The sequence below is a fragment of the Pristis pectinata genome, chromosome 12, assembly GCF_009764475.1.
Source record: "Pristis pectinata isolate sPriPec2 chromosome 12, sPriPec2.1.pri, whole genome shotgun sequence".
NCBI classification, from domain to species: domain Eukaryota; kingdom Metazoa; phylum Chordata; class Chondrichthyes; order Rhinopristiformes; family Pristidae; genus Pristis; species Pristis pectinata.
Genome location: NC_067416.1, coordinates 29,197,724 through 29,341,902, shown reverse-complemented (window position 1 = coordinate 29,341,902; position 144,179 = coordinate 29,197,724). Strand labels below are relative to the sequence as shown.

Below are 144,179 nucleotides of genomic sequence, written 5' to 3'. Positions count from 1 at the left end.
TAGTATTGGTATTGATATTGGTTTATTATTGTCACTTGTACCAAGATACAGTGAAAAGCTAATCTGGCATACCATTCGTACAGATCAATTCATTGCACAGTGCAGACACATTGAGTTAGTACAGAGTGCATTGAGGTAGTACGGGCAAAAAAAACAATAACAGAGTACGAAGTAAAGTGTCACAGCTACAGGGAAGTGCATTGCAGGTAGACAATAAGGTGCAAGGTCACAACAAGGTAGATTGTGAGGTCGAGAGTCCATCTCAATGTATAAGGGGACCTTTCAATAGTCTTATCACAGTGAGATAGAAGATGGCCTTGAGCCTGGTATGTGCCCTCAGGCTCCTGTATCTTCTGCCTGATGGGAGGGGAGAGAAGAGAGAATGACCTGGGTGGGTGGTGTCTATGATTATGCTGGCTGCTTCACCAAGGCAGCGAGAGGTATAGACAGAGTCTATGGAGGGGAGGCCGGTTTCCGTGATGTGCTGGGCTGTGTCCACAACTCTGCAGTTTCTTGCGGTCCTGGACAAAGCAGTTTCCATACCAAGCCGTGATGCATCCAGATAGGATGCTTTCTATGGTGCATCAATAAAAGTTGGTGAGTGTCAAAGGGGACATGCCAAATTTCTTTAGCCTCCTAAGGAAGTAGAGGTGCTGGTGAGCTTTCTTGGCTGTGGTATCTACATGGTTGGACCAGGACAGGCTGTTGGTGATGTTCACTCCTACGAACCTGAAGCTTGAAGTAATACAAAGTTCCTCCAGAGTTCCTCCAGTGGCTGTAGCATGGTTAATGGAAGGCTCGTCACATGTAGTAAAGGAGGTTGCGGATGGCCTGAAGGACATATTTACCCAGTTTTGGTCCTGGGTGACCTGACTTTAATCCATGCCGTTTCACCAGAGTGGCATTACTCAGGCTGGCTGACAGCCATCATCAGAGCCATTGACAGACTGACAGTTGTGGGATCATGAGTGTTGTCATTCTGAAAAAGGAAGCCGATTTGTACTTCATGTAGCCACTGCCATTCCCTTGGGCTGATCCCTCAGCAATCCCACCAATGTGCCAGAGGACGGATTGTTTAAGTGTCTTAACACCCTCAAAGTCGCTACTCAGAGCCATGATAACGGAGTGTGAGCTTGTGTGCTGGAAGCCTGAGCTCCACTGTTTCACTCAATTAATGTAACTTTGGCTTGTGCTTCAGTGGCTGAGACATTGGTCATTCAAGGCTACATGATGATTAGGTCACATGTTGAAATGGAGCTCTCCATTGTAAATCGAGCTGGGATTTAACAGTGGCTTCACTGCCTACCTCATGCTTGATAAACCATTAAACTTGCAGCACTGGGTCAGTATCCTTCACTCCTTTGACCTTGAAATTAAATTCCCTGTACTGCTCCTTGGCAATGGACCAGGGAGATTTCCTCAGCCCATCTAAGTAGAGGACACATCTTCTCTGCTTCATCTGAACCACCAAAGTCCCCAGAGCCACCTTAGGGTGACCATGGTTGTCCTTCCTTTATCATGAGTTCTAACCTATGAAAAAGCTTCCACTGGGGGCTGCACACAGCTGCCATCCACCAGCCCTCACCGCCACTACCCAACCAGATTTAAGAGGTGCACATTAGGTTTGAATCAGCACTAGCAAGCTTCAACTCACACTAGCCTCTTTCATAATTGGATCAAATGCATATTTGCTAAGGCAATAAATATTCCAATTATCATTAACTTGATGTTGAATTCATGGTTGTGAGGTGGGAATCCAGCTTTTGTATGCATCCTGCACCAGGCTAAGTGACATTGGTTAATCAAGTACCACAATCCAGTGTACCTTTTTCAGTGCAATCCCATTTAGATCCCTCAGATTTCTGGCCCACGGTCTGAGATAAACTTTGTATATTGAGAAGAATTGCTAAAATTAATCTGCTAGAATTCTGTTGGCCACAGTTAATGTCAGTACATTTTGCTCTTATTATGTGCCTAATGGGGGCAAGGACAGTGAAGGAAGGTTTCGATCTGAGCTATATATGTAGGTAAGCTCATCCTGCATACAAAGTGCAGATAAAGTGGGAGTCTCTAAATGCAAAACAGTCTATAGGCATCTTAATAATGCTCTCAAACACTGCATCATCCTGAGGCACTGCTAAAAATTTCTAATAACTATAATAGCAACTATCTAGGAAAGGGAGAACCTTAATTCATTGTGACCTGCTGAAGATCATATTCTAAATGAATACATTTTTTTCTCTTAGTCCTGCATTGCCAATTATCATCGAAAGGTTGTGTAAATGTTTCTCCATTTAACAGAGAGAACTGAAGAGCTTGGAATGCCACATGTTTCACAAAAAGATGCAATAAATGCTCGGGATTTAATCATTAAGCCTGCTGTATTCCAGTGTTTCCTGCTCTACAAATCACCAAATCGGTGAATTTTAAATGGGCTGTTGGAAACCACTAGCAGAAATGCAATTTCTATTGTTGCCCTGGTGTGGGGCAAGAATGATCTTCCCACAATCACATCAGTATGGGGGACCATTGCCACCCTCAGTCACTGTTTATTGGATACGGTGGGGGTTGTGCACTGGTGGGCTAGAGGTGGTATGGTTACATGTGCTCTACTCTGTGTAGACCAGGGCATTGGCCATTGAATTTACAGGATTTTGACTCCATACTTTCAACACAGATCCTTTTTCCCTAGCTTTCCCATTCATTTACAATAATGCTGATTGTCATCATTTTACGCAGTCACATGTGGACCAAAGAGCTGAATTCCAGTGAGGCAGGAGTGTCTGACCCTGATACCAAGGCAGCATTTGACTCAGGACATAGTCCCAACCCAAACTCTCTTCAGATCCTTCACCAAGAAACCCTGATAAAATTGAGCATCAAAAGGAAAAACACTCCAATGGTCAGAGTCATACTTTGCACAAAGGAAAATAGTTGCAGTTGTTGGAGGTTAATCATCCCAGCCCCAGCTCAACACTCCAGGAGCTTCTGTTCCAGAAATGGGGATGTCCACTGATGGTTGCACAATGTATATTTCCATTCACTACTTTATGCCTGTGTGCAGCAAAATGAAGACAACACTCAGGTATGGGCTGATAACTAGCAAGTAACATCCATGGCACAAAAGTATAGGTAATGACTATCTCCAACCACATACCACTGACATTTAATGGCATTACCATCACATAGTGCCCCATCTTCAACCTCCTAGGTCACTGTTGGAGCAGACACATACTGTATATATTGTGGCTACAAGAAAAGGGTCAGAGACTGGGAACTAATTGATGAATGATTCACCACCTGACACGTCAAACCCTTTCCACCATCTACAAGGCAGAAGTCTCAAATGTGATCAAATATTCCCCACTAGCCTGGATGAGTGTAGCTCCAACAACACTCAAGAAGCTCAACACCATCCAGGTCAAAGAAACTGGTTCAATTACTACCCTATCCAACTTCCTAAACATTCATTCTCTCCACCTCCAGCACACGGTTACTGTAGCATGTACCATTTACAAAATATACTGCAGCTACTCACCTAGGCTCCTCTGACAGCAGCTCCCAAACTATGACCTCTATCATCAAGAAGGTCAAGAGCTTCAGGCACTTGGGAACACAATTGGCTTCAACTTTCCTTCCAAGTCCCAAACCATCCTGAGTTAGGAGTATAACCCTATTTGTCCATCGTCGCTGGGTCAAAATCTTTCAATTCCTTCACCAATAGCATTGTGGGAGTACCTTCACCAGAAGGACTGAAGAAGTTCAATGTCTTGCCACCAAGGACAATTAAGCTTGAGCAATTAATGCTAGATTCACCAGCAATGCCCAGATTTGAAAAAAATAAAAGCTTGCCTTACAAATCTAAAAGAAATTATCATAGGCTAACTTTGTTTGCATTTAAAGTAAATTACATCACCCATCATGCATAACTCAATTTGAAGCCGATCATTCCTTCTGTCAGTTTTGTGCAGGCTAACACTTTAATGATCCTTTCATCAGAATTTTATTCCAAGGAGTGATACATTACTAATTTGTGAGTTTAATTTACTTTGAGTTTTATATAACTTGCTACCATAAAGGATAAAGTCAAATTTAAATCTCGGCTGTCACTCCTGATTTTACAATTTCACATTCCAAATTCAACACTGCATTTCTTATTTTAGCCTTCAGTGTCACAGGAACAATTAGTTAATCTTCCCCATCTAGGTTTGGTCTGCAGTTCAAATTCTTTCCTTCCTATACTTTTAATTGTAACTTTTTGACGAGTTATATTATGCAAATGCTTACAAACTGCTGGCTTCTGTAAAAGCAGTGGTTAAGCCTCCAGGTCTGAAGTGACCTCTGAATGAGGCTGAGGCTTGATTCATCCACATCCGACTGTTGGTTAGAATCAGAGGAAGTTGGGCTTCTTCAAGGTGTTTAATTTCCTCGTCACTCATGTGGTTATCATCCTCCATCCCCTCTGACTCTGCTACCTACCATCCTTCCTGCTGTTCAATGATAGCTGAGTCCCTCGCGGTCAAAAATTGCAACCCTCCCTGTCACCCTCTCCACTTAGCATGAACTCCAAGGCTGTGTCACAAAAATGAACTGCTGCCTACCCCCCCCGCGCCCCCCCCCCACACACTACCCCTCTCCCCTCACACACAGGCACAAACACACGCACACACAAACACAGACATAAACACACACACACAAAAACACACACATGTAGACATGAACACATGGACACACACACACACTCACCTCTTGAGAGTCCTGGCTCACCTCCAGATCGTAATCAGTGGAAGAAATAACTTCCAAACAACTGGGACTGAAAGTGTAGGTACCACTTTAAGAGGTACCAAGTCCACATTCATAGTTCTGACCTGGAATACTTATTCTTCCACAAATCTGTACCGTTTACTGCAACCCCTGATATAAATATTTGCAATACATGATCTGCAGTATGCAAGAGGGACTTTGGAAACATTACTGATCTCATTCCATGCCAGAAAAAAAGCACGTTAAGGCCTTGTGTCATGAGCAGTGGAAATGAACATCCCAAAAATGACCCCAGGAAAATAACCAGCAATTCCATAATACCCAGTAAATATACTGAATAGGAAATAATCATTCACAATGACAGAACTGATTGGTGTTCTGGGCAGTGAGAATCTGTTGACCTCATTTGAGGAACTGTTCTAAGTAGTAGCTAATCACTCTCCTGATGTTCCTCTCTCACCATCATCCACGATCCAAGCCTAAAGTTCATACAACAGACATGTTTAGAAGCTTTCATGTCCCTTGGCTCTACCCCGATTCCCACGTTAACCAATACCCTCAACTCTGGCTCTGCCACAAGATTGCTCCAAATATATGAAACTTTTCTAAAACATCTTAAATGTTTGTTTTATCAGCAGCTGTCGAACTCACCATAGCCTGTCCTTTTCTGGCTTTTTCTAGAGTGCCACATGGGAAGTCAGCAACACTGGCTAATCTGCGATTCCTAGGGGTGTCAAACAGATGAATAATGCATCATTAACCATGGCAAATAATTTTTTCTCGTTCCCTGTTAACTATCCGTAGCAAAACAAATTATCAGCACTTTTTTTTACAAGTGGAAGGATTCCCATTGTTTATTCAAAGATGCCGACATGGACAGTGACAGTCTGATATCATTTTGCAAATTTAGGAAGTCCATTGATAAAGTCTGCAGGACAAATTTCCTTACGTTTTGCAGAACTTGCAAATAGCCTCCTCCTATTCTTTGCCTTCAAAACCATCTCATTAGTTTTGAAATAATAGAGCTTCTCTTGGCCAGATTTTGCTGAAAATATAATGCAGTAGGAACAATGCTTGTTGTTATTGAAGTATAAATTGGGCCAACAAATTTGATGAGGAAGTGATAGACTATGAATTGCAAACTTTTACTAACTACTGGCCTATTTGCTGCTCTCTGTTATTAGGTTTGTGACAGTGGCATCTTGTTCTTAACTTGCCCTGAGATTTTCGTGAAGTTCCAGCTTTACACATCAATAACCATTAACCTCTTCACAAAGCAATGCTTAGTCATTTGCAATGTAACTATCCGTTTAGCAATTGAAAATAGTTAATGATTATCAATCATCCTCTCTGACCCAGAATGTGGAGTTTCATCCCTTGAAATTGTGAACTGTACTTAGAGTCATAAATCATACAGCATGGAAACAGGCCCCTCAGCCCAACTCATCCATGCAAAGATGTCCACCTAAGCTAGTCCCATTTGCTTGCATTTGGCCCATTTCCCTCTAAACCTTTCCTATCCATGTACCTGTCCAAATATCTTGTAAATGTTGTTATTGTGCCTGCCTCAACCATTTTTTCAGGCAGCTTGATCCATATATGCACCACCCTCTGTGTGAAGAAGTTGCCCCTGCCCAGGTGCCTTTTAAATCTTTCCCCTCTCACCTTCAATCTATGCAGTCTAGTTTTTGATTCCTTTTCACTGTGTATTTGAAAATTTGAAACAAAAATACATTTTAGATTTTTTTCATTTTTTCTTACTTTTTTACATTTTTCTCTCTCTTAAGCCATTCTATATTTCCTTTTTTTTTCTCTTTTTGGGACTGATTTGACAGGTCTTGCTCCAGTGGGAAGGGATACAAGGCAAATAGATACCATGGACTGAACATATGTAGACACTTACACAGAAGCCAGCTCAAACATGCAGGCATACTCTGACCATACAGGCACAGGGATAGGTACACACATGCTGTTGCTCACATCCTCTTCCTCACCAAACCCACCTTCTCACAGTTCCCTCTCCCTCAAATCCATTTCTGACTCCCTTTATCCTCTTCTTCCCTCCCTCGGTGTCCCTTCCAATTTACACTGCCTTCACATTCATCCCCCTCCCTATTCTCTCTTCCTTCTCTCAACAACCCCACCGCTCTCCCTTTCCCCCGGAAATCCAGTTCTCCTTCCCTCCCACGTACTCCTACAACTTCCAACTTTTCCACTCAAACACATATACACACATGCAAGAAACTGCAGAGAGTTATGGGCACAGCTCAGCACATCACAAAAACCACCCTCCCCTCCACAGATTCTGTCTACACTTCTCGCTGCCTTGGAAAAGTACCTAACGTAATCAAAGACCGACTTCTCTCACCCCGGACATTCTCTCTTCATTCCCCCCCCCCGCCCCCCCCATCAGACAGAAGATACAAAAGCCGGAAAGCACGTACCAGCAGGCTCAAGGACAGCTTCTGTCCTACTGTTATAAGACTATTGAACAGACCTCTTGTACAATAAAATGGACACGTGACCTCACAATCTACCACATCATGGCCTTGCACCTTATTAAATCAGAATTAAATTCATTATCACTGACGTGTGTTGTGAAATTTGTTGTTTTGCAGCAGCAGTACAGTGCTGCCTGTTGTCTACTTGCACAGCACTTTCTCTGTAACTGTAACACTATATTGTGCATTATGTTATTGCTTTTCCCTTGTACTACCTCGATGTACTGATGTGATGAAATGATCTGTATGGATGGCATACAAAACAAAGTTTTTCACTGTACCTCGGTACATGTGACAATAATAAACCAATTACCAATTACCAAGTTTATTGGTTGTATGCCAGATGATTTAAAAATCCATTCCAAAGGGAAAAAGCAGGAAAGGCAGTTGTGAATGAAGCTGTGGTCCAGTTTGGAGGGATCTACATTGGTCTAGGACTGGATAGGGCCCGGACACCACCATCTGTTGATCCCAAAATGAGACATCATTGAATCACCCACTGTAATTCATCCTCCCCTCAAGTTTTCCTCGGTTTATTTCCAAATCCTTTAATCCCATTGGTTAAGAAGTTATCCTAATTGTGCTAAACAACAAGCTCCTAAAGCTTCTATTTCCCTTGTTTCGCGTTATCTGCTCATATATTGAGCTGAATGTCTTTAAACCTAAATATGCTCAGTAACGAAGCATGAGATATCCTGCTTCATCTAACTCTGGCCCATGCCTCTAACCTTTAGGTCTGCCAATTGCTTTGGTGCTTGACTGCTGATTTTCCAATCTAGCCACTTTTTTGTCACACAGTTTCCTCTGTCCTCGTAGCCAACATTTCTGTGCAAATAATGAAAGGTCAAAAAAGATATTGCCAGTCATTCTCTAATGTAGCACCCAATGCTGTATGAAAAGCAAAGGGCAGCTTCATTATTCTAAATATTTTTTAACAGAACAAGTTCGGTGAGTACTTGCAATGCAAGGATGCACTGATGAAGTTGAAATAAATCACATTAAGTACAATATAGAGATGAACAGCAGCTAAATCCAGCAAAACATTCATTCCCAGTCATCTGTTCCTGTACTTGAACCTTTGTGTCTGGTTGTGGGTTTGATCTTAGTATTGCCATGTGCTATGTTATGTTATGTTACTCCTCAACTAGTTCATGACTGGCTCAGGGGCTGAGACTCATTGAACCATGTGAACCTGGGTCCACAAGGAGTCATCTGTTCAGCCTTTTTATACATTCAAATAGTTGTGCTGTGGTTTGCCATGAAATAACAAACCAAGACTGCTGCTGAGACTGCATGTTTAATTTTGTGCGTATGAGCACTGAGCAGTTACACGTTAATGGAGTGTGTTTATTCATGATAGCCATGGGGTTGGTGATATGTGTCTATATAATCACATATGTGTAATCAATACTGACCACCTTTTAGGGAAATCGACCTGTCAGAAAAAGCACAATAAACACTTATATTGTCGCTGTTTTCTTGGGAAAATAAATTAGGAGTTCAAATTAGCAAACAAGACATTCATCACCTGTTATATGGATTGATCCACTCCTAATTGTAGTACTTGATGTAAAACTCCTGTTTGTACATGAAAGAATCCAGTAGCATGCAATCATAGTGATAGGCACTAACACTCTAGGAATTGCTTGTATATCTGTCCGAATTTATTATTCCATGGCCCTGAACTTTCTTTGGCTGAAGAACAGGGACAGCTGTGATGGTGTTGGAGTGACTGGTGGTTGGGGGCAGGAGTGGGAGGTTTGATTAGTCATCGAACCTCATTACCATGAAACTGGAGAGCTGCAGACGTCAAACAATGGACCGGCAATAGCGCTCGGGTGGGCCCAGTGAGGTGAGGGAGGTGGACAGGAGGAATTATATACTGCCAGGGATATGATGGCATCTCATGTATTCCAGGTGCCTTAGGGAATTTTATGTGAAATTGGAACCTATTACCCCCATTCCAAGCCTGGAAAGCAGGTGGAACAAGATCCAATTCCGCCCTCTGTGTCTCTCAGGATATACAGAAAATCAATCAAGTTTGTCAGATTAATGTTACTTTTGTCTTTGTTGCAGTTTTCTGCTGAGTGCATGGAAAGTCCTGAAAAAATTCAACTGAACAGTAAACAGACAAAAGCTGGGCTTTCCACAGTTAATGTATTTCAGAAAATAAAGAAATCCTTGCATTTATATAACAGCTTTTGTAACTTCAGGGTGTTACAAAGCATTTCACAGCTAATATTAAATTTTACAAGTTTAATCTCTGCAGGAATATAGGAAATATGACTATATATCTTGAGCCTGGCACAGAGGTTTCATAAAACTTTGAAGGGCAGACAAAGGGAAACAAATCAAACATTTCATAAGACAGTTTAATATAAATTTCAGTCCTGAAGAAGGCTAATTCGTCTGTCAATATTTAATTGGATTGCTGGAAAGGGGCATTCTGTGATGAGCAAAAAGCTTACAATTTGGAAGTAGCTAATTTGCCAGTTAGCTTTATATCTTTCTGCTCAAACTATTTACTGGAATAATTCAAACAAAATTCATCATATAAGTAGTAAGACACGTGAGGAGATGAGACACAATGATACCTAAAAAAAAATCATTATTATTTTCATGATCAATTTCATACGCGTTAAGAAGCACATTTAAGGATATTTAAGTAACTATCTTCTAGAACTGGCCAGTCAACTTGCATTTTAGAATATTATGTCCTAAATAGGGGAACAATTATTTTTATTATCACCAGTACTTTCATACACAAGTGGATCCAATGTTATTTCAATCTTTTTAGATATTTAGGGAAGCTGATTAAATGTTGAACAGGTTCTAGTTGAACACCTGGGATAATTTCCCGGCATAAGGAGAGCCCATCCTCAAATCATTAAGCTGTGAGTAATCACCCCAACCTTGAAGAGGGGCAGGTTTGTAATGCAACAAATGTTACAAATTACATCTGCATAGAATTAATAGAAAATCATTTTTAAAAAAATCTTGGAGCTGCCAGGCTTGTAGTGACAGGCAAAGAACAATCTGCAGAAAATCTATTTGAAGTCTTCAAAAAATGCAGAAGGATCAGTTTGAGGTTTTCTGCGCACTGTTTTGGAAAAGCCAGCCTTTTTATATTCTGACAGGAAGCGCTAGTTGTGTGGTGGTTATTGTCCTGCCAGCCAGGCTTTTTTATGTAAGTCCCTGCTCCATTGTTACTTCTTCATTTCCTGCCTCCTGTCAGCTGTACTAGCTCAAGGAGGGCTATTAAATTAACTGTGCGCAAGAAGAATTCATGTGACACATTACTTGGTGAGTGTGACAGTCCATTCTATAACTGAAGGGATATCAGAGTACCATGGGGCCCTCTGTATAGCAAGGTGTACAGGATGGATTTTGAATGTCACATGGCATTACTGTTGATAACTTTTCCCTTTGAAGCTCTGTAATTCAATCAATTGTGTACCTCTAATTCAGTATCATTCATCGAACCTTTGTCTTTGCTTTTTCGGCAAGAATGAAGAGATTAATGACAAATTTCTTGTATGATTTGAGAATTCAACAAATAAGTTTGCTATTAGTTGGACTATTTTTGCAAGGATTCATCTGTCTTGTAACCTGCTCATTATAAGCAGCATTGCAATTTCTTTATATGCAGTGCACAGGAAATCTTCTCCCATATGAGCTTAATGCAATGATAGAGCTTTGCACCATTAAGTATTTTATTGCAGGAAAGGAAACAAATTGTGGCTAGGGTAGACAAATTCAACTGCAGTCTAGCTTATGGAGGAAACCAAACTCCACATACCTTGGTTGTTTGTGAGTTCACTATATAATATGATAATAAAACATTGTTGCAAAATGCAGTCTGGCTGTAGGTAATGATTCACATGCTGAGCATATAATTGGTATTGCTGTTTATTTCCATTCCGGGTTGAGCCACCTAGAGCTACAGCTGCACCAATGACTAATAGCACTGGGAATACCTGGGTGAAAGTTATGGAACTGGAGTTAGACTTTGTTATAGCACATAAGATGTACAAATATCAGCTGGAGATGCAAGCTAACCATGACAATATTCAATTTTGGTCAGATAATTGAGGTTCTGTCATTATTATGAAATTGTGGCTCTTGTAGCCCCATAGGTTAGTAAGGCACCAGACAAAAATAGCAGGATCAATTAAAATTAGATAGCAGAACTTTAAACATTTAACTAATGAACTTTAGTGATATTAGGGCACTAACCTAATACTGTATTGGAATGCATAATAGCAGTGCGGAAAAACCATCGGTAATATAAAACGTACATTTATTATAAACACAGAAACATTGCTTTTATCAATAATGGTTCTTTCCATTGGTGCTGCTGAAGAAGTATGGTTTATATTTATATCTGCCTATTAAATTTAATGCAAAATGATGTCAATAAACAATGGAGTAAAAAATGTGTTTATAATGATAAAGGATATTGCATTTATAACTTTATTATTCTACTCAAATAGTCTTAATGTGCTTCAATGATTGTAAATGACTGATGTTAAACATAATAGCCAATTTCTGAACAGAAGGATCCCACAAGTAGCAATTGGATGAATGACTAGCTAATCTCTTTTTCTGTTGTGGTTGGCTAAGGAAGGAACTATCACCAGGACATTGTGAGAACTCACTGCTTTTCTTTGAAAACTGCCATTATCATCTATGTGAAATAAGACAATATGGATATGATACCTCAGTTTGATGTCTCATCAAAGTACTACAACTAAGATTATGTACTCATGTCCAGCAGAGGAGTTACACCTTTTGACTCAGTTCTAAAATAAGTCTAAGGCTGCCTGCTACTCTAAACTGAAATCTCCTTTCTCTCCACAATGTGTCAACAGAAATTTGCATTGCTCCAGGCTATTCAGATTCCTTTGATGGCCTATTCTGAGAAATTTGAGCAGAATTGTGTTGAAGGTGGTGCAAGGTTTTAAATGAAAATTAGTTCAAATTTCACAACCATTCTGGGATCAATGCTACCAGCAAAAGGAGAAAGATCTGGCTCAAATATAAAAGCTTAGAAGACTAACAAATACAGACGTCTTTTTGGCAGTGGTAACAACTTCTATTAATCTTGGGCCTTTAAAGTACTGCGACAACCCAAGGAGCTTCACAGGACCATCATCAAATAAAATTTGGCACCAAGCCACATAAGTAGACAGTAGGGTCGATGACCAAAGGCCTGGGCAAAGAGGTAGGCTTTAAAGATCATCTTAAAAGAGAGAAGATGGGGAGAGAGGAGAAGATATTTAGGGAGGGAATTCCAGAGCTTGAGGTCTTGGCAGCTTAAACAACAACTATTGGAAAATAGGAAGTAAATTCAGGAGCAACCAAAAATCATGAATTAGATGAGCACAGCTTTACTGGAAGGTTACAGAGCTGGAGGAAGGATGAGACCATGGAAGGGTTTGAAAACAAGGGTGAGATTGTTAAAATCAAGGACTTGTTTGTCCAGGAATTGAAGAAAATTAGCAAGCAGGGGAATGATGGATGTGTAAGATAACATGAGTAGGGACACCAACAGCAGAGTCTTGGATGAGGAAGGTAATTGGCAGAAGGACATCCGGATGTGCCTGGGGATAAAGATATTGAGGGCATGGGTGAGGGTTCTAGTGCCAGACGAGGACAATATCAAATGATCATACAGAAGTGGTCTTAGTAATGGTGTGTTTATATGAAACGAAGGAATCTTGATATTTGGGATAAAGGTGGGAATAAGGAGTTTAACCAAAGTTTGGTCATGATCCAATTAAATGATGTAGACGTCAATGGGCTGAATGGCCTATCCTAGTTCCTAATATTCCTACATTTGACAACATCACCAAAGCATCATTACTCAACCTTAAGGTTATTGTCCTTCTTATATGAATTAAAAACAATGACTCTGAGGCTGTAGAGCTGGAGCCACTTTAAATAATTAATAGGTAAATCTACTTCACATTAAAAATGTACACCACATATGCACATTTATATATACATAAAACAGAGCTTTCTTACCCTGAACCTTTTGTGGGAATGGGCAGACATTTCATGGATTACCAATTTAAAAATCCAGTCCTGTGGTAATTTGAGAGAATCATAAGGTTTCCAGAGATTTGGTGACATTAATGTATGAAAATATGAGTTCTATTAATTCTAAAAATCTTTAAATATCATTTTTTACTTCCACAATCGATTTTAAGCAGGGAATAGAAGGATTGTAGGTGTTTTTATTTTTCAATTTTATAACATCTAATGAGCTTGTAGTTGTTTTAATATCAATATTTTGAGAAAAAGAATCCAGAAAAGAGCACACTAATTATGTCACCATGTGGTATTTTGCAGAATTAATTACTGTTAACTATTTCATCTCCTGTGAATCTTCTCAAAATATAAATACAATATCTGTTCCTTGTTACTTCATTACCATTTCTCCACTAGTTTTCTACTGTATGATTCTGTCAAATAGAATTGCATTACTGCATTCAAAATGAAGAACTGTGCAAATTTAATATAAGGACATTTCTGGTATTAATTCTTTTACCAAGTCATTTTTTTTAATTTAGTGCATTATGGTATTATTAATCCTGTACATGAAGTCTGATTGGGAATTCTTGGGAAATTAATGCACCTGGAATGGTGCAGAAGAGGCATACAGAGAAATTAAGAAGATCTTTTTTGTTAAAACTTATTACTATAACTAAGCTCATAACTCTCTGCCCAATAATTTCCCATTGTTGTCCAATGTCAAATTTGATTAGTTTATAGTATCATGAAACACCTTGGGATATTGATGTTAATGGTGCAATATAAACACAAGAGCTGAGGAACTAGAACGAATAGTGCTCTTTAGTTTGGTGCTATGTGATGGAAAATTGAAAATTCCTTCTGCAATTGAAGTGTTTTCTGTGTCAGATAGTCATCAAAGTATGTTACCTTATTCTGGACATTCCCAGGGCAACTCAGTCTTTGTATTGCAGCACTGAACTCAACTAGGATTTACCTTAAATGTACTTTTCAGGTTGTGGGAATCACTGGCAGAGCCAGCATTTATTACAAATCCCTATTGCCCCTGGCTTGCAAGGCCATTTCAGTCAACCATAATGCCGTGGTCTGGAGTCACATACAAATCACACTGGATAAAGATGGCAGGTTTTCTCCTCGAAAGGGCATCAGTGAAACAAATTTTTTTTAACAACAATCTCCTACTTTTGTGTCATCATTACTAATGACTAGTGCTTTTGTGGAAATTCAGATTACTAACTGAATTAAATTTTCTGAACTTCTATGGTGGGATTTTAACTCAGGTATCTGGATTGTTTGTCCATGCTTCAGGATGACTAGTATCAAATTTTAACTATGGCACCACTATCATATGCTAAGGTAACATTGATCTTTTCTATCTTTTAAGCTTCCCCATTGACACTTCCTGCTCCCCCATCACAGTATGTATTGATCACCCCTATCACCCATTGACCTTCATCTCAATCTCTCATTCACTCAAGAACTGACCATGCCCCCACACACACCTACACAATGATTTCCCACTGACCATCTAATTGGATCAGACACCTAAAACCCACCCTACTAATCACCCACTAATTTCCCCAATGGAAGTTCTGATTTACATAACCTCATCCCAATCAGCATTTTACCTAATTTTCAACCTGATCTGACCCTGGGCTATGTTCCTGGTTCACAACGCTCCTCCAAACTTCATCAGTACTTATTTGACTGTGGATCCAATTCCCCGCCACTGCACTTTCACTTACCTGATGATTAACCTGCTCCCAGGCCCTTATCAGGCCTATGACCACTAGTCCTCTTTCCTTCATCAGCCCACTACCACAGTATTGCCCACAAGCCCCTCTCATTTTCATTGGCAAGCCATTTTGCCCACCCGTGGGGGCACAGCAGAATTTCTAGGCAAGCTTGCCACTCTTATTATTTGGTCTCAAACAACACAGGGCAGGGAGTCTTATGTTTGGGCTAGACTGAAGGCCCAGGAATATTCAACACAGAGGAGTGCAACTCCTAGAGGCACACAAACCAGGGAGCTACTGTATGTCCTTTTTTAAAGATAAGATATCTTTATTAGTCACAGGTACATCGAAACACACAGTGAAAAGCATCTTTTGCGTAGAGTGTTCTGGGGGCAGCCCACAAGTGTCACCGTGCTTCTGGCGCCAACATAGCGTGCCCACAACTTCCTAACCCGTACGCCTTTGGAATGTGGGAGGAAACCGGAGCACCCGGAGGAAACCCATGCAGAAATGGGGAGAACGTACAAGCTCCTTACAGACAGCAGCCGGAATTGAACCCAGTTTGCTGGCGCTGTAATAGTGTTACTCTAACCGCTACACTACCATGCCTGCCCACAATCTGGGACAATCTAATTGCACACCTAATCCATACATGATCATTGCACTGCAAACAGTTCACTAACATCATCCTTCTTGTTCATTTGCATTTTTTATTGGCTGTTCATCACAGGACCCAACATCATTAGAGCTTAATATTACTTAAAGCTAGGCTCCAGCATGTAAAGGAGAGTTGCATTGTGACTCTGGTGATAGTGGCAACATTCATGATATTCTAGTTCTGAAAGGACTTTGGCCTGAAACATTAAATCTGTTTCTCTCCCCAGATGTGTTGCCTGACCTGTTGAATGCTTCCAATCAATATTGTGCAGAGGAAGAAAGAATACTGATTGACCATGGGAAACAGCATGAACCAAGGTCTTGGACCTTGTGCTTAAGGGGAACAAAGTGGACAGGTGAACATGCATCCCATCAGTCAGAGCTCTGCCCATAGACTATGGAATGTTTAATGTGTGGAAGAGCACTCAAAATGTATGGAATTTCAGTAAGCACCAAAAGAAATAGTTCACCAGTGAACCTGTGAACAGTTCATGATCTCTTTCAATTGTGTTTCTGGAAGTCTTTAGTGTTACTTATTCTTGTGTTCTGTTGTATGGAATAATGAGAGGGCATCAGCTGGAGATCCAAAACAGCAGTACTGTTGTTCTATCATTGTTGTGTTTGATTTGTATCTGCATGCAGCCAGCAGTTAATAAGTCCCATGGAAAAACCCTTCACTAAAGTGGGAGCAGACATACGACATGTCAGAAGATTGTCAACACACACTTGGCAGTTCAAGAAATCTCACTGTGAGCAAAAAATGGCCCCAACAGAGCAAATTCACCCTTACTCCAACCTGCCATTGAATCTTACATTTTACGCCTCTTCTGAGGAATTGATTAATGTATACTGATACAACAAAACTTCAAATGCTATGAAAGTATATTCCAGTGAAGGCTTAGCAAGTGCAAACCAGGACATAAGTTATTACATCACATTTTCTGTTTGTTGATTTGAAAGCAGCTGATAATCTAGGAACACAGAAATTAGAGAGCATCAAAAGCACATTTAAACTATTCTAGGACCTATAAGAGCAATTTGAGATTTGGCATATGGTTAGTGTTGCATGCTTGGGTGGAAACCAGTGACTTTGAACTTATGGTTACCAAAGTTTTCAACCATTGGAGTTTTCCTTGCCTCACGTCTGAGTCTGTTGTGGTCTAATTGATAGAGATTGATTGCTATGATTAGTCAACTCTTTACCGCTCTACTACCCAACTACCTGGATAATAAGAAGCAAACCAGATGAAACATGATCATTTTTCATGCAGAAATTCCATTCTTCCTACATTATATTTAGTCTTTAGCATAAAAAGTATTTGTCCTAGTTTTATTGATTCATTTCACATTTTTTAAACACAAGGCCTTAGATGTTAATATTAATAGAATCAGTAATTTTTCCATATTTAACCCCTTTTAATTATACACTGGAGAAATCATTGCTTAAAAGCATCAAGATGCATACCCATGCTTTTCCCTCTCCCTTCCCTTTTAAAATACTGTGGAAAATCATAAGCCATATTATTTAAGCTTATGGCTTTCATTTAAAGGGAGGCAATAATAGATGCTATTTCAAGGCATAGACAGCAGGTGTTCAACACAGCATCCGGAAAGGAGTTAACTTGGAGAAACGATGGTTGCAATCAGTTCTTTAAAGAATGAGAAAATATTGGTTTGCACTCATACAGTGACATTCATTCTCCTTTCAGGACATACCAGACCACTTTACAGCTAATATGGTTGAGTATGGGATAAAAGTTTTTTCAGGGCACCAGGGAAAATTCCTCTGCACTTCTTCGAATCAGTGTCATGGGACCTTTTGCATCCATAAGGGTGAATAGACAGAGCTTCAGTTTACACCAATGAACACTTTTACAGACAGCCTAAAATAGTCACTCTCATCAACATCTTAAGGTCTCAACTTGTAAGTAGTTAAGTGTACCACATTAACAATAAACCATTACCTCCAAAGGAAATATAGGCTGTGCCTTAATACATTTGTGAATGCATTACAAATTGGTGATGAGAATAATGGTTTTCTTCTGGATTGTTGAAGGACCCTGATGATCCTTGTTTAGCAAATTTTAGATGATACCAAATTGGGCTACCAAAATTGATTTTTCATGGTGTTTTCCTTCAACCACTCTCATGGAGTTTCATTTGTCCAAGGCCTCCACATGTGCTGACAAGAGTCCCTGGCACAGCAAGCCCCAGTGGTGGGAGGACAGTGGTATTGATTTATCATTGGACTATCACACTCACCAAGTTTAGCTATGTCGTGCTTGATAAAGGAGTGTATCAATATGGCTGCCATGGTTGTCTATGTTGGAATGATGCTTAGGGTCAGTCATACTGACCCTAAGAACCATTCAGCCTTTATGTTGATTGAATCAGCATGTTCCTTAGAATGAACAATATCCTGGAGGTTGAAGTAGAAGGTGATATCACAGAAGCCCAAACAATGGGATATGTGAGTATAAAGCAGCAATACTCCTGGTAGAGGTTGGCCAGAAGCATATAGCACATAAACAAGTCTTCTCACATCCTATACGGCAATAAATATCTTGCTTAAAAGCATTGTGCAGAAACTGGAAGATTACTTTAATTCAATGCCGTTAGAAATGGCTGAAAGGTGTAATTTTGGGATAAGGAGCCAGAGGCAGGGTGAGACAATTAGTGAGCACATTGTTTCATTAAACAACTTATACTTGCATTGCAATTTTGTTGCCTTTTTATTTTGTGCCTCATGGAGAGGTCTAGCTGCAGTCTGGTAGATTAACAAATTCAGTCAAAGCTTTTGAGGACACGAAACATGACATTTCAAGCTTACATGTAAGTGCTGTGTTGCTGGAAATGGCATCAAAGAGTTCTGGAGAATTTCATCTGCCACAAGTGACTGGTGTAGATGCAGCTCACAGTCAGAAAGCAGTAACAAAGCCCAAAACTGCAAAAGTGAGTCTGAAGCAGAGCACTGAGACTGGTTCACTTGGTTGTTATTGCTGCAATGACCGTTACTTACCTATATATCAGTTGCTAAATGAAAAGTCACATTTCAGTGGCCGGCAGGTCCAAAGCTAAAACAAGCATAATAACAAGGAGGACTCCATATCTTGGAAATTCATTCAAACAATAAAGAGTTGTGATTGTGCAAATTTTGTTGCTAAAAGCAGTACTGGTGTAAACAGACTTTTAAGTCAAGGTCAACTCTTCAGTAGGTTATCCATTTGTAATATCAACTCAGTTTTTCTCTTACCACTGACACTGGCTGATCAGCTGGCCATTTCCTATTGCCTTCACCTACATTTCACAGCTTTAACATGTCCCTTCGCTTGTTTACTCTTTCTTTATAACTTCCCTCTTTGATCTATCAACCAAATAGTTTCATCAACAGATTATCAGCATGCCAATCCTGGCCTCACCATCTCAGAGATATTTCCATTATCCCATCCATCCCTCCCCTACCCTCTTTGCAACAAATAAACTAATTTATTTTCTGTTTCCCAGTTCTAATGAAATGTTAGGTCTTTTTTCTCTTTCTGACCTGCTGAGTGTTTCCAGCATTTTATGTTTTCATTTCAGATTTGCAACATCTGCAGTTCCTTTGATTTTCATTTTGAGTAAAGGTGTTGATTAGCAACTGGCGTATTAACATGCAAATTGGTACTGCTGTAGACAGTTCAATAATGTGTCAGACATTTAATCTAGCAAGTTCAACCAGATATTGTTGATAGAAACTGCCATAAAACTGAAAACCAGATCTGTTGAGGATTTGCAGACATCAGGCAAATGGAGTGCAAAGTGCAACACAATGGACAGCAGGAAACCAACTTCAATGGGGTAGGACTGGCTGAGGTAACTTAAGTTAAAATAGAAGAATATTTTCATTGTTGAAAGAAGACAGCTCCACTGGCATAATAGGGTACATAGCACACTTTCACATCAGACAAATAAGATAAGATAAGATGTCTTTATCAGTCACATGTACATCGAAACACACAGTGAAATACACCTTTTGCATTGAGTGTTCTGGGGGCAGCTCGGAAGTGTCGCCATGCTTCCGGTGCCAACATAGCATGCCCACAACTTCCTAACCTGTACGTCTTTGGAATGTGGGAGGAATCCGGAGTACCCAGAAGAAACCCATGCAGACATGGGAAGAATGTACAAACTCCATACAGACAGTAGCCGGATTTGAACCCGGGTCGCTGGCGCTGTAAAGCATTACACGAACCGCTACACTACTATGCCTGACCAAATGCTAAACCACTCCATTTAAAACCAAGAGCAGCCCTTTATGCTCCAAAGCATCAAGTTGGAAAGGAACTGGATATGGTAGGACATACGGGTGTGCTTGTGAAAACCAATGTCGGTGAGAGGGTAACACTAATTGCAACTGTGCTTGAACTATACAAAATGATGAGGCTGTATAGAGATTACCAATTTACTCAGAAGAAAGCTGTAGATGATGCGCAATATTTGCCACACGTTTTGCAAGAACTCTTCATAGAGTTAGCAGGGTCAAAATATATAGCAAATTGGACATCTGTGCATGATTGAATGTTGACAACAATATTCCACAGAACCTAACCATCAACGATGCAGGGATGGGCAATCCTCTCTTGCAGAACACTTATGCAATCGAGTATAGGAGTTCCAAGCAGAGTGCCATTGCAGATGCTCTATCAGAGCTTTTATGTGAGAACTCTAATGTTAGAAGTGAAAATGTAATCCACATATTCAATGAGATTGATGATGACTTTCCAGTAACTGCATATATCACCCAGAAAGATCCAGTGCTAAAAAGGGTTTTGAACTCTCTTTGAAAGGATAAGTGGAATTTGACCAATGTACAGACAAGGAACAAAAATAATTCTGCAATCATTGCAACGATAGCAGTTTATTAATAGGCTGGTAAAACTTTGAGATGTAAGATTTTGGACAAAATTCCAATGGAACATACAAGAAAAGTAAGTATGCAAGAATCAGCTACCAATCCTGCTAGTGGTAACTTCAAATCTTTGGTAAGGAAATTCAGTATTTGACAAATTTCTGGGAGCAAATCACCAAGATCTTCTTTGCAGTCATGATCATGCCTTACTGGACCTTTCCAGAGATCATAATATAAATCTTTGTGGAATAGGGAGTGCCAATTTCCTGCTGCTGATTGGTAGTTACTTAGAGTGGATTGATGTGAAACACAGTGTTCATGTACAACTACTGAATGTATGATAGATGAGTTGAGGTCAATAAGTGTATGTCATGGTTTACGAACAGAGCTTGTTTCTAACAATGGCAATCTTCATAAACTTTATGGAATGGTATTAAACAAAATTATATTCCTTCATTTCACCTGGCTTCAAACAAAGCAGCTGAGAGGTCAGTCAGGATAGTTAATGAACCACCCCAGAAGCAAGGGGTATTTAAAACTTGGTGCGAAACATTGCTTGGCCCATTTATTGCTGAAGTACAGAAACACTCAACTAATTACTGTATGGTACACATGCAGAACGCTCAAAGAAGAGAAAATTGGGAATGCGTTTGAGCTTTCTCCAGCCACATTTGACCTTTAGAATTGAACAGAGCAGTTGAGTCACTGTGACACTAATCAGAAAGAGCATAGTTTCAAGTGTAAGGAGCACATTTGCATTTTCAACCTTCCAGCATGTTGAGCTCACACAAGTAGGAGGTAGGAACACAGTGAGACCTTGCGGATCTGAGAGATATTTGATCAAGTTAGTTTATGCAGATCAACTGCTCTGTGCTGGAGATTCACTTAATCACTAAGCTGTACCTGAGTTGGATCCAATGCAGTCAGTAGTCAAGTGCCAAATCCAAGCAAGTCCGAGAAAGAAACACAACCTTCTTGGAATTAAAATCCAGAATCAATCGGTTCAAAAGTAGATTCAACATCAGGGAGATCTGGGAGACTCTGAGAACCAGTTACTGGATGAGATTATACATGTTTTATAACTTTGCATATTATTAAGTTACTCATTGTTGCTTTTTTAAAATGGGGAGAAGAGTACTGTATCCTTAAGCATAGAGTTGCTGTTCTCTCTGTCTCTGTGAATGATCCTCTTGAATGGGAGAACTTGATGATGAAGTGCTTCACCATCTAGACTTAGTTCATGTCCAGCAGAGATCACTTGATCTGCCTAAACATTTTGGATTTTGTTACCAATTATTTCTTGGATCTGAAAGCCCACACTATGATTCATGTTGAGTTTCCTGCTTTGCAATAATGTAATATTATCACATTGTCACTCTGCACCAACAGCTTAAAAATCTCAACATGTAAGTGTGCTACCTTGCAAATAAAGAATTATTCAATTTGGATATACAGTATGTGCTGTGTTTCAATGGATTCATGAAGACATTATAGGCAGCACCTCCAGTCATGTAGAAGCCCCTCAGCACTGCACTCTGGGGCAGGACATTGACCCTCAAGCTTCTGACAGACTCAAAACTGCATCCATTGATTCACAGCTGACACGGTGAAGAAGCAATGTACTCAACTGTTATAAAACTACAATGAAAATTTAAATACAACACTTTGTTTGGTACATGACAGGCCATGTTTTGTGACAGAATTTTGACTCTGGATAGAGTGAAGTAGTTTGGAGCAAAAATTCAGTTTTGTACATTTCCATACCTCAGGTACTCAGCCTTCTGAAATCTAATCCTCTTCAGTAAAAATATTATTTCCTTAGACATATTGAAAGATGAATTATTTTCAATGAAATGCAATTGACAATTGCATCTCTTGGTTAAAATTATTCTCTGCAGCAAGGTCACTCCAAAACTCCCGTTTTACCAGGAGGATAAGAAGTTTCTACTGTGTCTACCCTCAGCAGTGAGCCATGCATTCAGGTTCAGCTGGGTGCCTAAGCTATGAAAATATTGTTCTTATTTCTTAATGATTCTAACATTCAGAAGCACTCAAAATATTCTAAATCAATTAAAAATTAAACAAGCTATTAAAGAAGTTTCACAAGTCAATTAAAACTAAAAAAAGGTGGGAATACTTAATAAACTCTCAAAAATAAAACAAACTCAAACACATTAAAAAATCTAAAATCATTAGCTTTAATTCTCCACAACTGTTCTTGACCACTGAAAGATAACTTGTTGCAGACAATTCAATGTCAAAATGCAATTGGGAAATTGTTGACAGACAATTTGGGACTTAAGCTGCTACCTAGATGGGGAAATGTCTGCATTTCCCTTTAAAATATGGTCCATTTACTGGCTATTATAGATCAGCAAGACTGGAAAATGGAATAGTTTTGCAAAGATTTTATTTAAGAAGTTGTTTCGAGTTATAGATTACACAGAAATAATCAGCTAGATACGACACAAGATATTTATTTGGTACAAATACATGTTCAGCTGCATTCATAAAACTGCAACAGCTTGTCATCGATTCTTGATTGTCCTCCTAAATGACGCAACAAACCACTCAAGTTGAAGGCAATTAGGGACAGGCGATAAATGCTGGCCTTGCAGTGATGCTTAGATCCTATAAATGAGCTAACACTTTTAAAACTATATCAAAAATATTCTGTATATAGCAATTAAGTTGGAAAATACTGCCTGATTGCCAAAGTTTACTTTCAGTGATATGCAAATAAGTTTGAATGGAAACCTGAGAAAAATGTCAAATTAAAAAATCAGTAAAATCTTAATACAATACAACTTCAGATCGTTGATTACGCCCACAGCAGAAACACTACCAGGATCATTGATGCTTTTTCAAAAATATTTTCAATTGAAACTATAAGTCCCTATAGTAATTCTCAAATGTACTGGGAGCTAGTACATCTAATATGAATGGGAGATTCAGAAAATTGTGCAGTTCATCAGTCAGAGACTTTTTAACTCAGCTACCTCATTATCCTTCTGGATTTCTCATCCAATCAGTGAAAGCAAATGTGGCGCAGACCCATGTGACATGATCTCAAGCATTTAAAAGGATTGAGAACTAAAGGGACAGAGTTATCAGAACAGAGTCTAGGCAGGCAAAGGTTGTACTGCTGTTTCAGAGATACCTCCCTTGGTTTGCCCTTGAGGGGAAGAGGTATGAGGACATTCCAAGAGGTCCTTTCCCTACTAAAGAGGAAGAAATCAGAAAGGTGTGATCAGAGGGTATGGAACAGACCATCTGTAGACTTGTGCTTGTATGCTCTTGGAATCTCTGCCGGAAATCCAATGATGATCTAAGCAGGCAAGGAAAGGGGAGGAAGGTCCTGCTGTGTGCAAGACTCCACTTCCCTCATTCTATTTTGTCAAATTTACTCTGGTGAAACTAATGAAAGGCAAAGACGACAAGGTTAGGCAACCTTGGATGACTAAAGATCTTGAAGGTCTGATCAGAGGCAAAAAAAAAGGAAAACCTATGACAGGGGAAGGCAACGGGGATTGAGGGAGTCTCTTGAGCAGTACAGAGTAAGTAGGAGAGAACTTAAAGAAATAAATTAGAAGGGCAAAAGGCAGAAAGGAACTGTGAATTATGATTGACAAGTAAGTTTAAGGAGATACTATAACTATGGCCAGAAAACGAGTGGGTCTCCTCAGGTACCAAAGGGGTAATCTAGGTGTGGAGCAAGGTGATGTGGCTGAGGTTCTATATAAATACTTCTCATTTATATTCATCAAGGAGAAGGACGAAGGAAGATAGTGAGTTCATGGAGGGGTATGTGCATAATCTAGAGCAGTTCTGTACATTTTTAAAAAAGAGTAGGTGTTACATGTCATGAAAGTTATTGCATAACGGTCGATAAATCCCCAATTGCTATAGGAGCAACACACACAAAATGCTGGCGGAATTCTGCAGGTCAGGCGGCATATATGGAGAGAAATAAACAGTCAACATTTCGGGTCGAGACCCTTCATCAGGACTGGAAAGGAAGAGGGCAGAAGGCAGAATAAGAAGGGAGGGGATGGGGGAGGGGGAGGAGCACAGGCTGGCAGGTAATGGGTGAGTCCAGGTGAGAGGGGGACAGTAGGTGGGTGTGGGAGAGGGGATGAAAGGGAATGATGCAATAAGATGAGAGGTGATAGGTGGAAGACGCAAAGAGCTGAAGGAGAAGAAATCCAGTAGGAGAGCCTCAACGTGGCAGTAGAAATTTCTCTAAAAGTTTTGTCAAGCACAACTTTCCATGCACAAAGCCATGCTGACTCCTCCTAATCTAACTCTGTCTCTCCAAATGCTGGTAGATCCTGTCCCTCAGATTTCCCTTCAGTGACTTCCCCACCACTGATGTCAGGCTGACCAGCCTGTAGTTCCCTGGCTTGTCCTTGCTACCCTTCTTAAACAGCTGAACATTAGCCACCTTCCAGTCCTCGGGAACTTCACCAGCTAACAATGAAGCAAATATTTCTGCACAGGCCTCCACAATTTCTCCTTAATCTCCCAGAAAGTCTGAGGATGCACTTGGTTAGGCCCTGGGGATTTATCCAGCTTAATGTGCTGTAAAGCTGCAAATATCTCCTCCCTGATAATATGAAAGTCCTCCAAAGCATCTCCATTTGTTTCCCTTATCTCTTGAGCAACCATGATTTTCTCTGAGCAACCATTAGCTTCAGGTGAGGTGCCAGAAGACTGGAGGATAGCTAATCTTGTTCCTTTATTTAAGAAGGGCAGCAGGGATAAGCCAGGCAACTACAGGCTGGTGAGCCTAATACGAGCAGTAGGGTAATTATTGCAGAAAATCCTGAGAGATAGGGTTTATGTACATTTAGAAAGGCAGGAGCTGATCAGGGATAGCCAGTATGCCTTTGTGTGGAGAAAATCCAGCCTCGGTAATATGTTAGTTTTTTGAACTAGTAACTAAGAAGATTGATGTTGTCTGTGTCGACTTTAGCAAGGCATTTGAAAAGGTCCCACATGGTAGGCTGGTCCAAAAGGTTGAAGCACATGGAATATAAGGCAAGCTGGCTAATTAGACCAAAACTAGCTTGGTGATAGAAGGCAGAGGGTAGAAAGATGCTTTTCTGATTGGAAGTCTGTGACCAGTTCTGTACTGCAAGAATTGGTTCTGGGACCCATTTTGTTTGTGATATATATTAATGACTTGGATGTGTATGTAGGAGGTATGATTAGTAAGTTTGTGGATGACGCGAAAGTTGGTGATATTATGGATAGCGAGGCAGTTTGTCTAAGGATATAGGTCAGAGGGACCTTGGGGTTTGTTCATAGTTCCCTGAAAGTGGCAACGCAGGTTGATAGGGTTGTGGAGAAGGCATTTAGCATGCTTGCCTTCATAGGTTGGGGTATACAATATACATGTTGGTATGTTGTGTTGGAACTTCACAAAACCCTGGTCAGACTGCACTTGTTGTGCAGTTCTGGTTCCCACATTATAAGAAGGATACGGTTGTGCTGCGAACTGTGCAAAAGAGATACATCAGAATTTTGCCTGGATTGGAGAACTTTAGTTATGGAGAGACTGGATAGGCTGGGTTTCTTTTCCCTGGATCACAGGAGGCTGAGAGGTGGCCTGATAGAAGTATAAAAAATAAAGCATAAACAGGGTGGATAATCAGAATCTATTTTCCTGTGGTTGGGGTATCAAAAACAAGACAGCATGGGTTTAAGGTTAGAGGAAGGAATTCTAAAGGGAGCTTGAGGAGAAAGTTTTTTTTTACAGAGTGGTTGATACCTGGAACTTGCCTCCAGAGGAATCGGTGGAGTCAGATGTAATCATTATGTTTAAGAGACACTTGGGCAGGCACTTGGACAGGCAAGGCATAGAAAGATAAGGACTTAATGCAGGCAAATGGGATTAGTGCAGACGGGCAAAAAAGTTGGCATGGACTTGGTGGGCCGAAGGGCCTGTATCTGTGCTGTGCAACTCTGATTATGACACTTCACTCCTTCCCTCCAACTTCACAGTTTGCGTTTGAGCCCCATCTTTATCTATACTCGTCCCCATGTCCCCCATTTATCCATCTAGCACTCCCATCTACCTCATTCCTAGACAAATTTTCTTAATTACTTCACCAATGCACTGCAATTCATTGGATGATCACCTTACGTTACACTCCTCATATGGCTCGCTTTCCTTCCAAGAGAGTCCAGGTCACCAAGGATAAAGGCATGATGATCTCAGCTGTGTCTTTGTATTAGCAATTTTACCCTAGACTTAGTAATTTGTAAGTTCATGTCCCAATCTACAGTAAAGAAATCTAGGTTGACACTTCAGTGTTGGAGTTCTGCATTCAGAGCAGCTATTTTGAGATGAGGTGATTCCAAATAAAAAAAAGGTTTTGAAAGACCAAGGGTCTACTGAGAATGAGGAACTTAAAGAAATAGTACTGAAGAAATAAACAGGATGAAAAGCCATCTGCTCCCGTTGACCCAATGGCCTACATTCCAAAGGTTTTGGAAAATATAGCCTCAGATATAGTAAATCCACCAGTCTTGATCTTTCAGAGTTCCCTGGACTTTAGAATGGACTTTAAACCTGTTGTTGAAGAAAACAAGGTGAGAGAAAATGTGGAGCTCTAGGTCAGCTGGCCTGACCACAGTAGCAAGGTAGAATTCACCACAGAGTCCATTCTAACATGCCACATAGAGAGTCATAACAAGATTGGAAAATTGCTTGGCAAAATTAATAGAGATTTGTGACTAGCAGGGTAGAGGGTAGAGATGGAGAAAGTTCTGGGTTTCAAAATGCATTCAATTTTTGCCATACAAGTGATTGCTAAGCAAAATTAGGGATCATGGGATTGGCAATATTATATTAGTATGGGTTAAGGATTGATTCTTAGATAGATAATGTACAGGGAATGACTGAGTTACTTCTGTGTGGCACGTTATGTTGAGCAGGTACTGTGAGGATCAGTACTTTGGTTAAGTTACTTACATTCTAGATCAATGGTTTATATGAGCAGACTGAATGTGATGTGTTGAAGTTTGAAGAGATACTATGATTAGCTGGTATATAAGCTTTGAGGAAGAAGCAAAAAGGCTACAAGGGGAAAAGGAATGAGGCAGATGAAACATAATATAGAAAACCTTAGGACAGATAAGTCCCCTGAGCCTGACGGAATATTCCCCAGGCTGCTCCGCGAGGTGAGGGAGGAGATTGCAGAACCGTTGGCTAGGATCTTTGAATCCTCGTTATCCACGGGAATGGTACCGGAGGATTGGAGGGTGGCAAATACTGTCCCCTTATTCAAAAAAGGTAGTAGGGATAGTCCAGGGAATTATAGACCAGTGAGCCTTACATCTGTGGTGGGCAAACTGTTGGAACGGATTCTTAGAGATAGGATCTATGGGCATTTAGAGAAACATGGTCTAATCAGGGACAGCCAGCAATGCTTTGTGAAGGGCAGATCATGTCTCACAAGCCTGATAGGGTTTGTTGAGGAGGTGACCAGGAAGATTGATGAGGATAGTGCAGGGGATGTGGTCTACATGGATTTTAGTAAGGCATTTGACAAGGTTCCACATGGTAGGCTTCTTCAGAAGGCCAGAGGGCATGGGATCAAGGGAAGCTTGGCTGTGTGGATTCAGAATTGGCTTGCCTGTAGAAAGCAGAGGGTTGAGTACATTCAGATTGGAGGGCTGTGACTAGCGGTGTCCCACAAGGATTGGTTCTGGGACCTCTGCTTTTATTAATGACTTGTATGAGGGGGTAGAAGGGTGGGTTGGCAAGTTTGCAGATGACACAAAGGTTGGTGGTGTTGTGGATAGTGTGGAGGATTGTCGAAGATTGCAGAGGGACGTTAAAAGAATGCAGAGCCGGGCTGAGAAGTGGCAGATGGAGTTCAATCCAGAGAAGTGTGAGATGGTACATTTTGGAAGGACAAACTCCAGTGCAGAGTACAAAGTTAATGGCAGGATTCTGGGTAGTGTGGAGGATCAGAGGGATGTGGGGATTTCATATCCACAGATCCCTGAAAGTTGCCTCACAGGTGGATAGGGTAGTTAAGAAAGCTTATGAGATGTTAGCATTCATAAGTCGTGGGATCAAGTTTAGGAGCCACAAGGTAATGATGCAGCTCTACAAAAGTAAGAGAGTACTGTGTCCAGTTCTGGTCACCTCATTATAAGAAGGATGTGGAAGCTTTGGAAAGGGTGCAGAGGAGATTTACCAGGATGCTGCCTGGTTTGGAGAGTATGGATTATGAGGAGAGACTAAGGGAGCTGGGGCTTTACTCTTTGAAGAGAAGGAGGATGAGAGGAGACATGATAGAGGTGTACAAGATATTAAGAGCAATAGATAGAGTGGACAGCCAGCTCCTCTTTCCCAGGGCACCAATGCTCAATACAAGAGGGCATGGCTTTAAAGTAATGGGTGGGAGGTTCAAGGGAGATATCAGAGGAAGGTCTTTTACCCAGAGAGTGGTTGGGGCATGGAATGTGCTGCCTGGGGTGGTGATGGAGGCAGGTACATTGATCAAATTCAAGAGATTGCTAGATAAGCATATGGAGAAATTTAAAATAGAGGGATATGGGGGAGGTAGAGGTTTGATAGTCTTAGGCGAGGTTTAAAGGTCAGCACAACATTGTGGGCCAAAGGGCCTGTATTGTGCTGTACTGTTATATAATTCTATGAAAACAGATAGGAAAATTAGAAAATGTGATATTTTTTAAATGGTGAAGTACTAAGAAATTTGAATCTGCAAATGCTGGAAATCTGAAATAAAATCAGAAAATGCTGGAGATACTCAGCAGGTCAAGCAGCATCTGTGGAGAGAGCAACAGGTTAAATTTTCAGGGCATTGTTAAAGGGCCATTAACCTGAATCATTAACTCCTCACCTGAAATGTTAACACTGCTTCTCTCTCCTCAGATGCTGCCTGATCTGTTGAGATACTAGGAAATGTTGGTATCCAGAGATATCTGGATATCTTGGTAAACAATTCACTTAAAAATAACATGCAGCTACAGAAGAATAAAAGAAAATATTGTGTTGATCTTATTGCAAAGAGACTGGAGTAGAACAGTAAACGGATTTTGCTGTAAGTATAAATGGCCTCAGTGAAATCACACGATAAAGTGCGCAGATTTAGTATCCTTGTCCAAAAGAGAAGGGTAGGACAAACCAATCAGGAGAGATTGAGAAGACTAAGTGTACATTTTATGAAAATGAGAAGTGATCTCATCAAAACATAAAATCTTGAGTCTTGACATATTAGGTGGTGGGAAGTTGTTTTTTCTCATTGGGAATACTAGAACTAGCAGTCTGTCAAAGGAAAAGGGGTTAACTATTTAGGTGTGTAATGAGGGAGAATTTCTTTTCTCAGAGGGGTATGAATCTTTGGAATTCTGCAATGCTCATTATTCATGTCTGAGATTGATTGATTTGTGGATACTAGAGGAAGGAAAGGAAGTGGAAATCATGGAGGAAAATGAAATTGATTTAAAAGATCACTCATGTTCTTACAGAATGTTGGAGAAGGTTCCAAAACACTTCTCAACAAAACACTGAATGAGATTGCTTCAGCACTTTCAATTTCACTGGTGAGTTTCAGAAAACCCATAAAACCTATGGACCAGATGATCATTGAAACCAATAAGTTCCTGCTATGTCACTAGTAGGTCAAAAATGACAAACCATTTCTCCCAGGCTGGGACCTTTGAGTGAAATTGGGAAATCTTTGAGAATGGATCCAGCTTCCATTTTTATTCATTCATGGGATGTGGATATCACAGGCAAGGCCAGCATTTATTTCCTATTCAAAATTGCCTCTTGAATTGTATGACTGCTGAGCCATTTCGGAGGGCAGTTAAAACTCAACCACAACAGCAGATCTGGAGTTTATATAAGGCTGGACCAGGTAAGGACAACAGAGTTCCCTCCTGAATAGATGTGCCTTTAAAACCACCTAGTAGATTATCCCAGAAATCTTAATTAACTGAATTTAACTTCCTCAGCAGCTGTGGTGGGGTTTGAACCTTCTCCACAACATCAATAGCATAGGTCTCTGGATAATAATCTGGTAATTTACCACTGTACTATTATGCATATTGTCAATTTCCCAGTCTTAGCTCCCCATATCCATCCAACCTGCAAGTTCTGCAATTTAATTCAGCTCATATTTCATAATATAGGTTATGTATCAATTGATGTTTTCAAAGGAGCTGTACAGGTATTCAAGGAAGAATAACCGATCGAGTTTCCATGGAGTCTATTCTTGTCTACCAAGCCTTGAACAAATTAATTGTTTTCAGAAACACAGGAATACACAATGTTACTGAAAGTACCAGGGTATCAATGAGCAACCAGTATCTTAAAAATAACTACATCTCCCATAAGGTTCTCACACATAGACACCAGTGTTTGAATCGCTGTTGTCACCTGACAAAACTCCTCCCAATGCATAATGTGAAGCTGAGCCTATGCTCGTGGTTCCTCTGCCAGGGTTTTATTAGCTTGCTGTTCATGAAGTGACAAGCATTCCACCTCAGAAGCAGCCGGGGAAATGTAAGCTGCACTGAGCTCAGAAAGCGTTGCAGCTTAACCGAGTTCCACTTTAATAGCTATCTTTTGCTGGATCACTGTATGGTCACTGGAAATGATTAATTGATAATGAAGTGGCTGATGTTGATGCATTTATTTGGAACGGACTGTGCCATAAGCTGCTGCTTGCAGTGAAAGTGAATGGTATTAAAGCTAAGGAGAGCACTACATCTGAATCCTTTCTGCATTTGGGAGATGCTGAAGGACCAATCGCATCACATCTAATTGCTCACTTCAAGGTAAAAACAGAAAAAAACTATGTTATGTCTTGTGACTAAGAGTGCAGATTGCTGGAATGGAGTTGAAAGTACAGCTAATTACTGAGAATAAACAAAACTGTTTTCATTTAATACCTGGGTGTAATCTATTTTTGTCTTTTTTCAGTTGTATTATAGTATCATAACATTAGTATTAGGATTCTAAATTTATATGCATATATTGCTAAACAGCTTACATCCCTGCTGAAAAGGAACGGTGCCTACCTTGATATGTTAGAATGTAAAAATGAAATTTAAAATTAAATAACTTGTGATAAATGTTAGCAGTTAAAGGTTTCAGTCTAAATGTTTTTGTTGTACAGTTATTTATTACTATCAGACAGAATTCCACAACTAGGTTTTAAGCTGCACTCCATACTTATAGATACCAGTGTGATTATAAAATAAATTGTTGTGATAAGCTTTGTAAATTAATCTAATAACATTAAAGACAGCAGAAGCTTGAGAGAAAACTGAGTATGTAAGTATATGCTGCCTGAGAGAAATTAGCTATAAATATTTTGCACCATGTACGAGCATGTATTAAGATGACTTGAACATGTTTTTTAATTCAACTTTGCCCATCAAAATTGGATTGCTCACAGGATATTATTCCATAACTCTCAGAAAAATTAATTGCAAGCACTGAAGAGGTGCTATATGTTTACAGAAAATTGCATCAGAGAAAAGCAAATAGTTTTTTATATATTGACTTGTTGGTTGAAATATACAGGACACAAAGATACAGAACCATATACATCATCAGGATATAACTAGCTGCTACTTTCTGACTAGAAACCAGTCTTTGAGGTTCATGTAAATTGGATCATCTGCCCCTCTGTTTCCATATGTAGCTTCCTTTGACTGAAAGCTTGTGAAGTTGAAAGAACCAAAATTTGACATGTGCAGTGGAGAATGAATCAAGTGAGAGAAAGCCCATTATTTTCATACTCCACTGCTCTGACGGAATCGTTTCGACTTTCTGTGATAAACGATGCAAAATTAAAGTTAAATATCATGATTAAATCTAATAAGCTATTTAAGCAGGTGCTGGAAACAGACTGTGACCTGATTAATGCCCTGTGAGATAATTTATTCGGGCAGCGACCTCATGGAAGTTTAACTGAACATTTTTGGACCACAGCCATTGCTCATTCATGCCGTTACAACTCTGGCCAGCACTGCTAGATCTCAAAAATCCTTTGTTATATTCTTTACTTAATGAGGCAGTTGCAACAACGCAAATAAGCAGCAAGTCCTAAAAGAGGAAGAAGAAAGAAGTTTTATTTTTAGTCCTGTGAGGAATGTCAGCAACAGCTCCTGGTTGCAGTCAATTTTGTCAGAAAACCTGGGCATGGTGTTGAACATTTCACTAACTGATTTAAGCATTGGTCTAACTTGCCATATTTTGATTTTGTTTTAATTTGGCAATGCTTTAAGTCAACAATTTATTAGGAAAATGAATACAGAATTCTCCAAACTTTGTAAATTTTATACCATGTTCACACTATGTGTTTTATTACATAACTGTGACATAACTGTTTATGCAGAGAGGCTTCAAGGGGTGTAGACAGATTAAATGAATGGGTGAAGACATGCTGGATGCAACATGAAGTGGAAAAAGGGTGAGGTCATTGACTTTGGCAGAAAAATAGAAAGGCAGGACCTGTTTCAAATAGTGAGAGATTAAAAGATGTTGGAGTTCAGAGAGACCTCAGTGTCCTTGTACACAAGCCACTGAAAGTTAACATGCAGCTACAGCAAGCAATTAGGAAGGCAAATAGTATGTTGGTAGTTATTTACAAGAGGATTTGAGTACAAGGGTAAAGACTCCTTGTTGCAATTACCTAGACTCCGGTGGGACCACACCATTTTCAATCTCCTTACCTAAAAAGGATATTCTTGTGATAGAGGGAGTGCGGTGAAGATTCACCAGGTTGATTCCAGTGAATGAGAGCTGGTACCACAAGGAAAGATTAAGCAGAATCTCAAGACTCTCTGAACACTCTGGAGTTTAGAAGGATAAGGGACAATCTCATTAAAACATACAAAATTCTTACTGGTCTTGAAAGGGTAAATGCATAGATGATGTTTCCCCCTTGCCTGGGGTATCTAGAATCAAGGTCAACAGTCTCAGAGCAAGAGTTAGTCATTCAGAAATAAGATGGGAAAAAAATTCCTTCACCCAAAGGCTAGCGATTGTTTGGAATTCCCTAACCATGTGGACTGTGGAGGCTCCGCCACTAAAATACATTCAAGATATTAAAGGAATCAGGAGATATACGGTTGGTACAGGAAAGTGATGCCAAGGTAGAAGATCAGCTGTGGTTTCATTGGATGGTGGAGTAGGCAGAAGGGACTGAATTCCTGCTCCTATTTCTAATATTCGTATGTTCTCAATAAATCACTAATTTTTGTGCTGAAACCTACAGGCACTAAGATATTTATATGCTTGTTCTAATTATTTGTACTTAAATATGTTTAGTAAGCCTTTATTCAACCCTGGATAATGGGCTGTTCTACTTCAAAGTTTCATTTAATCTGTGCCCATACCACTTTCACATCAGCTACAAGGTTTTCAGATGATACCAAGCTGGAAGTTAAGTTGGATTTTGGACATAAACTAAGAATTTGTAAATGGTTAAAAGAGTGAAAGATAATACTTAGCCTAGATTGCAAGTAAAAAAATATTGTGATGTTCATCCTGTCTGAATGGTGCAGAATTATCTGAGGCTGAGATTGAAAGCAGTCCAATCATATTAGTTGCTTTGGCAGTTACTGATTTAAAGCAGCAATTAATAAAATGAGCTGAATGCTTAACCATTTCTTGTACTGGTCACCTTAATGTTAAAGATATATGCCAGCAATGGTACACAGAAAAGCTATGTATTTGATAATGGTGTTAGAATCATAACATTGTACAGCACAGGATTTGGTCCTTTTGCCCACACGTACATGCTGATCTTTTTGCCCATCTACACTAATCCCTTTTGCCTGAATTAGGACAGTATCCTTCTATGCCTTGCCTATTTAAGTTATCTAACCAGACTGGACAAACTGGATGTTCTTCAGTCTTGGTAATTGAAAATCACCCACCCCTCCTCCACTCCCCACTGAAAAGAGAATTATATAGAAGATAACCAGTGGAACCTCCCCAGCCACTACAACTTTGGCCAGGGATTCTCAGGAGTTGATAAGAATATTATGTATTTTCAAGAAGGCTTTGAGAATGTCCACAAAATGTTTTCTTTGCCCTCTTGGAAATCTCTTGCCATGAAATTCAGAATAGGTTACCAGCTTCAACAGTTTGACGCCAGTCATTCCGATATGCAGCCTGTCCATCAGAGCTGACTGTGCTTAATTAGAACCTCAGTGGGGGGATGTTGCACATTGGTTCATTTTCCTTGCCACTGGATCAGAAGTATTTTCTGTAAACAGTGTTTATGTATCTCTCCATTGCTTTGCCATGCCTGCTGTAAGCAGTCCACACCTTCAAAGCATTTGGGAGTCTTGTTATCACTCTTGTCCTGTAAGACTTAAGCTTTGTGCCAGGGAATGAGGTCTTGAGCTCTGTGTAAGGCCCATTCTCTTATTGCTTCAGTAAATCAGTCAACAACAACTTGGAGGTCAGCTTGGGATCTAGAGTATAGGGTGACAAAGAAGGTGAATTTTGAAGATAATGCTGAAGAATTTATATAGCTCATTTCTCCACTCAGTCAGCTGGTGGTCAATGGGTGATGTCACATCAAGAAAAAGTATAAGATGAGATTTATGTTTGCTGTCTGACAACACAGATCAGTGCAACACTATACAACATGATTGATCCCTGTGCCGTTACCTATAAATAAAAATAGAACTGTTTGGGAGATTCAAACTTCAATTGCATGGCCAAAGGAGAGGATTAAAAAACATTAAGGTGATGATGGTGGACTTACTGCTCCTTTACCACTTCACCAATATTTTTCCCAAAGGTTTCTGGGGGACTGATTAGCCAGCCTGAATGCACTGGGGGCCTGTTTAATCTCTGTAAATCAGGCTCTGTGACATACAGAGAACCCTGATTCCATTTTCAACTCCCACTGGGTAGAGTGACTGTCATGGGATTTCACCAGCTAAAACATAACAGAGCAACAGAAGACTTCTCCAAAGGTTCTTTGAGCTGCTAGTGAATGCATATTTAACATGCCTTTCCATGCATTGATGAACTCTGAGACCATTACAGAGTGCTAGGGAGATAGAGAGGGAACTTGAGGATGGAGAGGTAGAGCGATATGTTTAAACTATTAACCAATCAATGGTAATTGTGGATAGACCAAGTCCATTTTAACCTTGGTGAAATGGATGTATGGCCTCTGAGGATGTGTGAGCTTAGGTAATTGGGTGACTCCAAGCTGGCAAAGTAAGACAATGGCCTAGAGGCTAATCTGACTGAGAAAAATGTTATTCTGGAGAAAGGGTCAGCAGGACGGGTGAAATCACAATTTTACAGAGGGAGGAATAGGATGCCAAAGAAAGCAGCAGCCCCACATCAGTCTTGTGCAACACAGTTTTGGAATTGTTTACATGAAAGATGCAGGAGTGTTGCGGAAAGCAGAAAGGGGTGGGGAGTGGTGTGTCTTCATGAACTAGAACCTGATCAAGCAAGTTAATTTTAAGTTGCACTAACACAGGCCTGATAAGTCTTGTAAATGGCTGCTTTTGCTTGAGTGATGGGAAACTAATGGATGAATTTACATAAAAGGAAATTATTAGAAAATTATGCAGATAAGAGGATATGTGAGAAGCATAGAAAGAGGCAAATCAGGAAGGGCACTAAAAGAGTAGAAGGTCAACAGATAGGGGGAAATGTGGAGGCCTGGAAATTCTTCCATATAGCATAATGTTTATGTGTGTGGTGTGATTGACTTTCTTTGAAAAACTGTCCATGAGATGTTATGAGGCACTCCCTATGCAGTTTGCAAAATCTGGGATTTTCCTTTCAGGTCCTCTTGTGTATAATACACAAACACATGGGACAAGTGGACTTGTGCGGTGGAACACAACAGGACATCGGGCTGCTACTTCCATAACCTTTACTGACAATACACGGGGCCTGCAGCAGGGCCTGCACCCAGAGGAGAGTAAAATCTAGGTCTGGGAGGAAACAAGAAAATCTGTAATCTCAGGGTACAGTTTACTAGTGAGTGTATGCACTGAGGAAGGAGGGCAAGACATTCCACAACTGAAGATAAAATAATTGCCATTAGTAAATATTATAATGTGTCCTGTGTGGGGAAAAGTTTTCAAGGGTTAATTTTGATCTTGTATCATAATGTGAAACTGGAGAAATGAATTTCTCCTAATACTTATATTCCTTAAAGACAAAAGGGAAAGGTGTAAAATGGTCTGATGATTTACCATCTTCCATTTTATGCTTTTGCACAAAATCAAAACAATCCCTGTTGTGAAACAGGATGTGAAGGCTTAATGATTCTGCTTCAGAGTGTTTTTAATGCATTTATTACATTACAAATATTATATTAAAGGTATACATTGAAATAGCTCTGAGATCAACAGAGCTGCTGAAAAGGCAGCAAGGATTGATTAGTCCTTGTGAATGCTTTTTAACTTTACTGGTTCAAATTTCATATTCTCTAAAAAGGAAATTTGTATCTCACAGGCACCTTGGACATGTTGGAATAGTGTGAGATGCAAAAGTTTAATTTGCACTGATTTTACATGGATGGCTGACCCCTGGTATCCATTTTCCTTATCTCCAAATCAGGCTCTTGCCTTCCCAGTGTAGACGAATGCAAAAGAGAAAAGACATTTTATGCTAAAATTCAAAGCTTGGCTTGTTCCACTTACATGAGGTCATGAAATGTAGCATCAAGAAATATTTCATTACAAGTGAGACCAAGCAGACAAAATAATTCTTATAAGCCATTGTGATACATTGGTCAAACCAAGGAAATAATTATGCTGGATGCCTGTAGTTGCTGTTACAGTCTCCAAATGATTTTCACAAAGTTTGGCTCAACTTATCAAACAACAGAAGAGAAAGGTAAACCCTTTTACATATATTTTTCACTTACACTGAAACAATTGTTTGATTCCTCCTATGATTCCTCTGCCCTAATCAGTGGCGAACCTACCTTCTGATTGCCATATTCTGAGGATAAGCATTAGCATTTGTCTTAACGTACTTTTTTGTGTGTATATATTTTAAGGAAAGAGAAAGAAGGGGTAAAAAGAGTAAGTAAAATAAATTAGTGAGGTGAGATATTAGAGTCATAGAGCAATACAGCATGGATACAGGCCCAAGGAGTCCATGCCAGCCATGGTTCCCACCCATCTAGTCCCATATCCCCCCCCCCAAGCCCCACCTCTGCATGTACCTCTACAGATCCTTCTTAAATGATACTATTGTACCTGCCTCAACCACTTTCTCTGGCAATATTCTCCAATTTGTGGATGTTGGTGCAGAATGTTTGCATGATTCAGAATAAAATAACAGTGTATGTTAACCTCTATGTATGATATGTCTTCTAATATTTTCTTAAGAGAACTAAATCCACATATATAACAGGAAAATCAGATAAGAGTACATAGGTGCAGGTAAAGCGTTAATGTAAGAATCTTAACTTGGGACAATAATGGACAAAATCAGGTTTACTTCCATTATAAACCTCATTTAATGTTCTTCGTTCCCTTGAATTTGTACTACCTCCAGATGTAGTGCTTGGTGAGTGTACTCATTGCAATGGAAGTCCTCTACACTGACAAATGAGCTAATGCATGTGCTTTTGTTACCTATAAAAAGATACATTATTTCTCATTGCTGTAAAATGTGCACCCCTTCCCACACAAAACATGAGAAGTGTCAGCTGGAACAGTTAACATTTGGATTTAGCCAAGTACCAAGGAGGAGTGAGGCAAACTGGAGCATTTTCTAAAGTATGCATAATCCAGATTTAACTCATGTACAACCAGATAGTGAAAACACAGAAAATCCTTTCCTCTGCCCATGAGAGGCAATGACTGGATCCTGTACTCTGATCATGTTCGAGGTTTGTTTCACACAGCTGAACTGTTAGCATTATCAGCCAATTATCTCAACCTCCGAATGATGCATTGTTCTCAGGGTGCACACAGTCGTCACAATAATAGCCTCAAAGTGCCAATGTTTTGCTCTCTAAGTAAAACAACACACCAACTACATGAAATATATCAATATATTCTCATGAAGAAATTAAAATCCCACAAAAAGCAATGCAAATAACATTTTGTTCTGTTGGTAAAAATAGCTGGAGTAACAAAGTATATTTGCAAGATGTTTCAGATTTATAACTAAGGACACTTTTCATCATTAATGCAATTACCAATATAACCATTACAATTATTATTAACTTCCATCTGTTGATTTTCTTCAAAAAAGCTTTTACTGCTGGAGAGATCATCTTGGAGCCTCATCGGGAGAAGTTATTCTGGTTGAGCATCATTTAAAATCAGTCAAAAATTAGGATGATGCAGCAATTTTGTCACTTCAGTTGTGTGCACTGATGAACTCTTTCCTGTTGTCTGACTCACTAACACTGACTGGCCAGTTCCCTTGTTGATCTATTAAAAATAGATTGAGAACAATTAACTGAAAAAAGTGAAGCAATGTTAAGTCAATAATATTTCTTTGGCAGCTATTTTTTGTTTGTATTAATACTGACCTTTTCTCTTTAAAGAAGTATGAGTGGGAACTGTTTGTCATATTTGACAAGTATTTTGATAAGATTGCTTATACCAAGCCATTATTTTTCATCCTCTATTGTTTCTGATGGTGTAATATTTCCATTTAATCTCCAGTTCATAGCTTGGTCTCCCAGAGCTGTGCACTCATGTGTTAAGAGAAAGAAGGATTATTTTTCTTGTGCATCTGTCAATTACATCTGCATCAAGCTAGCCTCAGAATGACACACCTTCCAATGCTATCTTCTCCTGTTTCCATTTGGTGCCTATTGTGCCAGTGCAGTTGATCTCTGACTGTATTACAACGGTGTACCATGTGATGGGGTTGCTGCGTTCTACACTATTCTGTTATTTTTACAGTAAGATAAGGGCGCCACCAGCGAACCCCCCACTGTGAAGACCCGGCCAGTAATGCCAACAGTTTATTAGGATCCAGAAACCAGCAATGAACAAAATCTTGTCCTTCCAAACAATTTGAATTAAAAGCATCACACAACCAATCCAGTGGTACACCAGACTCCTGAAATTAACTGCAGCTTATGTTTACCAATGAGTAGCATGCCATAATTACTGCCTCCAAAGTACACAATTCTTTGAATGAGGTGGATGCATAGAGGTCACACACTGATAGTGCTGGTGCTGACTCTCTGGTTCCCTACACGGTGCCATTTTATTGTAGGGGCAGATACTTTCTGTGTGTTTGAATGTCCAGAAAGTATCTTTGAAATATTCCAATGATTTGAACAAAGTTCATGGAATCTTCCAGACATAATGCTCATTCCAGATTGGTTCTAATGTTCTGTGAACTGGGTTGGAATGCTTTCAGAGTCCAATCTAATATAGATTTGGCAGTTTAAGCAGACATACAGCTGGGCTGAGTTGAACCTTCACTAATTAGCAGGCTAATATTCGTATTGTTGGCAATTTTAGGAAAACTGCTGGTCTGAGGGAAAATGAATGTATTATCACTAGAGAGTGGCGTCAGATAATTTTGTTCAGAATTCCTACCTCTTCACTGTTCAAAAATGAGAAAAAAAGATCTTTTTACAATCACAAAAAGTAACTCCTGTTGCAGTTGATATTTATATTGTAGTTCTGGACAAAGCAAATTCAATACCAAGAAACAAAGAAACAGAGGAACGCTATCACTGATGTAGGTATGCATGGCACGGGAACAGATTGTGCAAGTCCAGCTACCAGAATTGCACAGTTCCATCTCATGTCTCAAAGTACTTTACATGAATTAATTATTTTGAAGTCCAATTACCATTGTTCCCTGGGTAAAAACAGTAACCATTTTAAACTCAGCTCAGTCTCACAAAGAGCTATGAGTTAAAAGACCAATTAATCCACTTGGGTTAGGGAGAAATGCTGGTCAGGGAACCAAAATGCAATACCTCAAAAAACCTCAGTATCTTTATAATCAGACACACCAAGCCTTGCTTTGATGGCAAGATCCCCAACAATACACCATTCCACCAACAGTGTACTGAACTGTCACGAGCTCTAGCCCTGGAGTGGGGTTTGAATATTTAAGCTTCTAATGAGGAGGCTATGAAGAGGATCAAAGTGGTAATTAATTTGTACGTTTTACAACTATTTTCTCCTTTCTGAGTTTTGTTAGCTTCTGATGTAGTCCAGAGTTAAATGCTCCCTCCCATGGCTGAGGAAGTGTACACCTGCAGCTGACTGGATAACTGATCAGAAGAAGGAATTGAAATGCTGCAACACTGCCTGCATCTGTGACTAACCCTGACCCATCAATCACAGGGCTTCCCTTTGCTAAGCTTACTGCAGGCACCTTGCTTTCAGAGATTCTTGAATAAGTCTTGGTTTTGGGAAGGGTGGGTGAGGGAAGACAATGATAGGAAGTGAGTTGGTTCATTATAGGTTGACAGTACTCATTTTTCCCCAAATCAAACTTCTTAAGAGACGTTCTTCCATTCTGTTGGCAACCACTAATTATCATCCCAGGTGAAACCAAAGCAGACCAAGTTGGAACCTGCTCCGGAGCAGTACCTGATTTGGAAGAAGATCCTAAGATAAGCATTATGCTAGCAGCTTAAAAAAGTTATGTGAAAAAAGAGATACTACAGAAGGTCTATGTGCTTCTAGACCATGTTCAATCCAATTCATGTATTGCAATATATATCACCAAACCTGGGCAACAAAACCAAGTTTTAATTGAATCTGCTTCATTGATCAGTCAATAAATGAATATGGGCACAATCTCTGGTATCTGCTTAGATTGTCATGGAGACATTGGAATAGGAGTTGCTAGCTGAGCTAAGAAGGGAAAAAACATGCATTTTATTACCGACAAAATTACTTGTGCTTTGTGCCATTCTCCAGTGAGGTTTAATCATTAAGTAATACATTAGAGGATATGGGAAATAGAAGCAGGAGTAGACTACAGACTCTGCTGTGCCAGAAAGTAAGATTATGGTGGATCCTGAACCTCATCCACTTTCTCACCAGATCGATGTAGCTTGATTCCCTTTCTGTCAATCTCAACTCTGAATAAACTCAACAGAGTAGCACAGACAGCTAGAGAACAAAATAATTTGTACAAAAACTGTTGCAGAATTCCTTGCAGTATCCTCTGTATAAATTATGATTACTTATTTACAAAAATCTATCATGAAAGGAATCAAAAAGGCCAATCTCATAGGAGATTTTGGTCACTGAGTTCTAAGAAGAGGTCATAAAGCTAAATATATGTTCGTTGTAATCAGATTAAAGGTGAATATCATCCAAGTTTTAAATTTAATGAAAGATATTGATAATGTGGATGTGATAGTTGTGCATAACCAGAGCACAGTGGTACTGTTGTCTCACAGCTCCAGAAACCCAGGTTCAATTCTGACTCTGCTTCTGTCTGAGTGGAGTTTGCATGTTCTCCCTTTGACCAGGTGATTTTATGCTGGGTGTACTGCTTTCCTCCAGAACCCCAGTGATGTGCTAGTTGTTAAGTTAATTGGCTACTGTATATTACCCCTAGTATAGATGCCTGGTAGGCAAATCAGATTGAGAGTGATGCTATTGATAGGCATGTCTGAAAGAATAGGTCGCAGGAAAATAAATAGGGAACTGGAATATTCTGAAAACTGGCATAGACTCAATGGGCTGAATGACCTCCTTCTATTTCATTATGAAAAATATGAACACAATAAAGAGCCATCATATGAAACTGATAATATTAAAAAGCTGTACCATTTTGTCTGTAGCATTTCACTTTCTCCCCTATAAGATAATACTACCTCACAGAGAATTTTGACAACATGTGTGGGTCAGGATATTTTTTCCCAGCACCCCTGATTCAACCGTCTCCAACCTCACTCTCCTTATCTCTGTGTTACCCCTTCTCCCATTGTACTTTCCCTGTAGTGTCTCAAATGGGGAGCAACCACACATTCAGGATAACTTCTACACGAAACACTGAATGCACAAGGTCAATTCTGCCCGAAGGGCAACTTGCAGCATCAAAATCCCACAAAATTCCTGGGATTCTCTGTGTGTAGCATGGCTGACTGGAGTATAAAACAACAAATTAATTCTGAGGCTAGTCTGAACTTAATTTACCATAGCAACACCCAGTGGTGATTCTCATCACTGGAAACATCCAACATGCAATGAAATTTGAGATGTTTTTAATGAAAATATCAAAATTCCCTGAAGTTGATATTTCTTCTTATAAAGTAAATCCATAGTTTGAAGAAAAATATCCACAGACTTTCCTTAATTGAGAAATAAATTCTTTGCAGTTAGAATTGCTGAATTGCAGAATGTATTGCCAATTAGTGCAATGAATTTTGACTCTGTGGAAGTTCAGAAATGGGAAATTGGATAAATTCCTGATTTAGCAGAGAATTAAGCAAAGGCCTAGTACTACTAAGAGACAGAGAGGGAGCACAGAGGGCTTTTTTGATGTTGGGAAACCAGCAAGGACAGATTTCTCTCAGATCCTGCTGAATTTTTGCAGCTAAATAAATTGAGACATTGGATGAATAATAAGTGGGTCGATGTTTAGTATCAAATGACAGTTATGTGATAGAGAAACGTGAGAGAGGGATCTGGAGGCTCAGGTCAGGCAGGTGGGGCGGTAATTGGTGGAACAGTTGGTGGTACATCTTGGGGAGGGGGAAGATCAGTGGGGAAAGGCAGTGGTCAGTCCAGCCTCAGAGGGGAAAATGAAAGAGTCAAGATGGAGGGGCTGGATTGAAAGGGCCTCAAAAGGAAGACGGGAAGTTTGAGTCAGAGTGTTGTTTTTGAAACCAGAAGAGCTTCAGAGAAGAAAATATTGGTAGGGCCGATAGGGGAGAGATCAGAAGAATCAGCAGGGAACAACTTTGGGAGAGTTGGACGAAAGATTAAGAGAGTTGTCAAATTGCAGTATCTGTGCAAAGTAAATTGGATTTGGTGTGTAGATGGAAAACAAGACCTCCAGGATCTAGCAGCCCTCTGCTCTTTTAAAGTGTTGGGTTAGATTAAAAATATTGGTAACTTCCGAGGCTTAAAGGCCTAGTTTAATAGTTCAATGATCAACCCCCATCTGGAAGCGGATTAATTACTTGCTTCTAATCACTCCTCTGTTAAAGCCAGAATTTGGGGCAATCCGGTTAGATTTTTTTAGATTTTCTCAACCCATGCAATCCAAAACCACCCATTTTGAGAATGGGTGAAATATTGTGTGGGGGTGGAGGAGTTGGAGATTAGATCTTGAACAACTTAAATGAGGAAGCGAACTGTGTACATATTAATGGCCTTTTTAACTCTCAAACTGAGCTTCTAGACTTATGCTCTCATTCCTTTTCTGTTTCTGATAACTGCTGCCATATGCGTCAGCATGTATCCACCTGGCATTCTTGTGAATCTGTTGAGAGCCTTTAATTATGTGCTGCTTTTATACAGCCTGGCTGAATGGAAACTGTTACTGACACCGAACACTGAAAAAACAAGGTGAAATATATCATAGGCAGAAGCATCATCAGTAGCACTCCTCACTTCCACAGGTTTGAAGCTTAATCCCCATTCTTCTCTTAAAAATAAGCACAAGGATGATAAAAATGTATTTTTAACTACCATTTATTGTCATGGAGAGCATTCTCTGAAACTGATGTGGAAAATAGTCATTGCATTTTATTATTTTAATTCATATATCAATAGAGAAATATGAACATGTTTAAATATCCTATGAGAAATATGTTGAAACTTTATGTATCTTGTGATGTGTATATTGCATATTCATAAAGCATATATGTACTTGTTAAAAATAGATATTTGTACTTGTTAAAAATAGATTACAGTCAAGCAATGTTTAAATGCCTTCTCTGTATTTCCACATATCTCTTAGTACAAAGTTCATTAGCATAAGATCACAATGTCCTCAACCATTTACATTAACCCCCACCAGCACCTCTTCTCAAACATTAGCCATTTGTCTCATTTGGCCTTAACTCCCAAAGCCAATTAAGATCCTTTCCAATACATTTTTGGTCTTTCTTCCTTAAGTCCTTTATATTTTTAAATGCTTCATACCCTCACAAGAAGAATAGTTTAGATGTAAACTTTTTGTTGAATTCTTGTAATTAGTTAAATTTGCTTTTAAATGGGAAATTGTTGTATGTAGAGATCCAGTTGATGCATGGTATCTCAGCATCAAGAAATTAAAGATAATATTTAAAGGCATTTTATTCAATAAATAATCTTACAAATTGGAAGTTTATACATTACAAAAGCATTTCTTCAAAACCAGATCCAACTGCAGTCAAGATAGTTGCAGGAATTCCTGTTATAATTCTATGCCACATTTATAGGCTTTAAAAGTTAAAACCTAACCTCAGTTTGTTCACTGTAATGAAATCAGATCAAACACATTACAACTATTTTCAATACAAGAAAACAAATTCTAAATCCTATTATATGTAGACATTGAAACAATTTGTGTTCTCCCAACCCTCCCACCCCTATATCCATCATAATCTCTTCTGCCAGGCTTTTTAGTCAAAAGGAGAAATAGCTTAGTTTGCAGACATCTCCGCTGAGGCCAGTCAGTTCTTGATATGAGGTATTTTCACCTTGATATAGGAAGAGAGACCATTTCTTGAAAAGTCTTCTATGGAGCCTGAGTTTCATCATTCTTACCCAGGAAATCAGAAGGAAGCAATGAATATTGCCTGGGGATCAAACTCTATTTGTATATCCTGTTTCTGAGTATAATCCAGCAAACACTCAGTGCTGAGATTCAGAATGCCCTTCATGAGTTTATGGTACCAAGGAATTATCATAGAGAATCAAGATTAGTTGCTTGCATACTACAGGATTAATTCTCTGCTGATAAAGAAAAGAAATTTAATGATGAGCATTAACTTATAGTGTCTTAACAAATACAATGGCAGATTTTATAAATTTCTTCTCTTCATGATTGACAGAAGCATAAATCATAAAATCCCCCTCTGTGATGCATGGAGACTTGATTTGTGTAGAGATTCAGGTCTTTCCATGTTAAGAGCCTGTGTTTGAATCCATCTGAGCTGATGTGAAGTAAATTCTTCCAGCTGCTAGTCCTGTGCACTATGAATTTGAGCAATCTAATCGCGGATGGACATTAGCCCAAAATTTAAAGCCAACATTAACAGATATAAAATCTGCAGCTTAATCAAGGAGAGCAAAATAGGAACAAGTGGAAAGCTTCACAATCCAAGGTTGTTCTAATTGAGGAGACACAGTTAAGGAAGTTTTGCATTGTAACTGACTCTGCTTAAAGTTGACTCTGAGTGGTAAAAGTGTTCCTCTTATGAGCCCTAAAGTCTTTTGTCTAATTGCACAGAAAATGTCTTGCCCTATAAATGTGCATTCATTCATTAGACGCCGTTTTGAAACTGAAAAAAGCATTTTGTGCCTGATGTTTCAGACCCCACTTCTTAACTAGATAAGAATTATACTTTGAATTTTGTTGAAAGACAATTGAAAGACAAGGCCATAAATTCGTCATTCAAGTTCCTGATTTAACACCTGCTTAACACATTTTTTATCTTCTATACTGTTAAATGGATCCCAAGATCATAAGAATCAATAACTTCACTGAAGAATTTTTGTGAGTTTTCAAAATGATTTTCAGGAACATGGCATTGTGTCTCATCCTTATTTGCCCTGAAGAAGGTGATAGTAAGCCTTACAATTGAACCTCTACAGTTTATGTAGTCCATGCTGTTCTCAAGAACAGTTACACTGTGGCATCATTTAGCGAGCTCCAGAATTTTGACCCAGAGTCAATGAAAGTCCAAGCTAACATTAGAAGGAAATATTCTTTGCATGCAACTGCAGTCCTTGTTTTGCTAGCTGGTGGAGTTTGGAGACATGGGAGCTTCTGTCGAGGAAAATGCCAGGAGTGAATAAGTTATAGAGAGGCACTCATGAGCCTGTTTTATTGTGTTATTCCCTGAGTGCCGTTGTACTCAACTGAGAAGCAAGAGGTTTCCTAGGGGGAAACTCAGTGAGCATGGGGCTGGTAAACTGTGACTTCACAAACTCACCAGCTTCACACTGCACACAGAATAATTGATATGATTTCTGGCACTGCTGGTTCTGACAGAGAATGTGTGGGAGCATCATTAGCAACCTACAATGAATATATAATGAGCCAGCCAGTAGAATTCCTGAATGAATGCAGTTCAGCAGTAATGCAAAAAGCTCAATCATTTGTAAGGGGTTGTGAGCTAGTTGCCTTGTAGAAAGAGATTATTGAACTGGACCACTTTCTTTTAAGATAAGATAAGATAAGATAAGATAAGATAAGATAAGATATCTTTATTGGTCACATGTACATCAAAACACACAGTGAAATGCATCTTTTGCGTAGAGTGTTCTAGGGGCAGCCTAGATGATTGGTTTCAATGCACCCCTCTTGCTGGGTTACAACAAACAAGAAGTGGTAGGGAAATCAAACAACACCAGTTATATGCTGCCCACATCGGTTGTTGTGTTATTAAAAGCAATATTGCACTTTTAGTATAAAAATATATCCTAAGGTTCTATACACAGCTTAACGAAGCAAGACATAGGGGTATGGAGAAGTTTTTTTCCCAGAGAAGTGGGTTTAAGTATACCATTAGAGAAGTAGAGCATATTAGGGAGAGAATTCCAGGGCATAAGGCTGAGATGGCTGAAGATGACAGAAAATGTGTAGGGATGTAGAGTATGCAGTATTCTTTAATGGTTATATGGCTGGAGAGAGTAATGTTAGGGAGAGATACGGTCATGGATAGTTATATGCCCAAAGTGTTTACACACATAACAAGGCCTAACTTTGGAAATGAATCAAAGTACCCAAGGCCCCTACATGTGTAAATTAGTGGCCCAAAGATTTTTCATATTTACAATGAACAGAGCAGGAGATGGGCCTACTGAGGGTCTGGGGGACAGCTGCCAACTTCAAATTTAGTCCTTTTCCCCCATCCAAGAGCTCATTTAAAGTTAATGATGAAGGTGGCAGTTTGAAAGTTTAACTCAGATACAGGTGAACTCCTCAGTTTCAAGACAGGGTTTAGCCTCCAGTTTAGATGTACTTTCTGGTTTTATTTCCTCCTGCAAACACCTTTGTTCCACTACAAATGGACAAATTTTCATATGAAGACAAGTTTTTCACTGTACCTTGGTACAAGTGACAATAATAAACCAATATCAATACCAATAATGCCTTATCAAGTATCGGCCCTGTATATATTTGGTCAGTGTTTCAAAGAGCAATTTGATGTCATGTTGCCAAGCCCTAAAAGCCTAGTCTGTCTAGGTGGTACAAGGTGACAATTCAGATGTGTTGGCATTCACTAACATATAACACTAAGATGCTGCTAATAATAACTTTAAAAGGCTCTTGTCCATTACCTATTTAAATCTTAAGTTCTAACTTAAAATATGCATGAAGCACAATTACAAGTGGTGGTACAAACTGGAAAAGGATGGTGATACCAGTAAAGTGAAAACCTAACTGGTTTACAAGTGTCTTTACAGAAGGAAGTCCCCAACCTTTATGGCTATAGCAATCTGTGTGACTCCAATTCTCCACCTCTGTGGTTGACTCTTATCTGTGCTAGCTGACGTCTTGAAGGCATCAGTTCACTACTACCATGTAATTTATATGTGAGTTCTTATTCTAACAGAATGTCATGCCAGGAATATAATGAATCAGGAAAAGACACTGAGAACTGCTAAAACGTGTGCACTTTGTTTATTCCACTCTCTCCAACTACACAGCCCATGTACGTATATGTTATAACTATACCATGTTTCCTGACAACAAGGAAGGCCATTTCAGCCCATCAAGTCTATGCCAGCTCAAGCACAATCTCATTCCCCTGTTAATTTTCCCTGTAATCTATTCTCCCCATATTCCCATCAACTACCCCCAGATTCTACCACTAACCTACATACTAAGGGCAATTTACAGTGGCCAATTATCCTACCAACTTGTGCATCTTTGGGATGAAGGAGGAAACCAGAGGATCCAGTGGAAATACAAGACGCAAGGAGAAAGTGGTCACTGGGAGAATGTGCAAACTCCATACAGGCAGAACACATTGAATCCAGGTCACTGGAGCTGTCAGACAGCAGCTCTATGAGCTGCATATTATATTTGCTTACACTATACATTAGCTCAAGGAAAAATGACCACTATCACACTCTCAGGATGGTGCTGATGTTGAGAGGGTTGAGAGCTTCAAGTTCCTGAGAGTGAACATCACCAACAGCCTGTCCTGATCAAATCACGTAGATGCCACAGCCAAGAAAGTTCACCAGCACCTCTACTTCCTCAGGAGGTTAAAGAAATTTGGTTTCTCCCCTTTGACTCTCACCAACTTTTGCCAATGCACCATAGAAAGCATCCTATCTGGATGTATCACAGCTTGATACAGCAACTGCTCTGCCCAGGACCACAAGAAACTGCAGAGAGTTGTGGACACAGCCCAGCACCTCACAGACACCAGCCTCCCCTCCTTGGAGTCTGTCTTTACCTTTCATTGTCTTGGCGAAGCAGCCAGCATAATCAAAGACCCCACCCACCCAGGACATTCTCTCTTCTCTCCTCTTCTATCAGGTAGAAGATACAGGAGCCTGAGGGCACATACCACCAGGTTTAAGGACAGCTTCTACCCCACTGTAATAAGCCTATTGAACGGTTTATTTATACAATGAGATGGACTATGACTTCACGATCTACCTTGTTATGAGCTTGCACCTTATTGCACTGCACTTTTTCTGTAGCTGTGACACTTTACTCTGTACTGTTATTGTTTTTACCTGTACTACATCAATGCACTCTGTACTAACTCAATGTAACTGCACTGTGTAATGAATTGACCTGTATGATCGGTATGCAAGACAAGTTTTTCACTGTACCTTGGTACAAGTGACAATAATAAACCAATACCAATCTAGGGTTGGAGGGGGGGGGTGGGGGGAAGAAAAATAGGCACAAATATCCACATCTCAAGAATGAATTTAAAAAAGAGTCAAAGAAATTTTAATTCAAGTCATCATTTCCATATCTATAAGAGTTCTACTGTATTCTTTTTCAAGCATTTATTATTTTCCTGTGACCTTGTATGCTTCTCTGCAATCTGGATTTTTCAGTTTGAAGATATAAGGTAGCAACTATAGGTCTGTGTGCCCTTTCCAAGCAAACAAATTCTAGATATAGCAATTACTTTACTGATCCTCTGGAACATTTGAGACCGATTATGCTGATTCAAGCCTAATGCTAAATAAATTAGCTAAGACAGAAGTTTAATTAAATTACAATGTGCTGCATTAGTTATTCAATAGTGTCTTTACCCTTAGGGTGCTTTTTGCTGTAAATATCTCCCAGTTTAGTTATGTTGTTACAGTGGTACTGAACCTGTGTTTTAGTTTTGCATTGAACATCCATAGGCCATTTTAACCTGGGGCATTAAGGAAACAGGCAAGCTCTGGAGTGGGAGTGTTGTGTCCACGACAACACTGGGCTAAAGCTTAGGTCATTTGACATCCCACACTCAGTTTCATTTCTGACAAGGGATCCTTTCTCTTCCCAAAGCCTACTGGTTTAATGCCATGGTACACTGGCAGGAGGAGGAAATTGGACAACTGGGGACACCCAAGGAAATAGTCCCTTGTAAGATAGGAATGCTGAGTGATAGGTAAAGAGATCATGATCACAGGAAGAGAATCTCAGGGCAGGGATGACATACATGTTCCTTCTGTCACCAGAGGATCACTCCTCCTCTCTTCCTGAAGAAAACAAAACCTTGAAAAAAAGTAACTAACCTGGACTATTCACATCCTAGATTCTGTCTGTCCCCAGCTTTCCCAGATGGCTCTGTGACGGAAAGTGCAGCCAAAATCAAAAGTTGATATTTCTTTGGGTTCTGATTCACTTCAGACCTTGACAATTCAGCAATAGTGAAGCCATTCTGGCTTATGGGGTGAATTAAAATAGTAATGATATGATCATTGTGAGAATTGATCATGTATGCTCAACTGCCATTTTACCCATCACCCCTCATTTTCCTTTGGGTTAAACTTGGCACAAGAATCAGGAGCATAAGAATTTTTCCAACTGACATATGCAAAGAAGGCATAACTTAAACAAATTGTGAACTATGTCATTCCTAATAACGATGGACAGTGATTTAGTGTTGCATAATGTATTAATGACAAATTCTGCTGACTTCTACACTGCCAAGCATGATTTGTTGCCCTGATAGTTCTATTCACATAATAATAGATTACTTGATGCAATAAATATACATGTAAAATTAAAAAAACTAAAATCTCTTAAGTTTCAAAAAGTTAAATTTATTTTTGATATAGTGCTTTGCAATTAAGTTACATTTTTCAGCTCAAGATCCCTCAAATAGCTTAACACAATGAATTATACAGTAACTTATTTTACTAATTAACCCAATTTATGTATTGGATCCAATTAATAAATAAGGGTGCAGGATTGTAACCTAATCCACTTTAATAGGAAAGTGATGGAATCTAATTGTCTGCCTGTTGTACACAACAACCTCACTCACTGCTGCACCTCAATTTACTTCCATTGAGGTTAGTAGAAAGTATAGAAGATGCAGGGTGTAAAATGGGCAGATGATTCCCACCAGGCAAATTAGGTTACCATTACCCATAATCCATTAAACCTTACATGATGTTGCTCTTAAAAATTTATATGTTTTAGAATTATGGGTAGAATCTATTAATAAGTAAACTAACTTGCCTAAGTAAATCAGATATATTTATTCTGATCCATGTCTATCTTTATCATTTCAAATTGAATAATTATGCCCCTCAAATCCACAGAGATAGAGCTCAGTATTATGCATTAACTAATGCATATGCATAAACTAACAGGGAAGATTTGTACTTCTGGAGTGCAGTCAAAACTATCACTTAATATAAGTCACAGGACTTCCAGATTTTCAGCATCACTGAAGACCTCCCAATAACTAAAATAGGCAAGCTTACATTATTTGTAGGTTTCAGTGATGAGCAACCAAGTTTGTCTGGTTTATTAACGTAGTCTTAGCAAGACAGATCTGTAACAGAGGCCCAAGATTTTCCTCCTCAGAACATTTCTCTTCCAGGCAGACAAACTGCAATGGAAAGCTCACCAAATCTGGGTACAGGGAGATACACATTTTTAGAATTTCTGTTCTGGGCACATCAATTGTACAGTGGAAAATTGCAATCATAATTATGCTAGTTTTGAGATCTACCTGAAGTTTTTGCTCAATCTCATTTGCATATGGACAAATGTAAAATGTGCAATGTAACAGCACAATTGGGCAAGTATTTCAATGTTTCCAAAAAAATTGCTTTAAAAATATTCCTTGGGATATTTGAGTTTGGTGATCTGGGGCAGTTTAATTACTGTAGCTAAAAATGGGCTTATTCCACATATAAAATAAAGTGATCTTTGTCTCATACACCACCTGTTTGTAATAGTATGATAAATAAGGGAAAAATGAAACTAAGGAGCTATACAGAAGTATATAACAGTATAGAAATCAAGTTTTTAGTAAATAAAAATAAAAATGAATTGAAAGGCTTTTAAATCATGCCTTACACTGATATTACACCTAAAAATAACAGAGAATGTTCTATCCAACATGTCACATAATGCAACTGGCTTCCAAGATGAATCACAGATCAATCATGGAGTAGTGTGAATATTTATAAAGACTTTAAAGCGTCCAATGGGTATGAATTTGGAATCTAAAATAGCAACACATTTTGACTCAAACAGTGAGTAATAACAAACTGATTCTGAAATTGATGGGAGACCATGGTTGATTTGTCCACATAAAGCCCAATATAAATGTTAGGTACTGCGAGCCAAATTTGTCCAGCTGTGTTTTTTGGCACTAGACCCTCAGCACTTTTCTTCTCCTTTGTGATCTACAAACCAACTTCCCCTTACCCGTAATTTTACATAAATAGGTATTGACAGCCATTCTGTCTATGTTGAATGCTTGATATTTCAGACATAAGTGTGCATGTACGCAATGTATTCAATATGCTGTGCTGTAATGCTGACCCTTTGTGGAACATGGAAAAGTTCCACGCTCCTTTTTGCAGTGCTTCATTGGAAGCAATTGGAGTGGAGAAATCCTGAGTGGTTCCCAGAGGACATCATGTAATAAGGCAGCTGCCCATGCCTGTGCGCATTAGTGCATTTTTTTCCCAATTACTTGACCAGAGATATTGCTGGCAAGGCAGCAGTGCCATGTTAAGAGCCACTTGGCAGTTCCTGAGCTAATGCAAGCACACTACTTATGGAAGCAAATTTCAAACACCAAATAATGACACTTATTGCAGAGGCTATTGACAGAAACCCTTCCTGATGGATCTCACTGACACATTCACAAAAGTAACCTTTTTGCTCATAGCTCTTAAGACCAAAGCAACCTCAGTGGTGCATATTTTGGTGTATATATGTACCAAGTATTTTGAATGTTGCATCATTGAATTCAATAATTTCAGATAAGCACCCTTTCCAGTGTGTATTTGAACCGGCCAGTTTTACTGAAAGCTCATCAACCTGTAATGTTAACTAGGTTTTTCTCTCTCCACAAATGCTGCTGGCTTTTTGGGTATTTCCAGCATTCCCTTTTATTTCACATTTAGAGTAAGTGCAGTTCACTGTAATTCACAGTTCTGGCACATTTTTGTATCTCTCCTGTCCTCCTTTTCTCCTTCTATCTAGATCGTCAGCCGGCAGGTCAGCTGTGATTAAGAAACTTTCACCACACCCTCCTTCCCCCATCCCCTTCAGCACCACCAACAATGTCTACATCATCGTTTCTCTTGGTCACCACCACATCACAAACGTTCACTTTGTTCTCTCCACTCCACCCACCTCTCTGCAATTGAAAGTTTGTTTGATTTCTAACTTTTCCTAGTTCTGATAAAAGATAATTGACCTGATGTGCTAACTCTGTTTCTGTCTCCATAGATGCTACCTGACCTATTGAGTATTCCAACATTTACTGTTTTTACAGCAGGTTGTTGGTGCATGTACCTGGTGTTTGATGCTGCATAAACGCTGCATATTTTTGGTGTGTGTGTCTGGTGATTGCGTAGGAGCACAAACACAGCACCCTGTTGGTACAGGTACCTTATAATTGATTAAACACAAGTACTCCATAACATTTGAAAAGTGGTAGATGCCATAAATCTGAGGTAAGAACAGAAAATGGTGGAAATACTCAGCAGATCAGGCAGCATCTATAGGAGAGAAACAGGGTCAATATTTCAGTTTGATGATCTTTTGTTTGACATAAGATCATCAATATAAGCTGTTAACTCTCTTTATTTCTCCAAAGATATTTTGTAACATTCTATGTACTTACAGTCTTTTCTGTTCTGTTGTCAGTTCATATATCTGGTGGTAATCATAATGCACAAACACTGTATTCTGTTGATTCATGAGCCTGGTGATAGTGATACAGCACAAACACTGCACATTGTTGGCGCATTAACCTGGTTACTGTGATACAGCATAAATACTGCATTTTGTTGGCACTTGTATCTAGTGATTGTGATACAGCACAAATATGGCATATTATAGGTACCCATCCTTGAAGACTGTAGCAGAAAGCAGACACTGTTATTGTTGTTATTATTAATAACTGTTACTATTGTAATCCAGACCTCTTTATGTCATGTGTATAATTACTATTGTTATGTATATTAATTTGAAATTAATAAAAAGATTGAAAAAGAAAGAAAACAAACACTGTTGATGCACGTATGTGGTGGTTGGGATGCAGCACAAACACTGCATATGTTGGTGCATGTTTTTGTTGATTATGAGAAAGTACTAACACTGCATATGATAACTACATGTGCCTGGCGATTGATGCTGTGTAAATACTACATGTTCTTGGTGATTGCGTCTGACAATTACAATACAACACAAACCTTGCTGGTGCGTGTACCCAGTGATTATAGTAAAGCATAAACCCTGCTTTAATATTAGATACATACAACATGCTTTCTCCACAAATTTCAATGTCCCCCAAGCTCTGAGGACTATGCCAGCTAATGAGGTCGACAGTGAGCTCCTCAAAGTTAGTTGGAACTCTTTTTGTTCTGTACCATTGCTCATTCCTGGCACAGTGTCACTTGTTGAGGGTCTAATTCTTCAGCAAACATTAATGGTTGCTTTTGAGGAATATTTATGGAAATTTGCAGAAGCTGAATGATACTGTGCATCCTGCAAGGGTGACTATAATGGAAATACCACATATTTTGTTAGCTAAAGATGGATAAGTACAGTGACTAGTTCCACATAGATGGTTAGAGCAATGAGAAAACCTACATATGAAAGGGGGAGATGTGTGCAACTTTAGTCAGAAATAGGTACTTGCCAGAAGACATACCGTCAAAGTGTGCCTTGAAGAAGAACTTTCACCACTTAACCCATACTAAGTTGCCAAGGCCTGAAACAATGGGCTAGAGAAGGCTGGCACATTCCCCTAGCCAAAAACACCACTGGTGATATGTCCACACCTGAGTCCTCTCTCTGACATTCGGAGACATTTAAGGTATTAAAATTAACATGAATATTACATTTTTAGAGAGAAACAAATAAAACAACTCAGAACACATTAAAGCATATAATTATAAACATATAACTAAACCAAAAAGGTAGCTTACCTTCCTATTTGTTTCCTAATCTAATGATCCTTCTTCCACATTTAAATCAATGGGGACTCAGACCCTATCCCAGCCCTGATCTGGCACTGGATTTGGGCGGCAGTTCCCCAGCATACTGCCAGAGAACTCCAATGAGATTGGGACCTGTTACTGAACTCCAGTAGCAGAGCACATCAACAGATTCAGGTCACCCTCCCAAATATGCCAGTTGGCCCAAAATTTCTGTTTTTAAAACTTGTCTACCAAGTTCTGATCAGAACCACTGCCAATAGTTCACACTGAGTGGCCTGTTAACATTATTACATTGAAGGGCATTATCCTGAATGATTATATTACTTGATTGAAACAGCAAGTTTAGACATTACATAAGATTCTCACTTAGCAACCATGTAGCCCATGAGCAATAGGTGTATACCAAAGAGCAGTATTTCAGATGTTACTGGCATTGTTCTCCCTAATTACCCAGAATGTGTGTTCAATATTTATATAAAAATTCTGAGTATACTAACACCTTATTATATTAATTTTAATTTCAGAAAGGTCTGTATTTTATATGTTCAACACGGCCCAATTTTTCAACAATATTAGATTTTACTTATAAGACTAGTCTTTCAGATTCAAATGGTGTAGACTAGCATATGTAATTAGCCAAATCTTGCTCAGTGTGGCTAGTGGCTCCAAACAGAACCACCAGCATTCAGCTATTTGAACGGAAGTATGTCCCAGATTTACACACAAGGAGTGGGATCCAATCTTGCTGGCATTCCTCAGCATTATCTGTGAAATCGTCTATCACCTCTCATACTTGTCAAACCTGGCCCAGGATCCAAAAGCCCATTGATTTTGATGAGGATTCTAAACTAGTGGATTAGAAGGTAAAGGGGAAGGTTGTTATTTCCTCTTATTTTGATTTAGGTTAATGTCTTTAATTATGTCTACGTATTTGTGTTTATAATTTATTTTTTCAATTATTTTTCATTTTTTTAAATTTTCTTTTTCATTATTTATTTCAGTCTCAGTAATTATATATGTCTCTCAATGTCCAAACTCTTAAATTCATGTCTTCTGTCAAAGGGTGTCAGGGGGTTTTGAGTGCATGGCCTTTGCTCTCTGGACCTCACCACTTTACCCGAGGATGAGCAGGACCAATGAGATCAATCTTTGTATCTGGCCCAAGTAAGTGTGAAAATATGTGCCAAATGTGGGTGGCAGGATGAGTCCATCCCAACCCAATCTGCATTACCTGTGTAACTTAATTCATTTAATACTGCATTCCTCCAATTGATGGATCACCCCTGATTTTTAAAGAACTCTTCCCTCTCTCACAATACTCAGCTTCTCTCAGTCAAAAATTTCCCTCCATTAGAATAGTGGTGACATTTTGAAAGGAATAGAGGGATATGGATCATGTGCAGCCAGATGGGATTAGTTTCATTTGGCATCATGGTCAGCACAGACGTTGTGGGTCGAAGGGCCTGTTCCTGTGCTGTACTGTTCTATGTTCTTGAGATCATAAATGCTTTCACAACATGTTTTTCATCCTTCTCTCTACCAAGGAGCAGCATATCTATAAGATCTTGATGTGAATATATTCATTTTGCTCCAGGTTTCTAAGAGGAAGAAAAATGTCAAGTAAAGTGTAGTTATCATTTGACCAGAATTATGCCTTTTATGGAATAGGAATTGTGGATTTTACACAGATCCTTAGGCTGAGTTACCCAATCTGGTTGTATTAATTGACTGATTCAGCAATAGATATAAATAAAGAAGATAATGTTTCTGCTTGAAAACTCTTGAAGGGTCAGGAAAATGCCTGAATTTGCATTTCATAGCATTACTACATGGATGTCTTCTTCAATGAAAGAACAGCAATTATTAAAACTTCATAGAGAGTAATCCAGCTACCTCGTGTAATTTATTTCTATGATAATCTGTTTCATTCACCACAACCTTTGAATTTTCAGATCCAAAATGCACCATGTTTCTTAAAACATTTTGACTAAGGCAGACTTTTGAGTTACAAAATAAGCTGTAATGGACTTAAATAGAAATTAGAAAGATCATTTTATTTGTTTGTGTGAGTGGAAGAGTGAGTTATACCAATACTATGTGATACACTGATAATTATTATTAATATTAAATATTATTAATAATAAATTAAGCATACTGAAGCTATAATGTATCTAAAAATGGTTCCCATGGGAATAAAAACAAGGGAGTGCCAACTGCAAAAAGGAAGGTAATCTGATTCACTTCCCAGAACCCCATACTAAGAGAACTAACAAAAAAGGAAGATAATTGGCAAAACAATTTGAACCTATTAAACAGAGGGATTCCAAATGCTTTGGTGCATCTCCTACCTGGAATGGAAAAATACTGTCACTTTTGTGAAATTCAAAGGGTCTGACCCCAAAAAGGAACAACACGTCTTCAGTGACAATTTTCATAAGTTAATGTATTCCCTGACATTAGCAGAAAGGACAGGCATTTGTAGGGCACATTCACCATCAATTGTAAAAGGTAAAAAAAGAAATCCATTTCTCACTGTTTATGCTAATCTTGACAGATGAATACTTCTTCAACAAAACATTGAGGTAACTAAGCATTAAGATGATTTGGGCAGCTTAGTGCCACAGCAGTAGTGCTGCTGATGCAAATATACAGTGGCGTGAGTTCAGTCCTGACCTCTGGTGCTGTCTGTATTGAGTTTCCACCTTCTCTTTGTGACTGTTTGTCTTTCCCCCGGTGCTCCAATTTCCTCTCACATCTCAAAGACATGCTGGTTGGATGGTTAAATGACAACTGCAAATTACTCTTGTGATAGGAGGAGAATTAGGTTGGAGTTAATGGGAAGGTGAAAGAGAATGGGTTACAGGGAAACAAGTGGGAGAATGGTATCGCTGTGAGACACAGTGTAGACTCATTGGGTTGAATTAGAACATAGAACATGGAACATAGAAAATAACAGCATAGTACAGGCTCTTCAGCCCACAATGTTGTACCGACATTTTATCCTGCTCTAAGATCTATCTAACCCTTCCCTCCCACACAGCCTTCCATTTCTCTATCATTCATGTGTCTATCTAAGAGTCTCTTAAATGTCCCTAATGTATCTGCCCCCACAACCTCTGCAGGCAATGTGTTCCACACACCCACCACTCTCTGTGTAAAATTTACCTCTGACATCCCCCTTATATCTTCAAAATTTTGGCCCCTTGTATTAGCCATTTTCGCCTGGGAAAAAGTCTCTGACTGTCCACTTGATCTATGCCTCTTATCACCTTGTACACCTCTATTAAGTCACCTCTCATCCTCCTTCTCTCCAAAGAGAAAATCCCGAGCTCACTCAACCTATCCTCATGAGACATGCTCTCCAATCCAGGCAGCATCCTGGTAATGTCCTCTGAACCCTCTCTAAAGCTTCCACATCCTTCCAATAATGAGGCAACCAGAACTGAACACAATATTCCAAGTGTGGTCTAACCAAAGTTCTATAGAGCTGCAACATTACCTCGTGGCTCTTGAACTCAATACCCCGACTAATGAAGGCCAACGCACCATACGCTTTCTTAACAACCCTATCGACCTGCGCAGCAACCTTGAGGGATCTATGGACGTGGACCCAAGATCCATCTGTGCCTCCACACTGCTAAGAGTCCTGCCATTAACCTTGTATTCTGCCTTCAAATTCTATCTCCCAAAGTGTATCACTTCACACTTCTCTGGGTTGAACTCCATCTGCCACTTCTCAGCCCAGGTCTACATTCTATCAATATCCTGTTGTAATCTGCAGCAACCTTCTACACTATCCACAACACCACCAACCTTCTTATTAACCCACCCCTCCACATCTTCACTCAAGTCATTTATAAAAATCACAAAGAGCAGGGGTCCCAGAACAGATCCCTACAGAACAACACTGGTCACCGACCTCCGGGCAGAATACGCTCCATCCACCACCACCTTCTGTCTTCTATGAGCTATAATTGTTTCATCTTGCATCACAAGGAAAAATGTGATAAAAATATGACATGATAAAGGACTGTAGCTTATTCCCACAGACCTCGCACCCTGAGATTAGGGCATTGGGATATATGAATACTAAACTGGCTAAAGCTAAGTTCCAATCACAAGCTTTTTCTATTTGCTCCCATGATATATTGGTAAATCCCAGATGAGTACAATGATTTTGAACTTTCAGAACCAAAATGTATCCAGTGCGACCCATAAACATGTGTAGTTATCAATGAAAATCTGAAGCCAGGTAAATCGAAAAACATTCAACAGTGATAGCCTTTAAGTAAAATGGCCCCTCTTCCACTGGTGGCTTCATAACATTGCAGGACACATAAAATGTTTCTTTTAATCAATGCTTGCATTCATACATCATAATAATAAAATCTGAGGGGTTACATTACCTAGTGCTGGATAAATGCACTGGGATCGCGGTGTATAATTAAACCCCACTGATTCACCATGTGCTCTGCCACATTATGGTGAACATAACATCTCACCAATGGTAATCACACTGATTAATACACAGTGTGACTCAATTTCTTAAGCAGCTAGCTGTCTCTATGTCTTAAATCTCGGGATTTGCAGGGTGGTGTTGGGCTGCTCGTTGCGTCCAAACACTGGGAAAACAAGGTTGAATGATTTGGAAAGTTTGTTTGAAAGGTTTGAGAAGTTTCTGGGATGGAGGATTTCTCTGTTCAGACTGATCATGAAACGGTAGAAGGGGATGGTCACTGATGAGTTCAATGCCAGAGTGAAGCAGCCAGAACATGATACAATGGTGCTAAAGATTTAATGATTCCACCTCAGTATCAGACATCAGTAAATGCCATCTCCCGACAACTTCATCACCATCACACACAAAGCAATTCATTCCCATCACTCATCTAGCAGCAATCCTTATCAGTCAGGATCCATGTCTAACATTCATAAGCACCACCACACCCCCACACACTTAACACTACTCCAAGCTCCATGTGCACATTCTACAACTTATACACACTTCTATTTATTCAACCATAGCAAGCCACGCTCAATACAGGGCACCCACTAACGCACTTCCCTCTCTTTTGCAGGAGAAGGTGCCACACAATCAGTGCTAGCAGCAGCAGCCTGGCAGAGGGCAAGCCCATGTCCATTGACTCGGTGGCCATGAGGACAAAGTGCTGGTGATTATTACAGGGACCATGGCCAGTGCAGGCACAAAGATCATTGAAGATGATGGTATGCCCATACATAATCCTTCTCGCACCCTACTTCCCTCCTCATTTCACAATCCCTACTTATTAGCAAGATGCAGATGGTATAATGATGCCCCTCTTCCTTCCCCACTACCCTCATCATCACACTACCCCGTTCCTTTCTTCTTTCCGATAACCAAGAATTCCCTCCTGTCCAGGCCCCGGCATCAAGACATTGAGGAAGACAACAGATCACTCAATCTAACTGTTGCAACCATCAGCTCTTAGCAGTCCACATACTATAGTAGATAGATTAGATATAGGATCTGCTTGTCAGGGAGAGAGGTAAGCATGGTCCAAGTGTCTCAGTCACACACAAGTTCTTCTAAGATGATGAACTTTCCTGGGCATCCTACAAATGGAGGTTGATGAGTATGCACAGCAGGCTGTTTGGCACATTGACCAACCATTGGGAGCTTATGTGAAAGGTGAAGGAGTAGAAGCATTCCAGTTCCAATTGTGCACAGGGTTTAGAATAGCATCAAGAGCCAATCCCTTCCAGAATGAAGTTGGTGGCCAGCTCTATCTAGACTGGTAAAGCAGAGCTCCAAGCTGCATGAAAAGCCCTGCGCAGGATCAGGACTGGACTTCCCAATGTCCCTCAATATTTCACATCAGAGTTAAGGACCACCCTTTTGGGGGGGGGGGGTCCACATATTTCTTCTAGTTACGTGGATCTCCTTGTTAGAGTGCTCCTCTCTTGTAGAAGCAGAACACTAACTACAATCAGAAACTAGGTGTATCGGCAAAAGCTGTTGTTCCAAAACAGCCCCTTCGCACCCCATCTCCTGCCACCATCCCCATTCCCGTTTATAGCAAAAATATAATACAGAAAAATATCTATTGCAGTATAAACATTGTGCAAATTCCCTGGATGCCCTCTGTTGATCATGAAGCATTTTGTGGGTGGTTGCACACAGTTTGTACATTTGAGGAGTGGAGCCCTTGGCTGTTGCAGTAAAAGCCTGGATCATTTGGTGGAGTCCTTAATTCTACAGAGCTGCAATCTATTGTTATCTGTTACATTGTAATACCTAATATTGGTTTCTGAAGAATAATTGTTACTTTTACCCCTTTAATTATTATTTCATGCGACTACCTGCTTTCTGGCTGTCCTAAAATGTGTTGAAAGTTCCTGGCACAGTTTGTGCAGAGCCCTTGAATAAACTGCACACACTTTGATGAGCTTCTCATATTTCACATGTATGACTGCAACGGACTTCATTAAAGATTAAGTACCCACCATATATACATGTTTTACATTGATAACAAGGATGGGGGGTGGGGTAGTGGGGCAGGGAACCTACAGCCACAGGGAGAAATGTTGCAGTAACTGAGGACCTTAAGTGACTACATGACAGCATGGATGGGGTAAGTCTAAGAACCACATGAGTAATCGAAGTTGTTGAACATGAAACTCGAGCTTGAGGAGAAAGAAGTAAACTTTGTTGTGAATGAAAAGACAAGCCTAAATAGCTGCCAGGGTGATTTACAGTGCAATGTGGCAGTCCAGTGCCAGACAAGAGACATTGAAAATCTCAGCAGCCATGGTAAAGCACAGCAACTCTTCCATTCATACACCAAATGAAAGGAAATATCTGTAGAGTGAATAAGATCATTGAAGTAGCAGGTAAAGGCATAAATGTCCAAAATGAAGCCGTATGCAAATGCATGTAGAAATAGGTCCAGATATTTATGCATTGTTAGCAACTTACTTGCACTTCATGGACAATTGGTGTCCCATTTAACAAAGTAATAGAACATTTGCAAAGCCATTTAAAACCAATCCTGTTGAAGATTGTGGAGAAATATAAGTTTGGAACAGAAAAGTTGATGGCCATTGTATGGTCATCCAAAATACTTTTGGTGCTGTATTTCAACTTCAGTGCAGCCTAGGATCATGTGCTATGACATATTTTTGTGTGTGGACTTACTGATGAACATATCCAGTCCAATTTACTAAGCATTGTAAAGGTAACATTTCATAGCTACACCTGTAGAAATGGACTGTAAAGATGTGAAGGAATTAAAGCCGACACAGAATACGAGCATAATTGGGATATGTGAACCAATAGCTCGAACTATGGTGTGAACTCTGACATCAAGTGTGTATCGCTGAAGAATGAGTGGAGTGAAAAGTGGTTCTGACAGAAAGCTGTGCTACCATTGCAATGGGAAGCCTTTAGGATAAGAGTGTCAGTTCAGAGCAGCAAGATGCTTCAGTTGTAGAAAGCAAGATCACATAGCCTCTGTATACAGATCTAAACAGAGGAGCACAAAGAATGCTGTCATGCAGTGTCCCCACAGAAGGAAAATAATTACAATAGAAATACACAGAAAGGAAATTTACTTAACTTTGAAGAGAATAAGTGTGAGGAGCACATTTGCAAACATATATATCACTAGAAATTATTAATCAAATGAGCAAATTCAATATTAAAGATAATAATCAAGACATTGATCTGAATATTAGTCATAGTCATAGAGTCATAGAGCAATACATCACAGATACAAGCTGTTCAACCCAACTAGTCCATGCCGGCATGATGCCCACCCATCTAGTCCCAATTTCACAATTTGGCCCATATCCCGCTAAGCCCCGCCCCCACATATACCTATCCAACTGCTTCTTAAATGATACAACTGCAGACTGTTTCATCATGAGAAAAAAATACAAGATTATAAAGTGAACCTTAATAGAAAGATGGATAGGGAACGAGATCTTCTGGTTACCTCTCCAAATTTATGCATCAAAAGTTGATAGGCAAAGGTCTTCACTAACTTCAACCCATCTCAAACCAATGCTCAGGTTGATGTAGATGAAGAAAGTCAAAGCTGCTTGACATTAAGCACTCACAAGGGATTGAAGCCAAATACTACGTTGCCATATTGGGTAAAATCAACACAGAAATATTCCAGGCAACTATGGACAAGATGCTACAGCAGATCCATCATTGTTTCTGCATTCAGGCTGACATTCTAAATGCTGCTGCCATAGAGGAGAAAAATATTTGCATTCTTGAGAAAGTGTTTAGGAGACTTCATCAACATACTGTCAAGCTTAATGAAGGTAAACAATGAATGATGTGATTTATTTAGTTCTGTGAATAGATGAAAATTGGCTGCAGCCAATGAAAGTAAAAGTTTAGGCCATCATCAGAGCCAGAAAGCACAAAAACATTACTGAGCTCCAATCATTTTTTGTGTGATCCAATTCTGTGGCAGACTTAGAGCCAATATGCCAACTTTGTTGAATTCAGTTCATCAACTATTACAAATGGATAAACCACGGTGGTCAGCTAAAATCCAGAAAAAAAGCATACAATTTGTGCAAGTAAAGCCTTAGCATCCAGTTCCTTTTGGTGCATTACAACACCAACTGTCTTAAAATTTGCTTCTAACAATGCCTTTGATGCAGTCATTTGCCTGTTCATGGATAATAACCTTGAGATGTCTATTGTGTATACAGTATGTCACACTCAATGACCTGAATTGAAAAAAAAATTATGCTCAGATATTTGTGGAGGTTATGGTTGTTAGAACTGAAATTGCAGGGTTTCATTAATTCTTGCTGGGAAGACCATTCTCACTAGTTACTGACCACGAGCATTTACTGCCCATTCTGAGTGTGAAGCCGACTATTGACCAAGAAATCAGCATCAAGGTTGCAAAGAGGAACTATTTTACTGCTTTAATTCAACAGTACACAATATCCAAATAAAATGACCAGAGGGTGGCTTAGCAACACTGTCTTAAGAAGAAGCCACAAACATAGAAGGTGAAATTTGTTCTCCATTAAGGGTAAAAGATAATTTCCTTAGCACAGCAGTGCAGATGCAATAATACCCAATGTTAAGGCAAGCACGTGAACATTCATTAAATCAAAGGTCTGATTCGCACATAGGTCTGAAAGGAGACATCATCACAGATACTATAGATTACCTACCAACCAGGATTGCATACAATGGAGACACAGGGTAGTGATACTAAGGGAATTGTAAAGTAAGGTTATGTAAGGAGTCCATGCTGAACAGCTCTGTTAAACTTCCCCTCATTCTTCCACGTTCTAAAGATGTCTACCCTGGTTAAGTTTAATTTTCCTTACAACTAAAATTCTTCAGCCCAGTAACAACCTTGTAAATCACCTCTGAACCTTCATAGTTCCTTCCAGGAATGTGATGATCAGAGCTATGCGCAGTAGCTGTGATCTGAATAGACCAATACAGCCTAGTATGGCAGGGCTGGCATCAAATCACTGTTGCATGAGGACTGATGTTACTAACTACCAATTCTAGGTACTACCATAGGTGGCAAAGTGGCACAGCAATTAGCAAGGCTGCCTCACACCTCCTGCAACCCGGGTTCAGTCCTACCTTGGCTCGGTCTGTGTGGAGCTTCACTTCTTCCTGCAACTGTGTGGGCTTTCCCCTGATGCTCTGGTTTCCTCCCACATCCTAGAGTGGTTAATTAACTACTATAAATTACTCCTAGTGTTGGTAATTGGCAAAAGAAGCAAAGATGGGCATGTGAAGAGAAAATAAGGCTAGAGAGAATAAGAGGAATGGGATAGATCTGCATGCATCTGATAGGCAATATCGCTTCATTCTCTGACATGGTAAGTTTGAAAGCACCAGTGTGCATGCAAGAGGTGCATGAGCTAAACAGTTTGCCCAGTTATGGGTGTTTCATGAGGAATGTGTAGGTTTATTTACAATCAAGATTAGATGTAAATTGGCCCCAACAGCATTGAGAAAGGATGGTGCAGCATGGTCTAAATTTGGGACCCTGGTCTGGGATCTAGAAAAAAAAACTCCTAAGACCAACCCTGCATAGTCCTCAGAGCACAATATCCAGAAGAGACAAACCAGCAAGCAAGAATTATATCTGCACAGAACTGAAATGTCTGTTGATTTTGGTCTTCCAGATCATGCAGGCCCAAAGAGTCTTTAGTTGCGCACTCCTGATCTTACACCTACATCATGAGATTCACAAAAATGCAGCCAAATTCTGCCACAAACATATCAGAGCAGTTAAGTTCTACAACTTGGAAAACTGTTTTATATGAGAAATGTTCATGTCTAAGACTCTACATTGTTGCATCCTAAACCCATGCATTTATTGTGAAGAAACTTCAAATACTCAGGCTGTAATTCATGGGACCTCAAGCCAATTGGCAGACAGGCTAACATTGCACATCTAATCTTGTCCTTCTCCAGAGAATTACAAAGACATTTTGATGAATAAATCTTTCATTTCTTTAAATATTTCATCACATAGAGGGCCCCCATATCTCTAATCTACCTTAACAACATCAAAAGCTTTAGAGGAATGGACAGCCACTGCACAATAACATATGGAAAACACTAGGTTTTTTCTTTCAAACATTTTCTATTATGCATATTCAAGCAATTTCTGTACTGTAGAAAGGATATGTATCAATTGTGTAAAATGTATTCTATTATTTCTTCAAATCTAGGATAGGAACAGACAACAGCTTTTTAATTTAACACAGATCGGCCTCTTTGATATGTGTGAGAATCAGTTGTTTATATATTTATGCATCTGATACCATAGTGAATGGATCCAAGTTTTTAAAACAAACTAGTGATCATGCATATTAATGGTGGCATACAACTGTTAGCATTTGGCTAGAATGGCTGTTGTATATTATAGCTCGGCATACAGTTGGATGTTCTTGCTGTTTTGATCCAGAGAAATCCAGATTTACATTCATTAAGAGTAGAAACAACCATCAATAACAGCAGACTAATGGCTAATGGATCTGAATGACATTTCCCTATTTGCTATTTTGACAGAAGTTTTAACGGATTGAGAATAAATGGACATTACGCACATTATTAATTCTGCATCATCGAAAATTTGAGCTTAAGAACCGACAGCTGGGTAGTCACCATGGTGTTTAGAGGAACTGACACCTACAAAGTACTGTACAAGAGAGCAGAGATACGTTGAAATTATCTGTTTACAATTGAAGTTTGATGAAATTCTCAATACTGATGAAATAATTTTGAAGGAGCTGCATGAATTTCCAAGAAGCAAATTAATATTGATAACTAATTCTACATGATCTATACATTTTGCTGTCTTGATGTAATATGTTTTTACATTTTGATAATGAAAGTTTCTCACCTCTTCTATCATCTAAAGAATCTCATCTTGGTTCACATGATGGCTTTGAAATCTTTCAAGTTAAGATATCCAAGCAGTCAGTATTCCGACCGTCATCATAGCAATGATTTCTATATGTTTACCATTATTTTGTTTTGCACATTAGGATCCCGTGTTTTATTTTATAGCTGTATCAATCTGCCATGTAATTTAAAAAAATTATCCACAATCCTCGCCACTTTTGTTGTTTGTGTATTTGCCAAGAAGAGGTAAACATTGGGCACTAGACTAAATGTTTTGCTTATTTACTGTTGTGCCACTGTAATGCAAAATGGTTCAGCAACAACAAATTTATTTGATAGAAGCCTAGTCACTTGTATGTGTTGTTCTCTCCTTTTATTAATCTCGAGTGTTCATTAAAAGCTAATTGAAGCTGCCCAATTCCTTTACCGACCAACTGCTTCCTCTGTTTAACAGAGCAACCAGATGATGTAAGCTTTAGACAGCTTTAATCAGGTGTTCACTAACTGCAGTTGACCTGTCGGCTTCCAATTAAATAAATATTATCTGATACAGAGCAGTTGAAGTTGTCTGAAAGTTAGAGTCACTTGTGCATATGCTTTTTTATTGGCGATTTGGATGTAAAAGCTGGATTAGTGATCATTTCCGGATTAGTTAGTGACCCTCAGGGATTTGGTCTGGGCATATCAGGTCACACTTCACCTCAGTTCAGCTGACATTTGTCTGGTGTCAGTCAAGCAGCTAATTGTATCATAGGTCACATATCACCCTTCCTCCACTGCCAACAGAAATTGGAGTTCTGGGGGGCAACCTATGACCTTTCTTTTTAACTCTTAAAAGCCAGGAGTACCTCATGCAAAGTTTGAGAAAGAGACAGCAATTAAAGGGTCTTCATGGGCACATCTATGTCCTGCATGTAGCACCTCCCAGACTCATTTTCAATGCCAGCATTATGTTAGTTAAGTTACTGGAGCTCCCTTCACTGATCACATCTTTTAAATAAATCACTTGTATGCATCTTGTAGCAATCAACAGCCCTTGATCAGCTCAAAGCTTGCAGTGACTTTGGGACATTCACGGGTAGATCAGACCAGATCATTGTGTTGGGGAGGCCCCCAGCCTGTGTCTCCTCTCCCTTCCATTTTCCCCCATTTCCCTGGCAGCCATTTATGATGTTACTCCATGGTTACCATTGAGAATATTCTGTAAGAGCCAACTCACTTCCCAGTGGTCAGCAGGCAAAGAAAAGGCAGCTGCAATCTCTGCAGTCATTTGAAATCACTTTTCATGCAGGTAAAGTTTAACACATGGCTCAGGGTAAAGACCATCCAAACCATTTTTTTTAAACTGGGGCTTTCCTCAGTTTCCTAATCACCTGATAGGGCACTAGCTACAAGGAATCCCTATAAGCACAGCAAAAAAGAGTGAACTCAAATTTCTAGGCAAGTATATTTTACAGTAAGAGTGCACAATCAGTATGCATTGCTATACTTGATTATGGAGATCTTGGTCAGAAGGATTCCATTCTCACAAACCAACATGATCTGCTTGCTACTCAGGCTGATCAATGCTTCAGGGTTACTACGACTGATTTTTAAATAGAAGTTGAAACGAATCCCTGGGTTTGTTCTGTTACATAGTGAACAATTGCCCTTCAAAGTTGATAACGTTGTTACCACAAAGGCATTACTTGGAGCATTAGACTGCATAAAAATAACAGACACTGTGCTAAATCACATGTCAACATAAAACACAGACCATAGCGCATCGACATAAAATACAGATCATGGTTCAACTGTGATTGAACGGAATGGTAGAACAGCTGAAAGGGCAAAATGGACTATTCCAGATCCCAAGTTCCTGAAGCATAACCTAGATCTTCTGAGTGCTGCTTCTATCCTTTATTTTGCCCAGTTATGTGAGTTGTGATTGAAAATAACAGATCCATAAAAACACAAGATTCGATAGCCAGTATTGTCTTACACAAGAAGTCGAATGGATTTACTGTCCACCACAGTAATTTGCATTTGCCTGACTGTACCCACTGTGAACTGTGAGGACCGTTCCTGTAACCTACCAGGTTCTCTACCCTTGTGCTTCTAAATTTATGCGATTAAGTGTGTATTTTCCTGTCCTCATTCCTCCTCCCAAAAATGCATTTCCTCTCATTACTCTGTAATAAACTTCGAATGGCATCCATCTGTTCAGTTTGAGAGTAATGAATAACTACCACTATTGAGCCCTTGGAATTGGGTGACGTAAGGCCTTTCTTGGATAATGTGTGCTCGCTGGAATTATGTAGAGCACAGAACAGTCGACTTTGTTCCTCATGTCATGCTGACTTGATGCCCACCCCACCAATTTGGGCCACTTCCATCCAGCAAGCGCAATGGGTTAACCACATATGGATAACCTGACCATAGCAACAGGAAGAAGACCTCATCTGATCTATTTAAAGAGACCCTCAATGATGTGTGGATTTGCTGGGGACTAAGAAAGAAGTTGGTAGGTTGGAGAGTACTCATGGAGTCATAGAACACAGAAAAAAGCCCTTTGGCCCACTGAGTCCATGCCAACAACCAACCACCGATTTACACTAATCCTACATTAAGCCCATGCTTTATTCTCTCCACATTCTCATCAACTCTCCCCAGATCCTACCACTATTTAGAGTGGCCAATTAACCTACCATCCTGCAGATTTTTGGGATGCGAGAGGGAACCCACATGGTCACAGGGAGAACGTACAAACTCCACACAGACAGCACCTGAGGTCAGGATTGAACCTGGGTTTCTGGCATTGTGAGGCTGCGGCTCTGTTAGCTGTGCTTTACAGAATATAAGGTCAGGGATCCCCCTCTGAGAAAGAAATTTAGTAGTCATCCTTCTAGGTATTCTGCATGGCAGGGAGGAGGAAGAAAGGCTTCAAGGAGCAGGCCACATTAACAGAAGAAACAGAGGGGGAAGGAGAAGGATCTGGCCAGGAGGATAAACCCTTGATGATCATTCACGGCGTATGGGTTCAAGTGCAGCTGATTGAGAAGCAAATGTGACTGGAAGCTCAGATTCTCCAAGGGGACGACCACTGAATCTGCCAGCAGCAGAGTGCACCTGGATGCTTGCCTGAGGCAGAGTGGCCCTTAACATTTTTACCTCCCAGCTCATTTCTGAAATTAGCCATCTCCCTCAATTTGCAGTGCTCCACTGAATAAGGGAAGGGGACAAGGCTCTCTTCGCAAGGGGAAAATGATTTCCTCCTCATCGGACAGAGGGCAGCAGACAGCGTGGAGACAAGCTCTGCAGCCTTAATGTCCATGATGCAAGGGGTAGGGTGATGAGCTGCACACATTTGTCAATAGGGGCTCCAAACAGAACCCTGATATATACCAGAACCACAAGTAGTGTTACTCCCTTAACGTTCAACTAGTCTGCAATCGCGTGAAGAAAATGCTGAGGTTCACAACCAGGGAGTTTGCAGAATACCCTCAAACTGAGGCACCTGCCCAGCTCATGCCACCAGAATGGACGAGAGCAGGCTATTGGGGTACAAGTGATTTCCCCTGAACTCCTGGCCCCTATTTCTGTCTGGGGTCCAGCAACCAGAACAAACTGGTCTTACAATCAGAGCCTCAGATTTACATATATACATAGTGAAAACTACTTTCAGACTCCTTAAGAAGGGATTTCAGTCTACAGTCTGGAGGTGCACTGCAATACAGTCCAGAGAGGGTCATCTGTCTACAATGCTCAAGCCATTTGAAAGAGTGAAAAAAAGAACAAAATCTCCATTGCACCACAGTTCCCATCTTGCCTTCCCTCTGATGTGAATCATCTTAGCATTGACTTGACCATATCTTGTGAATGCAAAGACAAACCAAATCATGACTGCAGGCCCTATTTAAATATCCAGTCAAGCCAAGGACCACACAGACATCATGTAATTATCATTGTGCATTCCCTTGGTTCTTACCTGCAGCATTACCTGCCCTTCTGCTTCTGCCCAATGATCCCTCAGTGGTTTCAGGTGGAAGAGTGGAGAGGCCTGCAGTAGAGAGGCCTGCAAATGGCCCTGAATTCAAGCAGCTCCAGGTGGTCCATGCCAGACCTCTCTACCTCGTCATTAGAAACAGATGTCTTGACTGGTTGACTGACAGACAATAGCAAGGGCACTGACAGTAGGAATGGTGGGATCACCCTGTATGAAAGCTCCACTCCTGCTCCCTTCCAGAAATAAGCCAATTTCACATTTTGCTTTTTGATCTTCGTTTCAACATTCAGTGATTTGTGTTCTTGTGTTCCCAGATTCCTTTCCTCCTCTATTCTATTTAGATTCCAACTTTCCAATAAATTGACCTCCTTATATTGTTTGCCTAAACATAATAACTCACAGTTTTCTATCCTGAAGATTAACTTGCATTTCTGATGCCTGCTCTGCAAGTTTATTAAGACCTTCTTCTAGTTTGCTGCAGCCTTCCTCAATGCTGGCTAGCATTCCAAATTTGATGTCATCGTCAAACTTAGATGTTTCATTTTTGACTCCAAAGTAATCAGTGGTATCAATTGTGCCCAATGTTATCCATAGAGTTCCCTCTTCAGTTACTCTGAGTACTCATTCTTTAATCTTTCTCTTTGCTCTCTATCTTACTACCTGTTTGCAGTCTGCCTCTTATATCTTACGAAACCCTTTAGGATAGCTGGAGGCATTAAAGCCACTGCATTACTGTTGCTGCACATTGTTACCTCTCAAAGAACGAGGTGGGAGAAACTGTGGAACTCTGCCACAGAGAGTAGGTGAGGCAAATAGTGTAGAAAAATTTTTAAAAACCTGCAAATGCTGGAAATCTAAAATAAAAACAGAAAATGCTGGAAATTCTCAGCAGGTCAGGCCTCATCTGTGAGAAGATAATAACGTTCCCATTTAAGGGGAATCTTGGTAAATACGTGGCAGGTCAGGAAATAGAGTGCCAGTCTGCTGGATTTGGATGAGAAAGGATGTGAGGAAGCTCAACATGGAATTTTGGCATTGGCTGTTGGGACCTGAATGGGCTTATTCTACACAGTACATTTGATGAAATTCCTTGCAATTTGCAGGCTTACTATTGCAGACTCTAGAATTAGTATCAATCTGGCCCTAGAAAAATCCCATGCAAGCCAACAAACTACTTTGCATCCTCACCACACAACAGTTATTCCTGTTAGAGTCAGTAGCTGGGTCTTAGAATTTATTTCTAGACTGGAACTTCTCACAGATAGAGTGGGGGGATAATGCTAACCTTCACTGGCCGGACAGTGAATGAACTCCAAAGCATCACAGAAAAAGCCTGATTTTCATCCCATTAATTGATTTCATTTCCTGAGTGGGAAATTACCCCTACAAGGATTTCTGAATGCAACCCGTCTTCCACTGTGGAGTGCTTTCCTTCAAACAATACAAAGTACAATTTTTGGTAATAATGATATTAGCTATTCTCCTGATGTGTTTATGTGTGACTTCATTTAATATTGATGTGTTTTACTTCACTGCCCTCCACACTGCTGCTGCAGCATAAACAGGAATGTTGAATGTTATTTTGGCTGGTGTCTTGAGTGGTGTGAGTTGACGTAGTTGCAGTTGCTTATACAAATTGGGCTAAATACTTTTATCTTTTAGTTACAAAGGTTTATCCTGTACATTGCTTGTCTCCTTCTGTGCAACGATTAAAGCTTAGACTGAGAATCCTCACCACCGCCTACATTTGGTTAACTGCATGATCCACCACAGCAATCCTGTCACTGCTTATTTGACTTGCAAAGGAAGAGAGAGGTGTCAAAGATACACACTAGACTGCAGAGAGGCTTTAGCTCCAGAGATTATCTTTTACTGACTTAGAGATAATTTAGCAGTTTCTGTGCCTCTAGGGGATGATGAAAATTTCACTTGGAGTCATAGCTGAATCTGTGGCCCTTAATTAAATCTCTGTGCTTTTGAGTGCTGCAGCAAAGTAATTCTAAAGCTACAGATAGATTTATGTAGAATTACTTGTCCCAGGCATCATTATAATGATATGCTTTTGCAACATTGCGATGATGATCAGCAAAATGCACCTAATACAATTATTTGGCATTTTAAGTTGTTTGGAAGCAAGATGAATAAATTACTAATAAGCATGGGGGGGAGGGGGAGTTTCCCTCTGGGGGAGAAGGGTTCTGGTATTTCATGGGCATTTGATGGGTGACTTAAATATTCTGACCTCCTGGTGAGACATTGGAAAAGCCCTGCTGATCTTGGCACCTTTGTCTTATTGTCAGGGCATTGATGGGCTGCCAGAAGTTTGGGAATCATCAGCAGGCAGTCCATTCAATTGGAAGGAAGGGATTTCTGCCTCAGGACCACGTGCTTAAAAAAGACAACTAACTTATTTTCTTTCTTCTAGGTTACCCCAAACAAAACAGAATGATTTACTGTAAGACAAGCACTTCCAGCTGATTTCACAACGCAGGATTATCACACCTGTATTTTCCTATTTTGACTTAAAAGTAATTTCTGTGCGGTTGTTCTCAGCAGTCTGCAGAAGAGAAGGTTCTGCTAATACTCCATCCTGAGTAGCAGTGGAGTGTTGAAGTTTAGAGCTCCAGGAATCAGTGACATTATGGTGGGGACAATCAGGTACAGGAATTGAAACAGGTCTCCTCCCTAAAAGTGGCACTGGGATCCCAAATCACTCCTGCACAAAGCTGGAAGGAGGTGGTCAGCTTATGCATCATAACAGCATGACCTGGCGTTTAGTGCAAGGAGCGGTTTTGTGACCTTATCAGGACAGCAAGAATTAGCTGCATTTAGCCTCATCTCCATTTATGCAAGTAATACAGTTTTATTGCATTTTTGTCACCCTTCTTCTAAAGATGGCTTCATGCTTCTTCCACTCTACGTTCTTCTTCTTCACTGGCAGAAGATTGCTGCAGCAGTTCTTTTCAAATGGGAGTCACTTGCTGTATATGCACTTCAAACAACTGCAGTGGTCAGAATTCAACCACATGAATAGATATCCCTTCATTCATTTGCAAACCACTTTCACCTTTACTTGAGCCACTATCACGCACAAGCATTATCTCATTCTTCTACAAATGTGCTATTCCTCTCTCTGTGGAGTCCCTGAATGATAAATCCTCACACAGCTGAACAACACTTTATAGCAAAGAAATAAAAACTTTCTTCAGAAGCCAGTGGCAGGAAGGAAAGCTGAATCTCGGGGCTGTGGGGGTGGGGGAATGTTGCACACCTTCACCCAATGCTTCAGTCAGAAGAAGAAAGGAGCCTTCAAGATATTGGGGCAGGGAACAGGTAGAACATTGATGATGGTAAGGCTGGCAAAAGCCCACTGTAGAGAGGCAGGCTTAATTATACAGTATCTCTTTTATTCACTGAATGTGTTTCACCAGCAGGACAAATAATTGTTTGTCCATCCCCAATTGAAACGATAGTGTTGAGCAGCCATCAATGCTGCAGTCCTCATGGCAACAATGTTCCTCCTTGCCATTAGATAGGGAGTTCCAACAATAATAAAGGATGTATGTCCAAGTCAGATTAGTGTGTGGCTGACAGGAGAACTTGCAATTGGCAGCACTGCTTGTGGCATTCAAGCTGAAAGAGGTTGCATGCTCGGGAGACACTATCAAAGAAAGCTTGGCAAGTTGTCACAATGCATTTTGTACATGGTGCACCTTGCAGCAAAGGTGTTTTAATATTGGAGGGAGTGAATGGGTGGAGAATTGGAAGCCATTCAGCTGCTTTGTCCTGGATGCTGTTGACCTTATTAAGTGTTGCTGGAGTTGCCTTTATTCAAGCAAATTCTAATACATTCCTGATTTGTCCCATACAAATGGTGGAAAGGTTTTGGGATGTCAGAAGGTGAGTCAGTCACCAAAGCATACCAAGCCTCTGACTTGATCTTGGAGCAACACTACTTTTATGGCTGGTCCAGTTAAGTTTCTGTTCAATGGTAATTGCCAGGTTGTTCATGGTGAAACACATGCCATTGAATGTCAAGAGTGGGTTGTTAGATTCTCTTTTATTGGAGATGGTCATTACATGGCATTTGTGTGGAAAGAATATTACTTGACACATCATCCTCTGCCTGAATTATTTAAGTTCTGGATGGAATTAAATCTTCCTTTGTGCATGGTCTGACTCCACCCACCAAAGTACTTTTGATTCCCACTGAGTGCAGTTTTACCAGGTTCCTTGACGTGTTGCTTGATCAAATGCTACAAGTAAGCTTTTCATTGCACCTGTGTATATATGCACTTGTCCATATGACAATAAACCAGACTTTAAACTTTAAAGACTTTAAGATGCTGCCTTGATTGATTGGATCTTGCTTGACCTAGCCCGGGCCTTGAGTTTGCTCCTCACTAACCTTCTGTGGCCATTCAGGTCCAAAGAATTTCAAGACCTCACTGCCATGATTGTCCCACACAAAGCTGAATGATCCATGAGTGACAGCTAGACCTTTGTGATATCCAAGGCCCCACCCCCAAATTGCCTTGATAGCCTTCTGATGGTTTATAGTGTCAAAAGCCTTTTCAACCCTTTTTGACTCTCCCTGATTGTCAGAGCTCTTTATTTACAGTTGAAAAAGATTCAAATAATAACCATGATATGCATCATTGGTATTGGTATTGGTTTATTATTGTCACCTGTACCAAGGTACAGTGAAAAGCTTGTCTTACAAACCGATCGTACAAGTCAATTCATTACACTGTACAGTTACATTGAGTTAGTACAGAGTGCATTGAGGTAGTACAGGTAAAAACAATAACAGTACAGAGTAAAGTGTCACAGCTACAGAGAAAGTGCAGTGCAGGTAGACAATAAGGTGCAAGGTCACAACAAGGTAGATCGTGAGGTCATAGTTCATCTCATTGTATAAGGGAGCCGTTCAATAGTCTTATCACAGTGGGGTAGAAGCTGTCTTTAAGTCTGGTGGTATGTGCCTTCAGGATCCTGTATCTTCTACCCAATGGAAGAGGAGAGAAGAGAGAATGTCCCGGGTGGGTGGGGTCTTTGATTATGCTGGCTGCTTCACCAAGACAATGACAGGTAAAGACAGAGTCCAAGGAGGGGAGGCTGGTGTCCGTGATGCACTGGGCTGTGTCCACAACTCTCTGCCGTTTCTTGCGGTCCTGGGCAGAGCAGTTGCCGTACCAAGCCATGATACATCCAGATAGGATGCTTTCTATGGAGCATCTGTAAAAGTTGGTGAGAGTCAAATGGGACAAACCACATTTCTTTAGCCTCCTGAGGAAGTAGAGGTGCTGGTGAGCTTTCTTGGCCGTGGCTTCTACATGATTTGACCAGGACAGGCTGTTGGTGATGTTCACTGCCAGGAACTTGAAGCTCTCAACCCTCTCGACCTCAGCACCATTGATGTAGACAGGTGCATGTACACCGCCCCTTTTCCTGAAGTCAATGACCAGTTCTTTTGTTTTGTTGACATTGAGGGAAAGGCTGTTGTCATGACACCATTCCACTAAGCTCTCTAACTCCTTCCTGTAGTCCAACTCATCGCTGTTTGATATACGGCCCACAACGGTGGTATCATCTTCACAGTATGATGTGGAGCTTATTGCAAGGAGAGGTTTTGTGACCTCATCAGAACAGCAAGAATGAGCTACATTAGCTTCATCTCCACCACAAAGTGTATCAGGCCCCAAAACTCAGGCCCCTAAACTCAGGCCAATCCAGAACTGCCTCTTAACTCAGTGCTTAGCCCAGGGGAAAAGAGGCCAGGTGGGCCAGCATCTGGCCTTCATTGTAATCCTGACACCCACTTAAGTGCACAGGCACAGAAATCGGGAACAAGCTGACTCATGGCACTGAAATCAGCCAGCGATCCTCCATGGAACCATTAGCTAGCGTGATCTGACTCATTATCAAGGGCAGTCACTCTTTCCTGACCTCTAGCATTCAGCTCTTCAGCACTGCGTTAAGGGGCAGTTCTACAATGGCCTGAGTTGTAGGGGCCGATACATTTTGTATCTGATCCTGGAGCTTTATGCTCGCCATGGTTATTATTTGGATGAAGGTTCTAATGGTACTTGGAGTTGAGAAACTCTGGCCATGGACAAACTGAACATCATTACATGGGTTGTTGGTGAGTTAATGCCACTTATTGACAATACCTATAATCAGCTTTCTGATCACTAAGAATTGAATTAGACAGCAAATATTATCTGGATTGGATTTGTACTTCTTATGGACAGGTATACTTGGCCAATTTTCCACATTGTGTAATAACTGGACTGGAACAGCTTGGCCTAAGGTGAAGCGAGTCCTTCTCTGCAACTGGGATAGTGTCAAGTTTCTGCTCTATCCAGTGCTCCCAGCATGATGGACAACAGAATACTGGCTGCATGTACTGGAACGAAACTCTACCATAGCATGACTGGCTGCAGAACTCCTAGTAAAGGGAATCCATTGATCGATAGAACCAGTGAATTGAAGCGGTTGATTACTGGCTTTTGTAAGGATGGCCAATATTGATTCACTCCACAACTAAATCTGCTTAATCTCATCTTCACTGTTCAGTCATCCAGTCAACACTTCTGACTGAGAACTTTGCTAATGTTTCATTCTTGTCTTTGGCACTCACATGCTGGGGTCCATTAATGTCAGGATGGGGATGTCCTTGGAGCCATGAGTTTCTGTTCGCTCTTTAATTATTCACCAGCATTCAAGACTGAATTTGGCAGGACTAAAGAGCTTTGATATGATCAGTTGATTGTGGAAACACAGAGCTCTGTCCATTTTTTTATCTGCCTCCTGCTGTTGTAAGCATGCTCTTCTATTCTTGGGAGTAATAGTTAAGTGAGGGATATGCCAGACTATGAGGTTGCAGATGGTGATGGGATACAATTCTGCCACTGATGCTAGCCCACACGTGTCTCCTAGGTGATCAGTATTGAGCTGCCAAGTCTGTTTTGAATCACAGCCATTAACAGTGATGAAGTTGTTGAGGATATTGAGTGCCTACATGGATGCAATGGTAGATTGAGTCTGTGAAGCTCGCAATTAATCACAGCAAGTCCAAGGTCCAGACCTGGCATGAGGACAGAATACAATAGCATATGCAAAATTGAATACTAATAAAAATTTAAACCTAGTAATTGTCAACATGGTTGACAATACAAAATGGCAGGTTAAGTGGCAACTGGTTGTATCAGAAACTTCAGTGGTTACAACAATATACAAACTAACGTACAGAGGGACCTTGGGTCCAAGCCTATAGCTTCCTGAAAGCTCAGGTTGATAAAGTGGTAAAGCAGGCATATGGCATGCTCGCCTTCATTAGATGAGGCATTGAGTTCAAGAGTGAGGAAGCTGTATTGCAGCTTTACAGAACTCTGGTTAGGCTGCATCTGGAGTATTGCATTCAATTCTGGTCACCTCATCATAGGAAGGATGTGGAGACTATGGAAAGGTTGCAGAAAAGGTTTATCAGGATGCTGCCTGGATTAGAGGGCAGATGCTATGAGGAGAGGTTGGACAAACTAGGGCAGAGTCTGAGGGGAGACCTGATAGAAGTTTATAAAATTATGAGAGTCATAGAAAGAGTAGACAACCAGTATCTTTATCCCAGGATCAAAATGTCTGATGCTAGAGGACATGTGTTTAAAGTGAAGGGGGGGAAGTTCAAAGGAGATGTGCAGAGAAAGTATTTATTTTTTTACTTTTTACACAGATGGGTGGGTGCCTGGAATGTGCTGCCGGGGTGGTAGTGGAGGCAAATATGATTGAGGCATTTAAGAGGCTTTTAGATGGGCACATGAATATGCAGAGAATGGAGGGATATGGACCAGGTGCAGGCAAGAGACATTAGTTTAATTAGGCATCATTAGCTTAATTAATTTGACACAACATCATGGGCCAAAGGGCCTGTTCCAGTGCTGTACTATCCTATGTTTTAAGGTGCAGGTGCCTTTCAATTTGTCCATCAAAATTATGAAAATTTTATTTTTCATATGAGCAATATTATAGATATGGAGAGGGGGTGGGGGGCCACAGTGGAACTTGACAGGAGAAACAAGGCCAGATACTTCTGCTGTCACAACATCAAGCGAAGAGCAAACTTTTGGAGAACCCAAATGCAGCGCACTGGTACAAGACTGGAGTCAGGATACTTCCTCAGAACCAAGTGCAGGCAGCAACCGGAAAGAATCTTGCCTCAGGGCTCTGAGGTGGGGTCCCAACATGAGAACTGGATATCCTAAGAGGAACAGTGAAACCAGGACTGCTCTAGAGTTGGCAACGCTAAGCAGCCAGGAGCCAACATATACCCAAAGGTTGACCAATACTCCAGCAACTAATGCTAGTGAAACCAGGGCTCTTATGCTAGTCTCCTGATGGGGCTCAGGTGTGTGTTGTTATGCAATTAGTAGTGCATGGACTCCATGTGCTGCACAACGAGGCACCATCAATGGAGTCAAATCGAGGGCCAGCACTTGGAACCATGATATCTGCAACATCAGCTCTTACTGACTGGGACCTGTGAGTTGACATCCCATTTAACATAGCAGAGAAGTTACAAAATTATTTCAACCCACTGCCAGAGACAGTGGTAAGTTATAATTATAGAACTAGTAACCAGAGGTCAAGAGAGATGGTCCATGACTGTATAGTTGTCCTGATGGCATGGTATTGCAATTATGCTGCATTTCTGGAGCATGCTGCAGGCTCAGTTTGTGTGTGACTAATGGATGAGCTCAACCCTCAAGACTTAACGTATGAATGGACATGCAAAGCAATCGAACCTATGGAAATGGCCTCTCAAAATGAAAGGAAATTTTAGTGTAAACGTATTGTAGAGACAAAAGCAAGAACAAGAGTGGGAACATTGACATAGAATTCATGTCTTGTGAATATGAGTGGCATAAAAACTGGGTCTGGTAGAAAATCCTTCTTCTGTTGCAATGGAATTCATTCAACACAAGTTTATTAGTCCAGAGCAGCAAGATGTTTCGACTGTAGAAAGCAATGACACAGAGCATCTGTATACAGGTTTAAACAGAATACAGCATGCCTTAAAAAAAGCCAATCAATCAGTGTCCCAGTGGAAGAGGAACAATTAAAAAGAAACCCCAAAAAGTAGACTTTAAAAAATTCAGTGGCTTATTTTAAGTACATGTTAGCTGCTAGTGGTGATAAAATAACATGCAGCAATTTCAAAATTAATGATTAATAGTCAAGATATTGATATGAATGTTAACATATCCACAGGCTGCTCCATCATGAGAAGGGACACGTGTAACCAAAAGATTAGTAACTGCCATTTGCCAACAATACACTAAAAAGTGAGAACATACTGTGGTGAGACTTCGAGAATATTAGGACAAATGGAATATGTACTCCACTATAATGGGCAAAAGGCAAGATGATTTTGTCTCATTATGTTCAACAGACCAGCTCTGCAAGGAAGAGGCCGGTTGAAGGAGTTATAAATGGGTTAGTAAAATGGATTCTGTGTGAATATATCACGCTATATTTAAGCAAGCTTCAGAAGAGATGTTTAAGATCTGTACACCAGCATCAGGTTGCACATACCGAATATGTGTAATAAAGCAAATGACTAACAAATCTACCATAAACCCAACCAGTGCCCTATGCACTGACAACTCGGAGAAGGAAAGCTAATCATGCTCCTATGGTATGGAGTATTAGTGAAAGTGGTACAGACTGAGTGAGTGATAAATATAGCACCATTGTGGTGGTACCTTTAGCTGATATAGAACATAGAACAGTATAGCACAGGAACAGGCCATTTGGCCCATCATGTCTGCACCAACCATGATGCCAATCTAACTAATCCTAACTGTCTGCGCATGGTACATATCCCCCAATTCCCTGCCTGTTCATGTGCCTGTCTAAATGCGTCTTAATCATTGCTGTTATATCTGCTTCTGCCATCTCCCCTGACAGCATGTTCCAGGCACCTACCATTCTGTAAAACAAAATTTCCCCTCTCACTTTAAATTTATGCCCTCTAGTGTTTCATATTTCTACCCTGGGAAAAAGACTCTACCTACCATCTCTATGTCTCTCATAATTTTGTATACTTGTATCAGGTCACCCCTCAGCCTCCTACACTCCAAAGAAAATAATCCAAGTTTGTCCATCCTCTCCTTACGTCTAATGCACTCCAATCCAGGCAACATTCTGGTGAACCTATTCTGCACCCTCTCCAAAGCCTCCACATCCTATTGTGTGGCGACCTGACTGCGCACAAATACTCCTAACCAAAGTTTTCTACAGATACAACATGACTTGCCAACTTTTATACTTAATGCCCTGACCAATGAAGGCAAGCACGACAGCGTAGGCCTTCCTTACCACCCCATTCACATGCCACTTTCAGGGAGCTATGGACTTCTTCTCCAAGATCCCTCTGTACATCAATGGTCCTAAGGGTCCTGTCATTTACTGTATACTTTCTTCTTGCACTTGACTCCCAAAATGCATCACCTCACACTAGTCTGGATTAAACTCCTTCTGCATTTCTCTGCCAAAATTTCCAACTGATCTGTATCCTGCTGAATCCTTTGACAACCTTCCTCACTATCTACAACTCCATCAAATTTTGTGTCATCTGCAAATTTACTATTCAGACCACCTATATTTCAACCATCAGAACATAAGAAATAGGAGCAGGAGTCGGCTATCTGGCCTGTTGAGCCTGGTCTGCCATTCAATAAGATCATGCTGATCTGGCTGTGGACTCAGATCCACCTACCTGCCTTTTCCCCATAACCCTTAACTCCCCTACTATGCAAAAATATATCTAGATGTGTCTTAAATGTATTTAATGAGGTAGCTTCTACTGCTTCCCTGGGCAGAGAATTCCACAGATTCACTACTCTCCAGGAAAAGCAGTTCCTCCTCATCTCTGTCCTAAATCTACTCCCCTGTATCTTGAAGCTGTGTCCCCTAGTTCTAGTCTCACCTACCAGTGGAAACAACTTTCCTGCCTTTATCTTGTCTATCCCTTTCATAATTCTATATGTTTCTATAAGATCCCCTCTCATTCTTCTGAATTTCAGCAAGTATAGTCCCAGGTGACTCAATCTCTCCTCATAGGCTAACCCCCTCATCCCCAGAATCAACCTGTTGAACCTCCTCTGCATTACCACCAAAGCCAGTATATCTTTTCTCAAGTAAGGAGACCAGAACTGTACGCAGTACTCCAGGTGCGGCCTCACCAGTTGCAACATAACCTCCCTGCTCTTAAATATAATCCCTCTAGCAATGAAGGCCAACATTCCATTTGCCCTGTTGATAACCTGTTGCACCTGCAAACCAACCTTTTGCAATTCATGCACCAGCACTCTCAAATTCCTCTGCACAACAGCATTCTGCAATCTTTTACCATTTTAATAATAATCTGATCTTCTATTTTTCCTTCCAAAATGGATGACCTTACATTTACCAACATTGTACTCTATCTGCCAGATCCTTGCCCACTCACTGAACTTATCTACATCTCTCTGCAGACTCCCTGCACCTTCTGCACAATTTGTTATTCCACTCAATTTAGTGTCATCAGCGAACTTAGATACGTCACACTCTGTCCCCTCTTCCAAATTGTTAATGTATATCGTGAATAGTTGTGGGCCCAGCACCAACCCCTATGGCACTCTGCTCACCATTGATTGCCAACCAGAGAAACACCCATTTATCCCAATTCTCTGCCTTCTATTGCTTAACCAATCCTCTGTCCACGCTAATACACTACCCCCAACTCTATGTGTCCTTATCTTATGGATAAGTTTTTTATGTGGCACCTTATCAAACACCTTCTGGAAATCCATGTATGTAACATCCACTTGTTCCCCTCTATCCACTGTGCTCATTATATCCTCTAAGAACTCCAGTAAGTTTGTCAAACAGGACCTGCCCTTCCTGAATCCATGCTATGACTGCCTGATGGAACCATTTCTATCCAGATGTCTCATTATTTCTTCCTTAATGATAGTTTCAAGCATTTTTCCAACCACAAACGTTAAGTTAACTGGCCTATAGTTACCTGCCTTTTGCCTTCATCCTTTTTTAAACAGTGGTGTGACATTCGCTGTCTTCCAATCCACCAGGACCTGCCCAGAATCCAGAGGATTTTGGTAAATTATCACAAACACCTCTACTACAACTTCCATCATTTCGTTCAGTACCCTGGGATGCATTCCATCAGGACCAGAGGACTTGTCTACCTTTAGGCCCACTGGTTAGCTCAGCACTACCTCTTTAGTGATGCCAAATCATTTATTAATTACAAACAATACACTAATCTGATCTATAGAGGTAGTAAATTGACCTTTAATAGAGCAGAAGATGACATGCATTAACCCACTGTGATTTATCCACTGTGTTAGCAGGAGCAAATGTCTTCACCATCCCAATACTTATGCCCAGCTTTATGTTGATGAAGAATGTCAACACTACTTGACAATTAGCACTCACAAAGGTTTGTATCTGTAGACCAAGCTGCTGTGTGGAGTAGAATTAGCACCTAAAATATTTCAAACAACCAGATTATATTCTGCAAGAGGTGTCACATTGTTTGTGCAATAAGAATGACATTCTAACTACAACTGACATTGTGGAGACAGGTACTTGAGAAAATGTTCAGAAGACTCCATCAACATAGTGTCAAGCTTAACAAAAGCAAAAATGTCTTTGTGCAGAAAGAATGCTTTATTTAGAATGGTGAGAAGATGAAAATGAGCTGCATCCATTCAAAGAAAAAGCCAGAAAATTCAAAAATTTTACAGTTTTCCAGTCATTTCTAAGGATAATCCAGTAACATGTCAAATTTCTACCTGACTCTGCAACAGTGTGACTCCACTTCAAGTATTAATGAAAGATGAACCCAAGCAATTGGATAGAGATTAGTAAATGGTCTTCTCCGTGGATTGTCACCTTGTCATGGTGGAGAAGCTTGTGTGGTCCTGAGATCCCGAGAGCGATGCCGTCTGGAGCTATGCTCCTGGTAGGTCACCCATGGCGGTAAGGTCGATGGTGAGGTCCCTGACAAAGAACAATCCAACCAAGACCTCAACGGTGGAACAGGCGGACGAAGTTATTTCGAACTCAACGACTGTGAAGATGGATGAAAGCTGCAACAAATCCATCAGCTCCAATCGTCGTGGTTTCCATGCCATTGGAATCAGTTGGTTGATTTGTGAAGTATCGTGTGCCTTTTGTAGTGCAACATCAAGTACAGGCACAGGTGCCTTCGCTCTGTGGGCTTAATTTTCAGAGTCAAGATTGGACTTGAGAGCCCATAAATAGATCAACGGAATGAAGACCATCATCCTCGACCTCGAGGGATAGCCACAACAATGATGAGTAAATGGTGTACAGAGTGTATGGGAAAAGCCTTAGAAGTGATTGAGTTGGAGCAACGTTTAGCCACCTCATCGAAAATGGCATGAGCAGCTTTTGCTGATGTATCACACACCCTGACCATAAACAAAAAAAACATTATGTTCAGACGGGGAGGGAGACATTTGCAATTATAAGTTACACAAGATTTCACTAATATTTGCTGGGATGATAATTCAGGATAATTACTGACCACAAGAAGCTGCTTGTAATTTTGGTACCCGAGTTTGCAATTCCCATGACGGCAGCATCAAGAATATAGAGGTGAGCCATTCTACTGGCTCAATATAACAATGACATTGAATAGAGAGAATGCCTTGTTAAGACTACCCTATGAAGGAGCCACATTGAATTCTACAAAACAAAATTTAAACTCTATTTACAATAGAAGATAATTTGCCATTCACAGAAGTAGAAATAGCTAGAGCAACTCAGAACGCAAGATCTAATTATGTTCAATATGTAACTTTACTTAAAGAGTGAATTCACCATTTTGGTGCAGAATTGGCTTTCAACAAATCCTGCTGCAGATTAGTTATTGAACATTTCTGCCCTCAAAAACTTGTGTCACAGCTAATTAGGAAATGCATCGTCAGGAAAAATGTGTTTTCACCAGCCACCAGCAGCAGGTATCGACAAGAATGAACTTGTGTCAGCCTTACAAGAGAACTGCTGTGCTAAAATAGCTAGAAACACTTTGTCCCCCTTCAATATCCCAATAATTCCCAGTTGGTGCATAAAGCAGCAGGTTTTGAGATTTGTACAACATAATTGCACAGCTTGTAGAACACCAGTAATAAGGCTGTTGCTGTGTCGTGTGATTTGTGCCAATAGTCATATATTGTTCATTACAGGCCTTTACACAGAACAGCTGTTTAGGTGTAAAGAGACTAAATTGTAAATGGCCACTGAAACACATTGTGTAAGATAAATGCACCACATCCTGTTGGCTTTTTATGCCTATTTTATGACCACCTAACTTCCTTTCCAGTGGCAATAAATAGCACCAAAAATTCCAACAGAAATATTTATTCCCATGTTGTTTTTGTAAGAGTATTTTTCATGGAGAGTAACATACAAATTGGACTGAAAAATATGGCAATGCTTTTAAGTTAATTTTTATATTTCATTGACCGACAGCGCATTACAAATACATTTAGCAATGGCTATATTATCTCTTGATTGAGAGTATTTACTACCCTTTTCTGCTACTCCAGCATGTGTTGTCTGGGAGTTTCTCTTTGAGGTGTAACACATCTTGGGCCCAATTGATGATGTGGCTACAAATTGCATGGGTTTAAAAAAGTGTCTTTTCCTGCAATGACAGCTTGTGTGATTTGATTAGTACAGCTGAAAATGATGTCTTACAAAGAGAAAGCATTATTTTAAATACTGAAAGTGAGAATGAATTATACAAACTAATTTTCTGGTTATATTTGAGCTCAGTAGTCAGTTTCTTAGTAAATGTTCATTAGTAGCCTTCCAAATAACTTTTAGATTAAACCTTGCAAATGAGTGCAATTGATGGAAACTTTCAATAGTGGTTAATTCATACTGGGAACATGGTCAAATATGGTGGGAGGTGATGACATCTAATGCAATGTTTTTTTTTAAGTATGTGCAAAAGATCAAGGAGAATCAACTTGTGCCGAATGTACTTTGAATTCAGAATTACACAGTCTTTTACACAGATCTTGTCAATTTTAGGTAAGTTATGCTGATAAAACCAGCAGGATCAAGTGGATACTCTCTCTCTCTTTATCTGTACTCCAGACCCAAATGATTCCTCAGTTTCTGATGTTTTAATCATCAGGACCCTCCTTTTCCAGGAATTATTATATGCTGCAGAAGCTCACACTGTGCTTTCTCCAGAGCCGGTTTCCATATTTTTTCATGCACTGAACAATTTCTGATGGCAAGTAAATGAAAGCACAGATCTTTTTCCCAGGATTTCAAGGGTGTTCAATTATTTTATAAAATATAATTTTGCATTGCTGTGTAAGATAAATATAATTCCTGCAAAGGTTTTTGATACGTTGAGTGCCGTTTTACTGTGAAAAAACATTTCTGAAGCTGTTAACTCCGAGCAGGGTCAGTTTTATTGCCTGCCAGAAAACTAAGCACTCCAGCTTGGAGTAATAAGGAACATTTCATAGCTTATTAATGTAAATCATTTCAGTACTTCTAAATGCATTTTCTATATTTGTTGTTCCTGCTTTTCTTGCTATCTAATCTCAAACCAATTTTCAGTCCTTTGCAGTCACTCTGAGAGAATCTCTTGAGTTTAAGCAGTTGGCATGTACCGTTCCTACCATTTGAAATTATATCAGATTTCCATATACCTTTGATGACAAACTGAGGACAATACTGTTGTTGACTGGACCATTAAATCTCTCTTAATGGTATCAGTATCAAAATACTGTTATCACCCAAAGGAACTCATTGTAAAAGATCTTTCCCACAGTGTTGTCAGACACTTGAAAACCCACTGGCAAATTTTCCCTTACAGACTAAGTTTTAGTGTGATTTATCAAGACAGCAAGAGGATATGCACTTAACTTGTTTTGCACACGCACTAGTATGAGTGATAATATCTATTGTCGATCCTGAATTTTCCAGAGAAAGCAGAATTATTGGGTGCTTTTTCAATAATATTGTGCATCACCATGTAGCTTGGTAGAGTTGAGAATCAGCCATATTAAATGTCAAGAGAAGGGAGGCCCTCTTCCCTGAGGGACATTGTTTTTTCACAACAGTTATATATTCATTATCAACTGGTGTTGGATTCCCAGGGCAGTTTCCTTACTTTTCACATGCAATCAGCAGCACTTCATTCACTCTTGCTTCTTCATCTTGTAGATTCATGTCATGCTGAGAATAGGATTTCACCATTCCACAGTCCACATACAAGATACTCTTCCTATTGTGAATTTAAAAGAAAATTCATAAAGGAGATGATAGTCCGATTAATATTAGTTCAAATAGAGTCATAGTGCAACGCAGCATAGATACAGGCCCTCCGGCCCATGCCGACCATGATGCCCACCCAGTTAGTCCCAATTTTCTGCATTCAGCCTATATCCCTCCAAGCCCCACCCATACCTGTACCTGCCTCAACCACTTCCTCTGGCAGCCCCTTCCAGATACTCACCACCCTCTGCATGAAACAGTTGCCTTTCAGGTCCCTTTTAAATCTTTCCCCTCTCATCCTAAATCTATGCCCCCTAGTTTGAACTCCCCTACCTGGGGAAAAGACTGTTAACATTCACCTTATCTCTGCCTCTCATAATTTTAAACATTTCTATAAGGTTGCCCCTCATTCTCCTGCACTCTAAGGAATAAAGACCTAGCCTGGCCAACCTCTCCCAATAGCTCAGGCCCTCTAATCCTGGCAACATCTTTGTTAATCTTTTCTGCACTCTTTCCAGTTTAACCATATCTATCCCATAACAGGGTGACCAAAACAGTACACAATACTCCAAGTGCAGCCTCACCAACGACTTGTACAACTGCAACATAATGTCCCAACTCCAATATTCAATGCCCTGACTGATGGAGGCCAACGTGCTAAATGCCTTTTTCACTACCCTATCTACCTGTGACACTGCTTTCAACAAACTATGTACTTATATTTCTAGGTCCCTCTGTTCTATTACACTCCCTAGTGCCCTACCATTCATAGTACAAGTCCTAAACTGGTTTGACTTTCCAAATTGGACCACGTTACACTTATTTGTATTGAAATTCATTTGCCACTCCTCAGCCCACTTCCCTAACTGATCAAGATCCCCCGTAATCTACAATAACATTCTTCACTATCAACAACACCTCCTAATTTCATGTCATCTGCAAACTTACTGATTAAGCCTTGTGCATTCACATCCAAATCATTTACGTAAATAACGAATAACAAGGGTCCCAACACTGATCTCTGTGGCACACCACTAGTCACCGGCCTCCATTCCAAGAAACAACCTTCAACCACCACCCTCTGTTTCCTACCTCCGAGCCAATTTTGAATTCACCTAATCAGTTCTCCCTGGATTCCATGGGACCTAACCTTCCGGACTGGCTTCCCATGTGGGACCTTGTCAAGACCTTGCTGAAGTCCAAATAGACAACGTCTGCCCTACCCTCATCTACCTTTTTAGTTATCTCTTCAAAAAACTGTAAAAGGTTCGTCAAGTACAACTTTCCATGCACAAAACCATGCTGACTCCTCCTAATCAGACTCTGTCTATCCAAATGCTGGTAGATCCTGTCCCTCAGAATCCCCTTCAGTAACATCCCCACTACTGATGTCAGGCTGACCAGCTTGTAGTTCCCTGGCTTGTCCTTGCTACCCTTCTTAAACAACAGAACAACATTAGCCCACCTTCCAGTCTTCGGAAACTTCACCAATGGCTAACGATGAAGCAAATATCTCTGCAAGGGCCTCCGCAATTTCTTCTTTAGCCTCCCACAAAGTTGGAGGATGCTTTTGGTCAGGCCCTGGGGATTTATCTACCTTAATGCGCTGTAAACCTTCAAATACCTCCTCCCTGGTAATACAAAAGTCCACCAAAACATCACCACTTGTTTCCCTAACTCTTGAGCAACCATGATTTTCTCCTCAGTGAACACTGAGGAAAAAATATTCATTAAAAATCCCACCCATCTCCTGCAGCTCAAGACATAGGCAGCACTGCTGATCTTTAAGGAGACCTACTCTCTCCCTCGCCACCCTTTTACTATTAATATAGCTATAGAACCTCCTGGGATTTTCCTTAACCTTACCTGCTGGATCCATCGCATACCCTCTCTTTGCCCTCCTGATTTCCCTCTTGAGAGTATTATTAATCTTTTCATAGTCATCAAGGGATTCATTCATCCCCAACCTCCTGAACCCAATGTATGCTTCCTTCTTTTTCTTGACCAGAGTCTCAATATCTGTCATCAACCAAGGTTCCCCAAATTTGCCAGGTTTACCCTTCACCCCAACAGGAATGTGCTGCTCCTGGACTCTTGATATCACATTCTAAAAATCATCTCACTTACAACTTCTTCCTTTCCCTTCAAGCAGGCTCACATAAATAATTCCCTGATAAAATAAGTGAAAGTACCAGCACAGTATGGATAAAATTCAGTGCCATAAATCAGATATGGCAAGTTAAAAATGGGCATCAGCGAAGTGCTGTGGACCGTCGGCAGCAGCAGAAATGTACTCCACACACATAACAGCCATTACAACCAAACTAACCTTGATACAATGAGGAGTGCAGAAGGGCATACTGCAAACAGCAAGAAGTATACTTAAAAATGACCTACCAACCTGGCTAAGTTACAACGTAGGACTGCTTGCTTGGCAAACAACATAAAACAGACCTAAACGATCCCAAAACCAAAGAAATCAGATCAAAGCTATGCAATCCTGCCATAGTTATCACAAATATCACAAATTGTGGTGGGCAATTAAACGGCTAATGAAAGGAGGAGGTTCCAAGGACATCTCAATCGTCAACAACAGGGAGGCCCAGATCAGGAGTACACAAAACAAGGCTGAAGTATTTGCAACCATGTTCAACCAGATGTGTCAAGTGGATGATTACCATCACAGAAGCAATTCTTCAGCCGATTCAAATCGCTCTGTGTGATATCAAAAAATAATTGAAAGAGCTGGATACGGCAAAGTCTATAGGGCCAACCAGCAGCCCAGTTGTGGTGCTAAGACCTGCACTCCAGAATTGGCCATGCCAAGTGTTCCAGTACAGCCTTGACATCCACCCATTAATCTGGACAATAGTTCTGGTATGCAGCACTTACAAAAAGCGGGGCAAATTTCATCTGGCTAATCGCCATCGAATCACCCTCCCTTCAGTCCACTCAAGGTGATGGAACTGTGCTATTCAGTGGAACTTAATCACCAATAACCTCCTCCCTAATGTTCTGTTTGAGGTTTTACCAGGGCCACTCAATTCCAAACCTCGTCACTGCCTTGATATGAATATGGACAAAAGAGCTGAATTCCAAAGGTGAGATGAGGTGAGACTAAGGCAGCACTACTCTGCATGAGGCAACAAAGAGCCCTGGTAAAACTGACATCAATGGGATAAAAAGGAAAACATTCCAATGGCTGGAGTCATACTTTGCATGAAACAAAATGGTTGTAGTTGCTGGATATCATTCATCCCAGTTCAAGATAAAATTATGTATATAAATTATGTTGTGTATAAAATTATGAGGGGCATAGATAGGGTGGACGAGCAATATCTTTTTCCCATTATTGAGCGATCCAATACCAGAGGGCATACATTTTAGGTGAGAGAGGGGTAGGTTCAGAAGAGACGTGAGGGGTAAGTTTTTTACTCAGAGAGTGGTGGATGCATGGAATGCGTTTCCTGATAGGGTGGTGGAGGCAAACTCATTGGGGGCTTTTAAGAGGGGATGAGAGGAAGATGGAGGGATATCGACATTCTGTAGGTAGGAGGGATTAGTTATGTCAGCACAACATTGTCAGCCGAAGGGCCAGTTCTGTGTTGTACTGTTCTATGTTCTATAAGAACATTGCTGCAGGTATTCCTCAGGGCAGGGTCCTAAACACAACCTTCTTTGGTTGCTTTATCAATGGCCTTCCTTTCTTGATAAGGTCAGAAGTGGTGATGTTCACTGATGGTTACACTACATTCAATTTCTTTTGTAGCCCCTCAGGAAGTGAAGCAATCAATGCCTGGACGTTGCAAGGTGGCATTCAGCATGTGCTGATAAGTGGCAAGTAACATTCATGCCATAAAAATGCAATGCAAATAACTATCTCCAAAAACCAAGAATCTAATCACTGACCCTTCACATCCAATGGCATTACAATTGCTGCGTTACCCACCATATCATCTGGTAGCCACCAATGACTCAGTGGATCAGCAACATAGATACTGTGGCTCTTAAGGCAGGTCAGAGGCTTGTGACCCCAAAGTGAGCAATCCACTCCCTGACAGCCCAGAGCCTTCCCACCATCTATAAAGCACAAATCAGGAGTGTGACGGAATACACTTCATCTGCTTAGATGAGTGCTGCTCCAATATCATGCTGTTACGATTGCTATTTGGTGAATGTCCCTTTAAGGCACCTGGACAGTAGAGTAGTGTGTGTGTGGTGTCATCAAGACAGCAAGATTATAACAACATGCTGGCTGTTTTGCTCAGTGAATCAATGTGAATCGAGGAGAGTTGAGGAGAGAGCGAGAGAGACTGACTGCTGGTCTCTGTATCGATGGATGAAGAACAATAGCTGTATCTGTCACTACAATCCATGTATGGATTTTTGGAGCAAACAAATGGAGTCCACTTTGTCATTAACCTGTAGTGGGAAACAGGTATTTCTGTGGACGGCCATGTATCGAATGCCTTCAGGATGGCAGACACTTCAGAACAAAGCAGTGGAGATCATCGAAGATTGAGGTGTCATATGGGTTCCATCGTGGAACATGTGGATTTCGTAATTTCTCTCTCTACATTTCCTCTTCAGTTGGTGGTTTTGCAAAAGCCTTTGCTCACGTTTCACCTGATGACTTGACTCACTTTGACTCACTGACATTTTTCTGATGATGGATTATAGCCAGTAGGGAGGTTCGATTAGTCCCTCCATTTGAGGAAGATCAGGTTGATCAGTATTTCCAATGTTTTGAAAAAGTTGCTGAGAGTTCAAAGTGGCCACAGGAAAGATGGGCTTTTATGTTACAGAGTGTGATTAAAGGTAAAGCTCGACAGGCTTATTTTGCTTTGTCTGTTAGAGAGGCGGCTGATTATGTAAAGGTAAAACAAGCTGTGCTTAAAGCTTATGAATTAGTACCTGAAGCTTACAGACAAAAATTTAGGGACCTGATGAAGTCTGCAGACCAGACGTATATGAAATTTGCTACTGAAAAGAGTGTGTGTTTTGAACGATGGTGCATGTCTAAAAGTATAGATGGGGATTATGATAAATTGAGAGAATTGATTTTAGTGGAGGACTTTAAAAAATGTGTCCTAGTTGAAATAACCACATATCTAAATGAGAAGGAGGTGGAAACTTTGCAAGAAACTGCTAGGTTGGCAGATGAGTATGCTTTAACCCATAAATCTAAATGGGGACAAACTAAGACCTTCCAAAAGAGTTATGAGGATGATTGGAAGCCAGTGCTGGAGAAACCTGCTGAGCGTACTTTTTATTACTGTAAGAAACCTGGTCATGTGATAGCTACTTGTTCCCTCTTGAAGAAAAAGAAAAGAAAGCGGTGCCAAATGCTTGTTTTCAAGTAGTTACACCCAAGAATCAAAAGGGTTTTGGACATGTTGTTAAAGATCAGTCCTTGTCAGAGGTAAATGCTGAAATGTTGGATGAGATTGGAGAAGAATTCCGTTCTTTTGTGTCAGAGGGTTTTGTCTCACTGAATGTTGGGTCACCCCAAGTGCCAGTGAAAATCCCTAGAGATACTGGGGATTCCCAATCTATCTTGTTGGACAGTGTTTTAGATTTTGGTGAGGAGACTGCTACTGGTGAGGTAAATCTAGTGTGAGGCATTACAGGTGACACTGTGTCTGTACCTTTGCATAGGGTAATTTTAAAGTCAGAGTTAGTAGAAGGACCTGTTAAGATAGGGATACGACCTAGTTTACCAGTGGAAGGAGTTTCCTTGTTATTAGGGAATGACCTTGCAGGTGGAAAAATTGTCCCTGTGGTACAGCTAATGACCAAAACAAATTATTGATGAGTCCAAGAATGCTTCAGATGTTTATCCATCCTGTGCAAGAAACTCAACACCATTCAGGACAAGGCAACCTACATTATTGGTATTCCAAACATTCGTTCTCTCTTTGCCATTACATAGTAGCTATAATGCTTGGCATCAATGAAACGCACTGCAGTTATTTGCCGAGACTTAGGATTGCGAACAGTCCTGTTTGGTACAGGACAGTGCCTATTTGAAAGGAAAATTGCTACAGGATGCCAATTCTCCTATTAAACCAACACAGGTTGTGGAGGCAGGGCCAGGGATTCTGTAGGTCACAACTCTCGAAAGGGAACAGCAGGTGTCAAAATCATTCAGTTCACCCAAGTGACCTGGACAAGTGCTGTGGAAGCTGCAGCAAAAAACTCAGGGACTGTCTGCCTGGTCCCCAGGATCCAGAATATATTGGGCCCAAATACTTCATGGTCCACTGGATGCTGGGTCCAGGACAAAAGCAGGAACCAGGTTCAGTCAGAGACCATTCCAGGACTGCCTAGCATGGATTTTCCTGGGTCTTGGCTGGTTTCTTATTGGCACTAACTGAAATTTCAATAAGGTCTTTTAAAGAGTTGTTACAGGCACAATGAGATGTAAAATTGTTTGATTACCACCCATGCCCTGGCCTCCCTGCCACATTTAACTCCTGTTCAGCTTCCTAGTCTTATAGCATGGAAACAGGCCATTTGGCCCACCACATCCACACCAATCCATATTGACCCCACCTTCCAGCACTTGGCCCATAGCCCTCTATGCCTAGCCAATCCTAGTTCTCATCTGGACACTATTTAAATGCTGTCAGTGACTCTGCTTCCACCATTTTCTCAGGTACCCCTCAGATCCCCTCTCAATTTCTTACCACATTTCTGTGTCCCCTAGTTTTATCTACCTCTGACATATTTCCATTCTTTCAAATTGAAGTCTGCACAATCTATTCCCCTCATAATTTCTTATACTTCAAACATATGTCCTTTTAACTTCCTCTACTCCAGGGAAAACAGACTCAGCTTCTCCATTCTCTTCATCATAACTGAAATGCTCCATCCCAGGCAACAGCCTGGTGAATCTCCTCTGCATCCTCTCCAGCACTATCATATCTTTACTTTGGCAGTACTCCAGCTGAGCTCTGATCAATGTTTTATTAAGTTGGACCATAACCCCCCTGCTCTTGTATTCAATACCCTGGCTAATGAAGGCCAATATCCACATTAACCACATTATCTGCCTGTGAACTTGAGTAATTCCCAGATAAAGCTGACACAGCAAAGGACTTTAGTTTAAATGGTCGACATTGGTTTTGCTCATACAGCTTCCTGTGAAGTGGGAACTGTCTGATACGTGATTGTATAAAAAACACAATTTTTTATAGTTTTATTTCTGAATGGGCTGGAGTTTTGCCTTCAAAGTTTACCTCTCAATGTTCATCACATATACTTTGACTTCTGAAGTACCTTCAGAAATGAGGTCAGACTTCAGGATTAGGTGACTGACAAATTTTGTGGGTTTTTTTCTCCTCTTTCAGTTATTTAATAACTTTTCAAATAAAGCCCATGGCTACAGGACATTCTGTGCTGGTCCTGGTAGCTTCTGTTAACAGTGGGGCTTCTTGTGGTCCTGCCAACCATAATGCCCATCACAATCCTCAACCATCCTTAACTTGTCCCTTATTACTTGAATACAAGTTGACATCTCTACACCTCCTAGATTCACAATCTGTATCAAAAAGGAGGAGAAGAGCAACAGACACATGGAAACACTGTCACCTGCAGTTCCCCTCTGACTCGCATACCATCCTAACTTGGAAATATGTTTCCATTCTTTCATGTTGCAAGGCCTAAATCCTCGAACTCCCTACCATAGAGTACAATGGAAGTGTCTTCACCACAGAGCTTCCAGCAATTCAAGAAGGCAACTCACTGCCACCTTCTCAAGGACAATTAGGGAAAAGGGCAATAAATGCTGGCTTTCTCAGTAACGTCCACCATCCTGAAAAATAAAAAAATAACTTCTTTATTGCATATTAGAGACTGGAAATTAGAGGAGGTGTTTTCTTTATCTAATTAAAATCAATTCTCAATGAAAACAAAAACTAGACAAATATCTTGCTGAGTAAATTGTGCATTTATACATAGACTTTAACAGGACTTTAAAGTTCTCCAAAGCCAATTAATTATTTTCAATGTGTAACTACACTGTTTCATCAGCAAATGCAGAAACGAATATTCACATGACAAACACGTCCCAGGAACAAGGCAGGAACTTAAAGAAGCCACTTTTGGAGGAACTGTGTGAACATCCATGAATTGCCTTATTTTAGCTCAATATTTGGATTGCCAAGACCTATGCCCTTGTTGGAAGTTCACTCCCTTCCCTTTTTAAGCATGTTCCTAAAACCTATAAGCAATAAGCTTTAAAGAAAAAATCTATTTTGGTAGAATTGTTGTCAAGAGCTCCAGGAGTTCTATTCTTTCATAGTGGCATAGGCCTTTCACAACAATGGGTTGTACACATCAACCAAAAGGGAGGTAAGAATTGTGATAATATTCTCACAATGACAACAGCTAATGGAATTTCTGGAACTTGATCTAGCAACCATTAAGAAAGGATAGTTTTTACCAAACCAAAATTGTATGCTTCATAGAGGGAATCTAATGGAAGATTACCAATGAGTACAGGATAAACCTAAACTATCAATCTCTTAAGAATTTATAATGTTGTTGGGCCTATCTAACAAAGTAAGTCTCCATAGAGTTCTTTGTGAATAGGGGAGTATTTATACAGAGCTCTCCTTAGAGAAATTAAACAGTTGTCACGTGGTCCATGATAGCACATGTTTTATTTGCTCTGTGATAGAAATGTGTTTGATCAGCCAACTGTCTTTTCCTCATTCTGTGATCACAGAGGTAGCCTAAGGTTTTACTCCTGGTTCTAATTAAAACAACCTATCACATACTAAATGAAAGAAACAGCACAACATTCTCATCTACTTAAAATCATATTCGGCATTTGTTGAGTAAAATTCATTGCAAGCAGAATAATTCAGGAATGTATCAAATCTGAACTAAAGAGTAGTGGACTTAAGTGTCTTATGTAATTGATCATTGTTCATTCAAACACAGGTGTTATGCTAAATTAGGATTATACAATAACCATACACATAAGGTAATTATACAGTATCAAATTGAGCTGAGTGGTCAACTCAGTGATAGAATGATTAGAGTTTTGCCAGCTTTGTGCCTTGATCCTTCTGTTAATCTAAGTTTACAGCATAAGGGAATGAACAAGTGTCGACCATGGATAATGAGAGGAGGTAATGCTCATGCATAATGGCAGATACTACTCAAAATTTCAATCACATTTTATGGGAGACTTAAAGCATATCTCTGAAAGTGTCAGTAAAATGCTTCCCGTGGGGCATGATTAAAGGAGTGCATTATGATAGTTAAAAGTTTTATAAGGAGACGATTGTGGGGCAGAGTGATTTGCCTGAATGAAATGAATTAATGGTCCATATGAGGACCGTACCCTGTAAAACACAAATGCTGCAATTGCCAGCAGAAAATCAGAGGTACCATAGTTTATAAAATCAAGTGTTGAGAAAGAGCTGCATTTTCTCTCACGAGGTATATTGATCAATAGGAATAAAAATGTCTCAGTGTTCAGTTTATTGCCTACTTATATAGAGCCATAGATATTTATTGCACAGAAAGAGGCCATTCAGCCTTTCAGATCCATGCTGGCCAATAAAAACCTCTCCAGCCTAATCTCACTTTCCAGCCCTTGCTCTGTAGCCTTATTGGTTTCAGTACTTCAAGTGCATTAAATGCAAAGAGGGCACCATTGTTGCAATGAGTTCCAAACCCCAACCATACTCTTGGTGAAAAAAAAATTCCCTAATTACCCACTAACCCAGTTTATAATTAATTTAAATGTATTGATGGGTGGTTGCACTCAATCTCATACTGACTTCAATGCATAGATAGTGAAAACAATGGTGACTGATACTGGGGCCCCACAGTGACACAACTAATAGAGCTACTGCCTCACTGCTCCAGTGATGCACATTCAATTCTGACCTCCTGTGCTGTCATATTTCCCATGACTGCATGTGTTTCCCATGGAGTTTCCTCCCACATCCCAACCATGCAGGTTGTTAGGTTAAGTGGCCACTTTAAATTCACTGAGTGTGTAGGTGAGTGATAGAACCTGGGGCGAGTTGATAGAAATGTGAGGAAAATAAAATGAGGTTAGTGTGGGGTTAGTGTAGGTGGTCCCCACAAACTCAGTGGGTCAAAGGGCCTGTTTCTGTGTAGCTTGACTCTATGACTTCAATGCTTGCAGGTACTACTGCTGGGTCCATAGGAGATCAGAAGAATGTGAAGAAAGAACTATTGTTATGCCTGATAGGCTTTGGGGTGGAGTTTGATAATGGCTGGCTAGAGATTGTCATCTTGCTGACAGGGGGCTAGGTGGGGTTAAGTAATGGGAGTAGTGACAAAATCAGTCAGAAGTTCAGGGAATTTGGGGAATCAGAGCGAGGTCAGGGGTATTGGAAATCAGTGTCTAAACCAGTGAGGGAGTTCAGTGGGGATGTGGGGTATGGGTGAGTTTGGTGGAGTGCTTTAATATTGGGATTTGATGGGGTATCTAAAGGAGGGACGTAGTGCAATGAGACTTAGGTGAATGAGGTCCCAGCGTGGACAGAGGTGTTACAAAAGCTAGTCTGTTCCAGGTGGGGCCACCATGCACAGACATTCCAGCCCCAAAAGCAGTATTGCATGGGAATTACATCATTTGATTCTGTCTGATGTAGAAATTTTGTCAAATGCACAAGGTTCATTTGTGAGCAGAAGTACCTGGTCAAATTTCCAAAGTTGTACAATTCAATTCAGAAGTGGTAACAATTGCACTACCTTTTAGAAGAAAAGTCAATTTTCAGACATTTAGCATAATAAAACACATCACAATACATCCAAATTTCAAGACTATGATGCTTCCAATATTTAAATTTTAAAAACTTGTATTTTGATGAAAGAAAATTACACAGACTATAGTTAATGTTTAGTCTTTCATTGTGGTGAAGCTCCAGTTTTTGTATTTGACCTTGCCATTCTTTTCACTAATCAAAAACTCCAAAACAATAGGGTGAAAGAAATTACAGGCCAGTGGATTAAACATCAACACATGAGCATTTAATAGCATGCAGTTAGGGCCAAAGTCTTGATTTATTCAATGTGCCACTGTAAAATGGGCTATTAAGCTGTTTACAAACTTGGACTACTGTAGTTTGAAAGTAAAACTAAATCAATGCAGCATTAAACTAACAGTCATTACATTGCCTTTGGAAAGAAAATATTGGAGCAATGTTAATTCAACAAAACACATGCCACTGAGGGTGGGCAATCACTGATTTAGTTTACCCTGCTATAGAAAGCTGTTCTTCCCTCATCACAATATCTAATTACGTCTTGAAGCATTTCAAGGTTTTTCTCCACTGTTGGCAAGGTGTATTCCTTCCTGGCATTGGTACAGAATTTGCCTTTGACAAGCTTGTTCCTCCAACCCTTTAAGTTGCAAGACCTTTGACATTTCAGCATAGGATGAACTTCAAGATATTTAATGTCAGGATGACATCAACCCTCTTACCTCTATTAGTTAAAGTCCAACTCCAGACAATTGAATGCAAATTCTAAGCTGACGCTGCTGTCTAGTGCTGAGAGTGGGCCATCTTTTGGATGAGAATGTATATTCTTTCGGATGTGATGGGATGCTTTGGGGAAGAAGCTGTTCTTAAGTCTGGACGTCTGGGCATTCAAGCTCCGGTATCTTCTCCCAGAAGGTAAGAGAGAGAAAAGGGAATGGACAGGGTTCAGGCAGCCTTGACGATACTATGAGCCTTCCTGAAGCAACACACTGTGAAGATGGACTGGATGGAAGGAAGTGATGAGCCTGTGATGGACTGGACTGTGTTTACCACTCTCTGCAGGTTCTGTTGGTCCAGAGCAGACCAGTTGCCATACCAGGCTGAGGTGCAACTTGTCAGGATACTTTCTATAGTGTATCTGTAGGAAGTTCAAGAGAATCCTCATGGACAAGACAAATCTTCTCAGGTGTCTAAGAAAGTAGATATGCTGATGTGCTTTCTTCATTACCACATCAGGATGGAGGAACCAGGTGAGCTTGCTGGTGATATGGAAAGAAAGCTTCAAATGACATTTTACATTGCTAAAAACATTTAAATTTTCATGCAAATGGAGACAATACTCACAAGTGAATGCTTCATAACTTCATATCACCTCTGAATGATATCAGTAAGACCTAGTAATGGCACATGAGAAGTATAAATTATGCAATAACTTGGATGTTCTGAATATATCTAACTTTTCCTTTTATGGACTCTGGTGTGATCCAAGTCCTGCATGGAAATTCTTTGGCATTTGGACAAGCATGTTAAATGTACAATGGGCTAATGCAAGCTTTTTCAATATGTATGTCACAACAAAGTTTTATTGTGCTTTAAGCTCAAAACTTTTCATAACTAACATGCACAGTTAAATCTGATAGTTCATGAGTCTGGGATGCTATTCACATCGCAGGAGGGGCTAACAGGAGAGAGAGAAGGACCAAGGTATCAGATGTTGGAGATTGAGACCTCAAGCCTTAGGTCAGGTTATGGGAAGGGTCATGATCATCTCTGAGGGCTGGGGGTTATAGGCTCACAATTGGGTGGAGATGGAGGTGTGGTGATAGAGATTGAGCTGTTTGGTGGCATTAGGGAAGGATATTGGGTTGACAGGCCTACAGTGGAGCTACACAGGAGGGGCAAGTTTTTACTTAGAATGCACCTTACTGAATCCAGTTCACAGAACCAGACTCCACAGACTGGAACCTGCTCATCTATTCAGTCAGGTCCCATTTAGGTTTTGCTGAAATTGGCCTCACATTCATTTTAAGGCATGATCTTGTATGTGTGGCCTGTGCTATTGACAAACCATGCACATGCACATTGATTTTCTGGAAGCGGCATCCAGGCGTGAATTGCTCACCACTGGAAATCATTGTATGTGCTTGGCATCTCCACGCATTAGTGTGTCATGCATATAGAGGACCCAGAGGAAAATCATGAACACTGAAAGCCTGGCAATAAGTACCACAGAATTAATTTAATGCTAATATACTATTGCATAGCAACAATTTTGTGCTAAATTAAAGAATTTATGGGTCAATAACTTCACCATTTTCCCATATATGTTTATAGTTATTTTGATCAAGAGATTATCAGACCCTTACTCAGCCTTTAGAAATGTCTTTCATATAATAGTACATTATAAACAAACAATGTATCTGCAATAGATAAACAATAACACACAATGAGGTACACTATTTGCAGTACACTCAATAACCTAAAATCAATGTAAAACAGTCTCTGTACATCATTACCTCATATTAAACTTCCCACGCACAGCGTTTAGCAGAATGGAGCATTTATCATAATTAACCTTGTGGTTATGCAAATTAGTTTTTGTCAAAGAGGAATACTTTATACCTTGTTAAGACAATGAGTGAAACTGCAGTCCTGGCTCTACCAATTAGATAGGAAGGGTTTCAGCATTGCTAAGAGTCCAGTTAAAAATAAATTAATTTTATGATCAGATTTTAGTGCAGGAGACAGAGAAATGCATTGGCATCTCCTCCACAGAGTTCATACACACACACACACACACACACACACACACACACACACACACACATACATATATAGATAACTCTAAAGGAAAGAAGGTAAAGAAACACTATATTTGTTTACAGCATTCCCATTCCCACTGAATAAAAGCATACAACAATTACAAATGCATCTAATACTCTTAAAGATGAAAATGTATACACTCTCCTTGAAATTATTGCAATTCAATCCTTTAATCAAATAAAACAGTAAGATATCTTTCCTCACTCTAGGCAGGATAAGAATTGCAATAGTATCTCAACCAGCTGTGAATTTGATAATGAAAATCATCAATTTAATCATACTTTCATGAAGGTAACTTGGATAAAAGGAATAAGGAATTGTCTAACCAAGGTCATAGATAAGAATGTCTGGTGAAATGGTAAAATGTGTAGATAGGAACAAATAAAATCACAAAAGGGAATAGAAAAATTAGGTGAGTTAGTATAATTGTGGCAAATGGAATTTGATATGAGTGTCTGAGGTTATCCATCTGGGATCAAAGAAAGATGATCAGGACATTGTCTTATGGCAAAAGACTAGTAACTACGGAAAAGCAAAGGGATTCAAGTGTCCTGGGACACATTTTACTAAAAACTAATGTATAGATACAAAAAGGCTATGGGAATTTGGCTTTCATTTCAGGGGAGTAGGAATACAAAGGGGAGTAACTTGCTCATCAATTGTGAAGAGAATTGATTAGATGCATTCAGTTCCAGGCACCACACTTCAGGAAAGAGATATCTATTTTGAAGGGTTTGCAGTGCAGATTTATTAGAATTATACCAGTACCCAAAAGGTTAAGTTATGAGGTGAGGATGGATGGCATAAAATTGGGCTTGCATTGTTGTGAATTTACAAGATAAATGATCATATAATGGAAGTGCTTAAGATTTTAAATGCCTTGCAACCTCCTCCACCTCTCCTGGCTTTACAACAACTGTATCAGAATATGCCCACGTACTCGCCCAAGATCATGAAAAATTGGAACTGAGGAGGCCTTTTTGCTCTTTAAGCCCTGTCTGCTATTCAAGATTATACCTGATTTGATTTTTGGCCAATGCCCACAATCCTTGATTTACCTGTGGTTCACAAATCTATCTTAGCCTTGAATATACTTAATGACTCAGCAGCCACAGCTCCCGGGGGAGAAAATTTCAGATTCACAACTTTCTGATTAGAGAAATTCCTCTCCCCACATGCCCTCTACCTTGGTCTTAAGTGGCTGTCCTCTTATCCTGAGACTATGCCTCGACCAGGGGAAACATCCTCACAACATCCACCTTGTCAAGCCTCTCAGAATCTTCTAAGTTCCAATAAAGTTACTTCTCAATCTTCCAAACTTCTGAGAAAACAGAACCATTCTGATCAAATACTTTGTTCCAGGAATCAATCCAGTGAACCTTGCTCCAGAGCACCTCTCAGACAAGTACTTCTTTCTATAAGTAAAGACACCAAAGTTGTGTGCAGTTCTTATCAAACCCCTATACAGTTGTAAGAAGACTTCTTTTCTCTTACACTCATCCTTTTTACACATGAAGCTTCCATTTGCTTTCTTCACTACTTGCTGGACCTGCTTGCTAACATTAGGTTTCTTGTATGAAGACACCTAGATTTCTCTGAAAACTTAAGTGTTTCCCCTCATTATACCTTTTTCCCTCACTCTACATCCCTTTGCAGAATCTCTGCATCCTGCTCACAACTTACTTTCCCACCCTTCTTTGTTTCTTCTGATGTATTGCAATGTTTTAATGGGTGAAATGTCCACAGCAGATGTTCTGTCAGTAATGTAATTCAAACAGCAGCAGCATCCTGTAAGCATCAAAGGACTCTTGATTTGAGAGATTTACGAGCCCGGCAGATCATTCACACAGTTCCCTGCAAAGCTGAGGTGAAGGCTTTAGGAAATGGCAATGGAGTGAGAATGGATTGACAAATGGTCCAACTCCATTTAACTCCATTACCATGCTATTTCCACAGTGCAAGAATCAATGCCTTCTTTCAGTGTCCATAACAGAAAGCATGCAATACTAAGTTGTTAATTGTAAATAATATGATTTTATTACTTTGGATAGACAACTGTCAGCCTTTACAACCATTCATAACTTCAAGGTTACTTTTTTTCCGAGAAACCTGCTTAAAAGAGTTTTGTTATGTTTCCATGTACAAATGCTTTCCTTATCTAAACCACGCTTCAAAAACTAAATAGCTCAGAAACTTTGAAATTATAATCTACATGAATTAATTGATGTGTTACAAAATTAAGTCATTAAACATTTCCACAGAGTTATTTATACTGCCACAAAACTGTCAGTAGAAATTCATCAAAACACTTGGGTATAAAGAAAGGAATCCTTGAGATAATTACAGCATTTCTTTCTGACATGTTTTAAAGAAATATCATCATAAAATCATAGGCCCAGAGCTGTATTTGATTGTTTCTGCTGTTTCTTTCATAGTGAATCTTACAATAATTAGAATGAATTTTAAACTTTGAAGTATATGCATGCCATTGCATAGGCACATGTTAAAGTTACAAAACTATAGCTACCAATGAAAAAAAGCCAAATACTCAAAAGGGAGCATATCTGTTATGAAAGATAACTGCACATACAGTGATGGAGCCTGGAAATTACTGTTGAGTGGCTAACACCGTGGAATTGCATTCCTGTCTCTTATTTTCGCACATGTCTTAGCCCAGTTAATTTAGACGTACCCCCATTTATCTTAATACCACTGCTTCAACAGGAGATATATGATCACACTAAACTTTCACCCACTGGTGTGACCAACAGCAATCTTGATCCCACCTATTTGAGTTTTGATGCTTTTTTTTTCAAAATTTACCAGAATGGATTTTTTTAACCACTTTCCCTTCTGGCAGAATAACTTGCTGATGTTCATTATCCATCTGTTAAAGCAGCAGAAATACCTATGCCAGTCTGCTGGGAACACCAATTATACCTATCTCTCTCACATATGGAGGAGTTGCACTCAAATCCAATTTATTCAAGGATCATCTGTCCCAGGAGTTGAAATTGGATGATTTCCAAATGATGCTTATTGTGCCTCTTGTGTCTTTAGTCTTTCCTCTGTCTCTCTAGCTGATCGGTTCTGCACTGGTTGCTTGCTCGCAGTTTGTGTCAGCTTCTCTTTCTCCTCCCCAGCATTTTTGCAAATGTTGTAGCTCCTCCCTCCTTGGTATCAGAACAATTATTTTTAAAGTCTGTGGGTTAGTTTATATACAACTACATTATGTTTACGAAATATTGTCATTTCCTTTAACTGTAATATTTTGATATTTTTCAATATTCTTTTGCTGATGTCAGTTACTGATCCATTATTTATTAATTAGTTCCTGAACCACTTTATAGCAGTGGTTTGTCTCTCCCTTGCTAACTATATTACAGATTTCCCTGAACTTCCATTACAGTGTTTCTCTGCATCACAATTCATTGGCTGTGAAGGGCACTTGAACATCCTGAGTTTGTGAAATGCACTATATAATTGAAAGTTCTTCCTTTCTTTTGAGATTCATTTTCCATGTAACATTCACTTCAAGATTTTTAACCAGCTCATTTTTAGGCCAGACAACCTTAACCATTTCCCTCTCAATATGTCACACAAAATGTGTTCAGTTGTTACCACACATGCCGATGGCAACTTCCACCCACTGAGCAGATAACATGATTGACATTAAATCTTCAAGAAAACATAAACGGTTTTCAAATGCTTTTGGCTGTCACGTTCTGAGTGCTTCAAGTTTTTATGCTAGGATGGTGAAATATTTCAGAAAGCAGCTGAGAAAGAATGTCATATTGAATTTACGTGATGAAGTTCTTCATTTTCAGATGGTAATAAGTATCATCCAGTCCCATGAGGACCCTGATTCCAAATAAGGCAAGCTGGAGCATGTTCTCTGCTCATTGCTTAAGGGAAGGCCTCAGACATGTTGAGTCAACTGGTAACACAATGGGGAACATATCCATATTAACATGAAGGAAGATCTTGTTGTATTTTTCATCTACATTCTCTCCTGCCCAGTTAGTATCAACCAAAAAACATATCCATGTTAGCTAAATGAAGTTCGTCATAGTACCCGACGTGTAGCCCCACTACCCAGATGTGACATCGACCTGGCTCAAATCTGGATTGGTTACTCTTCATTTGTAGGCTTGTGCAATAATATTTCATCTCTTGCTGATTGAAATTCACAGACTGGGAGATATATAGTATAGAAAAATCACTCCTCTATGGTGAATGTAGATCATTGAGGGAGCAGCTTTTTCTACCAATCAGGGAGCAGCCACGACAAGTTCCCAAGGCTAAAGAAGTTCAAAACAGGAGAAGAAACACCAAGTTCAATGAGTAAGTCATTAAAAGTTTGGAGAAGCAGTTTATTCAGTGGAATAAAGCAAATCAGGCAAGTAAAAGATGAGAACCAACCAGCCATTACAGAATTTGAAAGTCTAATGCTCAGAGATTTAAGTTCTTAAGCCTAAAATATTGTTTTATTTTTAATGCATTGTTGGTAGTTGAATACTATTCCATGGTATTCTTTATATGGCATTAGTCTTTATCAGTTAGCTAAGGATGTATTTTGCAATTGTTCTGATGTATTAAAAATAAACCAATAAGTCATCAAAAATCTTTATTCATCGTCTCCATTTAAGTGTTAAACATCATTGAGATTTTGATTACTATTTAAATTACTTACAACCTACAGACTTTGACATCTAAATAAATCCCTTTTTTGGTACTAATCATTAATGTGAATATAGGCTTCATGAGAAATAATTTCCAAGATCATTTACAAGTAAAAATTTACTTTTAAGAATGTGTTGTGAACAGGTAGCACAGATGTGGATTCTTTATCCAGTTTGTACAGTTAGTTTGAAATTTGAGAGATAGTTACAAAATTAAAGACTCCATATTAGTGCAAGTTATTGTTGTTCTAATACCTTTGTGCATCTTTTTAATTTTATGTGGCAAAAATGAGTCAGTTTAAGCTTGTGTGCATTATTTCTGATGGACTAGGTTTACATTTCTGACCTAACAGGAAAAATAAATTTGCTTCTGTTGCATTCTCAGCCACACAATTTACAACTTAAAATGAAATGAAATATTAATTAATGAATAAAATCTGGGCAAGGAGACTTGTTCATGATAGGCAACTGACCTGAAGTTTTTGTAAGCTCAGATGTGTATAGCTAAGAACACAAGAGGAAGAGAAGTGGTGCAAATCTTGTTGAACCATTTCAGTCCTTCTTGTGTGATTGTGCTCCCAACAAGACTGATGGGCAGAGAATTCCAGGATTTAGACCCAATCATGATGAAAGAAGGATGGTATGTTTTATAATCAGGAAGTTGTGTGACTTGAAGGGGAACCCACAGGTAGTGCCTTTGTCTTTCTTCTGGTAGGAATTCCATGTTTGGAAGATGCTTCTGGATGCAGTTAAAAAGTTACAAGAGGCTTCACTGGGGCATTATCAAACAAAATGCTATGGATGTAACATTGCTACACACTTGGAGCATTCACTGAACTCTTGATATTTGTTTTGATGTTTCCAGGTGGAGAAAGTAAAGATCTTCAAAATGTCACCGATTACAAATAAACCAATAATTCTGGCAGCACTCACAAGGTGCAAATGCCTCAAAAACAACCATCTGAAAGTAACTATGGGCACAGCCAGAAATGCCTATCTCACTTGGTTGGTGCTATGTCATAGGAGGGACTGCAAGTTCACATTGTTCTGTCTATTATTCATAAAGTGGGCATAGTTCTAGCATTTTTATGCTTTTAGGTTATTTCAGCAAAGGCAAATTCACAAAAATTAATTATTCCCTAGTGCATGTTGAGGCACTGCCAATGGATGTAACTCTATATATTCATTTTCTCAATGGACTTCTATAGCAGATGGCTTCTTTTTAATTGCTCAGAATCCCAAAACTGCAGGGCTCAAATGCAAGGATATTTTTGGTTTATCTTTTCATGTGAATTTTGATAGAGGTTAAGTATGGTTAAAAAAAAGGGTACAGTCAACTATACCACGGGAAGAGGCCCATTGTTTCTGTAGCAATGGTATCAAATATCAGCAACTTGATATCCAATCAAAGCAACAGAACATATCTGAATAATTGATTGTATCAGCACCTTAATTAAGGATTGTTTAAAAATCTTTGTTACAGGTAACAGTTTGCTTTCAAATTTTGGGGGAGTTGTTTATTTTGTAAAGTTTCTGGGGGATTGGGGTTAGTTAAATCACTCTGATTTCTGAGTGCCTTTGTACTTAAGGGAGAACTTAATAATTACACGACAGGAATAGGATGGAGGACAATCCTGAAATACTGTTATACTAGAAGTTTAGATTCTGCATGCAGTTGCGGAACACAGAGTTATAGGATAAACATCAGACCAATGGAAAGGTTATAATGAAAACTTGCAAAAAATATACATGTTAAGAAAAGCTATTAAAATCAGGGAATTGTTTTCACTGGGTAGTAGGGGTTGCTTCTCATGGCTATGCAGCAATTCTTGATTAGTTAGAGGTTTGATAAAAATCAATTCAGGTCAGAAACCTTCAATTATGATAGGTTAATTTTATATCAAGTTTAACTGGGATTAGAATTTATAAAGATTTAAGGAGCGTGACAGTGATGTGGTTTAAATGGATTGAGTAGGCAGAATATTTGGTTTATTACTAGAAAAATGAAGGAGGAAGCTGGGTGAAAATTTCATTAGAAAGTCATTTAAATATGGAATGCTTTGGTAGGTGGTTATTGAGGCAGAAACTATCACATTATTTTCGAGGGAATTGGCTAAATATTTAAAAAGGAAGGACGTTGTAGGAGAAAAGAACATACCTTCAGTTAATACTGGCAATTCAAAATAGGTTTACATTATTAATATGATTTGCCTGATTTCATGGTTACACCTCAGAACAGCAACACTGGATTGATTCGTCAGATTTAAGCTTATATTGAGGAGTAGCATCTGACAACCTAACTGACAGATGCCCCTCGCTTGTCTTGTATTAAATTTCTGTTCTGTGATTTCAATCTCTCTACTGTCCCATCGAATCCAAATCAGGAAGTCAGGTGAACTAGTATGAACAATAAGAAGAGGTCCAAATTATTTTCACGACCTCAATAAGTGTCTTAGAAATTGATTTGAACAACTCCAGAAGAAAATAATCTTAATCCAGAATACAGCAATATTGTGCACATTTCCTGGTGTCTTAGTGCCTGGAAAGAAATTTGAATCCAAACATTTTGGGGACATTTTTGCTTGCACCAGCATCCTTTTTCCTGTGTAAATTTCCCCCAAGTAGCATGACCAGTATTGCAATGTCTATAATTCTTCAATTGCTTGAAGAACCATAGTTCTAATTTCTTCACAGAACCACCAGATTCCCTGTTCTGAATCAGTGCTATTTAAAGGCCAATGCTCAAACTACATTCTTGGGTCTCAATGAGATTTATGATCTGTTGCAATCTTGAATACAAATACAAATGCCAGGACTGCTTTACTTCTTGACGTCAAGGCTACTGCAACTCTCAACTTCCCAGCCTCAGACTCATTCCAGGATACTGCTGATCATCTCTACCGCATCTCACAAAGCTGCATTAAGGAGATCACCCAAACGCAGAAGACCTTATCCGCTTTTCCTTCAGTAAAGGGGACAGGCAGAATGGGCCCAGGTATTTGTCTGTAGTGCAGGTTTCCGCAAAGTACAGGTTTCCGCAAAGTGCAGGAATTCATAGTCTGCACTTGTAGGACTGCTAATAACATACATTTTCTTGGCAACATCCTGCCAGGACTATCTGGAAAATCTCCATGAGCTTTGTACAAAGAACATGCCTCTGGTGGCTACTGTTCTTTACCAGCCTGTCCAGCTTAGCTCTCTAACCACTAGGGAGCACTCTCCAACTCCAGTGACTCCCCCATCCCCCACCACCTATCCTCATCATCCATCACCTATCACCCATCATCCACCACCCACATAACCTGCCATTATTGCATCAGTACTTTAAGCACCCTCATCTCTGTATCAAGAGATGCCTTTAAGTGCTAGCTGCAGAATTGCTGCTGCTGAACAAAATTCTGTCAGCTGCAAGAGCTTGCAATAGATTAATAGAGTGTGCCACATTGAAGCTAATATGGAGAGGTATTATGCAGAAAAATCGAATGTTGCTGCTCTATAAACTTCACAATTGAAGATCGCAATCTTTATGGATCATTTACAGACAGCATTTGGGTAACATACAATATTGTTTTAAACTCGTTAAAAAAAGAATAAAGCAATTTTTAGTCCAACCAAGGAAAAATTGGAGTATCTCTTAATACAGAGCACAAATTAACATCTATTTTCTTTTCTATGATCTGAATTCTATAAGATTTATAAATATAATGGTAGAAATCATGCTGTCTTCTTTAACTTCTCACCATGCTTAGATTCAAAGGCAAAACTACAGCCAAACAGGAGGGCTGGGAGAAGAACAGGTGGTGCACTGAACCAGGAAAGGAAGTTGACAATGCTCGGGCTGCACATTTTTTAATCTTGAATTCTTTCCTGTGCACCATATGTCACATTAACATGTCGATAAACAAATGCTTCATAATTTATGTAACAAAAATGCAATACCCAATAAGTATCCTTTCATGCTAACTATACAGGCAAGCTTCATGCTTTGTGTAATACCAAAACAATATCAAATAGATATGCAGGATGTGGCACTGATCATGGTACTTCAGGACCTTTAGACAACTGGGAAGCTGATGTTCTGGAGAGTGGCTGCGTATGAACATTCACTACACTTCTAACCCCACCATTCTGACATAACAGATCCAATATCTAGAGCTGTGGATGAAATAGCAGAGGATGAAGCACAGGTCAGTGATATTAAAGGTTTAACAAAGAAGAGAAGCCAGCAGTTACAGTGTGAAAACCTGGTGTGATAATTCCTCATTATGAATCACAATTTGTCAGATTATTGGGACAGCATTTTTTTTTAATTCATTCTCAAGATCTGGGAATTTCCAGCAGGGGAGTGGACAGTGTTGACTTGACCTTTGGTTCTATATCCATGCAAGGGCAGTAACTGAATTAAATGTTCCTTACACCTCTGCCTGACATTTTGCAGGCAGCAACACGTGTTCAACTGTAATATTGATTACAGTAGCAATACTTTCCCATTATTCTCTTAGACATTTGATATAAGAGGCAATCAAGGCATCTTTGGCTGTCTTAGAAAGTGAATAAAGACAATCAAAGTGGGATTCAAAGATCTCTCAGAACACAGAGAAACTGCAGCAGCTTTCACAAATAGTTCTCTTGGAGCAGATGTAGATTCATCAGGGTATTGAGGCAAATTAAGTTGTCGGGCTTTCTGAATCTTGCTCAATTCCTCATTTTTGCTGTTACTTTCTCCTAAGGGAGCAGTTAGCACTACAAGCACAATCACCATGCTGAAGTGCAGATGACACAAGAGTTACCACAGCTAGAAAACTCTTGCATTGTTTGCAGTCACTAGTAATTTTTTTCTCTCTTAATGCTTGAAACTTGAATAGGAAATGAAGGAACAGTTATCCAAGATGCCTGATGTCTAGCAGCATAGCATTAGGAGCCTCTATAACTCTCTGGCAATCATCATCCAGCTTTGACGGCACAGAGACTCAGCAGGTAGTACTGCTGTCTCACAGGGTTTGATCCTGGCTTCCAGTGCAGTCCACGTGGCGTTTACTTGGTCTCCTTGTAATGGTGTGGGATTCCCTGCTCCAGTTTCTTCCAACATTTCAAAGGTGTGCTGACTGGTAGGTTAATGGGTCACTGTAAGTTACCCATGGTGTGGTGGGTGGTAAGCGAATTATGGAGGAGTTGATGGGGATGGGACAGAGAATGGGTTACAGCAAAATGAGTTGGGGTGTGGAATTGATGTGTTTGCTCTAAGAGCCGGCAGAGTCTCAAATGGGCCAAAAGGCTCTTTTCGTTGGACAAAAATATTTCAAAAATGCACAGCGTAGATCCAATTTTTTGCAGACCTGAGCTGTCCCACCACAGCCACTGGATAGTATGTGTTCAAATGTTGCCATAGTTGGCTGGAACATGCTTGATCCAACCTACTGCCCCTGCTCGTATGCATAGTATTCCTGTGACCACACTTGTGTTCAGGAAGTAAGTTTGGTCATCTCTTTTTTCCCCAAAAGGTAGTCCCAGTAATAGGAATTGCCATTCTATGTGTAGCTAGGACAATGCAAATTGCTTGCTAATGAAAGGCTATGCGCTTTACCATACTTACTACCATTTTTCCATTCAATTGTTTGGTTCCAGTATGTACTGGTCAATGGTAAACAGATGGGGATGCAGGCAAAAATGATAGAGCTTGTGTGAACATTCACTGAGCATAGCTATGCACAGATATCAGCTGTCGTGGGCAGGGTTTCACTTGTATAACCATGCAATGATCTGTGAAAACATACGGTTATTCACAGCACTAACAGGTATTACCCATTTCTTGAAAAGAATGTTTGTTTTCAAGTTTCCTGGGTGGTTTCTTTCTCCTTATGCAAACTTGGGGATGGGGGAATCAAACCTCTGAGGATAATAGGTGTTCTACAGCAAGGATACTAAAGCATATTAAGGGTGGTATTAATGCCAAGCTCACTATCCTCAAAACCAAATTTGTACCTGATTGCACCAATTGTTCCAACAACAACATTTGATTCATTAGTAACAAATCTCTCATCTGCTGCTGCTTAAGCAGGAAAACACATTCTTTGTATTTTAGAAAAAATACAATAAATCTCTTGATTCAAACTGAGTGGGTTAGAGTTTCCACCTTTGATGGAATCATTGTTTCCGCAACAAGGTGCATCTAAAATTACACCCATTTTGAAAAATGTTCCCTTCCTCTGACTTTCTGCTCACTGTCATATCAAGAAACCTGATATCATCCATGAACAGTTCTTTAAAACGTATCTTTTTAAATCTGCTTTCAAAATATTCCTTGACATAATTAACAATGCCAACTTGCTAAAGTTTAATTAATATACCTGAAAATGTGCTTATTATTTTAAAAAAGCATTTTTAATTACAGGGTTAATCCACCACCTGTGAATAATCCCATTTTTAATTTATCGAAAATGACATGTTAAAAAATTGCAGAACCATGTTCTTCTTAGATTGGGGGATGGCAGTTCATCTAAATAATTCTGTTTTTAAAGTATCATTCAACGTTTCTCAAAATGTACCTCTTAAAGGTTCCTCAAAGGCCTCAGTCAGTCTCAGTTAGCAGAAACTCCCAATGGTGATTAATTATCTCCGGCGTTTGGACAGCTTAGTGGCAGGCTGTAATTCTAGCAACTTGCTTTTAAAACTAGCGCAGAAGATCACAAGAAGTCAATTTGTACAGAACTTGATCATATCTTAACATCTCTATGCACCGCTCATGCCCACATTGTGCAAATTATGCCAAATAAGCTCTACAATCAACCATGCCTCTCTTCTCAATCAATGACAGCTCCATCAACAATTTCCCTCTCAATCCTTTTTGGGATATAATATGTCTCAATGTAATCACCTCTCATTCTCCTAAGTTCTATGAATATAACCAAAGTGTTCTCAAACTGCTTTCATAGGGCAACCTGAATTGTAGGAATGAAACTATGTTGCACTGACTCCCAGGCAGGTTGATCCTTTCTGGGGTGTGAAAACCAAAACCACCAAAATACTCCAGGTATGGTCTCACCAAAACTCTTTAAATCTCAGCATGACTTCCTTACTTTTGTACTCTGATTCCATTGTGATTAAGGACAATGTAGAATTGCTTGTCAGACAGACCTGCTTTGTTTACAGTATTGATGGACACCAAGGACTTACAGGTTATGGGGATCAAATCAGCCATGATCTTGCTGAATGTCAGTTCAAGTTCAAGGATCCATGAGATCAACTTCTGATCCAACGGCAATTGCAAAACCTGTTCTGGGTACCAAACCAAAATTTATAGTTTCTCATCAGTTAAAACATCAGTTTACCTATGTTCCTACCAAAGAGAATTACATCATATTTTCCCAAATTACTCCTTCAATCACCCTCTTGCTCACTCACTTAAACTGTCTCTGAAGTTTTACAGATTTTACATCTACCTTACAGTCCATTTTCCCATTATCATCAGCAAACTTAGATGGTTATACTCAATGTTTTCATTCAAGATATGAGTATAAATTGTAAATAGCTGAGGGCTATGCAATGATCTCCATTGTACCATACTAGTCACAGACTGTCAATAATAAGAACAGAAAATGCCAGAAATACTCAATAGGTCAGGTAGCATGTATGGAGAGAAAAGCAGAGTTAATGTACCAGGATGGTGATCTTTGATCAAAACTAAGGAAAGGTAGATGTACAACATGTTTTAACTTCAAAGTAACAATCTGCCAATCTGTTTCCCGTCCATGTTGATCTTTTTGCCATAATTCCATGAGCATTTATTTTTGTGTAATATCATTTTATGTTGTATTTTCTCAAATAGTTTATGCAAATGTGCTTGAGTGGAAAGTCACTGGGATTGGATAGGGTCAGGGTAGGTTCTAAATGGGCACAGATTTCTTAACTCAGAACTGATCTCCCTGTGGCTTCATCAGTGAGTCTGAACAAGTGTCTGGATGAATCCCTCATCAACTTCACCAACTACCAACCCCCACACACCAAACCTCAACTCCCATCATCCAGTTGAGGCACAAGAGACTGCAGGTGCTGGAATCTGCAGCAACACACAAAATGCCGGAGGAACTCAGCAGGTGTTGCTCCCATCATCCAATATTCATTGCAGTGTTTGGGAAGAAAAGCAGAAGAGTAGCTTAAATGAATACCTTAAGAAGACCCTGCATATTTTCCTTTTGTGCTGCACAATTAAATGAATCATTCCATAATGGCAATATTTTTGGTTTAACACAGATTCCTGCATTTCTCCTTAACGCCTGCTATTGGCAAGAATAATGTGACGATATTGAACATCAAACCTAACCTCTGACTTTGGAGCTATGCTGTATAACCATGGAATTGTAAAACTTTTTCTGGCTTCTCAGTGGGCAGAACTTGTTCAAGTCTTAACATTGCAAAGAATACTCAAGAGTAATCTCTTAACAGTGGCGCTGGGATTAATTATGAAATCATGTTAAGTCATGGACGGCACAGTGACACAGCTAGTAGAGCCACTGCCTCACAGCACCAGAGACCGAGATTCAATCCTGACCTCGGTGCTGTCCTTTTGGAGTTTGCACATTCTCCCAGAGACCGCATGGTTTTCTTCTTGGTACTACAGTTTCCTCCCACATCCCAAAGCCATGTCATCTGGAAGATTAATTGGGCATCGTAAATTACCCCTAGTGTACAGTTAAGTGATAAGATCTTGGGGCAGTAGATGACAATGTGGGATTAATGTAGAATTAAGTGTGAATGGGTGGTTGATATTCGGCATGGATACTGTGAGTTGAAGGGCTTCTTTTCACACTGCATCTCTCTGTAAATCGATGATGTTTAATCTCCATTGCTCCCAAGCCATTGTTTGCCTTTTGGAGCACCACAGCAGTGGAACCATAAATACAGGTTCACCAGCTCATCCTAATAGAGTGGATGGAAAAGTTAATTTTAGAGGTAATTTGTACTTGTCAATGATTAGGAAAAAAAATGTCAGCTCCAGTTTCTCAGTGAAACAAATAAATTCTCTTACTACAAAGTTTAAATTTTAACACTTCCAAATTTAATGAAGCCAAAACATTACCCAAGCCCTATCTGTGCTGTTTTCAGACATGAAAGAACCGATCCAGTCATGATGTGATCAAGTTTATTACAGAGGAACTCTTATAATACGTTAAATGGAATGTCAAAAATCTACTATTCTGTTTTCTTTCTTTGAAAACACAGTGAAGGCTGATCTTTGGAAGTGCAAATTATTCCAGCAAATTTGAAACAGGAATGAAAAAGAACTAAAAAATGAAAAATTGAAGGAGAGAGTAATCCCTTCTTATCAGTGGTGCTCTACTCTCTGATCCACTGCAAAGTGTGTTTACTGATAAGATTCTACACCTAGTTATTTCTGAAAATCACAGGGGAATGAATATGGGTGCTTGAATTTTGAAGAACAGGAAGGAAACAATCTTCATATTTTAAGTATTACTTTTAAACTTTAGATAAGGTTTGCTAATTCTGATGTGCTATCATTTCACTGCAAATAACAAATAAACCTTTGCAATAATGAAAGGGGAAATTCTGAGCTTGTCCTTATTTGATGTTTAGAATAATTCTCCTGATGGTTCATTAAATTTATCCAGTGAGGAGTAGATCATACAGACCAGTAAATTGATGCTGATTTCCCTAATCTCACCCTGGGTGATTGGTGGCCCTGTAATTGCCTTCAATGCGCCGGGATTAGGAGAGGGAAAGTTAGATATTTCCTTCACCTAATTGGTATCCAGTGACCCCAGTTTAGAATACACACAAAGACTTGAGATGAGGGAGGGACCAGACCCAGCAACAGTGTTTCAGTAGTGGAATAGCTGGCTAAGACATTCCATCAAGTATTACATATTCATAAAGGCTAACAAAATGAAGTATGCCTGATATTTGATTGAGCTAACATTGTTTAAAAGAAATGAAGCTTCTTAGTTTGAAATTACCACACACATAACAATGGTGCTTATACTTTGAAAGCACATGACTGGATTTCCTCTCAAATTCAGTTCCCCTTACTACCCACCCCATTCTCACCCCATGTACCCTCCATGACAAACATTGTACTGATCAATTAAATCCACACCTAATATCAATATGGAGTTAACACTAGCAGAAGAGAAAAGGACATGAAATAAAGATTTAAGTGTCTGTTTAAGTCTGCAAAATGTTGAAAGAGTCCATATTAAATAGGTAACTGCTTATTTTAGTTCAAAGTTTAATTGCTTAAGGCTGTTTTATTTTTCCAGCGATAAGCAATTCAAAGTTGACCTACTCCAGAGTGAAACAGGATGACACCTTTTCTGAGCACTTTCGCATCTTTCTAGAAATTCAGCTAGGTACTTCCTAGTGTGAGTCAGCCTTGCAAACCCAATCTGATCTCCATGTCAAGGGATGATGTCATTTCACATGCAACACTCTTCTGGAGCATGATAGGGGAACTTTGTACATATTTTCCTGTGGTTAGGCTTTGCCAGGAAAACACAGTCATCACACTGCATCACCAAACTTTGAGCTGAAACATCCTTGGCCACCACCCCACAGAGAACCAGCCCACAACCCAACACCATCCAATGTGCAGCTGGCCCAGAACAACATCATCCAAACTTGATCCCTGCCTTACCACAATTTTCCCTTCCATCCTAAATATCAGGGCCTTTCTCAAGCCCCTCACAACCCAATAGGCAACCCAAACCAATGGGGTAATAAATTATTACTGACATTGGTTTATTATTATTGTCACATATACCAAGATACCGTGAAAAGCTTTTCTTCTGTGTGCCATCCAGAGAGATCATCCCATACATAATTGCACTGAGGTATTAAAAAGAAAACAGAATGCAGAATATAGTGCTGTTATGTTGTTGATGGGCTATGTGCTGCCTTCAATCCCCTCCCAAACCTAGTGCTGGTATCTTCTCTGCTGAGCCCTCACAACCCAAGTGCCCAGGTCCACCCTCTAATTCCATTTATAAGCCAAGTGCTGGTGTCTTCCCCCACTGATCTCCTCCCAACTCAGGTGCTGCAATCTCCCCCAATATTCTCCTGAATTAAGTGCTTGTGTTCCCTTACTGATCCCCTCCCAAACTAATTTCCTTGGTCTCACCCTGCTAACCCCTCACAAACCAAGTGACAGTGTCTCCACCTGCTAACCCATTCTGAACCAATCACTTGTGCCTCCCACAGATTCCCTTGAACCAAAGTGGCAACTTTTCCAAATCCCTCTTCAATTACTGGACTTCTCTTATCTCAATCCCATCCAGGAATTATCATTAGACTGTTTCATCACTTGGGTTTTTTGTTGCAGATCCTCTGTGTATGGGAAAAACAGGGAGAGGTTTAAAGAGGTCCATTTCTGAAAGTTGCCTTCACTTCCACAGGAAGTCTTTTTCTAAAGAGGTGAGATGCATTTCTGCATCAAGAGAAAAAAGGGAAAGGTGTGGGGCATGATGCAATGTTGACAGCAGCCTTCACCGAGAATGGTTCTGTTGTAGATCCATTAGTTAATGGATGGTTCATCATACCCTGCATGCTATCAAGGAGCATGTGGAAAATAGAGACAAATTTTAAGGCGCAGTCGAATCTGAGGACAGTGTTCCACAATCCCTCTCAATTGGAGATTTTTAATGAAGTATGGATTGCTATTGGAACTATATTTACAGATTTAAATCCCAACTATATATCTATATAGAAAGAATGCCAGTTCACAACTGGAAAGAAGTCACTTCAGAATCAAAGTTACCCAAACCTCAGCAGTTGAGCTGCCCTATACAGAAAAGCCTCATTGGTACTTTCATTCAAACGCATGAGAGCATGGACCTTAATTCAGATTTCCGCAAGACAAAGTTCCTCTGCCAACCTGCTTATGTTGCACTAGATTGCCCTCCAGCAATAAATGATGAGACCCATGAAAACATGGGCCACTTCCCACTATCTCAGGAGCCAACTCTTGACTACAACATTAATAATGAAGTTCACTACTGCCTTCAATGCACCAGAATGGCTTCTGGTTGACTGAGGAAAATGGTATTTAAAGATGAAGACCTCAGACCGAGTATAAAACTCACCATCTATCAAGCAGCAGCGACCCCTGCCCTTGTATATCTGTAGAATACCAAGAAAGCCCAAGTGATTCTGCTCCAGTGCAGCAGCATAGTTTATGAATTTTAATAATCTATGTCACTGGCCAAATAAGTGCATGTATCAACTTGCCCAACAATTGACAAGTGAGCCTTTTTCAGTCGTTAACTAACCTTGTTATTTCTATGTCAATATATAATTGGGGTTTCAAGAGCTGCAAAGAGTTAAAATCAGCAAATATGATTGCATAGCAATCCATACTTCATTAAGACTGTACAACTGTATATTAACCAGATTACCAGTTCAGTCATAAAGCAACAGCTTTGCATTAGGCCATCAATAATGCAAGTTTAGTGCTTTTCAATACAGTTTAGCATCAGCAACTGTATTACATTGCTAAATTCTGCATGTGATCTATTTGCCTACATTTTCAATGTAACAAGTACTGTAAATGAAAAGCTGCAACATTAAGATAAAGTTTGTTTGCATTTAACAGGAATGTGATTATTGCTTCACGCAGTGATTCTGTCTCTAATAGCATAAGCTGTATTTTTCCAAGAACACAGATACACATCATTTCAAAGAACCTACTCTCTACACCAAATCATTGAAATACCTTTCTCATTGATGTACATACGAGTTGACAGATTTAAATGCAGTACTTAATTGCTTAGCTTTTCCATAGTCTGTGCCAGTTAGATATTTATCAACTACATGCAGTTAGTCATTCTAAGTGTCAGGAAGTAGATTTGCATAGATAAACTATAACAAAGCCTTGCATTTTCAGAGGTTTATGCTTCCCATATTTGTTCAAAAACATTAAGAAGACAGCATGTGAGTGCAAGACTATTTGGCTGCAAATCCATTAAGAGTACTGAACCATTGAAACAATGCTTGTCATATCAAATATGCAAATGATTTAGTTATTACAGCTTCATCAAACGAAAGTGAACAATGTTCTAATTAGAAGCTTTTATTCCTTCATATTATTGAATTTTCACTCATGGGAAGCACATTAGTTTGCTTTTCTACTTTTTCTATTTATTTACAAATTAGCCTTATTTTCCTGCAAGAGACATGGCAGGGTAGTGCTGTTTCCAATGGGAGTCTGTTCTCTGAATTACAACCCACAAACAGTGTTCTGGTTTTGCAACTGGCAACACTGGGTGAATCCTTTCCGTAATCAATCATGACTCAATTATTTGCAATTATATGGTACAATCCTAAACTACGACTTTTCCCTTACTGTTTCATTTTGATCATTATGTCTGGCTATATAGTCTTCATATACCAGAAGGACAGATGGATGACCACAATAAAATATCATGCGTTGAAATCAACATACAGGGATACAAAAGTCTATCTTGTGCATAAATATCAAGTGAACTGTGCATGCTTCCACCTGCTGTGCCTGCCTCTGTCATTGGCAAACTGCCCAGAATGAAACCTCCATTGTGTTTTTCTCAGCAACAGCTGGCAATTGCTTTTCCAATGCTCCCAAGTTCTTGTTTCTCCTGTTCCTATTTTCTCTCACCTATAAATCTTTCCTCCACCATATTCCCACAAATTACAGACCTATCCAAATGTTCCCAAGACATAGTCACACTGCATCTCAGATCTCATCAACTATTCAGAAGGTTCCTAAACCGCTGGTACACAGTACAACCCATCCCATCCCCAATACAACTACATGCTGAATCCTCAACCCAGGTCTTACCTATATGCATCCAGGATCTTCCTTATTATTTCCTCTGTATCTTGATCAGTTAAAAACAAAAGAGATTAAATTAACTATATTCTGATATACACATATTAATAATCAAAGTCAAAGTCATGGTTTGCTAAGAGAGCAAAGGGGCAACCTTAAATACAAAACCTCAGTCACATATTTTGGCAGTTGAAGGATAATTTTAAACACTTGGAGCAGCCATAAAAATGTATGGGAAAGAAATAGTCTGCTATCCAGCCTTGGATGAGCTACAACTACATACAATTAAACAATGGGAAGGTCAAAGCCTCCAGCATATCTCTATTCCCTTGCCAACAATTCCTATTCCAGCTACAATCTTAGATTGAAACAGAAGGTTTACAAACAACACCCTATTCAGACTTGAAGTAGGCTTCCAATCGTGCATCCTGTCCATCAAAACTCCTCCACAATGCTCACTGTACTGTAATATTTTTCAGATTTTCTTTACATTTGTTTCACTGTTCACTCCTTTTAAACTCAGTTTCTCTGTGCTCCTTCTGATGTCAATCTAACAACATTTTTACACTGGTCTTGCTCATATTGCTTTCCCTTTTCTACCAAGTCCTCTCACCTGCCATCCTCATCCTTGCTGACCTATATTGATATCATTAATGGTTGTTAATTTAGAATTCTCAGGCATTTGTTTAAATTCCCTAATGAGCTTGCCTCACCCTATTTCTACACCCTTCACCAAATCTTCCCCTACCTCCAGAAATTTTTCACCAAATCTCACTTATGCATTTCCAATCCCATCAGAAGTCTCTCACCCCCACCTCACCTTTGTTCACTCCAACAACCTTAGGTTACTGTGTCTGGAAAATCCTCCATAAACTCCTCTGTCTTTAGACCTCCCCTTTAAATAGATTTCTGTGATGAGATGTTAGGCCACATGTCCTAAATATTGCTTTTGTCACCCTGTGCCAATTTTTGTCCCTGGATATGTTCCCCTACCATAAAGGTGACATACTATAAAGTGACTGCTGTTCAAGGCAAGTCAAATCATGATTATCATCAGAATATTGTAGGATTTCAACACAATAACATAACCATTATTTGCATATTAATATCAAAGGGTAAAAGTATCCTTCGACAATGCAATGTTCCACACACACCTGCAGGAAATACAATGGAGCAGAGACTTGCCCTCCACAAATGCATTTCGGAATTCAGCACATATCCCTCTAATTTTCCACTCATTATCATTCATAAAATTTATCCTTGCATGAAATGATAAACTGAGCTGCTTAAAGCCTTACTTCTTTTTGGACTATATTTAGTAGCAAAGAATAACTGTTCAATTAATTGAGTCCCTATATCAAATTAATATTTGCTTACACTTAATTCATTCTTTATTAATGCAATTATAATACTAATCAACCACCTATAGCTGTATGGAGACACAAAAGACTGCAGATGCTGGAATCTGGAGCAACAGTCAAGATGCTGGAGGAATTCAATGGGTCAGGCAGCATCTCTGGAGGGAAATGGACAGTCGACATTTTGGGTCCAGGGGTGAATCCCTTCCCCTCACCTTTTTATACTGGCCATCTCCCCACTATCTTACAGTCTAGATGAAGGGTCTCAACCCAAAACATCGACTGTACATTTTCCTCCACAGATGCTGCCTGCCCCACTGAGTTCCTCCAGCATCTTGTATTTATAGTTGTATGTTTGTTTTCCTTCCATATTGCAGTTAGCACAGATACATTTAAGGGGAAGAGTAGATGAAGAATAAAAGAATGGAAGGATATATAGATATGTTTTGGTGAAGTAATGTAGAAAGAGGCTTTTGTGGAAAGCAAACATGGTACAGGCTGGATAAGCCAAATGCCCTGTTTCTGTTCTGTAAATAGAGGCATTGAGAGCAAGAGCAGGGAGGTTATGTTAAACCATTACAAAGCATGGCCTGTGCTTACGGAGTATCACATTCATTTTCAGTCACCACAACCTATGAAGGATTGAAACATAAAGGATCCTGAGGACAGGGTGGATGTAGAAAGGATGCTTCTTCTGTGAGATAATCTAGAACTGAGGGTCATCCATTTAGTTTAGAGATGAGGGAATATTTTTTTTCTCTCAGTAGGTCACGAATCTTTGGAACTCTCTTCTTCAAAGGGCAGTGGAGAAGAATCTTTGAATATTTTTAGCGGTAAATAAATTATTGATAAGTAAGGGGTGAAAGGTTGCCACAGGTTAACAAGAATGCAGAAATGAGATTATAAAATGATCAGCTTGAATCTTATTGAATGGTGGAACAGGTTCAAGTAGCTAAGTAGCCTACACTTCTCCTAATTCATACATTCATAGGCTTTGTATATAAACATCCAAGTTTATACACAAATATATGAAGATGGAGAAGAGATTTCCTGGAATAGTTCCAGGGATTAGGAATTTCAGGTAGAAAACTGAAGATTTTTCTCTTTGGAATAAAATTTGTTGAGAGGAGTGTTGGTGGAGGTGAACAAAATTATGATCATGATAGATACTGAGAGCTTTTCCCATTGCTGGATGCTCTGAGGACAATGGACACAGACTTAAAAGGGAAGAGCAGAAGGGGCAAGGAAGATGTGAGCAAAATCTAATGGTTATGACCTGGAACTCACCCCCTGTGAAGGTGGTGGGAACAGAGTCAATCAGAGGTCTCAAAAGGGAATTGTCCAGCCATTTCAGGAAAAAGTAATTTGCAGGAGTATGAGATAAAAGCAGGAGAATGGACCTGACTGGAGCCAGCATGGGCTCATGGACTGAATGATGTCCTTTTGTGCTATAACAATTTTATTATTCTTTATTCTACATATCATGTAATTAAATGTAAAATAGCAAAGCTGAAACACTTTGATAATGAGCAATGTGACAATATAGGTCAGAAGGTTGCTGTAGATTACAGCAGGATATTGATTGAATGCAGACCTGGGCTGAGAAGTGGCAGATGGAGTTCAACCTGGAAAAGTGTGAAGTGATACACTTCAGGAGATTGAATTTGAAGGCAGAATACAAGGTTAATGGCAGGACTCTTAGCAGTGTGGAGAAACAGAGGGATCTTGGGGTCCATGTCCATAGATCCCTCGGGGTTGCCATGCAGGTCAGTAGGGTTGTTAAGAAGACTTATGGTGTGTTGGCCTTCATTAGTCAGGGTATTGAGTTCAAGAGCCACGAGGTAATGTTGCAGCTCTATAGAACTCTGGTTAGACCACACTTGGAGTATTGTGTTCATTTCTCGTCGCCTCATTATTGGAAGGATGTGGAAACTTTAGAGAGGGTGCAGAGGAGATTTACCAGGATGCTGCCTGGATTGGAGACCTTGTCTTATGAGGATAGATTGAGTGAGTTATGGCTTTTCTCTTTGGAGAGAAGGAGGATGAGAGGTGACTTGATAGAGGTGTACAAGATAAGAAGCATAGATCAAGTGGACTGTCAGAGACTTTTTCCCAGGACAACAATGGGTAATACGAGGGGACATAACTTTAAGGTGATTAGAAGAAGGTATAAAGGGGACGTCAAGGGTAAGTTTTTTTTTCACACAGAGAGTGGTGGGTGCGTGGAACACACTGTCGGCAGAGGTTGTGGGGGCAGATACATTAGGGACATATAAGAGACTCTTAGATAGACACATGAATGATAGAGAGATGGAGGGCTACGTGGGAGGGACGTGTTAGATAGATCTTAGAGCAAGATAAAATGTCGGCACAACATTGTGGCCTGAAGGGCCTGTACCGTGCTGTAATGTTCTATGTTCTAGAAGCTTTGACTGGCTTTTCTGCACCCAAGGTGAAGGCATTTCTATTGTCCCTAAGATTCCAGTGGCCTATCACGTTAATTCTCCATCCCGCTCCCATTCTGACTTATCTGTCTGTGACCACTGGCACTGCTATAATGAGGTCCATTGCAGAACAGTACCTCACTTCCATCTGGGCACACTGCAGCCTTCAGGACTCAATATCAAATTCAACAACTTCAGGTAACTCACTTTCTGTGTTTGTACCAGAACTGGCCAGTTCCATCCAGGTTATCCATATGTAATACTAAGTCAGTTTTTCTCTCTCCACTGACACTGACAGATCTTCTGGACATTTCCAACACTCCTGACCTGCATTTTACAGCTTTTACTTATCCCTTTGTTTATTTTCTCCCTATATACAACTGACCTCATGAATCTATCAACTAGATGGCTTCATCTGTAACTTATAGGATGAGGCAACTCTGGCCTCAACGTATTAGAGATGTTCCCCATCTTCCTCTCCCCACCCCACCCCCACAACTCTTTCTGCATCTTAAAACTAACATTTTCACATTTTTCCAGTTCTGAAAAGGGTCTTTGACTTGAAACTTTAACTCTGTTTCTCTTTCCACAGATGCTGCCTGACCTGCTGAGTTTTTCCAGCATTTTCTGTTTTTATTTCAGATTTCCATCGCCTGCAGTTTCTTAATTGTTTTCAAATATTGTGGCATGTAACTTCCCTTTTTTGAGAACTGACCCCTGTGTCAGTCGACCTGGCTGCACCCACTGGCTAATTTGATGATGTATAATGAGAGCAGAAGGAAGCAGAAGTGGTGGGAAATGGCTTCCTGTGAAAAATGAGAAAGGACCTGGAAAGTTTCAGTCAACAGGAGTAAAAATATGGTGAGTTGGATATAAACTAAAGATCTAGTGTTATTGAATGTTTGTCGAGAATAATGTTCAGGAGTTGGAGAGTAAATCTCAGAGCAAATGCAGCAAAGATTTGCATTGTCTGAGTGTAAGGCTGTGTATAGGTTATCCATGTCAATACTTTATTTTGTTCTTCTGATAAAGAGTTCTATTTTTCTGCTAACATGAAATACAATAGATTTCCTCCCTCCCTGAGACAGCTTCAATGACATGAACTATGGGGAATTACAGAGTAAGCTTCACTGTGAAGAGGAATGAGGGTAAAGCTTCACATTGGCCAGAGCTGACTGTCTCTGGAAATCTGTACCATTGGCTAAGAAATTAGAAATGCCTTAATCTAGATACTATGTCACTGACTGCAGTTGTATATTTCCTACATCACTGAATACCAATGACCTGGTCTATTTAGAATCAATGGCAGCAAATAATTCTTTACATGCAATTACTTTTCCAGGCTCTGCAGCTTTGAAAGATTGACCACCCTGCTCCGGATTCCTTGGCACCAATGCCATCAGTCAGTTGTTTAAACTGGAAGGTACGGTTATCAAGTAGACTTGCGTTGTTTCTGAATAATTAAGTGAAGAGGCCAAGTGCATTTGTAAATCTGGCAGCCATATTCTGATCCTTTATAAGACACACACACCACAAGGACCTGCAATATCATTCATTACCTTGTCTCAGAAAAATTCTGCTGAATATTAGACCAATGAGATTAAAAAAGGAGAAAATACAGAGTTTATATTTAGTTTATAATAAAGAAGCAAGATAATCATGCTGGAATTGCCTTGCTGCATCGTAATGTGTACATGTTAGAGTTATGGTCCAAGCTACATAATTATTCAGAGGAATCTATATGATCATTAAGAAATAAAGAACCACTGGATTGGATACTTGGAAGCAGCTGTCCTATAGGATATGCCAACATATAAAGTGTCACTATTGGCAAGAGAGAATTGTAACCTCATTACAATTCACATTGTTACAAGGATTGCTGTTGTCTATGATCTTGATTCTGTTATACATCAAGACATACATCATGAACTGGTAATGTCTGCAACTTTCCATCCTTTCTCTGCTTGAATGTACATGTTTTTATTTACTTTTTGAGCCTGCCATATTAGTAACAATGATGGAGGAAGGAATCACCTCCAGATGAAAATTTGCAGGCTGGGAAGCTGGAACAAAGGAGGAATCGGTAGAAGATCAGTTACTGCCTTGAACGAGCTGTGTGGAGCACTTCCCAACACATTTCCTCCACTCTCCTCAATTATGGGAAATCATGCAGAAGTAGCCTTTATTGCATATTTGCTTTTAAGCCTATTCTACTGCACAAATCACCTTAGGCATAGGCCTCACTGTAAGCATAAAGCCTGTTCTAGTATATACATTGGCTTCCGTCTTGTGCACTGTAAGATAGCACAGCCTGGACCCCCAGCACAGCACCACATTAACACATGTATTCCATGCATCAGAATTTCTAGCCACGTCTGACAACATTTTTACTATTAAGTCCAAACTCAAGCTGCCAAGTAATCGTGCTGAAATCAAACTGTTAGATCTCCTTACCCTCTGCAAAAATCTTACCTTTATGAATAAATGTAATCTTCCTCCCACAATCTGGAAGAACAGGTTGGGGGTGGGCCACAAGGCTTAAGTACAACCACAGTTAAAAAATTTTCCAATGTTACTTAATCTGAGTCGTGAAGGTTTCAACAAAGCCAGCATCACAGTTGCATTCCCCTCTGAGTGTAGACAATTTATGGCTCTGATGCTGGTGAATTGGAGCCTACAGTTCTGTTCAAATACAAGAATACATAGGAGCAGGATTAGGCTGGCTAACCTTTCAAGCCTACCCTGCCAATCTCTATAATCATGGCTGATCTACACTGGCTTCAATTCCTCTTCTATATCAGTTCCCAAAAGCCCTCAATTCTCCGATCCTTCAAAAACTTATCTACCTCCACCTTAAGTATTTCTAATAATCTGGCCTCCACAACCATCTGGGGTAGAGAATTTTAGAGATTCACTGCCTTCTCCATTTTAAATGACTGACCTCTTACCATTTAATGATGTCTCCTCATTTGAAACTCTTCCACCACTGAAAACTTGCACTACTGTGCAACTGATCAACAACATTCAAAACATTCAAATAATTAAGGGTACAAAAGAGAAGGAGGAACAAAACAATTATTGAGCTGGATTGCACTGATGGCTAGCAAAACATTTTGTCAGCTTGTTCTTTACACCCACGTAGTCATAGAGTTATAGAGCACGGAAACAGGCCCTTCGGCCCAACTGGTCCATGCCGACCAAGATGCCGCATCCAAGCTAGTCCCATTTGCTACCATTTTGCCTATAACCTTCTAAACCTTCCGAATCCATGTACCCGTCTTTAAAAAGTTGTTATTGTACCTGCCTCAACCACTTCCTTTGGCAGCTCATTCCACATAGCTGTGCACTGTGGGCACAACTGGTCACCCACTGTATCCCAGGACTCAACATTGAGTCCACGGGCAGTGCTGCAAGGTTCTGAATGTAGAAACTGGATACACTTTGTCACTGCCCCTTCCCCCACTTCCCCCCCTTCCCCGCGCCCCCCCCCCCCCCGCCAGCTTGAGGCCAAACACAGTTGATGCATCTGGAATGGGGTACAATGTCCAAGAGTCATAAAATCAAAGAGAAATACAGCACGGAAACATGCCATTTGGCCCACCAAGTCCTTGCCAACCATCAAGCACCCATTGCTATACCAATCCTATGCCAGCCCATTTATTCTCCCTACATTCCCATCAAGTACACCCTAATTCTACCACTCACCTACACACTGGAGGCAATTTACTACAGTCAATTAACCTACCAACCTGGACATTTTGAGATGTGGGAGGAAACTGGAGCACCCAGAGGAAACCCCGCCAGTCACAGAGAGAATATGCAAACTCCACACTGAATGATTGAACTAGTTTTGCTTTTTTGTCATGGCCTACCCTTCTCTCGTTGACAAATCTTGGTTGCTTCAAAGAGGGTGCACTTCTGATGAGGAGTTTCTCTACCATTTACTGCTCTCACAGTATTTCTGATGCGAGTGTGGCCAGAGATACACTGGATGTTTGTCATCCAAGTGTTTTGTGCACAAACATGGTTTCTTTACTTTCATTGCAGTCATGTTATCCAGCTGTATGGGGAGCTAACGGGAAAAAAACACACTCACAATCGAACAGGCATTCCAACACAGAGTGTCTTTTATATTTAAAGCATGCAGAACAATTATACGCTAAAAAAAGCCTAATTTACAACACCAGACATAAATAAAAACTGAACAATAGTGATTATTAACAATTCATTCCTTCTTTCAATTGAATAAATGTGGTATTAGTTGAAACCAGAGCTGCTTTGCTATGTTCACTATCAGCTTTTGTGCCATAGATTAATATTTAAAAGGTGACTTTTAGCCACAAAATTTTAATTGACATTAACTGTGGATTTGTTTTTAATCTAAACTATAGAATAAATCATTTTTATCTGCCTCTGGCTATCAAAAAATGTAATTGATATAAAAGTTAATTGCTGTAAGTTTATCCGTAAGCCATTTAATTTCTCTAAGGAATCCCCAGGATATCAGTGCTTGAAATTCTGTTTAGCAACCCAAGCCCAAGAAGGCCATTTTTAAAGCATCATCTTTCAAATCACCTGCTTTCAAAAATCTTTTGCTGTTGATTTTCCCAATATCGAACTCACGCTTGTTACATTAAAGTGTGTGGAAGGCGCATAAAGCAACTGGGTCACATGGCCTGGAAAATGAATGGCATTGATGACGAGGTGTTAATGAGGCAGCACACTATGAGCCAACAAATGCTCCATTTGCAACGAAGACAAAATGCTGGAGGAACTCAACAGGTCAGGCAGCATCTACAGAGGGAAATGAACAGTCAAGGTTTCAGGCTGAGACCCTTCACTATTTGTTCATTTCCCTCCATTGATGCTGCCTGACCTGCTGTGTTCTTTCAGCGTTTCGTGTTCTTTGCTCCAGATTTCCAGCATCTGCGGTCTCTTGTGTGTCTGCAAATGTTCAGTTTGAGAGCTCAGCTACTGCATCTTTCAGAATTCAACAGTCCTCACCAAGGGAAGGGCTGTCTGCTCTCCTATTGTAGACAGGTCAAGTCCCAGAGTGCGAAATTGGTTGAAGGGAAAATTCAAGGATACAGAGGGGGACTGGCAGTCAAGGCTTGGTAGGTGGAGAAACTGTGGGGGGTGGGGGTGGGGTAGGGTGGGGTTGGTGGTCGGAGGGGCTGGCACAGAGGGGAGAGGAGATAGCCAGAGCTGAGTGTATGGCCTGGCAACCAGGGATCAGTATGGCACTGGCAACCAAGAGTTTGTAGGGGGCCAGTAGTTGGGAGTCAATAGAGGATGGGTTCAGACAGGGTAGGAAGCAGATGCAATTGGGTCTGCACATCTACAGTTGGGTGGATGGTGGGGTTTATTGGTTTATTATTGTCACTTGTACCGAGGTGCAGTCTTACAAACCCGTCGTACAGGTCAATTCATTACACAGTGCAGTTACATTGAGTTAGTACAGAGTGCATTGAGGTAGTACAGGTAACAACAATAACAGTACAGAGTAAAGTGTCACAGCTACAGAAAAAGTGCAGTGCAATAAGGTGCAAGGTCACAACAAGGTTGATCATGAGGTCATAGTCCATCTCATTGTATAAGGGAATCGTTCAATAGTCTTATCACAGTGGGGTAGAAGCTGTCCTTAAGTCTGGTGGTACCCTTACCGGGAAACAATCACAAGCAGGGAGGAGTTGGTATCAGGACTAAGTAGAAATGGGGGACCCTAAGGAGATCTTTCACACTGGGTATGTACGTTACTTAATTATTTAATGTACCTGAGGTGAGTATCCAGCATTAGACCTACAGGCTGGGTACTGCTTAGGGTAGGTCCCTTCTAAGTTAAGCTAAAGTTGTCCTTATAAGTGCTGTGAAGTCCCATTTTTAACTAAGTGGCCTGAACCATCCTTTAGTCGCATTCGGCCAGGCACGGTAGTGTAGCAGATTAAATTCCGGCCACTGTCTGTAAGGAGTTTCTATGTTCTCCCCATGTCTGCGTGGGTTTCCTCCGGGTGCTCCAGTTTCCTCTCACATTCCAAAGACGTACGGGTTAGGAAGTTGTGGGCACGCTATGTTGGCGCCGGAAGCATGGTGACACTTGTGGGCTGTCCCCAGAACACTCTATGCAAAAGACGCATTTCACTGTGTGTTTCGATGTACATGTGAAGATACCTTATCTTATCTTAATGACCCAAAATTTTCAAAGCAAGTTCTAAGCATGCAGTGCTTATTATTGGCCACAATTTCATGGAGAAAACAAAAGGAAAATTAGGGACCTTGATTTTCCTTCATGATTTTTCATTGGAATTAAATTGCCATTGCACACAAAACTCTACTGCTCCACAATGCAATATCTTGGCACATATATTTTAAAGATATTGTGGATAATTTTCTTTCTTTTAGTCCTAGTAATACCCGATTCTCAAGTACAAAGGAAAATGAAACCCCCTTCTCACAAAACTTTCATCCCCTTTATACTGCATGGGGCTTCTGGGGTTCTCTCGCTCCAGGTGGGACTCTGACCTTAATTTCCTTCCACAGCCAAAGAGGTACAGTTAGGCTGAGTGCCCCATCATGTTTCAGCCAGCACTTTGACTGAGCTATCCAAATTCTGCAAGTCCCCTGCACTTTGCCTGCAACCTTATATATTTTCCCGTCACGTGTTTATCCATCTCATTTTTGAAAGTTATTATTATATCTGCTTCTACCACCCTTTCAGATAGTGCAATCGACATCACAAAATATCAGAGTAAAAAAAATCTTTTTCCAATTTCCAAATATCTATGAAACATTTCTACTGATCCTTCTGCCAATGGACACAGTTTTTCTTTATTTGCTGTATTAAGCCCATGCATGATTCTGACCACCTCTGATAAATTACCCATTAACTTTCTCTGCTCTCTGCAGAACAATCTCAGCTCCTTGAGCCTCCCCACGTAACTGAAATCCCTCTTCACTGGTGCTATTGCAGTAAATCTCTTATGCACCTCCTGAAGGCTTTGACATCCTTCTTCAGGTCTTATTCATGGAATAGAACATAATACTTCAGCTGAGACCTAACAAATGTTTTATAAAGGTTAAGCAAAATTTCCTTCCTTTAGCTCTATTTTTCTACCAATGAAGGCAAGGATTCCATGTGCTTTTCCATAGTTTTCCTATGTTTATACACCCCTGAGTCTCACTGGGCTTGCATCCCTTTAAAATTGTATAACGTACTGGAATTAAACTTCATATTTTCCACACAATGGACTCTTCTATTCTCCTCAAAATCTCAATAGGTGTTAACTAAGATCTAATCCAACTGTGTTGGTAGTAATGATTAGAAAGTAGGACCGTACAAAATCAAAGATATAATCTAGACAATCAGACACTAATATCTCCTTCTTTGATTCACACAGATCTAGAGTTAGCCAATTGTCCTATTGATGATGTATATGGCATTTTAGTGGGGCTGATGGTGTTCTTTAGTAGAGTTACATGCATATATTTAATATTCCTAGGGTATGTAATGCCACCATTTTAACTCAACACAAATTCAATGAAATAGCAAATAATGGAATAAAAAAATTACATGTGCATGGGTAGCTGAACAATTTCAGACATTTTCCTTTCTTTCTTTTTCAATAAAGCCTTAATCTGCAAATGATGGTTTGTCAGGCTTCAAATATTTGTCAGCTTTTTCTGAAGCTTTGCTCTCCCTGGAACAAGCTAACAATTAGCATTTCACATCAACCTTCAATGTGTCATAAGAATATCAGCAATTCATACCAGCATCAGTGTTACATCAATATTCTCGAAGAAAATCAGCATCTCAGGTGCAGTGATTGACAAACCCCTAAAGATTGCTGACCACTTCCTAATAGTTCAAGATCATTGTCAGGTGCTTAGAGCCAAGGTGAGCAGTTTCCTGGATGGATTGTCCAGACTGCTTAATTCAAAAATAGGGCCAAGACAATAATGTTATTCAAGATTTTGATGAAACCTCACTTGAGCTTTGATTATAATTCTGGCCCTTACACTAGCAAAAGTACATAGCAAGGATGATATCTTGTCTGTGCACAGCTGTGAAGCTAGATTTTGTGCTTTAGGTTTGCGCTCACAGAGGCAGGAATCTGACACGTGTATTTAGAATTATTACATGCATCAACAACATACAAGCAGATGGAATGTATAAGATAAAGGGATCAGGTATAATGAGAATGCACGGCTGAGAACTGCTGTTGCTGCATCTTAGTATCTCAACTTAACAGTCAGCCTCTGCCTGCCTTGGCTGATGCCAAAAACTGCATAGTTAACACCATGGCAAGGAAGAGCACTAAAAGAAGTGCAGTAGTATAGACAGCACTGCTGTTTTTATCATGCAGCCACCCTCATTCTTTTCTGTGTTACCCTGAGACTAATCATTCAGTGTCCTGCGGTTGGCCTCTCATCTTCTCCCATCAAAAACTCAGTGTGGGTTAAAGGGTTAAATTAAGCGCACTAACTTCTGGTATTAAAAGCTCAGCTTGAAAGTAACATGGCACACAGAGTGATTCTCAACAAGCCTTTTGCAACCTAACCATTGTTTTCAGCCACTTACTGTCTCTTTTTGGTAGTTTGTGAATTCTCGATTTGTAATTTTGTTCCTCCTATGTATGGCACATCCCCAATCTATTCAATTCTGGTTTATTGCTGTAGTCTGAAATTAATATAAGGAGATCGACTACAAAAGTGCCGCAGAAATATGCAGTGTGAAGGGTGTGATAGATCAAGAACTAGGAGACATAAGATGATGCTGATTGGCAAAGGAACCAGAAAGGAACGTGGAAGGGAAATTTACACAGCAAGTTGTTAGATTCAGAACAACACTGCCAGGGCTGGGAGGACAGACAGGTTCAATCACAACATTCAGAAAGTAGCAGAATGAATATACAAAATGAAAGAATTTGGAAGACTATTGTGTGCGGTTCTGATTGCCACATTGCAGGAAGAATATGGAGGCTTTGGAGAGGGTGCAGAAAACTTTCACCAGGATGTTGCCTGGATTGGAGAGTATTAGCTATAAGGAGAGGTTGGACAAACTTGGATTGTTTTCATTGGAGTGTAGAAGGCTGAGGGGTGGCCTAATAGAAGTATATAAAATTATGAGGTATAGATAGGGTAGATGGTCAGAATCTTTTTCCCAGGAATGAAATGTCAAATACTGGAGGGCAGAGGTTTAAGGTGAGAGGATAAAGTTTAGAGGAGATTAACAAGCATGTTTTTTGTTACACACAGAGGGTGGTAGGTGCCTGGAATGTGCTGAAGGGGAGGTGGTGGAAGCAGATATGATAGCAGCGTCTAAGAAGAATTTAGACAGGTACATGAACAGGCAGGGATTAGAGGGATGTGGACCTTGTGCAGCAGATGGGATTCTGGCATTGTGAGCCGAGGGCTTGTTCTTGTGCTGTACTGTTCTATGTTCTATGAGGGTGGGGAATGGAATTAGCTGGACTGCTCTTACATAGAGTCCATACAGATGAAAAACACGATGATGCTGGAGGAACTCAGCAGGCCAGGCAGCATCTGTGGAGAAAAGTAGGGGGTCAACATTTCGGGTCCTGACCCCAAACATTGACGCCTGCTTTTTTCCATGGATGCTGCCTGGCCTGCTGAGTTCCTCCAGCATCATCATGTTTTTCATCCAGATATTCCAGCATCTGCAGTCCTTTGTTTCTCCAGAGCCAGTACAGCCACAAAAGGCTGAATGGCCTTCTTCCTTCCAGCTTGATAGTGGAAGAGAGACTTTGGAGGAGGACTCCTTGATGGAGGTGAGGGGAAAGGATCCAATGGGAATGGATTAAGAAAGATGCAATGGAATGCTTTGTCAAGGTAAAGATAACCAGCCTGCTTAAATTAATTTGATCTTTGTTCAGTAGTATTTCAGACCAATAAATGCCAGGCCAGGAAATTGTAACACACAGGTATGCTCTCTGTATGCCAATGACCATTTCAGTGGTGGGCCTACTGGTGGAACATTAGTGGTGCCTGAGGTTTCTAGCTCTGTTGAGCAGATGTTGCACTTTTTCCTCAAAGAACAAGACTGAGCTTGGTGGGTTTTGGGGAAAAGAGAACAGCTGGTTGGAAGCCCAGTGTGTTGTGGGTCAAACATATTGGTGATCAATAAAGGATGGGACTGGTGGATTAACATTCTGAGGGAAAAGTAGGAAAGGTAAGGCATTTGGTGTTTGATTAATACTCCTCTTGGCTCACAAGGATCACTTTTCTATCTGGAAGTTAATTGCTTAAGAAAGGCCCTATAAGGATGACTATTTAGGCCAATTAGATTCCCATAACAGTGAGCGTAGCTTGTTTGGTGCACCCTGTAATAGATAAAAATAATGGTGCAAATCCTGTGGAGGATTCTAATTTTAACATTAAAATAAAACTCCTGTTGGTTGTGGCCAGGCATCCTTTCCACTTAGTTCGAGGCTTGCTAAAAAATTGATTTGGAAACATTCAAGCAGTTAATGGGACATTGATTTTAAAATAATTCACTTGCCAGTCTCCTTGACTCTGAGCATGAACAAGGTGGTAGATGAATAGAGTTGTACCTCCATTTGAATCAACAAGAACAACCCCGACCTATCTGTTTAAGCCTGAGCACTCACAAGCACCTAAGGCAAGACCATTGATAGCAATCCTCATTGTCAATCATCTTGACTTTTCCGCTGTTATAGTTACAGTTTGATACTGAATTAACATTGGTTTTGACACAAAACTGAATTACCTTAAGTCAGTGTCACTGCTCTACTTCCTGTCATATTGAGCGGGATTTCATTCTGGGCAAGCTCCCATGTAACAGATGGAGTTGGCATCAAGTAAAAGGCATCTGAACATACATCAATGCTATCAATTCTCAACCACAGTGTTCAGAGACCGTCACCAATGGCAGGTTCCATGGATGTTGAAAAATGTTGATGTGGGATGTTGGGCTCAAGATTGAGATTCTGCACCTTGGTCAGTGATCAGACAAGGGTTCAGATTGGCGGTGAGGGTGGTGGGGGGGGGGGGGGAGTTCAGAACAAGGACTGAACTCAAGGGGAGTGGGGTTGGGTCTGAGCCAAACTGAGGGTCAGCAGAGAGACCAGTGAATGGGAGAGATGGGCTAAGGGATAAGTGGAGGTCTGGGACTTACTTTAGCGGGTTCCCAGTCCAACATCATGATATGAATGATAAGATAACTTTATTAGTCACACGTACATCGAAACACACAGTGAAATGCACCTTTTTGCGTAGAGTCTTCTGGGGGCAGCCCACAAGTGTTGCCACGCTTCCGGCGCCAACATAGCATGCCCACAACTTCCTAACCCGTACGTCTTTGGAATGGGGAAGGAAACCGGAGCACCCAAAGGAAACCCACGCAGACACGGGGAGAACGTACAAACTCCTTACAGACAGCGGCCGGAATTGAACCCGGGTCGCTGGCGCTGTAATAGTGTTACTCTAACCACTGCACTACTGTTCCTGCCCCTACCAATGATGCTCACTCCCTGGATAATGTGCACTAATTCCTCCTCAATCCTCCATGGGGAGCATTGAACAGGAATGGCTCTTCTGAAGTGCATCAGAGATGCTGAAATCAGACGTGCAAACCTGACTCAAACCAAAAAGTATCTGGTAGAATGACACAAAATGACCCAAAATTGATTGCTTTCATGTTTCACTCCAGGGAAAGTTTATTTCCAACCACAGAGAACTAAAATAACATTGCTAAGGACTCTAATTCCCAACCCTCCTACCTCTGAATTGCACCTCTGCTAAGTGCCCCTTTGCTTTTGAGAGCTACTGAAATCTTAACAACTACACATTTATTACCACTTCTCAACTGACACCAAAGGTTAGTGACTCATTTTCTAAAAGTTCCATTTCTTGGTCAGACTGGGTTAACATTCTCATGACCAAAATTGCTGAAATTAACATGGATTTGCACAAGTAAATCTTTGTGAAAGAAGTAGTTTTGTGTTATTTTGACATTGTATCTGAAGCATGCATAGCTACAATGAATAAAACTGATGCATCTAATGTTCAATGAGAATCTATGAAAGGTTCATTTAAAAAAAAGTCCTGATTTTACTTCAAATACCTGACATTTTTGCATTACATCCTAGCTGTTGAGTAACTAACCAAAGTCTAACTGGTTAATAATCTATATGGGGTTGGCACAGTGGTACTGAAGATAATGCACCTGTCTCATAGCTCCAGCAACTCATGTTCGATTCTGACTTTTGGTGATGTCTGTGTTGAGTCTGCACATTCTCCCTGTGAATGAGTCTGCATTTCCCCCGAATGCACAGGTTTCCTCTCACATCCCAAAGGCTTGCTGGTTGTTTAGTTAATTGGTGAGTATAAGTTATAAATTGTCCTTAGTGTAGGTGGCTGGGAGAAGCAGGGGGTGTTAGAATAAGTTACAAGGAGATAAGTGGAGAGATGAGATTTCTCCGAGAGCCAGATAAACTCAATGGGCCAAATGGCCTCAAATGGCCTCCTTCTAAATCACTATGAAATATGAATAAACCCAGTCCTATATGGATTATATTGTGCATTTATACTCCAGAAGGGCTTGCAAGCCTGATCCATCGTGCTTCCAGAGCTGATGCACATCTGCTTTTGTTGGAGTAAATAACCGAGCTTAAGACATACATTATTTATAAAGATAAATGAGATTTAGTTTGAAGTGTTTGATAGTCTTCAAAGTTTGCTTCATTCATTTCTTCCTTTAGCAAAAGTAAATATGCTAGGAAATTGGCATTTGAAAATTTAATTATGACTTAGTGTAATGTACATTCTGAATGTAAAATTGATGATTTCTTAGCTGTTTCTAAATTGTTCATCAAAGTAGTCTTTCAGCAGAGCTATTCTTAAACATCAAGGAATGCTGATTAAATGACTCAGAATTGTATTTCTCAATCTGGTCAAGTTCATGAGATTCAGGTTGCCTGGACAGTACTGCAGATTAGTGCAGTTTATTGGCTCTCCAAGAGACAACTACTACCATAAGTATTCAAATGCATGAAAATAGACAAATTATCCAAAGGAACTGGAACAAGGCTGCAAACGAGCAGTGGGTCATCTTAGTTTTGGCAACTCATGTTCTTTTCCTTGGTCATGTTCTCCAGCTGGTCAGGGCAAGTCAAGGCTTGTGTAGGATCCATCTGAGAAAGCTCTCCCTCCTCTCCTCTGCAGTTCTGCTCTGTGCTAGATGTTCTTTATGGTTGATTTTAGGAGCAGGGAAGACATTCAGGTGATCGCCATCAACCAGAAACTGCCCTGTACCAGACACTTCATGACTGTGGCAGCAAGAACATATCAATAGGGTGTGTATTCTGCATTTGAACTTAGCCTTTTACACCATCCACAAGACACATGTTAGGACTGTGAAAGAATGCTCCTTATTTGTCTATTTGAGTGCACCTCCCTGCTTCCTTCAGGACAATCAACCCATTTGGTTGCCACCCCATCAACCATTCTGAACATTCACTGCAATCCGCTGATGATTCATGGTGTGTAATGAGTTCTGCAACTCTGCAATCAGAAAGACAGAGACAGAAATCACACAAGTGCATGCTCAAACAACCTGCATCTTGTAAATCAGAAGAGATTGTGGAATGGCAGCAGAGAGTGCAATGTGAGAAGAAGCCTTAAATAGTAGCCCTCATCTTCAATCATCTCTGTATCCCTACTGGTCATGGATTCTTTGGCAACCATTCATATTTAGAAAAGTCTTCTGCAGACTACTGAACTTTTTGCACCAGTGATGCCAGCCAGAAGTCTATTGTTGATAACAAGAGCAGTGTAACGCTCTTGTGTCTCCTGTCAGAGGGAAGAAAAAGTGCTGACTAGTATACCTGTATAGTGCATCTATCAAGGTGAAAATGTAAGCTGTGAAATGTGTGTGTGTGTGTTGGAGTAGTGATAAATCTATGAGGGTGTAGTAGGACATTCAAATGCTACATAGGAATTGCGAATAATATTTTAGCCAAATGAATGTGGTGCATAACATTGGGAAGCGCATCAATACATTATTATAGTTGGAGAAATGAGATTTGTAACATGTTCACTGACCATGTTCACTCTTCTTGCAAGTTCATTAAACTTTTTGCAGAACTGTAGCCAGGTCCATATTACCTTGGTCTTGGTTTTGACTTCGTTGGCTATGTCCTACCTCTGCAGTTTTATAGTCAGTTGATTGCAGGGAATCCTGAGCTCCTTGACTTAGAGAACCTTCTTTCTTCAGTCCAGCTCTTTGATTAAAATCTCGAAAGCAGCATCAGAAAATTGAGGTGCCACTCTTGTCCATGGTCTGATATCTTACATCAAATCATTATAATGATTTCCAGCAGTGGTTGGAGTCAATGAGAACTGCTTCTTTAAGGCATTCAGACAAAGTTAAATCGACACCACTTTGGTGCAGCTGGTGTTAGACAAACCCATAATAACAGCCCCTGAATGAGTGTCAATGCAATAAGCTGCACACTTGGAACTAGCTCATTGCAGCAATCATCTCAGTCAGGTACTTCAATGAATTTCAAGTTCAAGCTGTACCAGGTCAAACCAATGTGGGCTATACTGGTATTGTGATTCAGTGTTTTCAGCACTGTTGGGTTTCCAGACCATCATCTTGTATAATACTGCAATTGTTAAAATGTGCAGACCGTCCAATGGGAAAATGATGATGCATAATTAATGTGTGCAAAAGAGATTAAGATTCTGAAAAAAAGTCATCTTGTGTTTACATAGTTTTACATTCTGTTTCAATGTCACTCATTCTGTTGGTTTCATCTTTGGCAGATGCAGCTCAAGGCAACTTTCCAAATTCATCCTCGTGTATTGCTGCTCACGTCATTTCATCTGAAAGTGTTGACTGGCATTTAAGTGATAACAACAGACTTCAGATCTTACTGCTAACTGGGCACATTTTCTCCCCATGGCCTACCTACTGGTGGGGGCTCTCCTTCTGGTAGCCCAAACAAATTCGGTGCACTCTGGAAGTTCTCAGTGGAGAGACGGAACATTGCTTCAGTCATTAAGATACCATGGTGGATTAGAAGGCAATGAAACTGAACGTAAGTCACTACAGCCACAAAATTCCATTACAAGCCAAATGATTCCACAAACTATCATTATTGGTGTTCGCAAGGGAGGGACCAGGGCTCTTTTGGAGATGTTGGACATTCACCCTGATATTGTGGTTGCTGCTACTGAGGTCCACTTTTTTGATTGGGATGAGAACTATGTAAAAGGTCTAGAATGGTACAGGAAGTTGATGCCTTTCTCTTATCCGCACCAAACCACAATAGAGAAAACCCCAGGCTATTTCACATCTATTAAGGCTCCAAAAAGGATCCATGACATGAACAGTTCTACCAAATTGCTGTTGATTCTGAGAGACCCGACAGAGAGAGTGATATCGGACTACACCCAAGTCTACTACAATCGGCTGGAAAACCACAAGCCTGTCCAACCCATAGAAGAAATGGTCATTAAAAACGGAGCACTTAATACTAAATACAAAGCTATTCAGAGAAGTCTATATGACATTCACATGGGTAACTGGCTACAGTATTTTCCACTGAACCAAATACATATAGTTGATGGTGGTGCTCTTATAAAGAATCCACTGGAAGAATTGCAGAAAGTGGAAATATTTCTCAACATTCCTGCTAAGATAATGACATCAAATTTCTACTTTAATCAAACCAAGGGTTTCTATTGTCTTCGAAGTGATGGCAAAGAAAGATGTTTACATGAATCCAAGGGTCGGCCCCACCCAGTTGTGAACAGTACTGTGCTGAAGGAGCTACACGCTTACTTTAGAGAACACAACGAGAGGTTTTTCAGGATGGTCAAACAATCCTTCAACTGGCATTAAAACATGTGGAAGATGCAAGTTGATTCAACTGAGGTTAAAGCAATCAAATCCATTTTGTGATTTTGTAATGGCATCCTTTTTAATTAAAGCAGCTTGTGATCTACTGCCATAGTAGGTGAGCAGGGCAACCAAACTCTATGCAAATGCTGGACATTAAAATCAACAGCAATACATTAGAGTGAGCAAAACTAGAACTACTAGTTTAAAAATTAAATAGAAACCTGTTCAGTGATGAAATATTCCTCGGTGAAAATAGGAGAAAACAATATACAATATATTTCAAAGGTAGTGATGCTGCTGGTTTCTCCCTATGGTATGAATATAGATGAGAAATATTGACAGCTCTTGTCAATTATTCTTTGCTTAATTGGCTAGATACCATTTATGTTCTGCTGATTGTTGCTTGCCTAACTGGATGGCCTAAAATTGCATATCCATTTTAAATAGAATGTGTAAATGACCATGACTGACCTTCTCGAATAAAGGTATTTTGCATGTTTGAAGATGCATGATATTGTTTCTATTCAAAATATTCAAATGTAATATTTCAGAAAGGAAAGTGGCAATGGGCTTGTGTTACTATATTCAACACATTCATGATATATCGTAACCTGTTAGATAAAATTATGATTTGTGATCTTATTACTCATAATTGCTTTAAATTAACAAAGCTCCAATGTATTCCTTTTTCTCTGCTGTCTTTGTGCTATTTATATCAAAATAAATAATATTTTTTTAAATATTTTGTTTCATTAACTGCTTATGTGCTGCTTACTCCTGGCATTCAGATTATGAAAAAGGAACTAAATTGTTGTATCACTATGTTTAAATTTAGTTTTGGGGTGCATTCTACAGGAGATTAGAATTATGAAATATTAATGGGCTTGCATATGGTTACTCATCAACATTTTAAGCTAAACTGCCACTGTGTAAACAAATTTATTAGAAGTTTTCAATTAATAACATAATAATGTCATTAATCATTAATATATTAACAGAAGCTTTTCAACACCAAATACTGATTTTATTACAAAATACGAATCTTTGACTCTATTTCAAGAGGGTTTAATATTGCTGGATAATTGACATTGGATTTCTTTATGGATAACACCTACCAAATGCTTTTGAAGTTTCCAAAATACATGTACTTTTTTCATGAAGCATGAACTTTTAACTTTACAATAACATTCAAAATATACAAATAGAGTGAAATTAAAAAGGCACAAAGCACATCCATAAAACCATTTTTAATTCAGGTTCCCCTTCAAAAATTGAAGAAATTCAATTTTATTTCATTTTGGTACAGAAATACCATCACAATCCCATCAGGTTAAAGGTTGAACTGCACATAAATTTGTTCCAGTGGTTTCATCTTCTGTCAGTTGTAATCACGTATTGCAACTCATTTATCTTCTCAACTTGCAAGGACTTTGTAGCCTGTCTGACAGCTGAATTCATACCCTCCATTCTCCTGATAGATCACTGCAACCTTCACCCAATGTATTAAATTATAAACCCAGAAACCAGTTCAAACCTGCTAATAACTCTCAGTTTTTAAACATTACAGGCACATCACTAATACTGTACAAATTCTCACCGGCCACACTTGTATTCTGTGCTCTCTGTGGTTGTTTCAGCTGTTGGATTTCAGGTTTTGTATGCCCTACCCCCACTCCCACTAGTATATCGTCCTCTAAACCCTTTAGAAATATTTGTCTAGTGGACCTACAAGCACATATCCCCTTAATTACCCTAGAAATTATTGCTGGCCACATGTATTGAATTGCTTTATGATCTGCATTTTGCTGGTGCTACATTTTGGTTTATTGACTGAATTTATATTTATTATGTGCAAAATAATTTAGAATGTTGGTTAGCTCATTTTAGTTTCCTCATCCTAGTCCATTTATTAATATAAGTATTAGTGTACATATAACAATGCTTCACATAAGTTGGAGATTGAGCTCTTTTCAAATACTTCTGCTCGAAATATAGCCTGCATGGTGATACAATATATACATTGAGTTCCAAGCAAAGCAAAGCAATCAACCTTTCTCATCATTTGAATTGGATTATGCATTTTTTATTGCAGAGGATATACATGTTTGTCCTGGATTTTCTTGTGGAACTTTTATCATTTGAGAGTCCTGGACTCATTTACATGCACACTATTACTAAGCATTGCCTTGAGCTACTAGTAGTGAGGAACTGTTCAGCCAGCTGTTTAACTGCATGCAAAAAAAACAAACTGCTGGAGGAACTCAGCGGTCCAGCAGCATCAGTGGAGTCAAAGGGATGATCGACGTTTCAGGCTGAGATCCTGCATGACCTGTTACCAGAATCTGTGACAGTGCTACACTCCGAAGATACCATGGGACTACGGCTTTCAAAAGCAATGCTTGAAGTTGCTTATGTAGAACAACGTGGAAGACCCAGAATTGTGATTGCCATTGATATCTGTATCTCAGAAGCTATCATCTGGGCCATCTTATTTCTGTTGACCATTTTGTGAGACCAATCCAAAATTAGTCCTACTTTCATCTTTTCTGACAGCCCCATATCAACTCCTAATCAAGTATTACCACTTTTCCCTTAAAAAAATATACAAAATTCAATTTCAACTTTTCCATGTGGAGTAAGCATTTCGTGCTCTGACAACTCCATGCAAGAGTTTTATCCAAACTCTTATTTTACTTTGAGACACTTTAATGTGAATGATTTTTTTTTGCAGTTCCCCAACATAGAAAAGATAAATTGCATCTCTTCACCCTATCAAAAGTCTATACAATAAAACTCCAAGAATCCATATGATTGTTCAGAAATCCCAGTGGTTCAGCATCTGACCCACCGGGTGTTCTTTCCTACACTCACTGAGGCCCCATTTCCTGAGTTCTCTTTAAACTTATAAAGGTCCCCGTCTCCTGTGCTCCTTTTAAAGTTACCAGGGCCTAAGTTCCCACATTCTTTTTTAACTCACCTGGGCCCTGGGACCTGCACCGGTTGACTGGAAAATTTATTACACCAATTGTAACATCTTTCAAGAAGTGAATTGAATGTGTTGGAGTATGAAGAGGAATAACTTCCAATAGTCTGGTAAATCCACCTGTCCAGCACCACCAAAGTCCCGAGGGTGCTGAATTATCAAATTTCTACAGTAATTTTTAAAAATCTCCATTAAAATGTTGCTTGATTTTCAATATTGCAGTGGAAACAATCCCAAATCTCTTCCCATAAATATAGATCTCTCTCTCTGGCATCATCCTGGTCAATATGGCAAATAGTCTCTCTGCAAATATCTCCTTTCTATATAGTTGCAAAATGTCACCCAAGCGTTGCTTCCTTCTTAAAACTAGATTAAATCACTTGTATTCTCTTTGACTGATTCATAAAATCCGTCATGATAGCAGACTCAATCATACACTTCTTGACTTACATTCCAACTTTCAGGGAATGATACACGTTTGCCAGTCAGGTATCCAAGTATTACTTCAGGTTTGTCTCCTCATGATGCCCTTGACCTATCTAACACCGAATACTACAGTTGTCTTAAGCCCTGGTTTCATGATCCTCTCTAACTGTTCTCCAAAGCAGTTAAATCCAAGCATGGCTACCTTTTTAGAATTCAGATTTCAAGTCATCCATAGCAACAAATTTTGTCAGAGGAGCTCTTTTCTCCCTGTGGTCCTTGTTATTGAAGATGACATTGCAGATTGCTTCAATGGCCAAGGAAAGGCTGAAGAACAAATGTAAAATAAAACAATTTATGGAGACAACCAAGTCAATTTTTGATGTATTGTGTACATTAGGTGGGTGGTAGCATTACTCATTGATGGCACCATTTAATGTTTGTGTCTCACTTAAAACTGCATCATCAAGCTATATTCACAGCTCTTGGCAATTCATGGATTTGGATTGTGGAACAAACAGTCAGCTTCAGTTTATTTAAAGCAGATTGCAATTCTTATTAGCAGCAGTGTATTCTAATTTGTCAGTTGTTTCTGTTGCAAATTTGACATTTTGACTGAGAAAAATAAAAACAAAATTCCAGTTTTACCTGCAAACTATTGGAATGCATTGCTCTTCCACTCACTGGTTTCTTATTTCATACTGGACCCACTTTCTTGTCATAATATTTTGTCTCTTTTGCTCACAGTTCAATCTTTTTCCCTCTAACTGAGCCCAGTATATGAAGCTTCACTAACAATCTCACAGCAGTCCCAAAACGACATACAAACTTACTCCTGCACTTCTGGTACATAACAGCTCGGGGAGAACCAAACTGGGGCAATCACACTGGCCATCTATACAACCAATGCCCACAATACAGCTTGCTGACTGCAAGCATAGCAGAAGCCTTCAGACAAACACCAAAAGCACTTCCACCCAGAGTTTTGAAGCCTCTGTGCTCTGCAAAAAAAAAAGACGTGAGAATGGAGTTTTGGGCCAACATCAGTGTGATCAATGAAAACCAGCAAAACAGAATAGGTTAGATCATGCTGGCTCCTGCCTCAAGTTTGCTCCTCCACCCTGCAGCCGCACCAACTGAAGCAGAAAAATTAAAAATAATAATAATAAATTAAACTAAGGCTTATTTTCAGTTGTTTTCTCTATTCAGGTCAATGACACAATTCATATGAAGGGGTTTGTGGTGCATATGCCAGCCTTGGCTGCAGTAAAGTTTAGGGACTAGATGCAAAGTGCATCTGGCCCCTCAGCTAAGGACATCTGTGCCCTTCCGCTGAACACAGTGCTGATGCTTCCAATGGAGCAGGGAGTAAAATTCAGAGGAATGTGACCTCCAGCACACTCTTCTCTGCAACGTGAAGGCACAGCACAACAAGATAAGTATGAATCGACCCATTATCTGGTTATTTATCACACTGCTGTTTGTAGGAACATGCTGAATGAAAATTCCCTCTCTTTTTGGTACATTTCAGTGGTGACAACCCTTCACTGTGACTGTCCTGTTTTATGTAGGAACACACCACATCCTCAGCTCCATTTACCAACCCATGATCCATAATAATGCATCAAATCTAGCAATTTCAGTCTGGAAATTCTCATGCGACCCAACACTCTTAGTCTCTTAAGAAAGATAATTTTTAATTTCCACTTCTCAGCTTATGATAAAAGACTTTTAATTCCCAAATGTTATGTTTCTTTTTAAGATTGTATAACTTGTTCCAAATTGGTCAATGCAATATGTTGCCAATCCATAATTTCCAATTGAGTGAATGGCTTGTTGAACCATCTTTGAAGACAGATAAAAGTCAACTACATTGCTGTCGGCTTGAAGGTACATATTGGTCAGACTGAGTAAGGACAACAGAAATCCCTCTTTGATGGTCACCC

The 144,179-nt window shown here is 39.9% G+C and overlaps 1 protein-coding gene across 3 annotated transcripts; it reads left to right on the top strand.

Moving 5' to 3' along the window:
* The first annotated feature begins 31,117 nt into the window (after positions 1-31,117).
* Positions 31,118-139,398, top strand: LOC127576793 (heparan sulfate glucosamine 3-O-sulfotransferase 1-like). 3 transcript variants are annotated; one of them, XM_052027537.1, is made up of 4 exons: positions 31,118-31,406; positions 60,434-60,581; positions 124,284-124,364; positions 137,747-139,398. In XM_052027537.1, exon 4 carries the CDS (start codon positions 137,883-137,885, stop codon positions 138,825-138,827), a length of 945 nt encoding a protein of 314 aa, XP_051883497.1. In that variant the 5' UTR covers positions 31,118-31,406; positions 60,434-60,581; positions 124,284-124,364; positions 137,747-137,882; the 3' UTR covers positions 138,828-139,398. The 3 variants fall into 3 exon arrangements, with proteins under 3 accessions (XP_051883497.1, XP_051883498.1, XP_051883499.1); XM_052027538.1 differs by lacking the exon at positions 60,434-60,581; XM_052027539.1 differs by lacking the exons at positions 60,434-60,581; positions 124,284-124,364.
* The last annotated feature ends 4,781 nt before the right edge of the window (positions 139,399-144,179 follow it).

Coding starts and splice junctions, on each gene's coding strand:
- LOC127576793 (XM_052027539.1), top strand. CDS start 137,883: ATGGCCTACCTACTGGTGGGGGCTCTCCTTCTGGTAGCCCAAACAAAT.